At 31.1% G+C, this 144,179-nt stretch overlaps 1 protein-coding gene across 1 annotated transcript; it reads left to right on the top strand.

Annotated features, from left to right (window-relative positions):
- The first annotated feature begins 35,516 nt into the window (after window positions 1-35,516).
- LOC148280314 (neuroendocrine convertase 1-like) lies at window positions 35,517-121,635 on the top strand. Its single transcript, XM_088228564.1, has 15 exons — window positions 35,517-35,963; window positions 61,885-61,986; window positions 65,414-65,698; window positions 67,887-68,033; window positions 69,470-69,571; window positions 72,294-72,411; window positions 79,582-79,700; window positions 83,174-83,253; window positions 89,489-89,621; window positions 91,689-91,789; window positions 93,063-93,155; window positions 94,384-94,509; window positions 98,034-98,200; window positions 109,065-109,198; window positions 120,847-121,635. The coding sequence occupies exons 1-15, from the start codon at window positions 35,754-35,756 to the stop codon at window positions 121,339-121,341; spliced, it is 2,412 nt and encodes an 803-aa protein (XP_088084690.1). The 5' UTR covers window positions 35,517-35,753; the 3' UTR covers window positions 121,342-121,635.
- The last annotated feature ends 22,544 nt before the right edge of the window (window positions 121,636-144,179 follow it).

Below are 144,179 nucleotides of genomic sequence, written 5' to 3'. Positions count from 1 at the left end.
TGTCTACAAACATTTGGATGTACTCAAAACTCTGTTGATTTTAACGGTTTTCAATTTCTCGTGTACGTTTATGAAAAAATATTATATTTTTCAGTAATTCAATGCCTTACATATAAGGTTCTTAAAAATCTAAACCCCCTTGAAAAAGCTAAGTTTGACATATTTTAACTAAAATTTCTCACTTTTTGAAGATGAGGATATTGATTGATTTCTATTTATTTTATTTATTTATTTGGATACATTGCTTTATTGTACATTATTTGAGACATAAATCCCAACTCCATAGGACTAAAAGTCTTGTGTTGAGATAGGACTAGCAATTAGTTGACACAGACACATGAGTATGTCACCACAAATATAGGATCCGAAACATAAAAAATATTTTTTCTTCATACATATATATATATATATTTATGGCACATCAATGTGGTATACGGTAAACTCAAACATTCGGAAAATCAAGCATTTATTTTTTTGATTTATCGTTAGCTGGTTTATACCATTTGAAAAATTCGTTGTTTAAAATGTATATTTTTAATAATACGAGTACAAATGCTTTGTTTTAAGTCACTTTAATACTTCAAATAAATAAAACGATAAAGCCTAGCCCTTTCAATAAAAAAAAAACTCTTTAAAAAGCGAAATCAAAATATTATTCTTTGAATGTTTGTTTGACTTGCAAGTGTTATTCTCCAAACTTCTTTAAAATCTATTTAAATTAATTGTTTGTCTCCCTTAATTTGATATCCTCATTTTGTAAATTTTCACTACCTTTTTTGTTTAACTTTCAAGAGGCACAATCGGTATGTAGAAAAGTAAAAATATTTATTAATATAAAAGTTTTTAGTGTATTTTTTTATCAGAAATACCTGAGAACATAATTGTTATAGTAATTTTTTATTTACTTTACTTTTGTAATAGAGCGATTTTTAAAGAGCGGTGTTTTAAAATGGCGAAATCATATAATTTATGGCTTGATGATTTTTTTATATTTGTTTTATAAAGTTTATATTTGAAGCACTTACTTTGTGGTTATTCATTATAATAAAATAAATCAAAACAACTTTGTTTTTAACCACTAAATTTTTATTCTTTTTTTTTCCACCGACCGGTTTCAAAGCAAACGTTAGTTACGTAAACCTTGATGAAAGGGGTTGTTTGCTTTGAAACCAGTCGGTGGAAGAAAATTAGTGCTTCAAAACAAAGTTATTTTATTTATTTAATTATTCATTTATTTATTTTGCAGAAACATACAATCAACAATGGTTAAAATATGTATTGTAGATAAGGTTGAAAAACAGACCAGCGAAGTTTCTAAATTAAAATCAAAATATTTTTTAATGTGTGCGAGTTTATGTATGTATATATAAATATATATATACATATATATGAAAAAGGTTGTGTTTATGTATATTTGTATGAAAATAAATACATGTGTATTTGTGTAAGAGTAAGTGTTCAGGTGTGTGTAAGCGTGTATATCATCAAAATGTAAGTGGAAGTGTATCGCAGCCAGATAGAACGTGTCTTACTTTTTTTTAATTAATAAGGCGCATGTTAAATATATCAATATGTGTTATAAAAATAGCATGATTTTAACAAGAACGATAGAGGAAGAGTGATGTGCATAGTTAGTGATACAGACTGGCGGATGAAATAAATATTTATTTCTTGTCACGTGAAAAGGGATATTCAAATTAATTTACATTAACTTTCAATCAGACTACAGCCTAAACTCACTTATTTAATTTATTTTTATTTATCTATTCATGAAAATACATATGTATTACAAAAAATAATAATAACTTATCCCTAACTCTATTAGGCCAAGAGCCCTGTGTTTAGTTGGGATATTTATTTATTTTATTTTATTCAGAAAACATACAGTCATACATAATAAGTATTAAAAACAACATTTTTTAACATAAAAAGACCAATTAAGTTTTAATAAATTATTAATTATATGGTAATTATTAAATTTATTAATTAAGTCATATAAAAAAAAAAATTACATTGAAAATCGTTAAAGCGAGAAAAAGACAGTTTTCCTAATTTGTTCATTATAATAATCTAATCGAAAGTAAAATTAAATCTTTTGATCAATAAAAACAAATAACGTTTCATATCTATAGTATTTTTTTATTTGGTGTAATGAACTAAATACAAACGGGTGGTTTACTGAAGTTTTATGCGTTTGGTGAAATCTTGGGATAAGTCGGGAACATTCTAAAGATTTTTTGTAGGAACGTCCACAAAAACGGGGAAAGTGTAGGAGAAACAGTTAAAATCTCAACTAATTACTTCTGAGATATTAAACCAAACCCCTTCTCCCTCTCTGCCTTTTAACCCGTCCCCCCTTTTCCATCTTTTCACATAAATTTCAGATGCACGTACAATCCTTGAATAAAGCGGGCGTTGAGTCTTCAAATTTCCACCTATTAAATTTCAAATACACAATGGAAAATTTTAGTATAAAAAACATTACGTTTCTTCAAGTTGGAGTCCATGGGATATTTGGTTTTGTCACAAAAGTTCCAACGTGATTTAAAACTTTATTGGCCAAACCATTATTTACAGACCATTTTTTTAAACGTGTTTTAAATAAAAACGAAATAAAAAACAGTACTTTTATAGTAATTCATTAAACAAGAGTTGTGAGTACCCTGACATTTCATGATCACATAGAGGCAATCAGTGGTTAATCATTGAAAATGTTAGGATCCGTTATGCGTACTGACAGGGTTTTCGAAAATACCCGCGTACTGAGATCTCGTTACAACTCCTTAGTGCAAAGTAGACTCAAGAGTGGCTCGATGATTTGGGGGCCACATGAACTGAAGTACTCTCTTATGATAGAGAAAATCCAAAAAAAGTTTCTGAAATATCTCCTCGGCATTATCTTGCTATTATCCTTGACTCTACCCGACCGAATTTCTCCCGGGTATGCTCAGCTACAACAGTTTAGAGACTAGAAGGAATGTGTATTTGACTGCACATTTTTATCGATTGTTGCGCGGTATGATCGATAATTCCGAGAATGAGGAGCATTGGTTTGTATGTTCCTGATAATTACCCAAGACAGCGTCAGCGTAGATTGTTTCATATTCCGATATACCGGACCAACTTGCCGATGGTTATGCCTGTTGAAAGGGCTACAGCTATGCTGAAAAACATCACTCTGGATGTTGATCTGTTCCATGTACCCGAATGGGTTTTCCGGAGCAGGATTCTCCTGCTTCTTTGACAAAAGCCTCTTTAATGTTAACCAATTACAACAGGGATGGAGAATACCTTAAATAAGGAAATATGGAAGTCTAGGCATTTACAGGGCTTATGACCTGTCATTGGCTGTTTTAAGTGGCCACTTTACACACTGTGTAACATTCACCATTTTGCCTATGTTTGAACATCCATATTTCTTCAATTCTTTCATTTGTTGATTTTAGTGAAGTCAAAAAGCTGAAACCTTTATTGTTGTAAAGAAATTCATCTGACTGATCTATTTCACATACTATGCAACGTCTGAGAACAATTTTTCAATGTTTAAACTTCTTCTTAGACCAGATGGTTTTATTACAATATTTGAGTTTGTCCAAATGTTCGTAGACAAACGACTGGGTTTCACCCCCTCGGGAGTCATTAAGATTAACAAATTACAACAGTGATGGAGAATACCTTAAATAAGGGAATATGGAATATGGAAGTCTTAGCATTTACAGGGGTTATGACCTGTCATTAGCTGGCAAAAGTGGCCACTTTACACACTGTGTAACATTCACCATTTTGCCTATGTTTGAACATCCATATTTCTTCAGTAATGTATTTTTTTTCTTGTTATAATATGTACGTCTTAAATTTTAGTTTGTGATGGATATGTTATTTTTTCAAATAAATTAATTGAAATGAAAAATAATACTGAAATAACGTTTATCCCTTACCAGTTTTGCCAAAGAGCAATGTTAATTCTAATGGAAACGCATGTCAAAGACGTTTACAAACTTACTGACATTCTCCTATTTTTGGTCATACCGTATTATGAGATCCCAAAAACGGTGCTTCAATAAAAACTCTCTCACTAATATTGGCTATACCTTCAATCGTGACGTCCAATAGAATAATAGGCGACAAACGAGAGAGAAAAATTCACGTACCTGGATCACGCACGACAGGGTATGGTCTAAGGTCTCCAGTGAGTACAATAGGCTACTGGATGAATTAAAAAAAATACTTCTTGAAGAGGTACGTGGAAGGTGAAATTTAGGTTTAAGTTTTTGTTTTACCTCAGATATTTCTCACTATATGTGAATGATTATTATTATGTTGTATTTTAATTTATTTGTAAGTATTATATACTTTACTTGCTATGATATTTCAGTTTTATCATAACAAATAAATACTTTTTAAAATACACTTAATTTCCTCATGACCTTAGTACATAGTATAATACAGCAAGTATTCATATTCACGGGAATTAATTAAGATCAGAAACGATTGAGAATCATTCTAGTGTCGCATCTGACAAATCGACAAACGAAAATCGTTTTTAGATTCTATTAAGTGCATTTTGAATTTTCGTGGGAATATAACATTTGCTCAAATCTCCCGTCAAAATAGTTCTCTAGGCTTATAAAAATAAACATTATGTTTGTGGAATATAGGATCTTATCTGTTTCTCACAACTTTTAATGCATAAAATAAAGGTGTTCTTGTTTTCAGATACACATCTGTCCTTGTAAGGGAAACCATATTGACCAAATTCCGAATCTTTAACGTGCAGATTTTCACGGCTTTTTAAAAATCATCCCTTCCAGCTACGAATAGTTTATGTTTTACAAATCAAATATAGTGTATTTTGTGTTGTCATCGCAGTTTTTTACGTCTATGGGGTAACTTTCATTTATTTGCCAAAATTTAAATTTAACAAATTTAAACATAGCTTTCAGTTTCTTTGTAGGTGTGTCAAAAGAAAATATGTACTCGATAATTACAATTTACAGTATTATCTACTTTTATTTCTACTCAATTATAGAACACCAGCACGCGTGGAAATTATTCAAAGCCTGACATTTAAATAACCCAAACAAATAAAACGTGCTCCGGTACAGTAAAAGTACCGTCAAACCGATATTGGGCTGAGCACTGGAGGTATATAATTTTGTCGATGTGACTGAGTACCATAACAGTTCAAAGATTAGTAGTAATTTTTTTTTCCAATAACATAATGATTCATGAAAAAATTATGGGTACCTTTATAATATTATTGGGACATTGAATATCAAATAAATTCAATGGGGTATAAAATTCAAAGTTGGAAATTTTTACGTGGGAATCGTACTAGGTTATACGAATATAAGAAAAGTGCTGACTTGAAACTCGTCAGCAGATTTTAGCTCACGCGGCGATAAAATTCCTCATATTATACAAATAGAAATCTTTCTACGTAGATCGATATTCCACATTCTCGTTACGTATTCGACATTCCTTTCGCTCGGCAGTATTCACATTTCCACCACTGGTAACGAATTCCTCGTTCGTCCTTCTCATAATAATACACTGGAATGCAATATTGTACACACTTTTCCGGCAAACTAAACGTGACCTCTCGTTCAGTGGTTGAAATGGGAATATGCTCTGACCTTTGCCAGTAAATTGTGGAAGTCCATTTCCAATTGCCTCTTCGCACACGTTCTACAAGATTTTTTCTGGTAAATTACGCATGGAGATAAACTCAAATAATACATCTCATAACTTTAGTTATATTGTGTCTGGGTTTTTTTCAAAGACATTTCAAACAAATTGACAAGTTTATCAAATTAAGTCTTAATTAGGGGATTGATATACAAAACCACAAAATTTTGGAAGAAATAATCAATGTCATCTTAACTGTGATCACAATTATAAAAATGTAAAAGTCAGACTCCCATTTAGAAAAAAGGCGAAGTCATAAAGCAGTAAAAAAATACTGTCATGTTGGAAAAAAAAATTATGAAGACAAACAAAAATTCGGCAATTTATAAATGAAATATATTATGTATCTTCTTTCTTGGCTATCTCTCTAATGTCGGATATAGACCTCTTTTCATATTTTTAAGCATTTTCTATCGTTTGTTTTTCTTGGCAAATTTCTTCCCGCGACTAGGATCACATCATTTATTCAACTTTTCTGGAGTCGTCCACTGATCTTTTGTTTTTCCATGGTTTCCATTTCAGAACTCTGGGTGTCCTTTTGCCTCCCCCAGAATCTTTGGGGCTGGCAGATTTAGGATTGGTGTACGATTCTGAGCAGTATGCTCTACTCATCTAGGGCAGTTTGGTTTCAAAAGTCGAGTTCATAGTTTATTAGAAGGTTTTCGGCATTTCAACACCACGCTTGCCGAATTTCCATCCTAATATTAAAAATAATTTATTGGGCGTACCTGTAAAAATTATAATGGACTTAGTGTAAATGTAGACATTTTTAACTGCTCGTTGCAACTTTCAAAATTTTCGTTCTTTTAAGAAACACGCACTTTTCTGGATTCAAACTAAACATATTAACTCTTTTTTTCAATGATATATTTTGTTGCTCTTTAATAATAAGGAATATTTTTTGTTTTTTTTATATTTTTTATTTCCTTTTTAATTATTATAAAACAAAAAATACCTTTAATCTTTTACAGAATATTTTTTTTTCTATTTCTTATATTGTACCTGTTTTTTTATTATAGAAGCAAAAAAATCATAAACATTTCTTGTATACCCACGAACAGGCCATGACTTGTGGGTTTTTTTGTTTACTATTTTTACTGTTAAAATATTTTTCATTAATATGTTTTTCATTTCAATGTAATTATTCTTTATTTTTTTAATATCTATTTTATCTCTTACATATATTGTAAAAAAAACAAAAATAATCAAATGAAAATAAAAAATTAAAAATACAGAAAATTTCTTCATGGAGTTGATTATTTGGGATAGTTGCCGAATGTACATCTTGATTAGTTTATCATATGTATTTGTACCGCATGTATTGTATGTGTTTGTGTATGTTTCATACATGCGTTTATATATGTGTGCATGGATGACTCGGAGTGTGCATTCGGTATTTTTTATTTATTACCAATAATAACCTAAATAGAAAACGAAAAAGTTAACGATTATTCTTTTCTCACTTTAGTTTTTTTAAATAATCGATATTTTGTCCCATTCAATTTTAATCTTTCACATAATTTATAAAAACTTAATTGGTCTTTTTATGTTAGAAAATCGTTGTTTTTAATACTTATTATTTATGACTATGTTTTCTAAATAAAATATATAAAAAAAGGAAATAAACTAAAAAATGCAAAAGTGTGTTTGTTTGTGTTTCCTTACGTCTCAGTTGAGCGACTGGTTCTTATATTATTTTGCATAGGGCAAAAAAAAATGTATCAGTAATGAGCAACATTACTTGGAAATGAATAGGCAGTAAGGTGGGTTGTCAAAAAGAACCAATGTGAAATTAATTCTTTAATACTCGTATGCAGAGACAAAACTTAAGGTAAGGAAAGTACATTCTAATTTCAAATGCAGAGAATAACCCGAAGGTGAAGACAATAGAATGTACTATCCTCACCTTAAGGTTTGTCTCTGCATACGGGTATAAGTTTCTGTAATTGACTTGCTTTATCTATGCTTAGTTTGGTGTGCGTTTCGTTTTGGTTTTGTTGTAGGATTTTGAACAAAAAATCGAGTGCGTCTTTTGGCTCATGACTCGGCCGCGTGACCTTTATATTGTTTCGGCTAACTATTATACACATAAGTACCTATTCATTTATATAAAAAAATATTCTCAATTAGAAGTAAAGGATTGTTGTCCATTTAAATAATTACTATTACTATTGTCTAACATAAAAAATTAAACTGATTTTGTGATGTATTAGTTCTACGATCTTTTATATTTATATTTATATTTTTATAATTATTTTATAAATAATTAGTTAATGTTTTTGTAGCATTTGTTTAAGAACTGTTACATCTAAGTCATATTATGTATGTATAATAGCAACGAACTAAAATGCGTTGAAAAAAAACATTTAAAAAAATTTACTCTATCATTTTATTGACCACTTTATTTAATGAACTCATGAGGTTTAAAATCAAAAAAGCTTCATTCTGGGCGTTGTGAAGCTACTTTCAACTTATTTAAATGAGTTTCGGTTTCGCCCGAAACTATAACAGAAAACAGTTTTAGATTCGTCTGAAAATATTGTTCTGGTCAGTCACCATCATTTACCTCATCATCTGTTTTATCTGTTATTTAAAAATGCGTTTCGAAATCATTCTTTCAATAGTATTTGAAAATAAATTAGTTTGAGAGATATGTGAAATTATTTCTACACAGACAATGAACAGAAAATACAACGTGCAGAATTTTCCCGGAGAAGATTTTCCCAAATGCTTGTTTTTGTTTATTTTCCAACTCGTTGTCTATACCAAATATTTAGATACATAAGAAAACTGAACATAAATTTCACATCTGAGTAACGATTATATTTTTTCTCAGCGTTCGAGCCAAAATACAGAAATAAAGAACGTCTCAAGTAGTCATGAGCATAATCGATTATTAAAATCGAATGAATCGATTACTACCGGGCAAACGGAGTAATGGTTTGTTTATATTTTGTTTGTTAGAAAAACTAAATCGTTTTTTTTTTGTATGAAACCGGTAAAAGAAAACATTGTTTTGAGAACATCGATTATTTCGGTAAAAGGAATATCTGTGATTTTTCATATTTTAAACTTTCTGTTAAATTTGTTTTTTATTTATTTATGACAAAATAAATCATTTTACTGTACACATTACACAGTGTGATATATTTTATTTTTACAAAATATTACCAAAGGTATCAGCAAAAGTGTTGGAATGAAGGAATATATTATGACAATATTTAAAGTAAATAAAATAACATCACATATTATCACTCTTCACATGGGCTATAAGAACGGTTTTCAATTCTGTTTTTTAAGTATGGTTCTGTTTTGTTTGTCTTTTAAGTCATATTAAAAATGAATTGAAGGTAGTTATGCAGAAAGCACCTAGCCATAGAAAAATGAAACGGAGATATTAGCACATTTTTGAAACGAGGGAATAATCAAATATACACAACAGTTGGAATGTTCATGACATTGACAAATGAATAAAAACTAAAATATATTGTTTGTACATTAAAAACAAGAATTTAAATACGTATTTTATCAGTTTTAATGATTTTAAAGTACCGTCAGATTTTTCAAGTGCCGTGGGTGTTTTTTGAAAATTGAAAAATGCCGTTTTTGTGATCGACGCTATTTTCAGAAGGTGATTATTACAGTTTTCTGTACGAAAGTGGTCTGACTTTTTTTAGCAAAACATAAAATTTACCTTTCTGCTCCCGGAAACACCAATATCTCATAATTTCAAAATTGTAAATTGTTTTTTTGCATCACTACGTTTAATCGTAAAACTTTATCGCTGTACACACTAAACTGTTTCTTTTTCTGTTAGCCCGAGATTATTCGCGAGTCAAATTATTCGAAACTCTTTCATTTTTTAAGTGTAAATTGTAGTTGAAAATAAATGTAATATAAGTCTTTATTTTGTTGTTTTTCATCACACCTTTAACTTTTTTGTGTAAAGTCATTCATCCAAATTGAGCATTTTTGTAATGTTATACAAATCTGTAGTTCTAGTATATTTATTAAAATAACATGTTACTAAGTGCTTTATTCATTGTTTTTTTAACTATGTTTTTCACTTGTTTATTGATAGTAAAAACAATATTTTTTCTGTGTGCAGGCAAATGGAAAATAGTGTTTTGAGTAAAATTGAACTAGAACTCCGGACGTGTGTTTTCGATGACTACTCTTATGTAAAAATACTGAATAAGAGAATCGTGTGAAGAGAAGTATACGTCTTCGTTTAGTAAATGGCACGTTCTCCTTTCATTCTTGAAACTCTGGGTTAGATTCCTGGTTTAAACTGCAATATTTATTTGTTCCCGTACTGAGATTTAAAGCGTAGGACGGATCACCTTACTTTTATGTAACAGATACTCAGAATAAAGTCCATTTGTTTAAAAATGCAGTACTCTTTTTACCTCTGGGTGGGGTAAGGCGAAAAAATGGTCTCAATAGTCAATTTTTAGTTATAGAAAAAATGGTTTCGATAATTGGTCATTGGTTATAGTAATATAGGTTTCAATAATTTGTAAATGAACCATATATAATTTCAATTATTAGTTATTAAATATATAAATTATATTTATGCAACGACTTTTTTTTTATTTTGTTTTCAGACACAACTTTCTAAATTATTTTTATTAAAAAAATGGTTTAACAGTTCAAGGAATTACAACAGGGATGAAGAATACCTTAAATAAGGAATATGGAAGTCTAGGCATTGTTAATCTTAATGACTCCCGAAGGGATGAAATCCAGTATTTTGTCTACAAACATTTGAACAAACTTAAAAATTGTAATTAACAGTTCAAATCTAATAAATAATCAAAACAAAGGATTTTCTTCTCACAACTTCTTTTTGGATATTATCGTTAAAAACCAAGCAAAAAAATATGAAAATACTCAATATAAAAAAAGTGATGTTTGTATAACCCAACAACATTTTTTTAAATATTATGTTTATGGTTATTTTTAATCAAAACGATTATTTGTGCATTAGCCAATTATTTGTCGATTAATCGGAAATCCTTGTATCTAGTTATGAATTATTCGGTTTAATCCAAGAATCTGTTATGCGCATCGCTAATCTCAAGTATGAAAATATCATAACTCTTCATCCATAAAACATTATCATGGATTGAATTTGGAAGAGAGGAAATGAAACAAAACTTATTAATAACAACAGTATTTTTTTACCTTAAGGACGTTTATATTTTGAAGGATATATCGTATAACAAAGAATCTATTAGTTCAAGTTCTGTCATTATTTTTCTTTACCGACTATACTGGCTGACCTATTATTTTTGGCACACGTACCTTTTTTATGCTTACAATATGTCTGTTTTCGAGTTTTTGCACAACGCATAATTTTAATATACGTAGAGTATTAGAATAATGTAACTTAGTATACACTGAGGCGGGCAAACACAAATGTTTTCGTCCTATTTAAAATCTTCCCATCGTATCAAAAATACTAGAAAAAATAGTTTCTCGTGGGCTCGTTAACTATATCGAGCAGAATTCTTTATTTTCGGTAAGGCAATCGGCATACTGACGTTTTCATTCCAAGGAGACGGAAGTGATAAGAGTACTGTCTGACATTATAACGGCGGTAGATTCTGGTAATCTGGTGTTGATGGCTCTTCTGGACATGAGTGCGGCATTCGATACTGTAGACCACAGTATTCTGCTTGAACGTCTGGAGAAAACTTATGGTATCCGTGATCAGGCACATTTGTGGTTCAGTTCATATTTTAATGAAAAAGATTATGCAAATGTGTTTCAGGGTAAAAGCTTACCCAATTTTTGGGTGTCTCCTGGAGTGCCTCAAGGGTCAGTACTCGGACCACTCCCCTATCTCCTATACGTTAAAGACATAGAGGATATTATTAAAGAATGTGGATAGTGGTCTCACTGCTATGCAAATTGTACACTTTTGGTGGCTTCAGCTAGATGACAGAATTTGATTCAGGATACGGCACTACCCGATGTAGGGAGTAACGCTTTACCCACCGTTAAACTACTGGGAGTCATGCTTCTACCAGCTGAGACAAATAAATGCATGAACAAAAATTTGCCGGTTGATGCCACCCATCAAATAATAAATGCGTTTGTAGTGTCTAGAGTCGATTATTGTAATGGTATCTATGCAAGTCTACCAATGAACAAAGTAACTCGCCTACAGACTGTATTCAATACTGCAGCGAGATTTATTTTCGAAATCTCTAAGTTCAGTCTTATCACTCCACTACTTCGGGAATTACACTGGCTACGTTTTTCACGGAGGGTGGAATACAAAAACTGTTGGCTTATGTATAAATCACTTCACAACTCTGCTCCGGAATATCTAAGGGAACTATGCATTCCAGATGAACTTGCTGACAGGCGTCTTACGCTTAGATCAGCTACGTCTAAGGCGAGAGAAAAAGTTATTATACCTTATGTAAACAGCGCACTTAATTCAGTGAACGTGATTTGCGGTTGCAGGCCCTATGGCATGGAATGCTCTCCTAGCAGAGGTGCGAGGCTGTGAAAGCGAAGCTACGTTTCAGAAAAAACTTAAAACCCACTTGTTCTATAAATCATTTCAATAAATTTGTAGCATGTGATAACAAAATGAATTGTTTTAATTAAATTACAAATTTAAAAACTTCAATTAAATTTATTTATGTATAGAATCAGTATGTCAAGCGCCCTTGAAGTATTGGATTACGAAAACGGCGCTATATAAGTTGTGATTATCTCTGTATCTAATTCCTTGAAAGAAATTGCCTGTTTAGAAAATTTCTTTTCTGAATCTTTTAGTTCTCTCTCCAGGTTACGGATTCGAACATGCAAATTTTTTACATCCATCTCAGTTTTCTTCCCTACAGCATCACCGAGACGTATATCTGATTCACCATGGTGTTTTATTTTGCATTTTTGCAGCTCCCAGTTGTGTCTTAAGAAGACTCTGTTGCTCGTTAAGCTGGTTATATTTAGAGTTTTATCCGTAATAATAATAATAATAAGAGCCGTGAAGTCGAGCCGCAACGCATAGTCCGCTGCAACGTAAGCCCGGACGAGGCTACTAAACACCATACATCAAAAGTACTCATCGTACATCAAAAGTACTACAAATAAAGAAATTAAGATAGTTAGCTGGTGGCCAGGGCCATTCTCGGTGTGTTCATGAAATATCAGGGTGCTCACAAATCTAACGCCCAGATCCTTAACATTCGATGTTTGTATCAGATTTTGGTCATTTATTTTGTAGCGAAAAAATTGAGTTTTTTGGGCCCTAGTAAAGGACGTAATGATCACTTGAAAACATTTACCTACGTTTGTTTCCCCTTCCCCATTCAGATAAATTAGATATATCTGCTTGGAGAAGACAAAAATCTTAAGAAGTTGTCACCTTTAAAAACAGTTTTAAGTCATCCACAAATAACAGAAAACGCGAGTTCAAAATTACATTTTTATTATTTTAATGAAAATAGAGAACAACAATGGACCCAGGTTAGAGCCTTGCGAGACACCCGAGAAAGTATAGAAACACTGACGCAAATAGACCGTAGGAGACGTATTGGTTTTTATTTCGTAAATAGCTCGCCATTAATTTTAACATACTTTCTCAGTAACCGATCTCATACACCTTATTCAATCAAATATCATGGTCGACAGTATCAAAGGCCTTGGCGATGTTATAAATACTCGTAAATCAAATTAAATAAACTGTAGGTTGATAAAGCTTACTTAATTATTTAAATAATGCAGTAAACCTTGTTTCTTTTGATAATTAGCAATATTTTATTATGAACTTAAGAATTTAATTACGTTTCGAATAATAAAGTTTTTTCATGTTTGTATCTATAAACGTGCGGCTCTATATTATAATGTAAAGAAATTAAAATTATTGGGTACACATATTGGTAAATACACTTTAAAGTATCCTTTTTGCTAAAAGTGTTCGTTTCGAAATAACGACGTACAGCATATGGCCAAATTAAAATATATCCGTTTTAAATTTATTTTCATGTAGGAAATCGCACCCAGTAGTGAGTTTTTAAGTGATTGAACTCTTATCAAAATCGCTGCGTTTCTCGCTCCCTTATTTATTTTTTTTAAGTTTTTTATGATTTTCTCCAAAATATTAATTTAAGGGGCTGCTTTTAACGTTTGTAAGTAACTCACTACCAGGAAATGTAAATTAAGTTGAGATAGAGCTGGTTTTGAACGTTGGGTCGTTGATCTATAAGTCTGCGATACTAGCCATGGGACCACAACCCGGTCTTCAAACATCATCATTCAAACATTGATCTTTTTTTAATGGGTTTTTTTATGGTTGTAAAATCTGGTAGTACACCATTTAAATTCTTGAAGTTCCTTTACACGTGAATTTAAATAGATAGTCCTGTGTATTACAATAATTTAGTTTTTCCAAATGTGTGTAGAGAAAAGACTAGACTTCTGGTTGCCTAGTATGTGAAATAATTCTGTCAGATGAATCTCTTTACAACAATAAAGGTTTCAGCTTCACTAAAATCAACAAATGGAAGAATCTATGAAATATGGATGTTCAAACGTAGACAAAATGGTGAATGTTTGTAAAGTGGCCAACTTTATACATGACCAACTTTACAATACTCAAGTAAAGGTTGGCATGTTTGCAACAAAGCGATCAATTAAAAAGTCAAGTCGTATTTTTAACTGAAATTTATTCAATTATTGGAAAAAAATGTCTTCTGAATAAGTTTAAATTAATATCTAACTTTTTTTAAATTTTGGATTTAGCCAGGTTTGCAAGTAGTACCCTCAAATTAATTTTTAAACTTTGTTCTGGTTTAACGTATTTCATTATCCATTTAATTATTGTTACAGAGCAAAACCGCTAGCGGTTAACAATATAATTTAGTGGAAAAGTGTATCACGTATAAATGGAATATTTGCTACGAAAATTCACTAAAAAATGTCGCGTGTCAGAAATAAGATAAAACGAACCTCTCAAATGTTTTTTCTTACACATATTCTTTGAAAATTGTTTAGACGTGGAAATCACAAACTTACAGCAGAATGGTAAATACTACCCGTGTGATCATCATTCACCAGGGGCGAACCGTGTATAGAAGCGATTATGCGCAGCTTACCATTATATTTGACTAACTATAATAATGTTTTACTGTTACTTTATTTACAGAAAGGCAAGTAAATAATTACTGTTTACTTTAAATCATTTCCACCGTTTATATTTTTATCCTAATACGAATATTAATATTAATAAAGCGCGCCCAGCGCCTGCGGTGAGCCAAGAAACTAGCCGATTATTCCAGCTTATTTTTCATACAAATAAGTTTACTATATTTTGAATGTCTTAACCCCGGGCGGGTTTTTTCTCTTAGATTAAACTTGCAGATTACACAAATTATTTGAAGATTCTTGGTTTGGAAAACAGTATTTCAAACATTATTTCTTAAGGGCTATTTTTCTTATAGATGGTACTTTTAGATTACTTTCTTGCATATATAGTAAAAACCATGTAAATAGCTATACTTTCAAATCCTCTGATAACATCATCTCATTCGATTTGATTTATATTTTATATTTATCAATGAAGATTCATTCTTGTTTATTAAAATATCGTAATATTTAAAAATAAACAAAGTTTTCTTGTTTTCCTCGAACATGTTTAAATATTTGGAAAAAATGTTGATTTACCTATATTACAAACAAATAAACCTTAACGCTGTTTCTCTGTAAGGGTAGACAGAGAAGATAGAACGCCACATTACTCTATCTTTGCATACAGATCTCGCTTCATCTACATTCATACATCTTCTCATGCACGCGCGCCGATAATTCTGATTTTTGACATGTCCATCTTCAAGTATTTGTTGGATTTGGTCACGCCATGTCTTTCTAGGTCTTCCTCTATTTCTACATCCATCAACATTCGTATTGCAAATATTCTTAGCCGTTCTTTCGCTGTCCATTCGCTCTACATGTCCAAACCAACGCATAGCTCCTTTCTTAATTTTGTCGATAATGCTTATCTCAGCCTTACATAATGTACGGATCAAAACATTTGTCCATCTATCGTACATAGTTTTACCACACATTCGTATGAGAGATCGCATTTCAACAGCTTTCAGCCAACTTTCATCCCTGTTTTTTCAAGTCCATACTTCGCTACCATACATCGGGAGAGTCGGGACTAGGACTCCTTTCAATATCTTTCTCAGTCATTCCATCCCTAGTAAACATACTTTCTAGGTTCACAAATTCCTCTACCTGTTTTAGTATAACCCCATTCTCAGTGATTTTACATTTAGTCATACTTTCATTTCTTTCGAAAACCATTATATTCGATATTCGATAACCATTATATTCGATAACCATTATATTCGATTTATCGACATTTATTAGCAAATCGCTTCCCTTGCATACATCATAGCCATTTGTTACCAAGAATTGCAATTCCTCTTTATTGTTAGCAAGAAGCGCGGCAAAAAAGTAAATAATAATCAATTATATTTGATAAATACAGAAAACAATGTTTAAAAATATTTTACTTGCTGTTTTATTTAAATTGTTTATTTGAGATTCGGTTTTAACTTTAAAAGTGAAATATCTCTTAACTAATAAAATGTTGTTACCAGCTTGTGCTAAAAAACCGACGTTATATGAAGGACGCATTTATTGATTTTATAAAAGGTACTTAGTACTTTTTTAATAAAGCTGTGTGTCTCTACGTTTTATTTTTTTCGTATAAAATCACTTGAAAAGATAAAATACAATACTGGAATAAGTCAAAATAAGCACAGAATATTATTAGTAATAGTAATAAAACAAAAATAACACCAAGACTTTGGCATAGTGAAAGATCATAAATACGTATGGATCAAAGATTGCCGTATTTATGAACGAAAAAATGATACGAGTACATACCCGCCTATTCTAATAAAAACAGAATCGGACCTTAAAAAAATGTTGCAGTGAGTATATGTCAAAGTTCTCTCTTTGTACTCTTATTTCTTCTGTCTTTTTTTTGTCCAATTATTTCATATTTAATAATATACTCAATATCACTATACAATCATTTATACACAATCCCACACAAATACACAAAAACACACCTCTACACTTACTTACAAAAATACACATAAACACACCCTTTTATTGTACCACAATTTAATATGTTTACTTTTTATTTAGAAAATTTGCTGGTCTGTCTTTAAACCGTATCTTTTTTATGTTGTCATATGATATTCGACTGTTTGTTTATGTAAAATAAATAAATAAATAGTAACGAAGATTATAGTTATATGATTAGTTACGTAAACCTTGACGAGGAAGCTTTTTTGCTTTGAAACCGGTCAGTGAAAAATAAAAATTAGTGGTTAAAAACAAAGTTGTTTTATTTATTTTATTTAAATAGTAATGAATTCACGTTAATATCGTTTAATGATGATTACTTCTGTGAGTCTAACATCGTGCCCAACCGCGGTACAAACGTAGGTACATAATTTACGTACAAATGAACAAGTTGATGTGCCTTTTATTCCAGCCAACTCGTAAATCTTTTTTCTTCAAATCGACATTGAATTTGCTCGAAACTCGTTGAAATCGAATTGGGCCATATTAAAACATTCTACGAAACAATGTTTTATTGCTAAACAGCTGTTTCGCATTAGCATCGATATATATTCCTATACCATCCCTATTCCTACCCTAAAAACCACCCTAAATAGAATTTAAATGAATTTTCGATACGCCTGAATGTTTTTGATACCCCAAACGTTAAATTCGATACGCTTTGGTTTAATCCCATTTTATTAAATTCGAATCAGCATTTTAGTATACTTTCCTTTTTCAGCAGCTTTTGCGTATATTTTTTAATAATATACTTTATATTTGGAATGACGAGGCAGTCAATATTTATATTTGCAATTTTATCTAACTACCGCTTATTTAACTGTTCCTTTTCAAAAAAATCCTTAACTAGGCAATAGAAACAAAAGATATCTAACTAAAATTACAACAATACAAACTGTAATAATTACCTTCTGAAAATAGTGTTGATTACAAAATCGGCATTTCTCAATTTGCAGAAAATACCCACAGACTAAAAAATCATTACAACTGGTGAAATCCATAATAAGATTCTTGTTTGTAATATTTAAAAAAAATTGGTATTTATTGTTTATCGTTTGTCGATGTCAAAAACATTCCAACTGTTGTGTAGATTTGAACTCTTTTCACAAAGGTAGAGATAGTACCTATCTCAGTTTCACTTTTCTATGGCTGGCTGCTTTCTACATAACTACGTTCAATTGTAATATCAATAATGATAAAAAATATCTAAAATTTTTCATCAAATAATGTCAAACCTGCTTTTTATACAAATGATAATACTGGTATTTTTTTTACTCAATAATACAGATAAAAATAAAGCATTAAACAACTTTTGAATTTGTTCATTAAAAATTACATTCGTGAATTTATTGAGGCTGTGTCCGTATTAAACCACAATAATTAACAAGAATTGAAAATATAAAGTAAAATAAATTAAACTATAATAAGATGTGACGCAATACAATAACAGATATATAAATAGAAAGTTTATCTCTCCAAACTATTTTTGGAATAAAAATGCAAGTTTATTTCTGTTAGAACATGTTTTTTTTTCAAAATTGATAATGTGGGTAAATCAAAACTACCAACGTTTCAGTTTTAATAAGAAACATATTTTTTAAAAAATATATAATTAACCCTTGTTGACGTATTTAAGTTTTAATTTGCGTTCTAATGACCTTTCGATGTAACGGATAGTATGAATACATATTTAAGATTTGAAAAAAAAGTTTTGAAATAAATTCAATACACAAATTGTCTACTCGATAATATTTTGACTATGTGCCAAGATAAATGTACCAAGAAAACATAAAAGTAACCAGATATTATGATATCGGTCCCATAATGCATTAGACGTAATATTTCTTGCATAAATCCTGCCGCCCTTTTTGAGACGTAATGAATAGCCTCGCTGACAGCCCTATCACCCCACTGTAACATGATTCCCTGATACTTATTCCACGAATTACGTTTACCATTACTCAATTTCAGAGCAACAGGCGAGATGACTTATGCGAAATGATTAATCAACAACCGAATAATTACCATAAATAACAATCCAATCATTTTCCAGCGACTGGCAAAATAATAAGTTTCAGAAATGTAAGACATTAAATTATATCATACATTTACTTTATGAAAGAAGGCAGGCACAGTAAACTTTCCTGATATAATATTGCCTTGAATATTTATTACTTTCTAAATTTATTTACCGCGATAGGAAAATTCTTCTAAAACGCCATGAAATTTCATCACAGTCGTAAATTTTGAGGTTGGTAGATTTTTTTCAAATAAACACTAAAAATTGATACTCTGTGTCCGAGCGGAAGGAAATCGCTCAGAGACCGTCTCGTTGAGTAAAAGACTTGAGAACGGTTTTATACTATATTTCATTGTTCCTGGGCCGCGATTGTAATCGGTGGTTAAGGACATCATACTTTAACGATGACGTCAGAGTTGAAAATAAATTTTCCCGAGCAATAACAAAGTTACACTACCGACGCTCGACCAAGGGTTCACATACGCCATGGTACATATATCTACGCACCAAAGTGACGTATCTTCATTATGACATCATAGTTGAAGACAAATTTTCCCGGGGAATCACGAAGATACACTACGGACGCTCTATCTTTAAGTTTTGAGGTAGGTACATTAATATGTACCGAGAGCTCAGGTACTCTACGATATACATACGTATCATCTTATAAAAATTGACATAAATTTTGTTCCACTGAGGAATTTTTGCTTAAATTATATTTTTTTTAAATTTTTATTCCTTCAGTTTTAATCCATTTAAAATACAAAAGAGAAATAAGTCAATTTTGAAGTCAAATTAAATTCTGACTTAACTTGTCAGTTTGAACACGAACGGCTAGATACATTGATAATGTAGCTAGATTGCCTTATTAATATATAGCGCAATCTAGCCGCAAACATATTCCCATTTTAACAAATAAATTTAATTATTATATTTTTTTCCATATTTTTTTTATATCTTTCTTAGAGCACGAATCGAGATCTCGGTAGAGTCAGCTTTGCAATTCGTAGGTAGATAGAGATATTCAAAAAGTAAACTATACTGTCTTAGGGACTGTCGAATATCGTAACAAAATCATGTTAAAGCTAATGTTTATTTGTTTTCATTGAGATTATTTAAATTTTAATAGTTTTGCAGTGGCTGCTTTTATCACAGGAGCATATTTAAAATATGAATGAAAACTATTTTTAATTTTAATTAAGCAAGGAACGCAGAGTAAACTTTCGTAGCTATTTAATGGTTGAATTCGATCATATGACGTCAAAGATGATATGTCAGTAGAGCATACGAGGTAAATAGAGATGGTAGAAAAGTTGAATATATCGTATTGGTATGTACCGATTAACGTAGCGTTTATAATTGCCTTAAAAGGCTGTAGTCACTGGTAAAACGCTTGCAAAATTAGGAAATCATACGATTTTGCCATTTTAAAACGAATGCTTTTTTTTAATCAATCAATCATAAAAAAAATAAAACATAGAAAAAAGATACGAACAATAATTTTTAAAGGTATTTCTGTTAAAAAATATACTTAAAAGTTTTATGTAACTAAAATATAATAACTTTTAGACCGGGAGATTACGCCATTTCAAATTAATACTAATCTTAGGTATCTGGGATCTCAATATAGACTGAGTATCGAACTAGAATTTTTCGTAATAATTTGAAGATAATAAATTAAACATAAAAGTGGCCGAAGCAAAGTTTTATGTTTTTGTTTTTAAAAAGAGATACAAGCATTTTAAATCACATACATTTTTGTGACATTTTCCTTTCATTCTACGTAAAATAATGCCTTTGGTAACACTTATTTTTTTTTTTTAATATTTTAGTTGAAACCTTTACTTATAAAATTGTAGTCACTTTTTTTTAAATAAGAAGATAATTCTTGTTGTAATATTCAATTTATAACAATGTCTTATTAACGTTTTTATGTACCTTCATACCTGCGCTTACCGGTACCCATAATATATTTTTTAACTGAAATACCTTAAAAATTATTGTTTTTGTCTAATTTATGTGTTTTAATTTTTTTATTATTGCGCCATTAATAAAAAAAACGTTTTTAAATGGCAAAATCGTATGATTTCCTCATTTTGCGTGCGTTTTACCCGACTACAGCCTTAATCACAATGGGCGCTACTGTCTGCAAAAATCGAGGCAATAAAAGTTTCTAACCAAGATTGTTTATCGTTTAACATCGTTCATTTGAATCGTCCAATGGAACATTTACTTTTGGCAAAATCGTCAATGTTACACAGCGAGTTAAGTGATCACTTAAACCAGCCAATGATATATCACAATCCCTTTAAATTAACATATTACAACTGAGATGAAGTACATTTAAGAGAAGGTAATATAGAAGTCTAGGCATCTACGGGGCTTATGACCTGTAAATGGCTGGTTTAAGTGGTCATTTTACACACTGTGTAACATTCACCATTCTGCCCATATTTAAACATCTATATTCCTTCAATTCTTTCATCTGTTGATGTTTGTGAAGTTGACTTCCATATTACCTTCTTTTAAATGTTCTTCGTCTCTGTTGTAATATGTTAATATAAACATCTCCCCAGGGAGTTGAATCCAGTCCTTGTCTACAAAAATTTGGACAAACTCAACATATTGTTATTCTCTTTAAACTTGCATATTCCCTTCTCAAAAATGTTTTTTTCTCTCTGTTGCAAAAATAATACCATTCTCGAGTGAAATTGGAACATATTATATTGAATATTTTTCTATTCACGGCGGGCGACCCCCGTAGTGTGACTAAGACGCTTGCCTCACGCGTTACGTATCCTCGGTTCGATTCTCGGTAAATTCACAAAAAATAAAATGTTATTTTTCTGCGTCCAGGAACAAAGAAATATCACAGCAGAAAACCCGCTTTGAAACTAATATTTCCCTTCCACCCTGCCAGCAATCGAACCTGGGGCCTCAAGAATGTCAGACAAATGTGCCAACCATTAAACTACCAGGCGGATGTATCTACACTCGATACCCTTTTTCCGATTTTTTACCTAACAGTCGCTATCGAGTCGAAAACACTCATCCGGGGTTATTGTTCTTTTCCACACACCGTACAGTATTCTTTAACCCCCAGGACATGGATATGTTTGTATTTAATAAAATGTATTTGAGTGTTGTATATGTTTATTTAGACAAGAATTTGATTTCATGAAATTAAGAGCCTTTCTTTTCCTAAGAAACGTACCTTGCGGATTTTTTTTGTTTACCTTTATTTAAATTTCTCGATTTCAGGCAATAAATAATATACATTTATACAAAAATCTCAAGTTAATTAATTTTCTTTTGAGTAATATGATATATTTTCTTACACAAACATTGTGATGATTAAAATACTGATAATAGCTTTCATTGAAACATTTTCCTTTTAGCGAATGAATTTAATCCCTTTCGGAACAAACATAAAGTATTAAATTTCTTAACTCTTAGTGGAAAAATTAAACTTTAAATAAATCAAATTATTTATCATTTTTCAAAATAAAAAAACTGTCCAACTGTTGTGTAGATTTGATGATTCAATAACAGAAGTCCATCTATAAGCATAATTAACTCTTAAAAGTCTGCACTAAAAAATCATTTTCACACGGTATTGTAACATCATGTTACCTCAATCAAAATACGGAATATTCTGAAGTTTAGACTGTTAAAATAAATCATAAATACATACGGTCAAATAAGTATTTTTGCACAATTTGGGCGTCTTCTAGCAAAATAAATTAACAATCATAAAAACACCTGTCATATAATAAGCGAGCACCCGCTTACTGCTAATGACCGACTGATTGAACGAATTTCTTCATTTTTTTTCTCTCTTTCATACTAACACCGGCCACAGAACCGCGTCTTTGTCTTTCTTGTTATGAGTTATACTCTCGTGTTCTTTCTTATACGGTGAAACAGATTTAGTGTGATACTGGTATCACTTTCATTCGTTTAATTATTCGTCGCATTGTAAGGAAAAAAAAATTGTTTGATAATCCAGCATATTTAAACATTTTTTTCTTTCCAAATATGAAGGGAAATTGTCCATTTGAAGATGACAAAAAATACAATTTCATAATTTAAATAAATAAGAGAAATATATGAATGATTGTTTTCCAAGTAGACTATGTTTTACATCATAGACACACAAGAGTTAAGCTTTTGAGCCATTCATCATCATCAATTTCCTGTTCATGCCCAAACCATCACAGCACTTTTATAATAATTTTATTGATAAACTTTGTACCAGTTATCCGTTATGTACGAATCTGGACATATTTATTAGGTTACTGTTTGAAAAATGAGATTACAGAAAGGTATAAAAAAAACACCTACTTAAAACACGCGTGGACCAAAATATTCCGTAAATCAAAATAGTTTAAGGGTGACATCTATTATAAAATATTGAAACTTTTGAATGGAGTGTTTGTCCGAACTTCCATACATTCAAGTGTTACCATTATTTCCAACCTTTACTAACTCCACCTCGTGAAATATACAGAAAGCTCTACATACTAAGTGAAGTCTTGCCTGTGACAAAAGTTAGCAAAGACTCAAACCAAAAACTCGCAATCTTCTTATAGCTTACGCTCGCACAAAAAGCTTTTTAAATAATTCGATTGAAGTATAAAGTGCTTTCATCGAGATTAAAACTGTTTTTAATTTTATTATGGTTGCAAGTAAATGTTTGCAATCAGATTATGTTTGCAAATTTGGTTTGAGGGGAGTTTCGTTACATTTATTACCTCCCTAAAGTTATGCCCCCTTTTTAGTTTTCAACGTGTATGAAAATCACGTATTATTATTATTATTTGACTTTTCTTTAATCAGTATACACAGGGTAACTGTACCCCACTGTAACCCGCCATAGCAAATTCGCACAAATATGAGGTCATTTGCTAATTATTGGATCTTACTTTCCCTAGCTAAAGTTTTATAGTTTACGATATTCCGCTTTAAAAAAAAGACTAAAAAAACTTTACGACCAATTTCAACCTGAAATAATTTTCAAAAACTACGGTGTTTCAATATTTTTTTTATTCTCTAAGTTAGTTCTCTAGTTTGTCATCTTTTTTTTTAAAGCGTAATATCTTTTTTTTAACCCTGGTTTGAGGAAATTTCCAACGATTTTAATTGCAAATGTTAATGAATACCAACCAATAAAAATAATTTAAAATATCAAAATAATGAAAAAATAAATAAATTCTAAATGCTTGATGGTCAAATTTTGAAAAAATCTCAATAAAGTATAAAAATGGACATATCTCTCAAACTATAAAACTTTAGCTGAGGAAAGTTGGGTCCAATAATTATAAAATAATCTCCTCCATATGCGAATTTGCTATGGCGGGTTCAGTTTCAGTCACCCCGTATTTGAATAAACAAAACAACACAAAGAGATAATTGACATTCAATAAATAAATACACATTCTAAAAATAATCAAAGAAACTAACACAAATAAAATAATATTATCAGATCCATATACTTTATTGACTGATTCGGTGTTTATTTTGTAGAAATCAAACACTGATTTGAGTCTACTGAACACTTTATTTTATTTTTACAAATTTTTACAAGTCCCTAATAAACGCATGTACAATCTTATTAATAAATGAATAAAATAAAATTATTTAAAAAATATGTTAAATAATGTGTTTTTTTATATTTATGTTAATTTATTTTGTTTAATTTAATTTGAGAATCAAATGTCTACATTTATTGTTAATTTATCGTCAACACTTAAAAAAATGGCATAGATTTATAATTCATAAAAGGTTTCAACAAATTGTTTGAAGTAAGTAAATAAATATACCTACCCATACTCTACCTATATTATTTTACATAATGATTTTATAAAAAAATATTGAAAGGAAAAAATCATAAATATTTTTTGTATGTTCAAATGCTTTTAGTAAATTAACCAATTTCGTCACCACTTATAACTGAGAGATAATAGAAGCTACCTAATGGCGATAATAATTATTCAGTATCTCCAATCCAGTTGTTTACTTTATAAATGGGTAGGCTAGTAGTTGAAATTAACTGATACCGGATATCAATAAAACTAATATAAAGAGATAAAACCTCCTGCCGTTATGCGGGAAATCTTTTTATTATGTTTCATTTGATTTTCACTCCGGAAAATACCCAAATCACGATTTAACACTAACCCATAAATAGTTATTTTAACGTTAAATTGCCGCATTTATTTTTTAACTATTACTAGAGATGAAACTGATATCCGGTAACTATTTGGTATCCGGCCTAATTTTTGTGCCTGAGCGGATCCCGGATAGTAGCTCAATATGTAACGGATACTAAATATATTATTAACTGGGAAAACTTTATGGAATCAACGCCACTAAATGGATTTATTGATATCGACCGTGTTTAAGAAAAAAAAGTTACTGTTTTTATTTGAAAAACTGACTTTTTTTATAAAAAACGTTGATCAGTGTTCAGTACACGCTTTGGAAAAATAATTTAAGCCAATAATTTTTGGTATTTATTGATGATCTCTGTAAAAAGTATTTGGGTCAGTTGTTTTTCTTTACCGATGATTGGTTAGAGCTCCATAAAACAGCGAACACTGAGTTGACAAGGATTTAAAATGGTTGAATCATAATTTACTTACTCCTCTGAATTCAGAAAAAAACTAAATGTATTTGCTTTAGCATAACTTTAACTGGCCAACCTTGTACCAATTACGAATTTAATTGTAATTGTGTACAATTATTTATTTATTTGACACTTTAAATACATAAACAATATATATATACATATAAGGGCGGGCATATTGCCTTAAGGCAATTTCTTCCTACCTACCCAAACCGTTTAGTTTGAGAAAATTATAAATACATGAACCCCTTGGGGTTCAACTGTCAGTAGGGTCACAGTGAGTCACATCTAGCTGGATGGTGTGATTCTATAAAATGCTGCAAACGCCCAGTTGCATTCCACCGGCAACACTACTGACTAGTCCTACTCGTTAGCGTCCACGTCGCGAACCCCGGACAATGGGATCACACTCATAACGGTGTGATCGCAGCAGATAACGAGAGGATGAAAGGCGAGTTTCTGGCGCCTGCAAACCAGAACCAACTAGCTAAGGGAAGGTAACCCCGACAGAAAAATCCACCAGAGAAGGCAACGGGAAACCACTCTGGTCATCTTTTCCCGGGAATCACTATGGCGAATACATACAATAAGCAGTTGTCCTAGCTGCGGAGTAGCGCAGGACCGAGATGCTTTCGCTGTAGTGATCGCCAACGTCGGGGGATCTGACAAGGCACCTCAAGAAGAATAAATACATGGACATCAATATGTCATTCTTCAGTTTCAGATTCAATAATCTTACAATTTTATACAAAAATTAAAAACAAAATACAGTTAGAATCGGTTACAAACATCAAATACCTAGGTATTAAAATTGAAAGATTTTTAAGGTGGTATATGCATATTGAAACCATTTCATATAAAATTAAACGTAAAACACATTTCTTTATATCTCTGAAGAATATAGTAAGACCCAAAGACTTGAAATCCTTCTACTTTGCACAGGCAAACAATATCATGACACACGGTGTAATTGCTTGGGGTAGCTGTACCAAGACAGAGTTGAACCCAGCAGCAAAAGCACAAAAGTCATTGAAAATGACCTTATTCTGAAAAAGCCGTTTAGATATCAGAGTGATTCTTTATTCAAGGAGTTTGCAGTGCTTGATATTAGACAGCAATATTTATTGAGGGCAATGGTGATCACTCACACTAACAAAGATACATATCCATCAATTTATCATCATTATGAAACTCAGAGTTCCAGTGCCGATCTGATTTCCCGACAAATGGTTAGAACTTGTTTAGCACACAGACAATACTCCTACATAGGACAAAAGCTATATAATATAACATTACGGATTATACTACATGGATTACGAATCGAGTGAATTTTCGAACGTTATTTGAATTTGCGCGTCACCGGTGGAAAAAAAAAACAAATGAACAACGATGAAAACTTCATATAAGACTGTAATAGGAATCGGGAATGAATTTTAGGAAAGAATTGATCGTAATCTGTCTCGAATAGGACCAAAAAGGAATATTTGGTCAGTTCAATGCCTCTCGGGCATTGAGCACTGATAACAGCTGAATTTATAGTTTGGTGGACTGTATGGAAATTGTTATCACTCACTTTTAATGTTCTTCCGATTGTTTCATATATGGAGCACTTTACGATTGCGGCAGCACGGATACCGGTATGGTATATATGATGGTGTACTGTATAATTTAGCTGTTTATTTAACACTAAATTTCACTTTGTACGAATATGCTGACGCAGTATATGATACAGATTTATCAGAGACGCAACTTTTCACATGTGACTTGCTCAAGGGACGGTAGAAGCACACGAGTTTTGAAATTAGAAGGATTTGGGAAAGAACGGAATATTTGCAGTCTTATATAATTGCTAGTATAGCAAATGTAAAATCAGTACTTAACAATGCCAGAATCATGGAAATGTTGTAAGAGTCATAAGCTAAAGAAGTTACTGACTACATTCCTCAGAGAAATTATTTGTCGCAGAGCCTGAGGGGTTGGCTGTTAGATGGCCAACATATGTTCTTGTTTGAATTGTTATATATTTTTATTTTTTTGTTGACTGAATTTAAGAAAATCTGTATTACTTTTTACTCTGTTTATTTTATTTAGTATGTTTTTTTTAATTTCATATGCATACATTATTTTATAATATCTTTTACTTTGATTTTTACTTTGTTTTTTATTTTTTACAACGTATTTTGCTATGTATTTTTAAAGGACTTTTTTGCTATATATACATATATATTTTCATATGTCGCCTACAATGTCTCTTAGTTTGTGTTTTATTTTTACTGCGGATTTCACTGGGTTTTTAAATATGTGTTTTACTATGTCTCTTACTGTGTATTTTGTTTTAACTCTGTATTTTACTTAATTTTCAAACAAAATTTGCAATGTTTTTTGCTAGATTTTTTACTGTTTGTTTTACCATTTATTTTACTATATTTTTCACTTTATTTTAACTATTACCTTTATTTTTGATTCTATGTATTGATTACTGCTTTATATATACTTTTTTGACTGGCTTAGAACGGGATAAATAACACTAGTTAGACAGTCAAAGCAAAATGTACAAAGGTATAATTTCACATGTTTAATATGTAAATAGAGAGAAATTTCAAGGTGACCTTATGTTGGATCCCTTCGCATATCGGAATTTATGGAAATGAAAGAGTTGATCACCTAGCAAAGGAAGCATGCCTTCATGGAAGCATCCCTCACTCCTTTAGTCATCCTACTGATGATTGTGTACCAACTATAATTAATAATACCAGATCTGAGTGGACAATTTTCTGGCAGAATTCCTCAACTGGGTTCTTTTATCAGAGTATTCAATGCTCCATCCCCATTACACCATGGTTTGAAATCGAAAAGCAATCAAAATTAAACATCTCTTTAATATCAAGAATGAGAATAGGACATTGTCTCGTTGCCTCGCATTTATCGAGAATAGGTGTCTTTACTTCGGCAATGTGTCTTTGTGAAAATGATGATGAGACATTAGATCATCTGTTTTTTGACTGTCCCCTCTACAAAAGAAGCGAATTCCTTCAAAATATTTGTGAATAATATAATACGTTCCCTCTTAACGTTAAATTTTTACTCGCCCAGAATGATTTGGATACTTATTTACTTCTGACTAAATTCTTAAGGACAAATAATAAAAATATTTGAATTTGTCAAATATTAATTGCAAAATTTAAATAATAAGTCTAATTGAATGTCCCTCTTTACTTTTGGCACTAAATTTCATTTTATGTTTACGTTTAATTTAGACGGTAATAATATTTTATTGTCACATAACTCTTTCATACTGATTTTAACTACCTCACATTATATTATATTTTTTCGTGGGTATGGGCTTTTTTTGTCGTTCACTGAAGCGTATATTCTTTAAATTTCTTATTCTTGTTTCTAAGAGCCAAAATCACTCGCAAACGAGTGGAGGCGTATAAAAAATAAAATAAAAATAATATGTAAATAAACTATTTAAGTCAGAAGAAGGCATTGCGTTTTGCCGAAACTAGTTTATTATTAAATTATAAAAAAAAGTCGTATATATAAAAAAAATATTAAAAAAATCATCCTATATTGGGTAATACTGTTCTATAATGTCTGTGCTTTAAATATTAAAAATATAAAAAAGGAAACTATCACTAGGTACCCAAAAAAACTATTTCATGAATAAACTTATAAACCATAGTGATATGCAACTCACAGACCGACAAGTGATTAATAAAAATGTCATGATATTATTTTAACAGCTTTTTATTTTACGGGTATAAATTTTTTTTGTTTTTAACTATGAGAGAAATTCGAGTACCGGGGTGCTGTTATTGTTTTATTGAACAATGAGCCGGATATCTGGCTATCCGGCTTAGGGGCTTGCCGGATATCCGGTATCCAGAAAACTACTTTCAGTTTCATCCCTAATTATTATTTTTACAAGAAAGTTGTTTTATAAACCCTTACAGATTACATTAATTAAACAATATAATTTGTCTTTTGAATTCGTATTCTATTGTGAGCGATAATATTTGAAATATCTTTTGTAAAAGTTTTCAGAATCTTTTATTCGGCTTACTCCGGTCGTTAATAGTATCATTTCAGTCCTGGGTCGCAATTATAAACGCTATCTTCATTGGTACACATCGACATGGTATTTTTTTTTCTTTTATCAGAAAACATTCAGTACAATTACATAGTTTTGTAGTAAACAAAATTAGACTTCATTCTACGTCGCAAAGTTCCATATTATATTATATTTACAAAATTTTACAGAATTTCCAGTACTAGACATGAGACAAATATACATAAAGACAATTGTAAGACATTTCCATCAAAATCCTGACAGACATAATGACGGACAACAAATTCACGACACTAGGCAAAGACAAAAAACAATACTTCAGCTCCCAAAGAAAAGAAAAAAATTACGGACAAAGGCATTACACTTTTCTGACAACAAAGACATATTGGTGAACAAAATGAAAAACAATATTTTCAAAGCTCGAGTCCATAAATGGATTGCTAAAAAGACTAGACAGGAAGCTGAGGAATATGTTTCATATATCAGAATATAATTTTAGTCTCTTGAAAGTCCTTTCTCGTTTTATTGATGTATGAAGGTTTAAGATTTTTTTTTCATATTTCTTTTGAATTTTTACACAACAATTGATGTGAAAGTATGTACAATTATGTATAAAATAAACATTACAGGCTAAGGTTATCAATAAAATATTTTTTCCATTTCGAGTAAAATAATATTATACGCGGAAAAAAAATACTTTTAGATTAAATTAAAGCTGTTTTTAGATTAAATTAAAGTTAAAATCAATAAAAAGATTCAATGAAAAATATGTTCAAAGTAAATAAACAGTGTAAAGCAAAATAATATTTTGAGTTTGTCCAAATTTTTGTAGACAAGGACTGGATTCGACTCCCTGGGGAGCTGTTTATATTAACTGTTTATATTAATTGACAAACTCAAAATATTGTTGATAAATCCACCTGGTCCATGAAGAAGTATAGAAATTGAAAAAAATAACATTTTCAGGCGTTACCTAGTATGTGGGTAAAATAATTTTATTATATGAATCTCACCCGCATAAATATAGGTTTCAGCTCTTTAACTTTACAAACATCAACAGATGAAAGAATCGAAGGAAAATGTAAATGTTACACAGTTTGTAAAGTGGCCACTTAAGCCAGCCATTGACAGGTCATAAACCCTGTAGATGCCTGGACTTCTATATTACTTTCTCTTAAATGTTCTTCATCTCTGTTGTTATATGTTAATAAAGCAAAATAGATATTTATGTACGAAAATGTGTAAATTTATATGAAAATTTGAGATATCTTCGATAACCTGTTACTGAACATGTTTTGAAATGAAATTGTATACTAATTCTATTTTTCATAGACAAAACCTAATTTTATTTTGTGGATAGAATTGAAGATAAATGTTGACTTTCTCTTTGAATACGGGCCCTGATTGATAAGTATCGACTATCCTTGTCTTGTTTTAGAATAATTCATGTTTTATTTATTCAGTAATAACTAACGGACCGACCGTTGCAAACTCAGAAATATTTTTCATTTTATTTTTGTTTTATTTTATTATTTTTTTATTTTTATTTTTTATTTTATTTTATTTTTTTTATTTTATTTTATTTTATTTTATTTTATTTCATTTCATTGGAAAGCCAATAGACATTTATAAGATACAATTATATTATATTATAAATACATATCATAAAGTTCAATGAGAGGCTTCCACATAATATTGTTATTGTAAATGTTGTCACATAAAAATTATACATAACATAAAATAACTAAATGTTATTAAATATTTGTGTATAACCACTTACCGACTTTTCTATGTCTACCGGTTTAGAGACGTACCTGTCTCTTCGTCAGGACGCCAATTAAATCAACATGCAAAACTCACTATACACCTTCACCATAGTTGTTGCACAAAAATATAAAACCAACACGACATGCATTTAAAACCTATCACAAAAATTTTGTTTCAAATTTTGAATAAAATTTTAAGATTCGAGAAGATATGTCCATGTACCTGCAATTTTCTCAAAATAATCGGTTTGGGTAGGCAAGGAAAAAATACCTTAAGGAAAAAGCCAGCTTTTATATACATATATATATATTTATATATATATATATATAAATATATATGTTAATTATTTATTTATTTTTTATTTATTTATTTTCGTACCACAACTGTTCAGGAGGCCAAATTACAGAGGTGAACTACATCACAGAACACCCAGGCTTGAGAAAAATCACATTTTTAATTTTTGTGTTCTCACAGGGAATCGAACTCGGAACCTTCCGTGTGTGAGTCAAGCGTCTACTACACCACGGAGGCCGCCTTTATCTGTATTTAAAATTTATTTATTATTTTAAACTGCAAGTACGAAGAATAAGTACTTTGGCGGACTTTTTGCTAAAAGCAAAATCTTCCAGCCATCCAAAAAACAGATTGGTCAAAAAAAAAAGATTGGTAAAAGTTTTGTACTAAAAAAATACATAAATATATACCAAAAGATAGGTACATAAAATAATAAAAAAATAAAATTAATTAAAAGTAACATCTGTTTTTTTAATTGGGAGGTAACTCCCAATTAAAAAAACAGATGTTATTTATGTAATATTAAAATGTAAATTGGGAGTACGTTATGTTATACATGTCAAATAATGAGGAATGTGGGCTCAGATAATTTATTTATTTAACTTCTGTACATAATGTCGTTTGTACATTGGCGAGCTTATTGCCAAATGGCAATTTTTTCCAACCAAACAATTATATAGATAATGTGTTTGATACAAATATGATAGGTAATTTTATAAAATGGAAAAGGTACCGACGCGAAAATTCCATTTGGATATTCTTTTTGAACAGGGTTGCGGCACCCTAGCTGGTGTTGCGAAGTTACGGAAAATTTTGAATAAATCCAAATGTTTGTAGACAGGCTGGATCTTTTTTCCTTAGGAAAAAATAAGTTTGAAATTTATTGCATACACAACATACAGAGAAAACATTTTAGACAGGAGAATATGGAAGTATAGGCAATTACAATGCTTACTATCATTTAATTGGCACGTTGCATGGAATGGTAAATGTTACACAGTGTGTAAAGTGGGCACTTAAACTTACCAATAAATACTTAAGCCTCCATTTTTCCATATCATTTTTTTTTCTCTCGATGGCAATGAATTTTATATTTTTTTATTATTTATAGCCGTCACCGTCGCGTCGATCAGTAAAATCCAAATTAATTTTGGTGAAAGACTTTCTTTTGGTATCTTTAAATAACTTACAGGGATTAAAAATCAATTATTTTTATTTATCGAAATGTCTCGCTTTTAATTAATTTTTGTTTGATTTATTTTGTCTCCTTTGGGAGAAAGGGGGATCGAAAGCTTGCCAATTCTCTTTTTTCTCTCTTTCTCTCTCCTTTATTTTGTCCCCACTCTAGGCTGATAAAAGCTCGTGCGTACCGATACGTCCATCGATATATTGAACACATCTATCTACCAGTGCATTGTAGCTCCATTTAGTTAAAATAAGAAAATAAATTTGTTTTATTTTATTTTAATATTATTTAATTTTTCTCACAAAAACATAAAACATTCTAGAATGTATACAATGGTTTCAATATGTGTGTAGAAATATATATATAAAATGTGTCTCAATTACATTATGAGGATAACTTTTACTACAACATAACAATATTTAACAATGTTTAAGTATGTCCAAATGCTTGCAGACTGGCTGGACTTCCTCCCTAGGGGGTTATTCATAATTAAATTTATTTCACCAGAGAGGGAAAACATTTTTGAGAAGGTAATTTGGAAGTCATTGGCTGGTTTGAGTGGCCACTTTACACACTGTGTAACATTCACCATTCTACCCATGTTTGAACATCCACATTTCCTCAACTCTTCCATCTGTTAACTTTTGTGAAGTAATTGAGCTGAAACCTTTATCACGTGGGTGAGATTCATCCGGCTGAACCAAATCACCTACTAGGCAACACTAAGTGTGTTAAGTGGCCACTTAAACCAGCCAATGACAGGTCATAAGCCCTGTAAATGCCTAGACTTCCATATCCCCTTCTCAAAAATGTTTTCACTCTCTGTTGAAATAAATTTAAATAATAATTTTTTATTTTTTTATTTTTTTTTTATTTAATATAATCATACAATGCATATACATTATACTCCCAGGAGTTATTAGAACTCATTCCGGGACTGAGGAAAATATAACAATTTTATAAAGTACATGATATAAAGAGTTACAAGAGACACTTAATATTTATGCTACGTACTTGTTTTAGTGTATCAGTGCTATTATTGTACATATGTACATGTAAGTGAGGGTGAGTACATATATATTTTGTGAAGGTGTGTGTTATATGTGTATGGGAGTGTGAGTATTGTATGTATGTTTAGTGAATATGAGTGGACTTATTGAACAATGATTATCAAAAAACAACTTTATTTCTTTAATACTTCCATTTGTTGATTGTAGTGAAGTTAAAGAGCTGAAACCTTTATTGTTGTGAAGAGATTCAACTGACTGAATTCTTTCACATACTGGTCTAAGAAGTTTAAAAATTTGAATATTTTTCAGGCGTTTCCTATTCTGTGAAAGACTCCAGAGGGGGTGAAATCCAGTATTTTGTCTACAAACATTTGGAAAAAATCAAATATTGGAAAAAAAAAAAAAATATTTTTTTTTAAATACGTTTTTTCATCAACTTTGTTATAAACACAGGCAGCTCTATTTTAAAGTAGCCAATTTTGTCTAGTTTATAGTCTTATTTAAAATAAACAAAAATAATAAAGTAATGTTATACAGCAAAATATTTTATTTTTATTTATTTATTCCTATTTTTTCATTATGAACCATGATTAACAATAAAAATAATGTTACCTCAACACTTAACAATATTATATTTTTTATATATTTTACATTTGAGAATAAACAAAGAAGACTAACTTATAAACAAAGATATTTAACAAAATGTTCAGACAGTTTTGAACACTACGTATTTAAGTTTATAATTAATTTATGTACATCTATATGTTTTTTATTACAAAACGCACAATGAAAGAACAAAAACAAAACATAAGCTTTACATTTATGGAGCAGTTAATTCAATATTGGTTTGGGCGAATGAGACAATCCATTTTACTTCTACCTAGCCTCACAATACATTTTTTTAGCCTTTTTGAACATTTTCTCGTTAATAATTGTTTTAATAGATAGTGAAAGTAGGTTAAAGATTTTAATTGAATAATACCTAAAATTCCTTTCTCCAAAAGTGGTACAAGTTTGTATTTGTTTTAGTTGTATTTGTGTTACGGATCTAGTGATTATATTACTTGTATGTTATGTATTTTAGGGGTTATGTCTTTCATTTGAGTAAGAATAGGTTTTGAAACTGTGAGTATTGTTTTAGCGTATAATTGCTTTGGTGTCATAAATTGTGATTTGTAGAATATTTATTATTATAAAAATATGTGTACCAATTATATAAAGTAATACGTTTATTAATTTTCATATATTTTTCAAAAAAACTCATTCGCTCCACTATTTATATGTACACTTATTCTTATTGTGAGTCGTTTATATTTGGCATTATATCGTTAAATATTTTTGACGCAATTACATTATAACGCTTTTTACCAAAGGCGGTTGATACAAATGGGACAATACAGTTGATTTTTGTTGCTGAACGAGTGTTTATATTTTGTTGGATTCTTTTGACCTCATAAAAATTTAACCGGTAGGCCGCTCACAAACAATTGTCCTACATTCAATTCCTTTAATTCGGCGAATAGATTTTCCGTTAAATACCTCAAGGGATTTTTAGAAAGGATTTTTATGATCCATTTTTGTACTATATGTGTTATCTGATTTCTAAATGAAAAATAGAAAATACATTTTGCACCATACGGTGTTTTGACAGAAATGCCTCTAATGAGGTACAAGAGAGTGACAATGTAGAGTTGGACATTTAAATATCAGATCACTTTAATTGCAACCTTACTTTGATTTATCTCCTCGTGTTGGAGGGTGCTCACGCAAAATGTATTCCCTGTTTTTTTAGTACAAAGTTAACATTAAATAAACATACAATTTTGACATATTACTGAAAAAATACACTCGTATATCCAACGAGTTATTTTATTAACTGTATTAAGACAAGCAGTTAAAAATTATTGAAAAGCGTATTGTGTGTAATTAAAGTGTGTTTTATATTTTTATTTTCATATGTTGTAAATATGACGAATCCAAGTGTGTTATTCTTAGTTGTTTGTGTGATTGTAACCTGTTTGGGTTTCCCCAAAGGGGTGAGCAGTGAATATTACGCGCACCACAGTGGGACAGAAGATGCAGAAGACTTCACAGATGAGTGGATTGTAAGGGTCGGAGGCGGAGAACAGGTGGCGCAACTTTTAGCCCTTGAATCAGGGTGCATTTATGGCGGAAGGGTAAGAAAAATCAAACAAATATAATTTATTTTTAAACAGAAAGATAATACGTATGTTTAGACTTTTTTTGTGTAGATTTCTAAACAGTTATAATTTTTGTATTTGGCCAACTAGAATATTCTTATAAAGTCTTATCGCGTATGCACGTGGATATTTTTTGTATTATATAATTAATACTTACATATTATTTATACTTTTTTTAAATTTAATTTTATTATTTTTATTATTAATAAAACATATAACGCAAAAAATAAAACCTTACTCCCAGGAGTTATTAGAGAAACTCATTTGGGACCGTACTTAAAAAAAAACATTTTTTGACAATACATAATTTCATACATATTAATACATACGAAATAGAAAAAAAAAATATTGTATGAGAAACATAAAACACAATGCTTTACACCATATATCTATATGAATTACATTAATAATAATTACTATCAAAAAGATTTAAGAAATATTTTTTAATTGCGACACTTCTGGATTTTTATTCACTTTTTCGTGTTTTAGCTCATCGGGCAGTTTATTATATTCTTAATGGCCAATATTTTCCTTGGACCTACTGCCGAACTTTGTTGAGCGAAACTTAGACACATGAAGATTCCCTGAGTAACGCGTTTTGTAATTGTAAATATCATGGCCAAATGTGGGGACAAAAAACTTTATGATATTCAAAATAGTATTGGATATATCATGCAGTGGCATCACCTTGAAAGGAAGTATTTTTGTCGGTCGGTAGATATCTTTGACGTGGGAATCCCATTTCAGTTCAAGAATGTTTCTCAGAGCTCTGTTCCGAAGAACTTGTACTTCCGAGATCTAATTTTTGCTGGCAAAACTCCATATACATGATAGATAGGATAGGTGGGAATGTATCATAGCGTAGTAGACTAAAAACAAAACGGAATGAGGAAGCAAGCCACGAAATCTATGCAATGCGTTACGGGTGATATTTTTGAATTTGAACGTTCAAATTGGCTGCTTCATGAAATTTTAGAGTCAATAAATAGTCCCGAGTATTTAATAACACTGGTCTTTTCAATATGGCCAGTTCCGAGAGAAATATTGATATTTAAGTTCTGTTTGTTCCCAAAAATCATAAACGATGTTTTTTTAACATTCAGACTTAATTTATTTAATCTCATCTAGTCAGCTAAACTATTGAAATGTGTCTCCATTATGTTGTTTTTTTTTCAAGTTACGATTATGGTAGAAAATAACAGTATCATTGGAAATAAAATAAAAAAAGCTGAAGATATACAAAAATACAATTAATTATTTGAGTTGTTCCTTTCTCCTTCTTCATTCCTTTTATCATCTCTCCACTCCTCTCTTGATAGCAAAGTGTGTTTTTTTTTTGTTAATTTAAAAAAAATAGTATTATATTAAACTAGCGGACCCGTCAGACGTTGTCCTGCCCGAATGTTGGCTTCCCTGCTATTAGCTTGGAAAAAGTCTTTTCATTAATAAGTAGGTACCTAACTACTTGTTTGTGATTAAATTCTAAAACTTAATATTGATAATAAAAAAATATTTCATTTAAGTAGTTACCTAGGTACTTGTTTATGGATGAATTCCAAAACATAATTTTTTTTTTTTTCCAAATATGGCATTTTTTTGGCAAACGTCAAACTCCAGTCGTTTCACCAACAACGGGGTGTACTTATGTAAGAATACGATTATTAAAAATGTATTGAACTTAATATTAGTTGAGTGTAACCAAAAATCCATTAATAAAAAAAAACAAATGGGTAGACGTTACAAGGAATTTTAGGAAAGAATCTGATTGAGATCCACAAAAAACAAATGCTGTTTGTAAACATTCAAAAACAAACTTTTTTTATATGCAAAAAACAAACATCTTTCCATTTTTTTGCAAATGCATTCTCCTTGAATACAACCCTGGTAGATCGATGAATAAAACATTTATGCTCCTAATTTTTTTTTTACATATTCGATTGAAAATTTTGATATCTACGAACACGCACAGCGCAAAGATCTATAATTCTCTGAAAACTGCACGTAAATCGGTTAAGCCGTTTAGGAGATGTACGGTGACATCACACGAACAGAGAAATTATAAATATAAATATTTAAAGGTTCTGCATAATTACCTAGAATATGTCCAAGCACTTGTAATTTTATCGAACTGAACGGTTTGGGTAGGTAGGAAGAAATTGCCTCAAGGCAATATACCCGCCCTGATATTTACATAAATTGTATGTGTATACAAAGTGTTAAATAAATAAAATATAAATATATTTTGTATTTTTTTTAAATGGGGGTTTATTTAAGGAATGGGTTTACGTTATTTAGTAATATGGCCATTAAAATCTCAGTGAATAGCAATAAATATTGTTTAGTAATATTATTCTGAATGAAACAGAATTTTCAGATACAACTTCTAGTTCCTGTATTGGTTATCGCTCCGTCCTAAGGGCTTCTAGATTTGGATAGGATTTAAATGATAATCTTTATCTTGTTTACACAACGTAAAAATACTAATAAAGATAGTAAATAGGTACATCTAAAACTATCCAATGGTGTGGTCATGAAAAATGAATGATTTTTTGCCTTTTAAGCTATTTTCGCAGTCTCACCAATTTCCCTATCTGCAGTGAGGAGTTCATTGGAGATTGCATTGGTGCCCTAATTTATTGATTTATTTTACAGAAACAAATAGTTGACAATGTTATGATAACATAAAAAAGAAACGGTTTTAAGACAGCCCAGCGACGTTTCTAAATAAAAATCATACATGTGTGGTGTTTTTGTGTGTATTTTAATGAGAGTAAGCGTAGAGGTGTGATTGTTTGTATTTGTGTGGGAGTAAGTGTTCAGGTGTGTGTAAGCGGGAGCATCATTGAATAACAAGTGGGAGCGTTTCGCAGTCAAAAAAAAACTATGCCCAGAACTCTCCACTTATACGTTTTGCTAGTGAATATAATTTGAACTTTCTCTTTATTGATCCATTTGATTGTAAAAAAATAACATTTAAAATGCGCGTCTTAAAACATACTTTTTTGTCTTATACTTAGTTTCAATAATAAAGTCTTATTTTATCTTATTTTATTTTATTTTATTAAATTTAATCTCTAATTCTTAATATTTTATATATATTTATATTTTCGACACTTGACACCCTCATCCCAATATAACACCCACTCACCCACCCTCTCTTTCACTTACACTCACACAAACACACTAGTATGTATTGTACGTGTATTTAATGTATTTCTGTGGATATCTGTCATTGGTTTTATTCTCTGTATATTTTATTTGTTATATTTTTGTTACATGTATTACTGTTGATATCCCCAATAAATAAAATAAAAAGACTAAATGTATGGTTATTCGGAAAAAGCCACAAACTTTCCCAATGACTTTAAAACTTGGAGCGCAGTTTATTGAGCAAGTTCATCAATATAAATATTTAGGATGCTGGCTGAATGATAAATGGGATCACTCGCAAGAGATCAAAGTCAGAATAGAGGTGGCGCGAGACTGCTTTTTCAGGATGCGTGACCTTCTTTGCAGTAGAGACTTTAATTTAGACCTCCGAATGCACATTACTCGATGTTACGTCTTCTCAGTCCTTTTTACGGCGTCGAAACGTGGACACTCACCCAAAACACTTCAAAAAAGATCGAAGCCTTTGAAATGTGGTGCTACATGAGGATATTAAAAATCTTCTGGGTGGATAGAGTCCGAAACGATGATGTTCTCCGACGAATGGAAAAAGATAAAGAGGTACTGAAGACCATAAAGAAAAGAAAACTTGAGTACTTTGGGCATGTGATGAGAGGCGAAAAATATAAAATTTTACAAGTCATTCTACAGGGAAGGATTGAAGGGAGACGCAATGCAGGTAGAAGGCGCATCTCTTGGCTTAAACACTTGCGTGACTGATTCCATTGCAGTACTCAGTCCTTGTTCAGGGCAGCTGCCAATAAAGTAAGAATCGCAATGATGATTTCCAACCTCCATCGGGGAGAGGAACCATAAGAAGAAGAAGAAAAACAGTTTAAAGAACATTTAAGAACAATTTTTATACAGAAATAACCACAGCAGTGATCAATTAATTATGTACGTCATACTATGAAATATAATAGAATATGGATAGTGGAGCTAGGTAGAAGTAAAATGGATTGTCTCATTCACCCAAACCAATATTGAATCAACTGCTCCACAAATGTAAAGGTAATGTTATTTTTTTGTTCTTTCATTGTGCGTTTTGTAATATAAATAAAACAGATGTACATGAATTAATTATGAACATAAATACGTAGTGTTTGAAACTGTCTGATCATTTTGATAATTATCTCTGTCTATTAAGTCTTCTTTTTCTATTCTAAAAAATACAATATTAAAAAAAAAAGTAAATTGTTTAGTGTCCTCGGCACGGGCACCCGGTGAGGTTACATTATTTTATTTTTAATCATAGTTAATCATGGAAAAAATTAAAATAAATTAAATAAAAAATTAAATCAAAACTTAATAATTTTGTGTAAATAAAATGTAAAAAAAAAAACAGCAAAAAAGTTTTTAAAACATAATATAATCTAAGATGACAAATAAAAGATAATCATTAACGTGGGAAAATCTTATGTTCTAAAAATAAATATAACAAAGTATAGTTGAGAATAATTTAATGCTAAAATGAAGTGGCTAGTATTTAACTAGGTAAAAAAGATAAAAAGGCTTACAAATAAAAGTTTTTTAAAGCGATATGAAAAACTTAAATTATCTAAATAACACGTAATAATAATAGAATCTATAAAATCATATTTGTGGCTAAATCCAGCTTCAAAATAGGAGAATACGTGTGCCTGAAGAAAAATTAGACCACGCGTCTTGTAAATACGTTGTCAAATAAATAATTTTATTAAATAAATAAATCCAAATAAAAAAACAAAGTTTGAGTATGTCCAAATGCTTGCAGACTGGCTGGATCTTCTTCCAAGGGAGTTATTCATATTTAAATTTATTTCAACAAAGAGAGAAAACATTTATGAGAAGGGAATATGAAAGTCTAGGCATTTACAGGGCTTATGACCTGTCATTGCTGGTTTATGTCGCCACTTTACACACTGTGTAACATTCACCATTCTGCCCATGTTTGAACATCCATATTTTCTCAACTCTTCTATCTGTTGACTTTTGTAAAAATGAGCTGAAACCTTTTTAACGTGGGTGAGATTCATTCGGCTGAACCAAATCACCTACTAGGCAACGATTGAAAACAATTTTCCAATTTTTATACTTCTTCTTTTACCAAGCATTTGGACATACTCAAACTCCTTTTACCAGGTAGTTAATTCAACAATGTTTGAGTATGTCCAAATGCTTGCAGACTGACTGGATTTCCTCCCTAGGGAGTTATTCATATTTTAATTTATTGCAACAAAGGGGGACAAAACACTATTGTGAAGGGAATATGGAAGTCTGGGCATTTAAACCAACCATTGACAGGTCATAAATTTTAACATGAATAATTCCATAACTCAACAATGTTTGAGTATGTCCAAAAAAAAAGAGTTTCATTTTTTATTTTATTTCAAAAGAGAGGGAAAACCTTTTAGGGAAGGAAATATGGAAGTCTAGGCATTTACAGGGTTTATGACCTGTCATTGGCCTAGTAGGTGATTAGGTTCAGCCGGATGAATTTCACCTACGTGATATAGGTCCCAGCTCATTTACTTCACAAAAGTCAACAGATGGAAGAGTTGAGGAAATGCGGATGTTTAAACATGGGCAAAATGGTGAATGTTACACAGTGTGTAAAGTGGCCACTAAAACCAGCCAATAACAGGTCGTAAGCCCTGTAAATGCCTGGACTCCTGTATTCCCTTCTCAAAAATGTTTTCCTTCGCTGTTGAAATAAATCGAAATAAAACATTTCAATGAAGGAATATTTCCAAAATCTCATTTAAGTCTCATTATTTCACCAAATTCTAAATGTAATGGCATTGATTATTCTCCCATATGAATTTGTACGTGGGAACATAATATATTGAAAAGGAATGTAATTATATTCGCCCTTTTCGAGTCACATCTTTCATCGTTTTGTATTTACAAATTAGTTTATTACATTTCGGCGTTTTCAGACTTTTTATATTAACAATCTTACATTTCCGTCCGGTTTGAGAGATGAAAATCTATGAACACAATATGTTTTAACAATATTTCATGAATATCTAAATGTGTGTAGAAAAATATTGAAGTTTACCTTTTGGGAATTTATCTTAATTGCTTTATTAACATATTACAACAGAGATGAAGAACATTTAAGAGAGGATAATATAGAAATCTAGGCATCTACGCCCTGTCAATGGCTGTTTTAAGTGGCCACTTTACACACTATGTAACATTCACCATTCTGCCCATATTTGAACATCTATATTCCTTCAATTCTTTCATCTGTTGATGTTTGTGAAGTTAAAGAGCTGAAACCTTTATTTATATGGGTGAGATTCATCTAATTGAATTATTTCACCTTCATACTAAGCAACTAAAATAAATCCACCTGGTCCATGAAGAAGTATAGAAATTGAAAAAATAACATTTTCAGGCGTTGCTTAGTGACACTTTTTGCATTTACTTCCAGAAATATAAGCTTTGCTGGACTGTATTCAAGTTACTTTATTCTATTATTATTTTTATTGTATTTTGAAAGTAAAACTTTTAAAAACGTGCTTTAAAAGAGTTATAAATTCAAAATTTAAGTAAAAATCTTTGGTAAAACGATTTATTCTGTTATCACATGATATGGATTAATTCCAATTATCTCTTTCAAAGGTAGGTATCTATCGGATCATATTGAATCAAAATTCATATCAAAGAAAATATACAAATATTGGTCAGCATTCAAACCACCGGCAAAGCCTAAAAAACACCAGATTCCTATATCGAGCTTTTGCCGTGTTCGGTCTGACACCAGTTACCTTTTTACTTTATCAATTTAGATATGTGTCATTTTACAACATACTCTGCAATGCGATCCAAAAAATCGCAAAAGAGTATTAATATAATAGGAGTATAAAAGAGTATTAAAAAATAAAAAGAGACACAGGGCAAAATAACAAATAAAGCTGTTGGGCTACAAAAATTTCATTTGTTAATCTTAATGACTCCCAAGGGGGTAAAATCCAGTCTTTTGTCTACGAACATTTGAACAAACTCAAATATCGTAATGAAACCAACTGGTCCAAGAAGAAAAATTGGAAAATTGTATTCAGGCGTTGCCTAGTATGTGAAATAATTCAGTCAGATGAATCTCTTCACAACAATAAAGGTCTCAGCTCTTTAACTTCACTTAAATCAACAAATGGAAGAATTGAAGAAATATGGATGTGTAAATATAGGCAAAATGGTTAATGTTATACAGTGTGTAAAATGGCCACTTGAACCAGCCAATGACAGGTCATAAGCCCTGTAAATGCCTAGACTTCCATATTCCCTTATTTAAGGTATTCTTTATCCCTGTTGTAATTTTTTGATTTCATTTTCATTGTTATAATTACCCGCTAAAAGCAAATTTTAGTAATATGCTAATAAATAATTCGTGAACAGTAGGAAATCTCACGTATTTGCAATCCGTCACACGTACGGTCAAAATCAATCCAGTGTGTACATATTTGTCCTACATTATGGTATTCAATTAACCCATATATCCACTTCAGCATATTGAAAATCAGAGGCATTGTTTTTATTTTAAATTCGACATGATATGTTTCAATATAATATAAGAACTAATAACAGATTTCCACATAGTATACAAAGTTAGTAAAGAAAATATATTACATATCAAATAAATACATACAATTTTTCCATATAAAAATGTTATTTTCATGTACTCATTAATCAAAGATTTTAAAAATATTTGTTTTAAGAACATTAAGTTACTGTAAATTGGGCGGGATAAGGACAAAAATGATTGAAAGAGAGGATAAGGGGGGGAGGGGAGATGTACATATTTATTATTATAATGTCTACTAAGTTACATAATACATTTTTAGTATAAATTTTAAATCTGACAGAGTGATGTTTGTGTATTCTATAATTTTAAATTTTGTATTGTACATTGAAAAAGTCCTACGAAAAAAAGCATTTTTAACATACGATGTTTTACTTATTGGTACATGAAACAGGTGGTACCGTTTACAAATCCTGGCTGGCACATGTATTGTTATTAAACCAAGCAGCTCTGTAAAGTCAACCATTCCTGTCATAATTTTGTAAAGCAGACTGTTATGACTCTTATCTTCTGTCACTCTCCCAATGACGTAATTTCTCTGGCTTTTTACCTACAAACAAAAGTTTGTCATGTTCAAATTAGCCAGAATATAAAAATATCAATTTCATCGGTTAGGTCGGGTTATGTTAGGTTAGATTTCGGAAAAAAAGGGTTTAAAAGAAAAATATTTAAAATTGGATTTTATGCGCAAACAAAAGGTAATCCCGTTTAAATTTGTCAGTTTGTAAAAACATCCATTTTGTAGGTTAGCACCGTGTGAATCCTTATTAATATGTCCAAAAAAAATATCCGAATCCTCATCAATAAAAACTTTGTACAAATGAAGCTGTCTGTGTCCGGACAGATGAAGAAATGTATAAAATAGAACCAGAATTCTGGATGAGTGTTCTCGACTCGATGGCTACTTTAAAATTCTGAAAAAACCAAGTTTTGCTGGAGAAAAGTCCACCTCATAGTGTTCGCCTAGCATTCTTTAGGACCTGGGTTTGTTTCCCGGGAGAGACAAAAATAAATATTTGTTTTTAAGTTGGTTTTACACTGCAGTATTTCATCAAAATTAAAACATAAATATTAATACAAACAAACAAACAAACCATCACGCCGTTTCCCCGTAAGGGTAGGCAGAGAGGATAGAACGCCACAACACTCTATCTTTGCATACAGATCTCGTTTCCTCTACATTCATACATCTTCTCATGCACGCGCGCCGATTATTCTGACATGTCCATCTTTAGGTATTTGTTGGATTTGGTCATGCCATGTCTTTCTCGGTCTTCCTCTATTTCTGCATCCATCAACAATTCGCATTGTAAATATTCTTAGCCGTTCTTTCGCTGTCCATTCATTCTACATGTCGAAACCAGCGCAGAGCTCCTTTCTTGATTTTATCGATAATGCTTGTCTCAGCCTTACATAATGTACGGATCTCAACATTTGTGCATCTATCGTACATAGTTTTACCACACATTCGCCTGAGAGATCGCATTTCGACAGCATTCAGCCTACTTTCATCCCTGTTTTTCCAAGTCCATACTTCGCTCCCATACATCAGGGACGGGACCAGGACTCCGTTGTGAACTGCCAATTTTGCCTCTTGTGACAAACATTTATTTGCCAAGGTAGATTTAAGTGCACCGTTTACTCTGTTCCCGGCACTCACCCTCCTTTCAATATCTTTCTCAGTCATTCCATCCTAGTGAACATACTTCCCAGATACACAAATTCCTCTAGTTGTTTTAGTATAACTCCGTTCACAGTGATTTCACATTTAGTCATACTTTCATTTCTTTTGAAAACCATCACATTCGATTTGTCGACATTCATCAGCAAATTGCTTCTCTTGCATACATCGTAGACCTTTTTTACCAAGAATTGCAGTTCCTCTTTGTTGTTAGCCAGAAGTACAGCATCGTCAGCATACAAAAGACAATTGACATTTAAATCACCCATTTTTGCTCCCATTCTTAAGCCTTTCAGTTCTTTCGTGCAGTTATCGATATACACGTTGAACAGCCATGGTGACATCACACATCCCTGCTTCACTCCTGTATGAATGTCAAACCACGATGTGAATGATCCGTTTACCCTAACACATGCTGTGCTGTCTTTATACAGAGAAGCAATAGCACGTGTTAGTTTTCCGCGCACTCCGTACTCCGATAACACCTTTCATAATTTTCTCTGTCAACTCTATCAAACGCTTTCTGTAGATCGACAAATGCACAGAAAATCTTTTGGTTTTTAGCAAGAAATTTCTCTGTCATGTTTCGTAAAGCAAATATTTGATCCATACATCCTTTTCCATTTATAAAACCGCTCTGAATATCCCACACTCTATCCTTTGTAACTTTCTTACTCTCTCAATCAGTATTCTTCCATACATTTTGCCAACAGCGCTCAAAAGGCTGATTGCTCTATAATTAAATATGAATACTCTATAACTAAATATGAATAATAATAATAACAAATATATAAATAATACATGAGCACTTAAATAGAAATGTATTTTCTTGGCAATTAACATAGCACGTGCGTCTTTTTTTGCGTTTCCAATATACACACAGTGACGTCATACTGCGTCCTCCGTATTGACTACAGTAATGTAATTACTTTGACACCTATCACCCTTGTTTCACTAATACCAGGGATCACGAGTAATCCTACGCTATTTGTCTAGCTTATAGTGGGAATGGAATGAAAATACAGGATGTGTAATGTGAAGAAACATTGATCTGATCATCATTGACCACCTTATCTTTGCATAACAAAATATCGAGATACGCTGCTTTTAATCTTTCAATGCAGTGCCCTAATTTAAATTTGTGACTACAGAGAATGTTACACAATGTGTAAAGTGGCTACTTAAACCAGGCAATGACAGATCATAAGCCCTGTAAATGCCCATACTTCAATATTCCTGTCTCAAAATTGTTTTCCCTCTCTGTTGTCACAAATTTAAATGTGAATAACTCCGTAGGGAGGAAATCCAGCCGGTCTGAAAGCATTTGGACATACTCAAAACAGTGCCCTAATGATAAACAATATTATGAGTATTTCCAAACATTTGTAGATAAAATACTGGATTTCACCGGACTGCACTGAACTAGACTGGACTGGATTTGGGAGATGCACTGGACTTAATTTGGAAAAAATGTGGATGTTCAAACATCGGCAAAATGATAAAAGTTACCCAGTGTGTAAAGTGGCCACTTAAACCGGCTTATCACTGGTCATAAGCCCTGTAAATGCCTAGACTTCCATATTTACTTCTCTAAGGTATTTTCCATCCATGTTGTAATTTGTTAATCTTAATGACTCCCGAGGGGATGAAATCAAGTCTTTTGTCTACAAAAATTTGGACAAACTCAAATATTGTCTAAAAAAAAACTCGATGTTTGGGTGCCACACGAGCTGACGCAAAAAACCTAATAGACCGAATTTCCCTCTGCGAATCGCAGCAAAATCGACCCATTTCTGAAGCGGATAGTGACGGGTGATAAAAATAAATCACTTACGACAATGCTAAGCGGCAGAGATCTTGGTCGAAAGCCAACGAAGCGGCCCAGACCGTAGCTACGCCAGGACTGACAGCCATGAAGGTGTTGCAGGGTGTTTGGTGGGATTGGCGGAGAATACTCTACTATGAGCTGCATTCCTATGGCAAAACGCTCAATTCTGCCCTCTATCGTGAACAACTCGACCATTTGAAGCTGGCGATCGAACAGAAACGACCAGCAATTGGTAGAAGAATCGTGTTTCATCCGGACAACGCTAGGCCGCACACATCTTTGATGACGCGCCAGAAGCTCTAGGAGCTAGGATGGGAAGTTTATATGCATTCACCCTATAGTCCTGATCTGGCACCGATTGACCTTTTCTTGTCTATGGACATCGCGCTTGGGGGTACAAATTTAACCTCAATCGAGGCTTGTGAATGTTGGTTGTCCGAGGTTTTTGCCAATAGGGACAAGGATTTATAAGAAAAAGGCATTTTAAAGTTAGATTCTCGCTGGCAACAAGTTATTTAACAGAACGGCGTATATTCAATTGAAATCAGATGATTGTAACACTTTTTATAAAGCATTGAAATAAAGCGAAAAATACGACATTACTTTCCCCAACCTATAATTAGAGTAATAAAGGGCCAAAACATCATTAACTAGATTAAAAATAACAAATTATAAATCGTTTTTCGAGAAAGATAACTCAATTTATAATTATACAAAATAAATAGAAAATGAAAAAAAAAGTATTAATAATTTATTTATTTATTAATATAGAAGGCACGCACGGCTTTTACCTTAAAAAGATACATATGTAAGATAATATAAATGTGAAAAACTTGAAAATTGAATTGAAAAGTAATATTTTACATAAATACTTTATAAATAAAAATGATAAAAAAATATGTATATGTATATGTATATGTATGTTTTTCCTCTTTTAATTTTTTTTTTATTATTTTATTTTATTTTTACATCTGAGCATGTTTTTCATTCTTTATTTCAATTCTTAACTTTTAATTACTCTTACAAATTTTCGTCATTTTTAATATTATTCAATCTAATTGTAAATACTCACTACAAACTTCAAACTTTAAAATATCTTTTTTTTACTTAAATTTCGATTTTTAAACAACTTTCATTTATGTTCTTTTTTTCCTTCTCTTTTTAATACTTTCATAATTTACCTTACATATAATTGCTTTATAATATGGAAACTTCACTGGTCTAATGGACTCTAATGGAGTTAAGTCTAATTGTGTAAAATATTAAACTTTGTAACTGTACTGTCTGTTTCCTAAATAAAAGAAAATAAAATAACACAGCAGTTTTGTATAAAGAACATATTTATATATAAAAAAATAATTAAACAATGTAAGCAGATAAAATTTTAAAAGGAACAAATTTGTATATCTTTTTCTTTAAAAGGTACAAAACATAAGTATATATATATATTTAATCAAATTTAATTTTTTTTGTTTTAAAAAAAAAAAAATAGTAATAATAATGACAATTAAAGTAATTGCGTAATAAATTATGAACCTAATTCAAACAATTTTTTGTACGAAATGTGTTAATATTTTTATTGTAAATGTCTAACAATTACCTAACTAATAAAATTCAAAAACATTATTTCATTTTACTAGCACTAAATTTATGTGTAAGTAAATTGTTATTTACTGCATCATTTTTCATATTTTCGGATCACATTGCTGCGTCCATAATCAAGATTGTCGTATATTTGTGTGTATTTGGGTATCCATATGTACATGCTTAAGACATTTTAATACTATTGTTGATAATTTTTAATCTTTAGACATTGATAACTTTGGGGCTTGCTCATATTTTTGGAACAAAAAAGAACGGTTATTTAGCTCGAATAAATAGAATTTGGCTCCGCCCCATTCACCCTAAGTTGAGAGTGTAGGGAAGCCATAACACTTCGACTACCCCTTTGTAAATTCTTCACTAAGTAGGTCATTGATACTGACAGCTGGTTTTAGAGACGCAGTATCGTTATATTTATCACTGTGAAATTATAATTATTGTACGTTTTGAAAGTTTTAAAAATTAACACCATTTTTAATATACACATCACATGTATGGAATTTTTTTGTTGTTGTTGTACTCATATTCAGTGGCTCGATGATTTGGGGGCCACATGAACTGAAGTACTGTATTATGATAGAGAAAACCCAAAACAAGTTTCTGAGATATATCTACATGAGAGAGTGCGAGTATTATCATTGGCTCTACCCGACCGAGTTTCTCCAGGATATGCTCGGCTACAACAGTTTCGAAACTAGAAGGAATGTGTATTTGACTACACATTTTTATCGATTGTTGCGCGGTGTGATCGATAATTTTGATATTATGATGAGCATTGGTTTGTATGTTCGTGATAATTACCTAAGACAGCGTCAGGATAGATTGTTTCATATTCCGATATACAGGACCAATCTGCCTATGGTTATGCCTGTTGGAAGGGCTACCGCTATGCTGAACAATATCGCTCTGGATATTGATCTGTTCCATGTATCCGAATGAGTTTTCCGATTCTCCTACTACTTTGACATAAGTATCTTTCATGTATTTTGTTTTTTAATAATATGTACGTACTGAATATATGTTTGTAATGTATATGTTATATTTATATAACATATACATGGAATTGAATATTGTTCATTAATATCATTTCTTTGACGTATACTATTTTCCGGTTTGTGAATGAGTATCCAACTTCAAATAATATAAATAATTGTATTGTATGTATTTTTAAATATTTGTTCATCAAATAAGTAAATATTTTGCACAAAAATCAGAGTAGTGTAATAGCTATACGCTTGTTTAATAGGAGTTCAATTCAATGATATATTCATCGATTTCTTGAGAATTTTCTCAAGTAAACATTATAACGCTGTCAGACAAAAAGAAGGGTTATTAATAAAATTAAATAATTTAATTCTAAAATAAAACCTATTCGCGGCCTCGTGATATAATGGTCAGCGTGTTTGCCTACCAAGCAAGAGGTCTCGGGTTCGATTACTAACATGGTTGATATGAAATATTTATTTAAAAGGGTGTCTTCACACTAAAATATTTCATAGTCCCTGGACTGGTACCTCAAGCGTAAGACTAATCATTTAATTTTTTTGTAACAAAAATTATTAAGATACGTTGCAATTGGTGTATCAATGCAGTGCCCTATGCACTATTAGGTGTGGAAAAGGAATGATAATGATGACGATGAATATAAAACCACTTTTCAAAAATGTTGTCAATTGTAAACATAATTTACGAATTCTCTTATTTACAAAATTCATTTTAACAGAGATTTTCCTAAACAGATTTTCTTCACGATCCTTCAGCTTTTCAGAACTGAAAAGTACTAAAATTTAGACTTCGGCTACCAGGAGCCCATACAAAAGCGTAGGTAGACGACGCTTTACGTCGTGACGCCTAACCACCGCGACCGTCTCACCAACACATCTAAGTTATAAATGTATGTGTATATACCCGTCAGCTATCATAGTCTATACATAGATACGGTTTAAACGATACCGGTAAGTTTTCCTCGAAAGCTTTTGCTCCCTATGACGTAAGCTTTGATACCAGGAAATAATGACAAAGAAGATACGAAGAAGTAATATTTTTACACGTTATTATTTAATATTATAAATAATTACATAGTACAATCTTCATTTCTAATTTACAATTATTTTTTGGAAAAAATGGGTAATTAGTAACAAATTGAAAACTCATAAATTTGAATTTAACACTTCACTCGTGAGTCAGTGATTGTAAACGTAACCAACGCAAGCGAATTTTGACACTTTGTTGAATGTTACTTTACTTTATAATGTCTGTTGGAGTGTTCAAAATAATTTTGTTTTAGTATATTGTGTCTTAAAGTTTTGTCTTAGTACAAACAAAGTTTAAAGTTATTTATTACAGCAGTGTATGATTAACATTATGTACAGCGTATTTTAATTATTCATTTTAGTGTTTTATGTAGAATCGAATGAGAAAATGACTATCGTTTAGGCCTTTTTTAATTGCGCAAGTGAATTTTTCATTTTACAAATATAAGTTATCACCCTAATGAAAACTAGGTCAATATAACAGAAATGAAGAACATTTAAGATAAGGGAATATAGAATTATATGCATCTGCAGGGTTTATGACCTGTCATCGGATAGTTTAAGTGGCCACTTTACACACTGTGCAACATTCACCATTCTGCCTATATTTGAACATCTGTATTCCTTCAATTCTTTCATATACCTTATACTTGTTTTTTTAATTTTTTACTATTATATCAAATTGAATTGTAGTGTTGGCAAATACGCATTCTTTTCGTGATAATATATGCTTGCTTGTTTATTAATTTAACTTTAAAATGTCTTTTTTGCTTACCGTAACACTTTATTTATTGTTTGCTTTACAGAATTTATGTCATAAGCTTATATCTTTGCATTTTTTGTTTATATGCTTACTGTTTTTTCTTGCATACCTTTGTTATTATTGTTTTTTTCTTCTTACTTTGTAAAACTTTTTATCATATCCTTTTTAACTAATTTCACATTTGTTTTCTGTATATTCTGTTTATTATTTAGTATGTTAGCATGTATTTCTTTTTTTTTTTTTGTAAATGCCTTTTGGGCGTTAATGAACAAAATAAAAAAATAAATTAAATAAATAAATATGTTGATGTTTATGAATATGTTAATTTTAACAGCTTCCTAGGTGGTTGAATCCAGTTCTTGTCTACAAAAATTTGATCAAACTCAAAACATTGTCAAAAAACTAACTTAATTTAATTAAAAAGTAATATTTGTCAGAAATCATTTTATTAATACGCTTTTAAGCATTTAAATTTAATTTCACTTAAGCTACTCTAAGTGTCGAAAGCCGCTTCTAGTAAATAGAAATGAAAGCTTTAAGCTTCTAATAAGTTCCTTAAGTTATCCGGGGCGCAGAAAACACCAGTGGTATTTTACTCGGAATATTCCACCTGAATGTTTTGCGCATGCTTCGCGGGATTCTTCTAAACCACAACAATCCGTATTTATATAAATTCTATTTATTTTTTTAAAGAAACAGAACTGTTTTAAATGTTTCGAAATGTACGCAATACCAATCCAGTAGTTATTGATTAAAAGGGTATTTTATTTATGGTTATTATATGATATTTCGGCATCACAATGCCTATGAAAGCAAAATCCGCGCTCAAACAAGTATTCCGAAGGTCTAATATTCTCTGTGGCGATATAGTATTTTAACCTCTCTTTCTAAGTCACCCAATGAGAGGTTTCCACTAAATGCGGAAAATTTCAGTTCCACTGAATTTAACAAGACACGTGACCTATTCAAAAGTATTAGGAGAGCAGAAATGAAACGCGGTGAGCGCGTCCGGCCTAACGTGCATGATAGAGAAGAGAGAACACTGTTGCACGCGTCTCTTTCGCTCCCGTATGCATGTGTGCGTAGTCTATTTCTGGAGGGTTGCAATACCCCTTCGTGTGGCGCTTCATATGGCGCTCTGCATGTGTAATATTTTGTTCCTTCACCCTATCTTCTCCTGATACATTACACACATGGCTCAATAATGTAAAGGAAGGGAGTGACGTGTGGAGCACGTGTGTGTTTAGATTTTGTTATTCTAGCAAATGAAGGTGTTATGTTTGTGCAGGGTGATCAAAATATAACTAGTTGCTTTAAATAACAATAAAGACTCAAATATTGAAGTAGTCATTTATTGTATCTACTTTTCTTACATATCTTTATTTGCTATTTCTATATTTTGATGTTTGCTTATTTTACTTTGTATATAGACTATGTTTTTTATTAAAATTACAATTATATTTTCGTATTATTTTCTGTTAATTTTAATGATTATATTATTTAATTATTTTGTATATTGTATTTTTAAATCTACCCATTTATACTTTTATTTTTGATGTTTATTTTAGGGTACCATGTATATTTTTTCCTTATAACGTAATATGGCTTATCGTGGCACTGCCTAAAAAAAACAAAAAAGATAGTGAATTTGTAAACTGTTACGGGCGGGAAGAGTACAGTACTTCCACTGAGTTTACATAATACTTTCTACTTGAAGACGGAGATTACCGCTCTTAGCTTTTGCCCGGCTAGAATCAGCGGAGAGTACAAGACACTTATCCAGGTTAAATCGTAAGGGTTTTGATGACTCCAAACCCTTCCACAGGAATCACAAATAAGTAAAACAGCTTTGTTGTTCAAGGCTCGGGGCCAATTTAATATTACAATATAACAGATTTAGTTCTACAAAACTCTCAGATTACATATGACAAGGAGGAATGGCGGGATAGGATAACCACAACACGCTTGATTCGGATCTAAAGAAAAAATAAGGGTTTAGCTAGCTCGAAATTATGGAACGATCTCACCGTGACGGGGTGTCTGAAGAATCCCGAAGACCAAGGCGACCTGGCCTGGCTGAAGCGAGGCCGGTAAACGGCCTCGCGTTAAACACGCGGGACGACGAGATGTTGTCGAGGCTGCATCACGTGGAAAGTGGCTGGCTCGGGAAGTAACTCTTCCAGGAGCTCGTTAAAGTCCTCCGGGGCTATCGAGGCGGTTGTTGGGGCCCGAGTGAGCGCATGGACAAAAGGAAACCGTTCCTAGGGTGCCAGAAATTCCGTGTTGAAATCAGAGTCTCCCAAGGACTTTCGGAGACACGGATGGGGCAGATTACGAAGGATGGAGACCAGCGTGGTCACGAGGCGCGGACAGGTGGGCGCGAGGAATCGCTTACTGCCGACTGACGCTCGGGTTGAAACGGTCACACGCGGTGTCGTATATAAAACTTCACAACTTCATAATGCTTGTTGACAAATATAGAGATCGTCGCCCGTTGATAACGCGGTTTCTAACAACATGGCTGGAACGGGTTATCCGCGGAGTCCGGGGCGGTTCTTAAAGAAACGTCCTTGCTGTTGGCTGGCTGGCCCGGATCTGCCGAACTTCCTGTCGGAGATGAAAGCAGCCCTTTCTAGAAGGTTTTTGTTAGGTTGTCAGTGCTGAGAATTAAAGTTATTTTTGGTTGGTATGATTGGAATAGTTGTAAAAAATGGGCGTAAGTGGCGCTGTTGGTCGTTTGCGGGAAGATTTGAATAATAAATCTTTTAAAATCTTTAAGTGTGAAATATAAACATAACAAAACACATGTGATTTTAAATTAATAATAAAATACAATTAAATCTAATAAATTAAACAGATCTCATAAGCAAAAATACGCTGTTAATTTATTTTTTTTAATATTTTATTCATTAAAAAAAATCATCAAAATGTCAAATTAGCTGTGACAAAATACCAAATAATTAATCACCGATTTCGTTAAACGTCTTCATAAGATTATTTTATTTTGTTATTTAATTATCTCATTTTATTAGATAATATTATCTTAAAACTTTCACCCGTAATCCCATTTCACAAATGACAGTGATTCTGTTGTAAAAATATGTTAGTATTTGTCCAGGGGATTGCAGGAGACAGCTGCGAGTCATTGCATAAATTTATTTATTTTTAATCATAATATGTTGCACACTTTTTTCTGCGTGCTATCCAGATGGTGATATAAAATTGATTGTTTATGTTATACATACATATATATTTTATATATATTTTATTTTTTCAATGTATTCTTCCACTTTTCATTGTGTTGCATACTAACTCAACACATGGCTTTTGGTATCAAGGTACATTACTGTTTTATGGAAAATTTATACTGTTTAATCTATTATTATTAATTATTTATTAATATTAATTCTATACTCACATTACTATACTGATATAAAGATATAAAGATTTGCATTTGCCATTTTTTGAATGGACTAAATCCGTTGATAAATAAAAAAATCTATTGAATTAAATTGGGTTGTGGTCCTGTGGCTAGTGTCTCGGACTCACGGACCAAATGTCCGCGTGGTTTGAATCCCTCTTTACCCTTACTTGATTCCCATTTTCTAATAGTGGGTTATTTACAATTCGTTAAAAATGGCTATCAAAATCAAATATTTGGGTAAATCATACGAACGCAATTTTTTTTCTTTTTTTTTTAAGAAAAATATTTTAAAAATAAAACGTTAGTATGTATTTTAAAACGCTACAAAAAGAGTCTCATAGACAATAATAGAATTTAGGTTTTTTTCAAAAAATAAAACCAAATGTGAAATTTCTTCACAAAAATAAAAGTTTCAGCTCTTTAACTTCACTAAAATCAACAGATGGAAGAATCGAAAGAATACAGTTGTTCAAATAAAGGCGAAATGGTGAATGTTACACAGTGCGTAACGTGACCACTTAAACTATTCAATTACAGCTCATAAGCACTGCAAATCCCTAGACTTTCAAATTCCCTTCTCTAAAATATTCTCCATCCCTGTTGTAATGTGTTAAAAAATATATTCATTCTTCACAAGCACCAAATGTAAACACCACACTTCATATTCACAAAAATTAAATCACCAACACAAATAAAACCGCGTATACGCACTGTGTGTTAAACAATAAATATTATAAATAAATATATGAATCTAAAACAACACCAATTACGTTCACAACAAAAATACAATTCAAATTTCTAAACAGAACAACACCTCTACGACAGAAGTTTAAAATATTTAAATATTTCTAAAGAATACAATATGTTCCCTCTTAGTATAAAATTTTTCCTCATCCAGAATAATTAAGATACTTATTTACTTCTGACTAAATTCTTAAGAATAAATAAAAAAAACATTTGAGTTTTTGTTATTTGCTAAATCTAAATAATAAGAATAATAATTTAATGTCTCTTTTAATTTTTAGCCCACATCTTCATGTGAATTTACGTTTAATTTAAACTGTAATAATATTACATTGCCACAATTCTTTTTAAACATCTCACATTATATTAATTTTTCCAGGAAATGCTTTTTTGTCGTTTCATTGAAGCATTTCTTTAATACTCCTATTCGTCGCACTCGACATACTGTATTACTGAGCTACAACAAATGCAACACCAGAGCAGCTCAAAATTCGCTCTTAGGAAGAGCAGTTAGTAATTTTTCTAAAATTGAGAAGATGTACGATTTAGACATCTTTAACGACTCAGCTCTCTGCTACAAACGGAAACTGAGTCTTATAGACTTTAATGTTTAGTATTACTAATATTATTATTGTTATTATTGGAGCACATAAGGGAATTTGCTTATGTGTGCCCTACTTCAAAGTTTAAAGTTACACAAATTCTTCTTACATCTTGTTGTACTGTTAGATAGTTGTTTCATATATTGTGTTGTGTACGTAATTGGTGCTGTGTTAGGTTTAGTTTTTGTTCGTAATATTGTCTAGATTTATATTAACATAGAACTGTGTGCACAACATTAAATTTAAACAAATAAACAAATAAACAAATTTCTTTTTTTACTTTCTTTTTCTTATTTTTATTAGCCGAAATCATTCGAAGACGAGTGGAGGCGTATAAATATAAAATAAATAAATAATAAAACAGGACAACAAGATGTAATGAAAATACGTATCTACAGATGATTTCATTTGTGTCAATGTAGTTAATATTTGATGAGTTTGAGTATATGGAGTAATTTGTGTTAAATATAGTGTACATGTTTTGTATTCTTTGAGAGTAGACTTAATTTTTTTTTCAATATTATTAATGTCAATAAGACTCAGCTTCTATTTATAGCGGAGAGCTGAGTCGTAAATAAAATAAACAAAATAATATAAATAAATAAATTCGTTGACCCATCTTTTGGTGAAAATGTACATATAATATTATTCATCTTCTTCAATCGTTGTTTTACCAACCCTTATATTATTATATAATGATAAAATAATAAGTATTCTAATCCATACAAATACATTTATTATTCGATAACGGTATTTATTATTTTATCGATATAAAACATTTTACTTTAGAAGTTTTACGATACATTATTGTTAACTTATATATCGTGGGGTAATAAAGAACTTCAGCTCTACGGGAAATCAGAAAAAAATAAATGTTTTCTTACTCGTGGTAAAAATTAGAGCATTAAATTGTACCGCAAAGTTTCTTGAAAATATACCAAAAAAAATAATTAAAAATATTTTAATAAAAACGCACAACTTTGAACGATGTCACTGGTTCATATGAAGCAACCAATGATATGAGAGCTGTGAGAGATATCCGGTTTGCTTACCGTAAACGAACCAATCGGAAGAACTGACAGAGAAGATCCTCTGACGTCACATGTGGAGTTTTTTTCAGAAATACAAAACCTTTAAAAATCACAGCTCTGATAATCTGATATTTTTTTTATTTTTTTAGCTTAGTTTAATAGTCTATTAACAAATAAAAGAGGACACTGAACTCTCTCATTACTATAACTAAAAAACTTCATAATCAGCATTTGTGGGTTACCCACTAAAAACATATTTTTTTATCTATCTTCCTCCATGAAAGCTACAAATATACACGTCATTCATAATATTATTTTAATGAATCACTACTTGCCTATTTGTAGCATTCGTGGATTTGTTTTTAGTGAGGAACTCAAAAATGCTGATTTTATAGTTACCTAGTTGTAGTAATTACCCCACAACATATAATTGTATGTCCAGGCGGATGAAGAATACAGTTCTGTTTGTGAATTAGAACCAGAACCATCAACAAATGTTTCCGACTCAATGGCTGCTCTTACGAAAAAATCCTGGATATGGAAATCGAGTGGAGAAAAGTTTGCCTAGTTGTGCAGTAGTTGACGAGTTACCCTACCATTCTTGAGTTCCTGGGTTTGATTCCTAGCAGGGTGAACGTGAAATATAGATTTGAAAGGTTGTTCAAACTGAAATATTTTATTTCTCTTTGACTGTGCCCTATGCACCACATATGGGAATGATGATGATGATTTATAAAAATACGATTTTTTCTGCAAACTTGATACAAACAGTTTGTAAAAAACACATTCTTTTTCATATTTTAAGTAAATGCACTGTACATATATTCCGTAAATATATGTAAATAAATAAATACGTGCCATCAAAATCATATGTGCCATTTCTTTAATAAAGTCTCTTAAGTTCATGCAAAATCATTCTCCTTTTTGTACAGCTGTGTTAGTGGTCTCCCAGGAAGGGACACATTATTTTTAGTTATCCCGTAATAACATTCCAACTACACAGCGTGTAAAAAACATTGTCCTTTTTAAATATATTAAACATTTTAAACATAATTTATCATTTTAATTTCGTCTCAACAAAACGACGCGTTTAATTATATTCGGTATGGGCATATAAAGCCATTTTATTGGTGATTTATAAGACATGAATTAATTTTAATTCTTAACATTTATTACAAAAGTATTTACCGAAATCCATTCTCGGGAGAAGTGTACAAGTTTGGATTTGTCTAAGGAAAGAGATCATTGCAAAAGACTGCTGCGAGATATTGCATAGACGTATATATTATTAAGCATGCCGTCCAGTAGCTCAATCACAAATAACTATCGACTTGGTAAAAAACGACGTGAAAACAACTTCTCACCATGGTTGTTTATCGTATTCGCGATCACAATGCAACATCCGTGAACACCTAATATTAAATGTCACAATATTTAAGTTTCGCGACGTATAATCCTGCTGCGCAATCACATATTTGAATTTTACCGATGTAAATATGAAAAAGATTCTAAAACTGCTATTTTTATTTATTAATTTATAATGCTATTCATTGCATTTAGCCGGCGGTTGGCAAGCCAAATGTCAAAAAAAGCAGTCGCCATAGTAATTGTTATTTAATTTTCAGTTTTTTGTGATAGATACTCCTTACTTTTTTGCAAATGCAATATGTTGTATGATTTTTTATAGTACACGCCGATTTTTCGCCAGTGAATTGTATTTATGAACGAGGAAAACAAAAAACAAACCGACATGAGCGTTGACATAGAGATTACACACCCGTTGACTTGTGACTGCGATAACTTAAGCATGTTCATCTTTGTTCATTGTTAACCCCTTAAATGCTTAGCACGTTTTTAAGCACGTCGATAGTTATTTGTGATTGAGTTACAGATGTTCATTGAAATATATGTTCGTGTGATAATTTTTGATTTTAGTATTGCTTAATAATATGCATGTTTCAACTTTCCAGTATGTTATATCCCATCTCAACACAGGGCTCTTGGCCTCATAGACTTGGGATATGTTATTATTTTTTTGTAATAAATGCATTTGTACAAATAAATGAAATAATTGTTGATGTGTTCCTACAGCAAACGTAAGCATTCAAGAAGCAAACAGTGTCCTCACTCCTGACATGAGATGACACCCTTGCCAAGTCTGCCTAAATCATGCCATGACTATACCTATTATACATGTAAATAGATTCTAAGATTGGTTGGGTTAAGTTATTTCAATTATATTATATTTCGCTTATGCCAATCTATTGGAGCTTTCTTAAGCTTCTTGATTGGCTTGGTATTTTTTTGTGCAAGTATATTTGTATGTACTCGAATTTAAAATACGAATTCGTTTAGTCTCTCTCCATTTTGACTTTGACGGTAACGAAGAAACTCAGTCACTGAAAAAAAAACCATATTACCATTTGAAAACGTTGAATTTTTCATTAATTACTTTTTCTTCATATTTACCATATTCAGTAGATCAATAATGGTCTGTATGGTTAATAGGCTTTACAGGACAAGCTATGAAAATGTTGACGTTTTTTTACTCTAGGCCTCTATTTATTCATTTTACAGAAACAAACCGTCGACAATTTTACAATAACATAAAAAATATACGGTTTATAGACAGACCAGCAAATTTTCTAAAATCATACATATGAACACTTTGTATCCCAGAGCCGTGTAAACACGTGATTATATAACCACGCGTTGTGTCCCGGTCCCGTGTTTTCACTTAGTTTACCAGCTGTTCAAAAAAGTGCATTTTATTAACATCTAGTGACTTTTATTAGAAATTTTTCGCTGCTGGTAAACTACGTGAAAACACGGGACCGGGACACAACTCGTGGTTATTATAATCACGTGTTTACACGGCTCCGGGATACAAAGCACAAAAAAGAAGTGAGACCCTGTATATGTGCAAACATTGCAATGTTACTCTCCATAATGGCCAATGTTGGCAAAACTATAATACAAAAATGACTTAATTAATTTTTTCAAATAAACATGAGAAGTTTTAATTGATTTAACCCAGTATTTTCACGATTAAGACACTTTTAAGAAACCCTTCACAAAGCTTGAAATTTCACAAAAATGGGCCGGGCACAGGGTAAATTCTATGTGTATTCGGCCGGTGCTTAAAGTGTTTCAACAAAAGGGTGTGTTTGTGTGTATTTATATGAGAGTAAGTATAGAAATGTGTTTGTGTGTATTTGTGTGGGAGTAAGTGTTCAGGTGTATGTAAGTGTGAGTATCATTAAATGGCTAGTAGGAGCGTATCACAGTCATTAAGAATAAGTCTTATTTATTTTTTTTTTTAATTAAGGGGCATGTTAAATATATCAATATATGAAAAAAAAAAAAGCAAAATAGTTTGAGCAAAAAACAAAATGGTTAAAATACACCGACGTAAATTCGTTTGCATTTAACTTTGTTTCTATATTCTTGATCGAAACTGAATGTTCGTAAATGAAAAGATTTTTTTATTTTTTAGTCTCTAGTATTCGATATGCCTATAAATTGTAATTACCCTGTCGTATAACCTGACTACCAATGCGCAGAGGAACGAAAATAGGTCATTGCACACATACAAACATGTTCTCTCCCGCGGGAACTAGGGAACTCTTTCCTCCCGGTTTTCCCGATTCCCTTACCTCCTCAGTAGCAATGTTCTCCTGATACCAGGCGTCGAAAACAATGCAGCGTGGGCGGCCTCGGACTTTCGGCGTGGATTTCTTAGACGCCCAAGGGCGTCGCCTATTTCCAAGAAAAGCTGTTTACTACTCGCGTGTCATGGGCTCCCGATATTCAACGTCGAATGCTCTTGGCATCGGGAGCATACTGACCGCGTTTCCGGATGCGATTTTGCCGAGAAAAGCGTCTTAAATCACCTTCGCTTTCTGCACTCCTGATGCTTAAAGTCGTCGTGGAAATACCGTAGGCGGCGCCTTGGTGTGCCAGGCGGCGTCTTTGCCGCATACTGCCCACAAGAATGCAGAGGGGAGTGGAAAACTCATCTTAATATCTATAAACTTTATGTAATTCGCGTTGGTTACCACCTCTTTTGAACAACCCTTGATACTCTTACTATACGCACACAATATTATTTCCCTTGTTATTTTTCTCCCCTCGTAAAGTTGTGATTAAAATCGGGGAATAAATAGTGGGGTGAAATATGGACAGAGGGTTGATAGGAATTCATTTTATCATAGCGGGAATAGCCGTTGTTCTGTGAATTGGACTTTTCACCCGCGCTGCTTTCTTTGCTCCTGGTATTAAGCGTCGCAAAGCCGCATTGTAGGCGGCAACATCCTAAGAGCGCCGGGCGGCGTCGGCGTCGGTACTGCCCACTACACTTGTTCTCTTTTGTTGACGTTGTAATTTCTTTTAATTGGTCATGTAAACATTGTTTTTGATTAAATGTTAACATTTAGATGAACTGCTTTTTTCAGGTTCATGATTTCCCTAATACCTACGTATTTTTGAAGGATGACCACCTGATTGAAAGAAGAGATTATCAAACGATATCGAGATCTCTGTATGAAAATCCAAAGGTGAGTTTATCAATAAGATCTATCAACTAAACATTTCGATACGTAATGATAACTTAATGTTTTTTTTTTTTAATTTACCCCACACACAGGCCATGCCTTCCAGAGATTTTTTTTTTATGTGATAATGTATTTTGTATTTGTAACATTTATAGTTTAAAGCAAAAAAAAAATATTTCAAAACAAATTATGTTAAAAATAAGACGATAAGATTTTCGTTACTTTTATTTTTACTGTAATTTTAAATATCATATTATAGGTATTTGTTCTACGAAAATGTCAGATATATATTTATTTTTTATTAATACCCACAAAATATGATTTTTCCATACATAAGTACCTTTTAAAATATATTATCATAACTTTGATGTAATCATAAAGATCATAATATAAAATAATACAACGGTGTAATTTATTACATATTTATATTTACGAGTAGATACATAACTAAACAACACAGTATTTTTTTTTTAAATAACGCAAAAAAATGCATTTTGAGATCATTATCATGATATTGCGAAATTAAATAAATTGCTAGATTTACAAAGAAATATTCCAAACAATTCATCACAGCGGATGCTTTGACTTATTTACGATTACCGAATTATTATTTGAGACACCGGTAACGTCTATTCTCAGAACCCCATTACACAAAGCTTATTTTCAGTTCATACAGTTGCTTGTGTTAAAGCATGGGTTTATTTATAGAAGTCTTTAAATCTGTTTTAGGTAATTATCACGGTGTTATGGCCCTTGCGTTGATTGAAAAAAAGAGCTGAATCTATTTAATATGATGAACGAGGTTTACAATATTCATAAAAATAATGAAACAAACAGAATGCTACTTTATCTATTTTTTAAAAAATACTTATAATAAAAAATATCTGGTCTTTTGCTTAGTGAAAACAGTGTTATAGCATCGTTTGCATGTGGGTTTTTTAGCATAGTATTTTAAAAGTTGAACATTAAGTGTTCAATGTCCTGGATGTTATATTAAATTCTTCAAAACGGAAGCCATTTTCGGAAGGAGTGTATAAGTCTGGATTTTGTCTAAGGAAAGAGACCATTGCAGGAGATTGCTGCGGGACATTTCATAGATTTTTTTTTTTTTTTGATTTAATAACATAATTATACATTTTTACAATTTAAAAAAATTTCACTTGTTATATTTTTACTAAAACTAAAATCCCACCAAGCCACTTTTTGTAGCTTGTTGGTGAAGATTATATTTATACTGACTTAATAATATTATTTACATTTATAAAAACAATGAATTACATATAAAAATTAACAGTATTATTTTATATACTATTAAGCGTGTTGTCCAGATTCTCTTAATTAAATATATATATGTTTATATAATAATATTTCATTTATGTTTGAGCTATTATTTAATTATGTACGTGCTTCCACTTTCCATTATGTTGTATCCCAACTCAACACAGGGCCCTTGGTCTTATCGAGTTTGGGATACGTTATTATTATATTTTTTTGTAATATGCATGTATTTGTACAAATAAAATAAATACATTAATTAAATTTCATAATACCAACTACGCATAAATTGTTGCAAATGATATGTTTTTTGGTGGAATATTTTTAAATCTTGGCTTATTTTTTAAAATAACTACGTCATTTTGATTTTAATCCTGCTTTTTATTTATTTTTTAAAATGACTTATCACAGGTCAAAAGTGTTAATTGTATGTTCATGCTGAAAAATGGCTGTAAATGTTCATCCACCTCATCCTCAAGAAGCTCGTTTTTCTACCATACAATGGGATTAAAATTAACTTTTTGGACTCTCGTACTACAAGAACTTATATAAATTATCACCGATGAACATGTTGTTTCGGGAGCTGGGTAAGTAAGGCAGGAGCTAGAAAAATATAGAAAGCCGATATTACTGCCTTACATTGTAACCTCTCTGGGAACCTCCACATATAAACCAAAATATGCATACAGTGATTACTAGATCCCACCCACAGAAAAAAGCACTCTCACCTAAAGAGTAGGCATATAAATTTAAAATACTTAGTACACTTCCATTGAACTATTTGACCAATTGGCGCTTTCACCTCCTAATAGGCATTTTCAGACTAGTAAATATTATACAGTGTAAGGAATATTTATACAAAACTAAATTTTATCACAAGTATAGGTACATTTGACAAATCGAGAAACAAATCGAAAGAGATACAATATTATATTTTAATGAAACAGAATGCGACAAAGTTATTGGATGCATGTGTAGGCGGTGTCGGGTAAGGAAAAATTCTATTACATAAAAATTAATTGCAATTTAGAGGGTCAAACTAAGGGGGCGTATAAGGGTGAGTTGTTAAACTCTACGTGAAAGAATTTAATGTCTTTTAATTTTTATTGTTTTTAAAAATGAAAATAAAAAAGGGGCTACAAAAGTTTAAAAAAAATACAAAAAATTCATCAATAATGCATTTTCTTTCATTAATTTACAACAATTTAGTCAATAATTCAAAGCATCTTCATCGTACACTACGCAAACATCGCGAGCTTACTTTTCTCCGCATTACATTCCATTGTGAAGGCTTGTAAACAAACGCAAACATATCAGCCCTTAAATAAAAAATGATATGCATGTTGAATCTAGAAAAAATTCTATAAAATAGATGCTTATATGAATGATAAACGATTTTTTGAAATTGAACATTTTAAATACGTAGGTCAAATAATATACAGACGATTGTCATGTACAATTCATATCAATAATTGAATAAGCAAAATAGCAACATTATCGAGTCTTTTTTTAAAATCAAAAACTTTATTACAAAAAAGCAAAAAAATGTAATATATAATAAATAAGGAATGATTAAAAGAATATATATTTATGGATGACAACCATGAAGTTTCGCATAAATATGTTGTCTATGTTTTTATGAATGTATGTATGTGTATGCGCATGGGTGTATGTACGTGTGTGTGTATGAACATGTGTATATTTATATATACATGTGTGTATATATGTGTATGTCTGTATGTATATGAATCAAAATGTGTATCCGAATGGGTTTATATTTTGTTTGTCTGTGCTCTATATTAATTTGATAACTATTATAATATATAAAAATGTAATTGCCTAGCTTGGAACGGGGTATGTACCCTTGTTAGCTGGGCAAAGTGAATATGGAATCGTATTTTGATAAAGAGTGTGAATAAATAAATAAAGTCTATGTAAAATCTAAAATACGTTTTATGCAACTACTATGGGAAACAAGAAGACAGCAAAATAAAATATTAAACTTAGTAAACTTAGCTCCCTTATTTATCAGCAATTTAAGAATGACGTATAACCTTCACCTTTTGGTGCTTATTTTTAAATTTGAAAAAAAACGGACACAATTTATCTTATTACATTATATATCTTCTTATCTGCATATATTATTTTGTTTAAGGTACTCTGGGCTGAAAGATTATTCGCCAAGAAACGCCAGAAAAGGGATTTCATTAATTACGACCGAAATGACTCCCTTTCAAATAGAGAACTGAACTCCAAATTTAAATCGCTCGTACACGGAAAGTTTAAACGGTTTGAAAACACGAACAATGGGAGGAAAAACGGTTCAACAGTTTTAGAAGAACTTAAAACAGTTTCCAGGGCGAAAAGGGAAGATATGAAAATACCGAGAAGGGAAGAAGTTATGTTTAGTGATGAACTTTGGAGTCAGGAATGGTATTTGGTAAGCAAAAAGTAATTAGTTAAGTGTTCAGATAAATATTTAAATAAAATACGAATATCTTACCATATTACATTAAATAAATAGTTTTATAATTGACACGTCATAGACAGACATAAAAAAAACTGTTTAAAAAACGGACAAAAGCAAATAAGGTTTGGTCAATTAAACCTAAAAATTATTTTGGGTAATGCTTAACTCTTGTGGGCCCATGATGTAACACGAGTCTACATTGGATACAAGACTTGATATATTTTTCTTATTTATTGAAATGACGAAGTCATCATTTTCGTAAACTTCAAAATGACATTTTCAGATCGGATTCGGAAAGCAAAATTTGTACAAAAATGCTGGATTTTAATACAAAAAACGAGTCTACATAGAATAAAAGACTTAAAATATCTCTTTTATTTATTTCAATTATGAAGTCGTCATTTTTGTAAACTTCAAATGGACATATACAAATTGGATTTGGAAAGTAAAATTTCAATAAATATGCTGGATTTTAATATAAAAAATATTTATCCTAATTCTTATTATTCTTGTTCTTGGGGGAGGGTGTCAGTACTTTGCAAGCTCCTGACGTAATTTCGACCTGTAAATATCCATTGTGACAGGTGCCCACGAATAATTCTTGCCCTTCAAGCCTAGGCTATCAAAAGGCGTCAGAAATATATTTAAGAGTTTTTATAAAAATAATTTAAATATGGCGAAAAGTCTCCATTACCGTGATTTAAAGTGTGAGATCAAACAAATGATGTTATTTTCATTTCGCTTTACCCAAATTTATTGAAAAATCAGAAAACACTGAATAAAAGCGTTAGGCACTTTTATTTATTTTATTTATCACTTTATATACATATGCAATTTATAAACATATAAGGGCGGGCATCTTGCCTTACGGCAATTTCTTCCTACCTACCCAAACCGTTCAGTTTGAGAAAATTACAAGTTCATGGACTTATTGAATCTTACGATTTTGTAAAAAATTAAAAACACAATTAAAACAAAAATTAAAAATATGTCCAAGTCTCACAGCCATACAACAATACAGACCACACATAGCATTTTACCAGTATTTGCCTTATTTTCAAGTTGTGATAAGCATTGCAGAAGAGGGATTTCATTTTATTAAAAGCAGCTCTTGCAGTCTCAATTATGCATTTAATTTCTATATCTGGGTCGAGGGTCTCTGTTAGAATGCTGCCGAGGTACTTAAACTTGTCCACCTTTTCAATGTCACTACTCTTTGATTTGAGAGAAAATGCGGAATAATCAAGTCGGCCAAATGTTATTTTTTTTTTTTGGCAACATTAATTGTTAAACCCAGTTGTTCGACAAATGCATCCACACTATTTAACAGCTCCTGAAGATTGGTAATGGTATCCGCCAGCAAAACAGTGTCGTCGGCGTACCTGATATGTTGATTGTGAACTTTAAAATACATTTTTTTATCTAGGTACCAAAAAAGATTTGGTGAACATGCTCGTTGAATTCAGCCCTGTAGTGGTATTCTGAATCTTCTCTTTTCCCTAAAGAGTAGTTAGTCTCCGTGGTGTAGTGGTCAAGACGCTTGACTCACGCACGGAAGTTTCCGGGTTCGATTCCCGGTGAGTACACAAAAATTAAAATGTGATTTTTCTCAAGCCTGGGTGCTCTGTGATGTTATTCACCACTGTAATTAGGCCTCCTGGCCTGTTGTTGTGCAAAAAAAAATGTAGTTCTGTTTGATTTTCGTTTTTTGCATATACCTAAACTTTGCTTCATTTAAAGCCACACTGGTGATTAAAGGTCAAACAAATACAAATGCGTAAAACCAAATTTAAATTATTCTATTTAGACCATTACTGCGACTTAAAGCATCACCCAAAACACTAAATCAGGTTGAATTGACCAAACCTTATTCGTTTATTTTTCGTTTTTTTGACAATTTGACATCACTTGACATTTAATCATCAGTGTGGCCATTTTATGAAGTAAAGTGTCGTCTCATTCAAAAAATAAAAACCCCAATTTTTATCACTCTCCAGGGTGTAGATTCAGAATACCACCCCTGGTATAAATAAACAAACTTAGTTACTATGGGTACGTTTTCGTGTGTATAGGGCGCTTCTATGTATTAATATGTCAATACTTCTTGTTCATTTATTGAACTGGCACAGCACTCATATATTTTTATTTACTTTTTCAGCACGACACACGCACAAGGGATGATTTACCGAAACTGGATTTGAATGTCATACCTGTTTATAAAATGGGAATTACTGGAAAAGGCGTTAAAGTCTCCATTTTGGATGATGGCATAGAATATCTGCATGATGATCTAAAAGATAATTACGTGAGTAATTTGTATTGTTATAAACAAGTTTAAAAATTATATTACAAATAAATAAAACACTTTGCATTAGGTGTTACCAAAAGCTTGCCGTTTTTTTTCAAATCAATAGATGAGCACCAAAATGAAAACACATTTTTTTATGGATACGTCATTCAAAAGAAAAAAATTTTTCTACAAAATGTTTTATTGGCTTTTACTTTACATATATAAGTTTATATGATTTCGAGCCTGTAAAATGGAATGTCAAGTAGACGAAGGTGGGCATTTTCGACACCTTCTGCTCACGTTTAATCTAGGGAATCTTGAAGAAAACAAATAAAGAGAATACGTTATTTATTATTTATTTTAATTTGTCTTCTTGTTCTTTTAATTTGGTAAACACTTATACTTAAGGTGATAGTTTTACAATGAAACTTTTATGGCAGTTTTCTAGAAAAACGTTCTTAGTTGATACCAACCCCGATAATTCTCTTTAATAATTATACAAAAATTCAGTCAATTACGTATTATCCTTATTAGTTCAGGAACTTTAATATATATTACTAAATGTGAATTTGAAATAGAAATACAAGCTCATGTAAATTTTTGCCTTCATTCAAATTAAAAGATTGAATCAGATAAATGTAATTGTTCTATTATAGATGTTGTAAATAATCATAAATATCTAGGATTAATAATTGATTCTAAATTTAGCTGGAGTGTTCATATTGATGGAATCTGTGACAGATTAAGGTACTGGCTTAAGGTGATTTATGCAATCAAAAGCATAAAAACTTTCAAAATATAAAGATACATATTATATACCTCGCTCATTGAATCCATTATATCTTACGGAGTGCTTGTCTGGGGTCTCACCTTCCAGTCTCATCTGGGTAAAATTTATAATATTCAGGTAAGACTGTTAAAGGCGATTGTACCGGATAGCATAATCCGTGAGGTGAAACATGTGAGTGAAAGTGTATATTTTAAATTCTGTAATGTCCTGCCGGTAAAACAACTTTGTGACTACAAATTGATTGTAGATCACTTTGTTGATACGTAATATAAAAAAGAGTTTCCCACACTCACACCACTAGATTAAAAACTCAGGGTTTCCTGATCGTTCCCTAAATTACAAATTACTTCGGAGAGCACACATTAAATTGCGTTTTTCCAAGGTTGTTCAATGATTGCCCACAAACCATCATTAACATGAAAGATCTTCAAATGAAAACAAAAGAACTAAAAAAATATCTTTTAAATCCTTTTTAGTGCCTGCTAATGAATACATTAATATAATATAAAAATAATAATTTCAAATAAACCTGTCGTTTAAAAATAAAATGTGTCCCGCCGAAAAGACTTTAGACTTAGTGGGTAATAAATTGTTATATGTATTTTAAATTATTTAATAAACGCTGCTCTGCAGCACTAAAACTGAAAAGTATTTTTTCCAGGATCCTTCAATAAGTTGGGATTGCAACGAGAAGGACTCAGATCCTGCTCCCAAGTATGACTCTTCTCACAGGAATGCCCATGGAACTCGTTGTGCGGGAGAAGTATGTCTTGTAATATTTCAAAAGTAATATTTTGTCACCAATAAAAATCAAGCCATAAATTAAGAATCAGGTCGTAATACGGCAGAGTTTGAACACAGTAAATTAATACGATAATATTAAAAAATAAAAATTTAAATAAAAACATGTGTTGGCCCTCTAACAGCCATCATCAACCCCTCAGCCTCTACGCGAACAATTTCACTGAGAAAAGTAGCCCGTAACTTCTTTAGCTTGAGGTTCTCACAACATTTCAATGGTTCTGGTATTATTTCAAAAAGCTTTTGTCTAATGTACGAGTATTGTCTATCATAAATTCTGTACCTTAAAGCTGAAACGCTGGAAGTCACATTTGATGAATTGTTCAGGAGAGTGGTTTGAAGTTGTAAAACTGTTTCAAGTGTATCTTTTGAAGTTAAAACACAATGTATTCCTGTTTTTTTGAATTGAAGGCTTTTGATAAGAATATTTAAGAAAAAAACATTTGAAGTATGGACTTTTAAATAACTATGGAACTTCAATGATTGTTGTTCTAATCGCCCGGCCCGCGCCCTAATTTCTCCTCAGACTTTAGTAAAAAAAGTCATGTAGAATTTTGAATGAAAAACAGTCAATTACAAGCCATTAATTATTTATGAAAATAACAGGTAAATATAAATTTGATGACATGATATTAATAGCAATAAAACAGTCATTGAACCTTTAACAGTATGTGAAAAAAAACAAAGTAAAATAAATAAATTAACCGCAAAAGAAATGATATTATAGTTAAGCATGGTCGATTATGACAAAAATACTTAATCTTGTCTATAATCCGTGGCTGCATCAGAGGTAGTTTGTAATACAATTGTGGAATTTATTCGGTATCCACAGCATTAATACCTCCAAACCGTTGAATTTTGTTGAAAGTATGAGTATTATCACTGCCCTACTGGTATTTTAGAACAAACTATTTCAGTGGTGGTATACCGGAGGAGTCTTGTCTGTTGAATGTTTTTAGGATTAATAGAATCTGAATTTATTAACAAAATGACGTTCATAACTCAATTGTGCGAAAATGTGATTTTATAACTTTTCAGCTTTAAGGTACAGAATTTATGTTTATGTTTTAATGTTTATTATTATTTATTTTAGTTTCGTCCGATGAAAAAACTAATGTAACCAAAGGGGTCTTTCCTTAACATAGGAAACTCGAAACAGAACCTCTGTACATTGTAAAAACAGTGGAACAAACATATATTCTTTTACTAATTATAAGCCGTCGGCTTTACCATTGGTTGTCTCGCTCGGGAAATAATTTATTCCTGCATAATAAATGCCTGCCTTTAAACAGGTTTCACTTCGCTAGGCAGGCAATTGTAGTCGGTCTCGTAGTGTAGTGGTCAGCGCGTTCGCCTGCCATGCAAGATGTCCAGGGTTTGATTCCCGACATGGTTGATATAAAAATATTTATTCAAAAATATGTTTTCAAAGTGGAATATTTCATAGTCCAGGGACTGGCAACTGAAGCGTAAGACTGATCATCTTACCTTCATAAAACAAAAATGAGCAAGATACGCTGCAATTGATGTACAAATGCAGTGCTCAATGCATCATTAGGTGCGGAAAGGGAATGATGATGATCGGGGCAAGGACGATTTGTATTTCCAGAGAAACACATTACATTCAAATTATTTAAATATTAGAAATATGTTGAAATAAAATAAAGAAGTTGTATTTTTTTCTTATAGGAAATTAAAAAAAAATGTCATTATAGTGCCTTGTGTCTAAAAAGGCCAATGTTGGCTGTTATTTTTTTCTTGCCAATGTTTTGTCGAAGGGTTGATGCCAATTATGATATTATATTTAACAAATATGATATTTAACGAATTTTTATAAACACACATATGTATGGAGTTTTTTATTGATTATAGTTTCAATAACCCCAAATAGTTCATTATAACGTCACAATATTGGGGGCCTCTGAGCGTCTTGACCACTACACAGCGTGCAAGACGCTCAACTCACACATGGAAGGTTCCTGGTTCGATTCCAGGTGAGAACACAAAATTTAAATGTAATTTGGGACTGTGCTTTCTTCCGAACGGAACGCACACGTTCTTTTGTTTTGTCCTACCCTTGCGGGGATGGTAATCGGATCCTCTGCCTCTGACCACCCAGGGAGTCCATATTTATTCAAAGTCGTTCTCTCATTTTAAATATCCGTGTTTTAACTTATGTTTGTTGTGTTACTATAGTTTAAAGAAATGGTTTTGTACATTTGGATACGTTTATTTATATAAATTGTTTGTGTAAAAACATATTTTTGAATTTAAAAAAAAACAGAGGCATTGAGGGGATCCTGAAGGGTGGGGAAGACGTGCTGGCCTCTGTCCATATATCCTCCTCCCCCCTGTTTAATCTGAATAGAGTTTGTATTTCTTAGGAATATTTATAATAACTTTCCTCTATGCGCAGCTGACAGAGTCCCCAGGACTATTTAACACCTGCGGGTGGATGGTAAGCTTAAGGATCTTCCCTTAAGTTAATTTTTCTGGAGCCTGGATGTCCTGTAATGTAATTCACCACTGCAATTGAGCCTCCTGGACTGTTGTGGTGCAAAAAAAAACAGCTGTAAAATTTATCTCCTGTAATGTTGTGATTTACGACATTGGCTCTTTTAGACCCTATTCACTAGATATTGTTTAAATATCCTTTATTTACCATAATACTGTTTCCTGATTAGGTGGCCATGACAGCAAACAATGGTAAATGCGGCGTTGGGGTTGCTTATGGAGCTAGTATAGGGGGGATCAAATTACTAGATGGACTCATTAATGACAGGGTCGAAGGGGCTGCTTTAGGTAATGTATTCATCATATCTATTTTTTTTATTAACCACAATGGGGAAGAGGTGGTAGACATATAAAAATCAATTAGTACTCATTTTATATTTATTTTGTCTTTTTTTTAAATACACATGTAAATTTACCAGCTGCTTTATTTAATTATAAACAATTGTTATCTTCAGCAAATCTTTTCAAACTTTCCGATAGAAGAATCCTAACTGACCTAATATTACTTTATTAAGTGATCAATTCATTCATTGACTGTCCAGATTTGCTGGAGTTGGTGTGTTTCCGTGTACCTGGTCGACATACCCGCCACAGATCTTTTTGTTCTGCAAGTTCTAGGACCAACTATCACATGCACTCGCCTATCCCTAGGCTCCATAGATATGGCAATCAGTACGAGAACAATGCTTATATATTTGGTTCTGGACTTGACAGTTATAAAACTCTGATTTCTTTTTTTCTCTCGCAATATTATTCTTAAACTTTTATTTATATTTAAAAATGTTTTTCCTTTTTTGATTTTTCATATTTATTTCCTTAATATTTTTGGTTGCTTATGTGTATTGACTTACTTGTTACTATTGTTATAGTTATGCAATTTTATAATTATTCGTTATGTAGTTATATATGTATTTTTTTTCATATTTGTGTTCAATATATGTTAAAGGCAATTTATGCCGTTTATGTAAAAATAAATACAATACCCTTGAAAAAATAATAATAGGGAAATATCACACACTACAAATACCGATAAAAAAAATATGAAATAGATTTAGAAAAATCAATCGTATTTTTGAAATCAATATGGATATTGTGGAGAAGTGTTTTCATACGTAAATGTAAAAAATAAATTTAATAAAAATACAATGCAAGAAAAACGCAACATGTTTAGCCACGATAGTTGTGACGTCAAGATTCGTGATAATTTTCTAAATAAATTTTAATGGTCGGGAACAAATAAACATGAATCCTGATGTATTTAGGTCGTGACCAATTTAATGACCGTTTTTGCGGGAATTCAAAATTACAAATTTATAAATATGTTTTATGCTCCTAATAATTATCAAAAAAAAATAATTTTTTAACTACAGTATTTTATTGTTCTTAATTATTTTTAAATGTTTTAAAAAAAGGAATATTTTACCTTTCAACCTGAAAAGTATTAATTAATAGTAGATATGTCGTCGAGTGCACAGATTTTATACCAAAATATATAAATAAAAAATATAACCTTTTATTTTTGAAGTCCGTGTCTTGGTGAATAAATAATACAGTTCTGTATATGAAATTGAACAAGAACCATAGACAAGTGTTTTTGACTCAAAAACTTTATTCGGTTAAAAATTCTGAATAAGGCAATCGAGTGTAGATAGGTCCACCTCGTAGTCTAGTGGTTGACACGTTAGTTTATCATGCTCAAAGTGCTATTCTCCAATTCCCTAGACGGGCGGATGTAAAATATTGACTTTAAAGGTTTTTGTACTCAACAATATTTTTTATATTGTATCTGAAACGTTAACCTGAGCACTTCCACTTCTATTACCAATGTACCAATGCAGTGCCTTATGCACCACTGGGTGTTGATAGGGAAACAATTATGATAATGATTGTTATTCACTTTGTCAAGCGTATGTTTCGTGACGAAGAATTTATAAATAATGATAAAGTTGAGCGGTTAATTTAAATTTGTTTAAAGACTATTGAACAAAGCCAAAAAAAAATTTTTGGTCAAAAAATATAAAATCTATGGTCACTCTAAACCTTTTAAACTTAAACTCCTCCTTCCATCCCCTCTCCTTTTTTCAACTATTTCTCAAACAACATAAAATATTTTCATTATCTAATCAGTGCATGTTTGTCCTTATCCGTGCATGTGCGTATTTAAATGCTAGTCGTGTTGGTTTTATATTTTTGTGCAACAACTTCAACCATGGTGAAGGTGTTTAGTGGGTTTTGCAAGTTGGTTTAATTGGTGTCCTGACGAAGAGATGAGTGCGTCTCGAAACAGGTAGGGATAGAAAAATCGGTAAGTTGTTATATACTAATATTTAATAACATTTAGTAAAATGTTTGACCGCAAAGTAAATGCTTTCAATATTAATAATTAAATTCACTTTATTAATGGGGCAGAGTTAGTATTATTGCGAAAGTACAGTAGGTTTTCCAGATGAGTGACAAACGGGCGTAGATATCCAGTATAATTGACAGCCTTGCTTTACTTGAACTAATTCAAATTCAAATACCTGGTAGGTGCACTAGAAGTAGAGAATTATTTTATTGTAACAATTCTCGTACCAATTTCGAAATGCATTCACCTATATCCAGAATACATAGGTATGGAAATAAGTTCGAAAAAATATTTGATATTTTTTATACAAACTCTGTAAATGCATTAAAATGTAATCTCACTCGTTATTTTTTAGAAAAGGGATGAATTTATTTTAAAATATATTAATAAATTTAACTTTTTTTTTTGAATACGTATTTTTGTTTATTTTTTTATATATAAATTGTACATTTGTAGTTTCATTGCCAAATTCCAACCAACTGATAATATAAAGGTGTTATTAAGATTATTTAAGTTTTCACAATGATTCAAAAAACGTATTATTTTTTAAATCTTATTGTAACTTTATTTTTATTTTTCATAAAAACCTAGCTAAATACTAGTCACTTTACATTTATGTTAAATTATTCTCAATTTTAATTTGCTATATTTATATTTAGAACATAAGGCTTTCTCACTTCAATTTGTTATCTTATCTTTTATTTGTCATCTAATATATTTGTATGTTTCTTTTTTACTTTTTTGCAGTTTAAAAAAAAAAATCTTTTTTTTAGTTTTAATTATTTAGTTGAATTATATAGTTATATTTCATATTGTATATTACAAAATGAATTGTTCACTGCTGTGATTATTTCTGTAAAACTTTTTATTGTAAAAGGTTCTTTGAACCGTTGATACATAAATAAATAAATAATAAGACCGGAAGTTGGGTGCAAAGATAAGACGTATGAATCCAGAGGAAGCCAGGTCCGTATGTAAAGATAGCGTGATACGGCGTTCCATCCTCTCCACCTACCCCCACGGAAGAACGGTTCCACTAACACTATCCACTAATCTAACTAACTACCGTACTGCAACTAAAACTGTCCAAGATTTCAATGTGTTCCTCTTTTACATAGGATGAAGGAGAACAATTAAAAAACGGAATTTTCTAACGTTCAGACATTTGAAAAAAAAAACATATTGTTTAATAATTTCATTGCCATAATTTATAAAAATAAACTTTTGATTTTGCCCTGTTACAACAAAATAAAATGAAAACATAACTTACTGAATCTATTTTACACAAACACCGGTAACAGAATAGCGTCTATATCCTTGTTACGAGTTCCATATTCGTGCTCTCTCTTATACAGATGTATTGCTGTATTGGCGCCACATTCATTCTTCGTATAGCGAGGATAAATCTTTATGTATTTAGAAAGTAAAAATAGTAATACAAATTTAACTTTCCAAATATGGTGTGAAAATGCTCATTAGAAGATTGCAAAAAATACAGTTTCATTATTTAAAAGAATGAGAGAGATATGAGTGTATTAGGAGCAAATTAATATTAATAAATCTCCACAAAAAAAACAAAAATTAGTTATTGATACCAAAATTAAAACCTACCTACCTTAATAATAGCGTAGTTCAAAACCGTTTCTAAATCTTGCCAAAACAGATTTCAATTATTATAATACTTGACACCACCAACTTAGCATTCTCCATTGAGTTGGTGAAGCATAATCCGAAATCTCAATTCTTTTTTTAAAGTTTTTCTTTATCCCAGTAACTCCCCAAAACTCCTTCAATGGAGATTTCTAAGCTTGCTTCTAATACCCTCATAAATCAAGTCTTGTATCGTATGTAGACTAGTGTGACATCACAGCCACACAAGATTTATAGGCTTTGTTGGTTATAAAGCCGCCTAAATACGAATCGCGTTGTTCAAATAAAACTTAGTCATCGTTTTTCTTAAATGCCTTTTATTTAATACTTACATACTGTTTCTTATTTAGTACACAGCGTTCTAAAAATAATAATTAAACAATAAAACATCTTACAGTTTCAGAACTAAAATACAAATACAATAAAAAAGTTAGAATAATATCCTTAATCATCTATATATTTTTTATCAACATATTACAACAGAGATGAAAAACGTTTAAGAGAAGGTAATATAGAAGTCTAGGCATCTACATGGCTTATGACTTGTCAATGTCACTTTAAACACTGTGTAACATTCACCATTCTACCCATATTTGAACATCTATATTCCTTCAATTCTTTCATCTGCTGATGTTTGTGAAGTTAAAGAGCTGAAACCTTTATTTATGCGGGTGAGATTCGTCTAGGTGAATTTTTTCACCTACATACTAGGCAACGCCTGAAAATGTTATTTTTTCAATTTCTATACTTCTTCGTGAACCAGGTGGCATCTATATGTATGGGCAGAATGGTGAATGTTACACAGTGTGTAAAGTGGCCACTTAAACCAGCCATTGACAGGTCATAAGCCCTTTAGATGCATAGACTTCTATATTACCTTCTCTTAAATGTTTTTCATCTGTGTTGTAATATGTTAATATAAACAACTCCCCAGGAAGTTGAATCCAGTCCTTGTATACAAAAATTTGGACAAACTCAAAATATTGTTTATATACTTTTTTTTTTTTGCACCACAACAGTCCAGGATGCCCAATTACAGTGGTGAATTACAACACAGAACACCCAGGCTTGAGAAAAATCACATTTTAATTTTTGTGTTCTCACCGGGAATCGAACCCGGAACTTTCTGTGCGTGAGTCAAGCGTCTTTACTACTACGCCACGGAGGCCGCCGTTCTCTAAAATTATATTATACAAAAAATACAAATGTGCATACACGATAAAACATATTTAGAATACTCTAGTAGGGCAAGTACAAAAATAAATCATGTAGAAAAATCTGCTCATAAAAGGTCTTAACAACCAGCTCAAACGAATCTGTGACGTTGCAAAGTAGTTCGTTTTTATTAAAACCGTTTTTATTCGTTTTTCGTACATTTTCGAGAAACTTTGCCACACAATTGATTGCTCTAATTTTAACCACATAAAAAAAAACATTTTTCGTCCATTTCTCGTAGCACTAGTTGTGAATTTAAACATAAATAAAAGCATTCGGTAGAAATCAGATAAAGTTTTAATGTTATATTATTTCGTCTTAATTCATGGCTTTTACTGTACATTCTTTATGCATTAGTTTAATCACGCAAGTAATTAATAATCAGCCTCGCGTTTTTTGCTGTTTTACTAAGCATACTCATGAATTATGTATTTACGTATTAGAAAATATTAAATCCTTATGTTTTGAAGTATGTAAATTAACGTTTTTATACCAGCTACAAATTACCACACGTTCCACACAAACTGATTCATAAAAATGCTTAGTGAATATAAAATAAGTCTTTAAAATCTGACTTACGTGTTTGTCAAATTACATATTTTGACCATTAAATAATAAATAGTTATTTATAGATACATAAATATTGACGTAATTACTTGTTTGCGGACTTTCTTGAATTTGATATAAAAAAATAAAAAATCTCGTCTTCATCCTACTTCATAAGCCTCATCTTCACACCTGCGAGTTTCCGCGGCACCGTCCTGCATGGCCGTTGATGATAGAATCTCCCGGAGGCGTCTGGTGATGTTCACATGCTCCACTTAAGAGCGGATGTGAGAAAAGAAGGTTAACAGTCATCCCTGATTACCGGGTTGTGGTCGCGTGTCTAGTGTCACGGACTCACAAAATGTCTGAGGTTCGAACCCTGCTCTAATACTAAAAACTTGAAAACTATTAGTGAGTTATTTACAACTGTTTTTAAATGTTCCCTTAAATTAAATTATTTTTGTAGGGAACAACGTCCATAGATCGATGACACACACACGCACTAAATGAGTTTACATTTAAATATTTTGCAAAACCAACAGTATTGCGCACAAGATTTTAAAATCGGATGACATATCCAGTGCAACGTTCTGGAGAACATTAAATTCATTTCCGCCATGAAGATTTAAAGAATAAAAAAACGTGACCTATAAAAATGGACTACAAGGCATGGTATCATCAGTCAGTTTGTCAGTCGGTTTCAGTTTATAGTTCAGATCAGTCAACCCGTCAGTCAGTTCAATTAAATTATTATTACACATTACTCTCGCGCTTCATAATAAAATACTATATCTTATTCACTATTTAATAAACTCACATCAGATCCACTTCGTTTCTTCTTGACATCTTCAGATGGGGTAAGGGTCTACCTCAACTAGCAAAATCCTACATTTCGTTTGTCGTAAGAACAAAAATATTTCTTTTTTTTCGAAAAAAAATATATCCCGTACCTAATATTTTATTGATTGTACTGTACAAAAGTCATCCTAACACATAACTCGCTAAACCTCTATTTTAGAGGCTTGTCGGCAGGTAGGGAAGAAATTATATAAAAGGAATTTATAAATAATACACCAAAACACCCAGACCAAATAAGAAATAATCTTTCTTCGATGTTTTCTTGCAACTGGCGGGAATCGAACCCGCGACGCCAGTTTTACAGTTAAACGTCTAACCAACTACGCCACGGCCCCTGTCAGCTGCCTTGCAACTACAGATCGTACGGATGGTTAAAAAACAAGCCAGTAATGAAAATTTACAAAATAAATTACAATGAAATGTTTTTATTGTAATGATCGTTTACAATTATAATCTAGATTACAACATGTCCTGCTGCTCCAGAGCGCATGAAATCCAGACCCTGTTAACATTGGATATTTAAGTTAGAAATAATTTTATGCACCGTTACATCAAGATAAGGGACTCAGTCTTGCGCTTTATTATCAAAATCACCCGTTACACAAACATTTTATGTCAACTTGTCCGGCAATCAAACCTGGGACCTTAAGGACGCGAACGCCCCATTTACAAGGCTACAAAGCAGACTTATTGATTGTACTTTTGTATGCTCACAATATTATTGATTTCTCTTTTGTAAAATATTTACGAATGTTTTTCCACGGTATAGAAGAAATATAACCAGTTCAAAGGGATGAAATATTTAAGACAAGGAATAGGAGTAAATCTTTGCACATTTTCAGGGTTCGGGTTCGATAAAATAGACATCTACAGTGCCTCCTGGGGACCTAACGATGATGGGAAGACAGTGGAAGGTCCTGGGAGACTGGCGCAGGAAGCTTTGGAGCGTGGAATTCTTAAAGTAAGGAAAGTCTACATTTTCCTTTAGTTGAAAAGAAAAACTTGGTAAAAATCATTATTTTAAATTGGAAAAAGCAGAGGCCCAGGCTTTATCGGTGCCCTGGATGCAAACACAAAATATATGTTTAAAGGTTGTTAATGCTTACATAATTTATTGTTTTAGCATTCACTTTGTGGAAAAACTTTTTTTTTTTTTTTTAATTTTTTTTTTGGTTTTTTTACAATATACATAAGAGGTAAAACAGAATCATCACAAATAAAGGATAATAACATAGCAATAAAATACATATTAATAGTAAAAATAGTAACAAAAATCCCGCAAAAACATGACCTGTTGTGGGAACCTATACAAGAAAATGTAAATGAATTTTTTGTTCCAAAATAAATAGACAGTTTTAATATTTTTGTGTAATATAGAAAGAGAAAATAAAATATTCTGTAAAAGATTATCTGGTATTATGTAGTAATTAAAAAGAAATAAAAAATATTTTAAAAAAATAATATTATTTTTTAAAAAGGCAACAAAATATATCATAGAAAAAAAGACGTCATGTCTTTAGTTTAAATCCAGGATAGTGTAAAAATAAACATTTTGTAATTTTTACCACATAAGCGTTTAATATATTATAACACAACTAATTTCGGGTATTCTGAATTACCCATCATCAGGTGTAATTATAAACTTAAGTTCACAGTGTTTATGCTTAATTACGAAGTGGCCATTTTAAATAAAGTTGTTTATGCTTAATTTATTGTAAAAGAGAGTGAAAAAAATTATGAAAAGATAATATATGGAAGTCTAGACATTCACAGAACTTATGACCTGTCATTGGCTAGTTTAAGGTGTAACATTAACTATTCTGCTTATTGACATATTACAAAAGAGATGAAGAATATTTTAGATAGTGTAATATAGAAGTCTATGCATTTACAGGGGTTATTACCCGTGAAGGGCTGGTTTAAGTGGCCACTTAACACACTGTGTAATATTCACTATTTTGCCCATATTCGAACATTTATATTCCTTCAATTCTTTTATAACTTGATGTTTTTTTAAGTTAAAGAGCTGAAACTTTTATTTTTACGGGTGAGATTCATCTCATTGGGTTATTTCACCTACAAACTAGGCCGAGACTTCTTTATTATGAATTATATGAATAGTATCACCTACATACTAGGCAACGCCTAAAATTTTTATCTTTCAATTTCTATACTTCTTCATGGACCAGGTGGGCCTTTAACTAAAGAATATAGATGTTCAAATATGGGCAGAATGGTGAATCTTACACATTGTGTAAAGTGGCCGCTTAAACCAGCCATTAATAGGTCGTAAGCCCTGTAGATTCCTAGACTTCTATATTACCTTCTCTAAAATGTTCTTCATCTCTGTTGTAATATGTAAATATTTATAGATTTCTAGGGAGTTGAATCCAGTTCTTCTCTACAAAAATTTAAACAAACTTAAAATATTGTTCATATTGAATCGGGTTGTGGTCCTGTTGCTAGTGTCTCGGACTCACGGACCATAGGTCCGAGTTTCGAATCCTACTCTTCCCCAACTTGATTCCTATTTTCTAATAGTGAGTTATTTACATCTCGTTGAAAATGGCCCTCAAAATTAAATATTTGGGTAAATCATAAGAACGCAAATATTTATTTTTAAAAAAATAAAAAAATCTGCTTATGTTTAAACTTCCACATTTCCTCAACTTTTCCACAAATATTCAAACTTGTATAATTATAAAACGCCGAAAAAAAAACAGAATAAATATTTTAAGCAGAGCTGTATAAAATTTTTATTGCCTAGTTGAAATTAAAATAGTTAATAAAATAAAAGGCTGACATTCAAGTTGACTTATTGCTGACTTGACATGAAAGGTTCTCGAGTACTCGTATTTCTCAAGAGAGCGTCGAGTACACTTCGGGTCTAAGTTAAGAATTCGAACATTCTGAGCAATCGTGCTCTATCTTGGTATTAAACATCGTTTTATAGACTGCGTTAAATTGAGCAAACAAATTTTAAACGAATACTTAGGAGCTTTGTTATCCCCTCGTCAGCACAGCTATAAGGAAACGCTTTGAAAGTATTAATTTTATCATCATATTATACCTATCCTCACCTAAAAGCCCATTGAGCGCTGCACCAGTACTTAAATTGCAGCGTTTCTGGATAATTTTCTAGTCTCACGCTTAGGCTCTGGCAGCCTAAGCGTGGATTTCACGGAGCTGAAACAATACAGTATTATCATATCTTTTGCATTGTCCATAATATGTAAACGAGTCTAGCATTTTACGTAGGTGCATAATATTAAGTAAATTTGAAGAAATTTTTTGAACCCAAGTAAAAACAGCTTTCTGCTTTAATTAGTATTACTGTATTATTATTTTCTGGCTTATTTTTATTTAGTATAATTTTTATTGTTTTCTCCTGTGTATTCGAAATCATATAACTTAAAATTGCTTAGTAAACATAACAGTGTAAGTCACTTTCCAAGCAGAAGAGCTAGTCTCTTTTTTGGAAAATAACAGCTTTAACATTGAAAAATTATAAAATAGATTGTATCGAATAAAGTAAAGTCTACGATGAAAGCAAGAAAGGCAATTTGCTTATGAATGTTGACAAATCGAAAGTTATTGTTTTTGAAAGGGATGAAAATATAACTAAATGTTAGATCAGTGTGAACGGAGATTCTAAATCAGGTAGTAGAATTCGATTATCTGGGAATTATGTTTACAAGGGATGGAAAGACTGAGAAATATATTTAAAGGAGGCTGAGTCCCGGGAACAGGGTGAACGGTGCACTGAAATCTACTTTAACAATTTTTTTTTATTTTTTTTTATTTTTATTTATTTATTTAATAAATGTTAATCGCAGGAGGCAAAACTAGCAGTTCACAATAGAGTTCTAATGCCAACTCTTATGTATTGGAGTGAAGTATGGAATTGGAAAAATAATTATGAAAGTAGGTTAAATGCTGTCGAAATGCGATCCCTCAGGTGAATGTGTGGTAAAACAATGTACGATAGGTGCACAAATGTCGAGATCCGTGAACTGAGTAAGGCTGAGACATGCATTACTGGCAGAATCAAGAAAGGGGTGCTGCGTTGGTTTGGACATGTAGAGCAAATGGACAGCGAAAGAACGGCTAAAAAGATCTACGATGCGAATTTCGATGGATGCAAAAAACAAGGAAGTCCGAGAAAGACATTAAACGATCAAATCCATCAAATACTTGAAGATGAACATGTAAAGACTAGGAATAATCGGCGTGCGTGCATGAGAAGATGTATAAATGTAAAAGAAGCGAGGTATGTATGCAATGACAGAACTCTGTGCCTACCCCTACGGTAAAACGGCGTGATGGTTTGTTGTTGTCTCAATTATGTAATTATGTAAATCAATAAAAAAATTATAAAAATCTTTTTAAATATAATACATATAAAAAAGCTAACACAGTTGCTTTTTTTTTCAGGGACGCAAAGGAAAAGGAACCATATTTGTTTTCGCCAGTGGAAATGGAGGTAGCCGAAATGATAACTGCAATTGTGATGGGTAAACTACTTTAATAAACGCAAGCCCGCTGGCTTATATCTTATTAACAAGATACCTGTTAATTTTTAAGCTAGTATTTACGTTAAAGCTCATGTCCCATGTTCATTCGTATGTTTACTTTAAGGTAATACTTATTTGCATCACACTGTAAACGTCTAGACTTACTAAATCAACAGATGGAAAAATTCAAGGAATCAGCTTGTTTAATTAATTCAAATATACTCAGAATAGTGCATGTTGCACAGTGTGCAAAATAGTATTTAAAAGCTTTCAAGATTTGTCCACTTGTTATTTATATCGGATTGTATAACTCTATTTTCTTCACAGTCTCAATCCTAAGAATTTATTTGCAGCAAAGTCCTGCATCTTATGGAGAAATTGCGCTCATTTCTCTGCAGCCGTCTTCAGCTCATCATATGAGGCGTAGTTTACGTCCTCGCACACTTGTTCCAAGTACTCCCGTTGGGGGCGCCCTCTGTGATTTATAGTCATTCCCTCTATTATGTCATTCAGGAGACCCTCGTCGCGCATAATGTGGCCGATCTATTGGGCTCGCTTTTTAGAAATTAGGCGCCTCTCTTCTTCGATTCTACTGAAAACCAAGTCTCTCCAGAAAATTATTTTCTTATAATATTGGAGAATCCGTGTAAATAGAATTCTTCTTTTGCGATTAAAATAATTTTTATTATAGCGGACAGTTAAATTATTTTCTCCAAAACTGCCAATATGAGCTAGTGGATTATGCAGGCAATAATATATCAGGATGTACTCGAACCAAAAAAAATCAATATGTAATAACACTGACTAACCTGGAGTTGAGTCTTCTTCCTTGTTGGCGATCAGTTCATGAGCTAACGGGGAAACTGGTGATCAGGAAAACTGCATGCACACAATTGTCTGGAGTCTGGAGGCGGCGCGGCGGATGATGATCAATGGCGATGGATGATAAAATGATGTTTTGCGTTGTGCGAGTCAAAACGTTAAGTTATATTAACTTTTACGGCGAAATAGTGAGAAATACTTTTCAACAATCAGAAAAGCGTGCGAACATAACTCGTTGAAAAAGCGAAGAGTAGCGCGGAGGACGAGCAGTGTTGCCAACCAAAAAAATGTCCCGTCAGGCGTGGCAACCTCACAAATCAAAATTAGCCAGTATTTACTTACATGTGATTCTTCTGGCTAAAATACATTGAAACAAATTATCGGCTCAACCAAATATTATTTTGTAATATCACATCTGAAAGGTTTGTAGGTTTTTTTTTTATCTATAAAGCATCATGTCTCACAGCTGTATATATGTTTTGACAAGTTGCTTGCGGAGCTTCAGGTTTATGTTATTTGATTCAAAAATCTTTGATTTTTGGTTGAACGCAAACCTTGCTTGATGAATACGGTAATCGACTTTTTTTTTCTACCATCCCAGATGATCCTGCTACCAAGGTTTACAAACTCTTTTGCGTTTTTCAGTGTTGCATTTGTTTTCGGCTCATTACGGGACACTGAATTTTTTCTTACGGGAAGTTATTATTGTCTTTTACCGCCATCAGTCGTCATTTTATCAGAGTGATTTCATCAGCCAACTTTATCACGTATATCTTTTGTCCGTGTATTTTGACAACTCTATACACGGTTTTCAGGGCCAGACCGCAAATCTCCTGAGGAACCTTCCTCATGGTAAGCTTTAAAAAAAATTCATTAATTTTTTCTAAAAGGTCACTTATTAAACAAAATTTCTCGGACAAGTAGTCCCTCCACAAACCTCAACTCCTCTCCTACTCAGCCACTTCACTTGTCCGCGTCTGGTGCGTATCGCTTCGTTGGTCAAATGCGTTTTAATCCCATTTTTTTTTGTTGAGGAGGGGTAAGGGTTTGCGAAAGAGATGTTATTCCAAAAAATGAAAGATTTACTCCATTTTGAGATTATAAAAATATATATATTTTTTTTTTAATGACTTTTTGGAAAAAAAAATTTTTTTTAAGCTTACCGTGAGGAATGTTCCTCTGAAGTTTCGTGATCTGACTCTGAAAAACCTTGTGTATTTGATTTGGTCTTTAAATTGATAGTAAACGTCCCAGAATGAGTTTTCAAAATCATCTGAGTAAAATTATGTAATGTGCGTATTTTGTATTTTGAATAATAATAAAAAAATTAAAAATATACCAACCGATTTTGAAGCTAAGAAAAAAAACTGAATTACACCTTTGTAAGGAATCTTTTGTAGCTTCAGAATTGCTCTGTAAGTATTAAGTGGTTAAAAACAATGTGATCTTATTTTAATTCAATTAGAACTTTAAGAAATACAGTTGATTTTACATGATTTATCGTCATGTTCCATATATATGTAATTTTTATGTTTCAATGAGGTTAACAGCGCGTTAAAAAATTCTAGTACATTTTTCTTCATGATTTAACATGGAATTTTCCATACGGTTAACCTTTGAGCATAATATTTCACATTCCTGCAAACGTATTTAATCACATTATTTAGAAAGCGCTGTTTGAAACCTTGTTCGGTAACGAACTTTATTGCATTACCTTCACATATTCACATTTCCGTATTTTATATTCGATATTTCAAAAGGTCAACTGTATTTCGGTTTACGAGTAAACATTACCCACGTCATACGTCACAATAAATAGTATCAAAGGAAAATATTGACCAAAGTTAAGATCACAATTAAGTAATAAACTAACAACCTTTTACAAAAGCACCGCTTTTTGTGTAGGATCAACATTGCTTTTTATCAACAGTGAGGGACATCTGAAAAGACTCCAATAATACAAAACAAAGCGATGAAAATAATATCGAGACGCACTTAAAGTAAAACAATAATCGACTTCTTGATTTTGTGACAGTAAGTGCGTGAGTTCTAAGCACAAAACGTTTGTATTAGAACTAAGGAATTCAATATCCATTGCAACAATACCAACAAATTAATAATTTATGAATTTAGCTATTTTAAATATACCGCGTTATTTTTATTTTTATTTTTATTGTAACAATTTTGCTTACTAATTTAATTAAAATTTAACTAAAAATACCAATATGATAACATAGTATAATGTATAAAACAACTGTGTAATATGTACCTATAGATATATTATTTCATAATTTTGCAATAGAACACTGTTATGTTAAATATACTAATGTTTATGTTTATAAAAGGCATTTGTGCCGTAAACAATAATAAAATAAAATAAAATAGATAAATAAATGAATGAAAATGAGAATTTACCATAGAAATAAAAGACGAGTGATACTTTAAATTTTATATTTTTTACATTTTATATTTTATAAACATAAAATTTATTTTATATTTTTTAAACATTTAATCCACAAATTTGGAATATCAAGTGACCGGTTTTATCGCTTTCGCGACATCTTCGAGGCTGGTAACTTTATTAAGGAGTTCAATGTATTTATACAAAACAGAGGTAAGGATTAAGAATTTAAAATTACATGAAAGTAAATTAAATAAAATTACTTTTATCTTAAGGATCATCATAAAAAAAATTTCGGGTTAACTAATGAGTTGATATAATGCTATTTTAATGAGTTTAAGTATTTTATTTTCAGTTTTTTTCCCAGATTTGTGGATTAAAGTATCACTCGTCTTTTATTTCTATAAAAAAATTACAATGAACTTCCATCAAGAATTTTCACTTACAAACTTGAAGGTTTATGAAAATGAGAAAGCTTAACTTGAAAATATATATTTCAGTGTATCGTATTATCAGCGCTATGATTTTTAAGGGTTCGAAATTTTGAAATTACTCCGCCCGTGATGTCACAAGTTCTCGTCGGTCAGTTCTGCTGATTGATTAGTTGACTTCTCGGAAGCTGGAAATCTATCGTAACCCTCTCTATTATTGGTTAATTCGAAAGAAGTTGTGGGGTAGTTCTTTTTTTATACATTTTCGAGAAACTTCGCAATGAAATTAAATGCTCTTATTTTTACTGCGTGTAAGAAAACATTATTATAGCCTATTTCCCGTTCACTAAACTTCCTCATTTATCAGATAATCAAATACCATGTTTGCTGATGAAATCAATTAATTTACTAAATTATTCAAGGACTGGATTCGACTTCCTAGGGAGCTGCTGATATGAACATAATACAACAGAGATGAAGAACATTTTAGAGAAGGGAATATGGAAGTCTAGGCATCCACAGGGCTTATGACCTGTCATTGGCTGGTTTGAGTGGCCACTTTACACACTGTGTAACATTCTTCTAGGTATTCAAAAGTTTCAGCTCTTTAACTTCACAAACGTCAACAGATGGAAGAATCAAAGGAATATAGATGTTCAAATGTAGGCGGAATGGTGAATGTTACACAGTGTGTAAAGTAGCTAATGACAGGTCATACGCTCTGTGGATGCCTAGACTTCAATATTCCTTTCTCTAAAATGTTCTTCATTTCTGTTTTATTATTTATTTATTTAATATGCGGCACAAGTGACTTTTACAATATAACAATATAATGAGTAAGTTAGATTTACAAAAATTAAAATCTTAAAAACAATATTAAAACATAGGTATAAAAAGAAAAATGAAAATAACAAGAAATATGTACTTATACATGTATGTATGTATGTCAGCATATAAAATATATAAAAAGTATATAAAATGAATAAACACTAGATCATTAGCATAAGTAGCTTTTGCAAATAATTAGTTGATCGTTACTTTAAAACATCATAAACTATTTATAAATAGATGGTTTGAATTCACAGAGACTCGAGTTAAAAACGTCGATATGAGAGGTACATTCGTTTCCTAGTCTGTGTATACGCGGTATTGGTGAGTGACAAAGATAGCTAGTTTGAAAAGGGTGACAATAATATAGACTATTTTTTCTAGTTCTACGTATTATTATGTTTATTAAATCCAGGAGTTCGAATTATGTTTAAAATGATGAGTTTTTTTTTTACTGTGCAACAAGCAAATCTAAAAAATAAGACTGGAAAATTAATTAAGACCAAAGCTCCAGAACTGCCTTATGTACAAAGAACTAAAGTTAATGAAAATATAGAACATGTTTAAATTTAAATAAATAATTCAAATAAATGGTAGTGAATACATGTTAGTTGATATAAGTGTGCATATAGAACAACAGTAAAAAGATCATAAATTTGGACAATATGCGTATGATAGTGAGAGAAAAAGTATAAATGTAAATATTGTGTTGTAAATATTTTTATAAACAAATGAAAATTGAAAAACTATGATAAATCATAAAATTTAGTAAATAAAATCATTTCAAAAAATAGAAAAACAGCGTTGTCTAAAAATGTTTGTAGTATGGGACTGGATTTCACCCTTTAGGGAGTTGTCAAGATTAATATTTAACAAAAAAGAAAGAAAACATTTTTGAGTAGGGAATGTGAAAGTCTAGCTATTAAGGTTCCTATAAGGCTTATGACCTGTCATTTGGTGGTTTAGGTGATCACTTTTCACACTGTATAACACTTACAATTATACACATGGAGTTATTAAGGGGATGAGTAAAATAAAAAATATAAGCAAATTTAACCGACAATGTCGTACATACGAAACCAGGAATAAAAAAGATAAGATTACCAATGAGAAGAATAATAAAGTCTAAAAACTCTTCTTACAGGGGTTTCAAACCGTGCGACGAATTACTCAAATAAATGAAAAGTTTTGAAATATTTCAAATTAATTTTTAAAAATACGTTTCTGTGATATTTTGATAAAAAATTGTAATATTGTAGATTTTATAAATTAACTAAACTAAGCATAAATAAATAAAATAAATTTTCCCGTGTTTAAACATTCGTATTTCTTATATTCTTCCAATTGTTGATTTTCTCCAAGGTAAAAAGTATACGAATTTCATTTTGTGATTATTTTCATAACATTAATATAATTTTGTGTTTTAATTACTTAAGTTTATTAACTTCGAAATCATTACTTTTTAGTTACCCACTAAAATCGTTAATCGTCTTGCTCCATAAATGTTACAAAAAGGCAAGCAGTGATTCATTGCATACGGTTATTTTTATGCAAAACATGTCTATTTGTACGGTAAAAAAATGTTTATTTTTTGTAGGTAACGCACAAGTGCTGATTTTGAAGTTACCTAGTTGTAGTGATTGCCCCACAAAATTATAAGTAAATTTTTATTTTTTTTAAATATCAGCTTAGTTATTCGAGACGAAAATTTGTACTGACGCAGTGTTCAAAGTATATATTCTGTTTTTTTCAGTTACATCGGAAGCATCTACACTGTCGCTATTGGAAGCGCGTCCCAGAGAGGCGCTTTTCCCTGGTACGGGGAACCCTGCGCAGCAACCATGGCTGTCACTTATTCTTCCGGGGCGTATCAAGACCAGATGATCGTAAAAATAAAATTTCTTTTAATTCGGTTAAAAAACAATAAAACCAAATATTTTTTTTGAGCAAAATCATTCACTGTTTGTACAATTGAAGACCCTGTTTTAAATACCTTAAGAGTCACAAACCAACCATTTTTTTTATTTTTTTTTATTTAAATCTTAAAGTAGGGCACATATATCATACATATTGTTATGTGTGTTCTAATAATAACATTGCAAATATATTTAATTTATAAATTGTTTATCACATATTTCTTGACCATTATTTTAAATTTCAATATGTTTTTTTCTTCATAAATATTTTTTTCCATTTCGTAATACTTTTTAATTGCTTTAAATAAAATTGAATTTTGTGACTTTGCCTTTTTCCTAAATGGAAGTCTAATTTTGTTCTTTTCTCTAGTATTGTGATCGTGTTCATGCTGGTTCCAATCAATTTTTTTCCAAAATTTTCCAAATTTTTCGGGAGAATGATTAAACTGAATACCACGGTTTTACTACGATGTTTTTTATTTTTTTATTTCTTTTATTTGTTTGATAAAATAAAATGATACATGTACTTTTAATGAATTAATGAATAAAATGTCAAAATAACATTGGCTGTTTTTAGACCATATTTGAACCTTCGTGGTTTTTAGTGCAAACTATGAAGAAAATAGTACAAATACTTTAATTAAAGTACTAGTTTTCCGAAAATTGATATACTAGTCTTACTATTCCGTATGTTTTTATATTTATATTTGTCGAAGTATTTAGTAATCACTACTAGAAACGTATGTAAAAGACTATTCACATTTTTTTATACTTTTTTTTATTAAGACACAAGTCCCAACTCCATGGAACCAGAGTCCTGTATTGAATTAGGATCAATATATGTATAAAACATAAGCAATCAATATCACCATATTTACTACATAAAACAAAAACATCTTTAAAAATTACATTACGTATCAAATATAAAAAAAAACATTTAAAATATCATCATCATCATTCATCATTGTTCCCTTTCCGCACCTAATGGTGCATGGGGCACTGCATTGTTACACCAATCGCAGCGTATCTTGATCATTTTTGTTACATAAAGGTGAGTGGATCAGTCTTACGCTTCAGGTACCAGTCCAGGGACTATGAAATATTCTAATGTAAAAACACCGTTTTAAATTAATATTTCATATTAACCATATCGGGAATCGAACCCGAGACCTCTTGCATGGCAGGCTAATGCGCTGACCATTACACCACGAGGCCGACAAAATCTAGATAATTTTTTGTACATTTAAAATTTACAAAAAAATATCTAGAACACCTTTTGAACTGTCAAACAATGAGTGATAATGGCGCTACATAGTGGTAGAAATACTAATTACAGGATATTTTCTGATCATTCAAGCAAATCGGTGTGGATAATTGAGTCGTCTATTTTTTGGAAAAAGACGATTCAATTGCTGTTTTCACAAAAACCCTGTATTTAAAATAATAAATTTGGAACGATATGGACTCAAAAATAGAAAATAATAAAATTTAACAACATCGTTTTGGACATTTGATATTTTTAGAACGAGGTCTTTAATTTTCAAAAACACATTTTTAGTATGTCTAAAATAATATGAATACGCCAGGTATGATGAAGATTTTTGACAAAAAAATATGGAAATCTAGATTAACAAATTACAACAGGGATGGAGAACACCTTAAATAAGGGAATATGGAAGTCTAGGCATTTACAGGGCTTATGACCTGTTATTGGCCGGTTTAAGTGGCCACTTTACACACTGTGTAACATTCACCATTCTGCCCATATTTAAACATCTATATTCCTTCATCTATTGATGTTTGTGAAGTTACAGAGCTGAAACTTTTATTTATGCGGGTGAGATTCATCTAATTGATTGATTACACCTACATACCAGGCAACGCCTAAAAAAAATCTAAAAAAAATTTTTTTTTCAATTTCCATACTTCTTCATGGACCAGGTGGATTTATCATATGTACATCTCCCCGGGGAGTTGAATCTAGTCCTTCTCTACAAAAGTTTGCGCAAACTCAAAATATTGTTTGTTTATTTTTAGACCACAACCGACTTAAATAATGGCTGCACTATTAAACATACCGGTACTTCGGCGTCAGCACCTCTTGCAGCAGGAATTATAGCCCTGGCTTTAGAAGCGAAGTAAGTAAACTATTGCCTTAATTGATATCTCAACAGATACGAATTTATTTTATTTAGAAAAGCATAGATATTGAAATTTAAAAAAGGAACTTTTATTTTTCCTCTCAGTCTGATTACCAGACGACCCAGTTTTTATCAGATCATAAATTTAATGAAAAAAAATAATATTTTTAAACTTCTTGCCCTTATCCTTTGATAGATAGTTTCAGTTGGATATACGAATCAAATGGCTTCCAAAAAGAATTTCATGGCTTTTAAAAAGTTTTGTAATCATTTCGGCAAATTGATCACGTTCAATCAGTGATGAATTCAATTCGCTCTCTACCTCAATACAATGAAGTTAATGTGTCTTAGTTTTTCTCAAAAAATTTCGGTAGTAGATCTTTGGAAAATATTGGCCATTCCGAATATAATAAACTGCCCGATGAGCTAAAACACGAAAAATAGAATAAAAAATACATAAGTGTTCGTCTTTTCGAAAGTGAAAGTTGTTAATGAAATTTATATAGATGGTGTAAAGTACTGTTTTTTACTTATACAATAATGTTTCCTTACTATTTCGGATGTATTAATATGTATGATATTATGCATTGTCATAAAAATGTTTTTTTTTTTATGTCCGGTCCCAAATGAGGTTCTTCAATAACTCCTATAACTCGTATAATATATATTTTTTTTAAAAGAAATATTTGCGTTCTTATGTTTCACCCAAATATTACGTTTTTAGGGCCATTTTCAACGAGTTGTAAATAACTCACTATTAGAGAATGGAAATAAAGTTGGAGTAGAGTGGGATTTGAACCACTTACCATTGGTTTGTGAGTACGAGACACTAGCCTCAGGACCACAAGTTGATTGTACTTTTTGTATTGTATATTTTATTAATAATAAAATATATAAAAAAATAAAAATAAAGTATTATTAAATAATATTACGTCCTTCTGGGTTATCTTTCTTCGACGCAAAAATGCTAAAGCTTCTAAATTACAGAGAGCTTCTTTGAGCAGCTTTTCTCGTTCGAAAAGGAGCAATATTTCATTATATGTGGGCACAGCCAAGGAGACTTCAGTCATTAGATGCGGTATGTGGTTGACAAGTTGCATATTTAACGCTCATCAAATAAGTTTCTGTCTTAATTCAATATGGTTTTTTTTTAATGAAAAAAATGGAACAACCTGCTTAGCCTTCGTCAGCATGATGAAAAGAGGGGATATGGAAGGAGATTGTGAAAATTAATTAACTATCAAACTCATAAATGTGATTTATTTTTTAGTCCAAATCTAACATGGCGGGATGTCCAGCATCTTATTGTATGGACCTCAGAATACATGCCACTGGCCGATAATTTGGGATGGAAAATTAATGGGTACGTTTTTTTTTAAATAATTTAGAATAAAAGTATGAATTAAGCAGATGATTACCCAGAAAAAAAAATAAGCAATCGGCGAGCATACATATAAAAATCTGTGACAATACACGTTAGCGTCAATTAAAAATATATTTGATTCTTACTGTATTTGAACCGGAATAAGGTATTATCAATGAGCCAAGATGGACCACACTCAACTTATTTTTAAGAAACCATGGTTTTAAATAACAAGATTTTTTATGTACTTCTTTGAATTATCCAACAAAATAAGTATAAATGTTTACAGGGTTTCCAAAAAGTATATAATGCATTTACATTTTTATTTATTTTTGGATGTAGCAACTTTAATGGCTTATAAGCACGTTTCGGAGTGTAGGGGTATTATTTATTTATACACAAGAGTACCAATACATCAATTTTATTTGATAAAAAAATATTAGTTATAAAATTATAAATGTTAGTACGTTAGTACAAGTAAATAATGGCCTTACTGTGGTGTTACTTGTGAAAACCTGTAATTGGCTTATTTGTAATTTAATTTTTTTATATATAAGATAAATACTTCTAATACTACGACTCGATTAAAGCGTACAATCTACTTCCATTGTACATAAAAACAATTAGTTAGTACTCTCAATATAAAATTGCTTTTGAGAAATGGATATTGGAGGTGGGTTGCGCACGGATCGATGAGTGGATCAAGCCAATAGGTAAACAATTGTTTCCTGATAATGAAATTTTGTCTGCAAGTTTATATGCATTTATTATGTTTTTTATGATTATTTTAGCTTCTTTTGTTATTTTGTTTACGACGATAATTATATTAATTACACATTTATTTTCTTCTGTGGTAAATAACTAATTTAAAGCATGTTTCATATTACTTATTGTTAAATGTTTCCCTCGGCACGGGACACCCCAGTGAGGGAACATTATCCTGTATGAAAGAAAATAACATAAAATTGTGAATAATAAATAAATATAGCTGTTGGTTATCTAAATAAAGAATAAATTAAAATAAAATAAAATAAAACGTAAAATTACTGGTTTACGAGTAATTTTGTCGGCGTAAGTTTGATTTACACACGCGGTTTCTAGACTATTATAATTTTATTGTTTTGTTGGTCTTTTTTCCTATAATAAATTACAATAAACTTTTACCGAATATTTTAACCAATAAAATTGAACTTACAATAAATATGCCAAATGTATTACATTTTTTCAGGGCCGGATTTAGGTTTGACGAAAGATTTGGATTTGGTCTTATGAATGCCTATGCTTTGGTAAAAGCAGCTCAACAGTGGACCAATGTACCAGAAAAACATATATGTGTCATTCCTGCTTTTGAAAAGTAAGCTTATTTTTACTTATCATTGTCAAAATAATTAACTCACCACTAAGCGCTGCGCTGTTAAGATCAGTTGACAAGTATATATACATCTTATGGCCCCGCCACACTATGCTCCTTGCGCTGCTCATCACTTTGCTCCTCGCGCTGCCGCGGTCTCTTTTTATTTTTATTTTATTTTATTTTTATTTTTTAAGGAAAAACAACAGTTGTTTTAAAAGAATGAAAATTTAAAAAATAGTACACACAAGCAGTTAAAGTTTTTCACAGATATAATGAGAGAACATGTTACACAGTAAAGAGAAAAATAATATATTATACAAGACTTGAGAAAAAAAAGAGCTCGTAAGAAGTTTAAGGGATGAGGAAATAGAGTGGAGAAATGGAGGAGAGGGATGAAGGAATGAAGGAGAGGGAATTGGGAGGATCGGGAAAATGGAACTTTGTCAGGACTCCGCCCTTATATGTATATGTATAAAAAGTGTTAAATAAATAAAATAAATAAATTATTACACTTTAAATTATGTATATAACTGATTCAAATATGGAAAAAAACAATTCAACCAAATTAAATGTTTTGAGTTATGCTTAAGGTCGCATTAATGGTCTAAATTAAAATTTTCAAATTTAGTGGCACGTGTTCGTATTTGTTCGACATTTAATCATCGATGTAGCCCTTATATGAAACAAATTAAAAAATAAAAATCTTCAAATTTATCACTCTTTAGGGGGTAGAGAAGATTTAGAATACCAACCCTGGTTGTGTCACTATAAGCCGTGTATCTGCCTAGACGTCTGGTACTATTTTGGAAATTTCAATTTCGCAGTTATTAAATTTAACACGGATTTTCTAGAGAGAAAGAACAAGTTTAAAGGCATGAGTTGTTCATGTTGCCACTTTAAGCTTGTTGTGAAACTTTCTAGTTTATCTTATATTATTGTATTGTATTTTTATTTTTATTTTGTACTAATTTGATCGCTAATTAGTTCCGTAATAAAGGAGAAATTATTAAAGTAATTAATTAGTTTTGTTGTTCATAAATTAGAATTTTTACAATGGAATAATATATTTTTTCGAGATAGAAAGTAGCTTATATCGATTGCCGGTCCTATAACTATTACTATTTAAAAATATGACGACCCGTTAGTCTATGCCAACGTAAGATTGTTATGCTGTTCACAAATCTAAAATCATACTACAAAACCAAAACGAAAAACAAATTATACTGAACATAGATAAAGCAAGTTAATTATAGTAAATTAAGGAATTAATTTCAAATTTATTATTTTGGACACACTTTACCGCCTACTAATTTTTTTATCATTTTTTTTTTTTATTGTACTTTTTTTATATTCGGGATTAACTCTAGTGTGGCTGTGATGTCACACTAGTCGATATAGGACACAAGATTTGATATAGGTTTCTTTCTTATTTCTTTTTTTTATTTAAATGATTTTTTTTTTTTTCAATTCGTATATTTTGTAATTTTCAAATGGACATTTTAACACCGAATTTAAAAGTAAAATTTGTATAACTATGCTAAATGTACAAAATATATTTATACTTGCCTCGCGAAGAATGAATGTCCGCTAATTCAGCAACAAATATGTATAAGAGAGAGCATGAAGATAGAACTCACAACAAGGAAGACAAAGACGCTGTTCTGTGGCGGGTGTTGTGTAAAACAGATTCAGTAAGTTACTGACAGTTATGTGTTGGTTTTTTTTTGTCGTAACAGGGCAAAATCATAAGTTTATTAAGGAAACTTCACCTTCGTGGCTCCGATTTTTTTAAAGTACCAATGTATTTAAGAAAAATGTTTGTAATTGGTTGTTGCACATCGATAGGGACGAGGTTGTCATTTTTTTTAAAGTTCGAGATTAGTAATTAGCAAAAATTGACAAATCTGATTTCCTTCCACTTAACTTTTATTTTCTTTTTACATAACTTGATATTTTTTTTATTGTGTATTTTTTAATTTTTTAATTTAGGTCTCAATCTTATTTGTCATTTTATTTATAATTACTATTTCTTACTACAGTGTAGAGTGAGTTTCTAGAAACCATATCTCAATTATTTTTTTTATGTATATTATTTTTCTATTGATTTCAATGATAATATTGTTTGTTTTTTTTCAATCCTACTATATTTTTCTATTATTTTGTTGATTTCAATGATACTATGATTTTGTATATTTGATTTTGTATGAATCTAAATTTGTGTAATTTATATTTTAATATTTAGCTCTGATTATCTTTTTTAAACGGAATTCTTTGGAATTTTGTTATTCATTACTTACACCTTGTTTTTTCTGGATTCTTATTATTTTGCATCACAGTCATTTTATTTTCATCCAATTAATTTTACTATATATTTTTTATTGTTCATTATTATGGCACAGCCTAAAAGGCCTTAATAAGTTCACTAATATTTAAACGAGTGGAATTTTGAAAAATAAATAAATTAACAAATAAATAGTATGTAAGTATGAATTTGTATCTAGGGTAATTAAAATTGTATAAACTATTTTTTCAATACTTATTTTATTTGACGCAATGCTGATTATGACTAAAAATTGCTTTACATTATCTTTATATATATAATTCCTCTGTACGTGTGATATCACCGTACTCCTCCTAAACGGCTTAACCGATTTACGTGCGGTTTTTAGAGAAATATAGATCTTTGCGCTGTGCGCATTCAAAGATATTAAAATCTTCAATCGAATATGTAAAAAAGATGTTAGAAGCATAAATGTTTTATACATCAATCTACCAGGGTTGCATTCGAGGAAAATGCATTTGTAAAAAAATGGAAAGATGTCTTTTTTATGTGTATAAAAAAAGTTTGTTTTTGAATGTTTACAATCAGCATTCATTTTTTGTGGATCTCAATAAAATTATTTCCTTAAATTCCTTATAATTTGTACCCATTTATTTCTTTTAATTCGATTTTTGGTAACACTAAAATTATATTAAATTCAACACATTTTTAAAAATCGTATTCCGACATAAGTACACCCCTTTGTTGGTGAGATAACCGGAATTTTACGTTTGCAAAAAGAATGCCATATTTGAAAAGATATTTATTTTATTTTTTTGGAGTTCAACCATAAACAAGTGCCTAGGTACCTACTTGAATTCAATAAGAACAATTTTTAGTTTTGGAATTCAATCACAAACAAGTACCTAGGTACCGACTTATCAATGAAAAGTATTTTGCCAACGTTCGGGCAGGACAACGTCTATCGGGTCCGCTAGTGTTCTGTATATTTGAACGGTTTCTATTATGAACTTAATCGAATAATAGATTATCATAACCGATTATGCGCGTGATTGATCCCACCGGAAATAAAATCCAAAACACATCGGTGAATAAGAGAAAATAATATATACCGGTCATGCCAAAACAGTATGTTTAAAAACATGTACTTGATGTCAGAATATTCTTATTTGTAAGGCACATATTCCCGTGAAATCAAATTATTCGATAGCATTTTGTGAACCGGACATCCTTATTTTTTCAGCATCAACGCTTCCATATTCTACAACTCAATTTATCGCACATCCTTTCACAGCACAGGATGTTCGGGAGAAGGAAATGAAGTTAACTTTTTAGAACATTTGGAAGTAAAAGTCAACATCCTGTACAGCATAAGGGGAGTTTTGGAAGTATATTTAACCTCTCCTCGAGGTAAGCCATTTTTTTTGACAACAGAAGATTTATAAACAATTTGCATAATAATAGTAACGTACTCGTCCAATAGGGAAATAAAAAATAAAATAAAAATATTTGAAATGGATTTGGAAAAATTAATAGCATAACATTTTGCAAATCCATATGGTTATTTTATTTATTTATTTATGAGAAAATACAAGTTTTTTAACTTTTACATATTACATTACATTACATGTTTTATTTGTATGAAATATTCCCAATCAGCAAAAGTGCTGGTATGGGGGGATATAATATATAATAACACAATGGTTTGAATAAAAAGTCTATAAAATAACATCACATATTACTCGTCACACGCGCTGTAAGAACTGTTTTATTAACGTGTTTTTTAAGTACATTTTTTTAAGTACAGTTTTGTATATTTTTAAGGTTATTAGAAAGTGAATTGTAAAATTTATTGCTGTGTACAAAAAACTGTTTTTTTCTGTTGGTCCTAGGTTGTTTGCAAGTTAAATTATTTGATGCTCTTGTATTTATTTTATGTATGTTGTAGGAAAATGTATTTTCAAGAAATGTTTCATGTAACTTTAAAAAACTAATTATTAAAAAAGATGTCCCTACAAAAACGCGACATGTTTGGCCTTGATAACTGTGACGTCCAGATTCGTGACGATGTGGCGTATTAGTGGCATGGCCGATGCAATGGATCGTTTTTGTGGGAAATCAAAATTATTTTTTTACTCGACTGTATAGCATCTCCCATCCACCATCAAAAATGTTACTACCTGCATTATCTCTGTTTAAATCACGTCTGAAGAAACATCTCCTTTCTCTTCCTTAATCTCTCCTCCTTTCCTTTTTCCTCTTTCCTCTTTCCTCTTTTTTCTTTTTTCCCATTGAGTAATAGTTTTGATTTTTTTATACATTTTGAACTTTTCATTATTTTTTTTTTCTACTGAATATGTTCTGTAACTTGAATTATAAAAATAAAACTTTTATTTTATTGGTTGGTTGGAAGAAATTGCCATTTGGCAATAAGCCCGCCAATGTACAAATTACATGTACAATACTTAATTATGTACAATGTACAATACTTAATTATGCCCGCCAATGTACAATACTTAATTATGTACAAAAAGTTAAATAAATAAATATATTATAGACCAGTGAATTTTGTAAACATGCAAATAAACTAAGAAAATAAAATAACATGCACTAGTTACAAGGTAATAATTATTTTCTCAAGGCGTTAGGAGGGATTTAAAGGATAAGAAAATATTAGGATTAGGGGAAGATAGGAAGAAAATATTCTGTTGAGGAGTTTACCCATAAAAATGCTTAAGACAAGAGAATAACGTGACAGTGATACATATTTTCACAGTTACTTATTTTGCCTGGTGATAACCACACGCTTCACTAAGAGCGGATATGGAAAAAATGAATAATTTGTTTGCTAAAAAAAATATTTACTTAATTGTATCAGGCATTATAACTGTTTGCAAACAACACATGTTGCATATTTGCATAATTTACTAATAAACCCCGATTTTCAGCACTGATATGAATTAAATAAATAATCTTAATCTTATTAAATTTTTGTATATAACCACCTACCGACTTTTCTATGTCTACCGGTTCCGAGACATACCCGTCTCTTTGTCAGAACACGAATTAAACCAACATGCAAAACCCACTATACGCCTTCACCACAGTTGTTGCACAAAAATATATAACCTATGGACACCTTTAACCTATTAAACTCACGTCCCTCCCTTCATCACCTCCCCTTTTTTCAACTTTATATTACAACATAAAATATTTCCATAATCTAATCAGTGCATATTTGTCCTAATCAGTGCATCTGTTTATTAAAACAATAATAATAATAATCATAGTTCATTAGCAAAATAACAATTACTTTATCTACTACATACACACTTAGGTAATAGATTTGTCTGGATCATGTCTAGTCTGCCTAACTAGGTACAACCTGTTTTAAGGCAGACATTTTAATGCAAAAATAAACAACAACATTACTACCTACTAGTTAATTTAGTATACAGTTATACAATATTAATTTATACCATTTATTATTTAAGAATATATTTTGAGTAAATGTTCCGATTTTTCTCGACCTAAGCCCAGTAACCAATTTTGTACATTTTTTTAAAATTGAATCTGGGTCATGGTTTTACAATGTTCGGGTAACATATTAAAAATTTTGGGGCCCAGAAACCTGTAATTTCTTTGCCCGAATTCAGAGTTTGTGGTAGACATGTCGTGTTTGTCGTGTTTGTTTTATATTTATGTGCAACAACTATGGTGAAGGTGTATAGTGGGTTTTGCATGTTGGTTTCATTGGTGTTCTGACGAGGGGATGGGTACGTCTCGAAACCGGTAGACATAGAAACGTCGTTACCGACACTTACATGTTTAATTACAAATACTTAATAACATTTAGTCAAATGTTTGACCACAAAGTTAATGCTTTCTATATTAAGAATAAATAATCGTTTTTTATATAACCTTCAAAAGAGAACACATTCCATTCCTCGACATAGAACATCATTTTTCAGTTATTAAGTTAAGGTGCTAGACTTTGAAATAAGCTACATCTTCAGAAAAAAATGCTACTTCTCTAGCCACCTCCAAGAAACGCTTGAAACATTACTATATAAACATATAATATAATCACTAGATCCTCAACACAAAGACAACTTAAACAAATACAAACTAATACCACTTTCGGACAAAGAGATTTTAAGTATTATTCAATTAAAATCCAAAACCTACTTCCACTATCTATCAAAACAATTAGTAACGAGAAAATTTTCAAAAAGACCATAAAAAATGAAAAGTGGAGCTAGGTAGAAGTAAAATAGATTGTCTCATTCGTTCAAACCAATATTGAATCAACTGCTCCTCAAATGTATAGCTAAGGTTATGTTTGTTTTTTCATTGTGCGTTTTGTAATATAAATAATATAGATGTACATATATACCTTGTTTTTATAACTGTGAATATTTTGTTAATCATCTCTGTTTATTTAGTGAGTCTTCTTTGTTTATTCTCTAATGTAAAAACATTTCAAAAAAGTATATTTTTAAGTGTCCTCCGCACGGGTCACTCCAGTGAGGTCACATTATTTTTATTATTAATTTTAGTTTGTAACAGAAAAATATGAATAAATAAATTGATATATCCTTAGAATCCTGACCTCCGTGTATTTTATTGTTTTTTTATTATATATTTTATTCCTTTTCTTTCTTTACTTTCTTTTTCTCTCTTTTTCCAAACTGATTATCCGATTCCTAATTTCTCATATTTTAATACGTATTACACTCCGTATATATACTCCCCGTTTATTCCAGTTAATTTGTGCAAGCTTTATCTCCCCATTAGATACAGCTGTTGTTTTTAATTGATTAGGATTTTTGAATGTATGTGTCTTTATCTGTATATTGTCGTTTGTTATTACAATTTGTTGACCAACTATTCTTTTGACACCGGTCAACATACCGATGTTCTTTGGTTGGCTGGAAGATATTGCTTTTAGCAATAAGTCCGCCGAAGAACTTATTATTTTTACTTGAATATTTAAATAAATAAGTAAACTCTTAAAATATATTGATACTTTAAACATAATTGATCATTTATTTTAAACTTATATCTGTCATTACAATATTTGAGTTTGTCCAAATGTAGACAAAAGACTGGATTTCACACCCTCGGGAGTCATTAAGATTAACAAATTACAACAGGGAAGGAGAATACCTTAAATAAGGGAATATGGAAGTGGCCACTTAAACCAGCCAATGACAGGTCATAAGCCCTGTAAATGCCTAGACTTCCATATTCCCTTATTTAAGGTATTCTCTATCCCTGTTGTAATTTGTTAATTTATATCTGTCAATATTCTTTTGTTTTTACTGTCGAGGGTTTCGTTACTCTCAGTATTGAGCTTAGCTATGGAAACTAATTTATTATTGCAGAACCCATAAAATCTGGGTCAATACATCATTACCTTAATTTGAATTTACTTATATTTTAAATCCGGTGAATCAATCATTGCTGATTAGTTAATCATGATTCAGAAGAAATTTTGATTAATGAGATGGGCAACTCTGCTCTAAGTTCCAAGTAATGTGTATGACTGGCAAAAATGACTAAAACTGAGAGATGCTCACATCATTTAATAAGAAGCTTGTTTCTATGGTTTTTTACAATAAAAAAAAATTAGAAACTCGTCCCCTAAAAAAATTTAATATTTTTTACTATCCACTCCTGTTCGGTGATTTTTTTATTTTGTTTTCTTTTAAAATAATATATTTATGATGTTAAAATTGCGATAGAGACGTCTCAAGAGCAAAAATTTTAGTAAGTATTTTTTTATGCTTTTATTTATTAGTTTTCATTATTTATTATATATATACGTCAGCGTATGCATGTGCATTTGTGTATGCGTATATGTTCATGTGTGTATGTGTATGTATGTATGTTGTATGTTTACATCTTTATTAATTTTTATTTATTTTTTCATTGTTTTATATTTATTTACTATTTCTTCTTCATTCTTCTCTTCCTTTCCAATTTTCCCATTTCACTTTCGTCCACCCCTAGCAAACCGTGCAGTTTGTTTTTTATATTTTTGAACCTATTTAAAACCCGTAATAAGTCTTGTTATTTGTTGTTATTCTGTTTGTATTGTTTATAACTTTGACTGTGTTGGTTTAAAAAATGAATAAAACAAATATAAAATAAAATAAAGATTATATGTTTAGCTCAAACTGTAGATATAAGTGCGTTTAACTATTTTGTATGAATTAACATATTACAACAGAGATAAATATGCTTTTAGAGAAGGTAATATAGTAGTCTAGGCATCTACAGGGCTTATAACCTAAAAATAATATAAAAATACGCGTTACGTAGTATGAAGGTGAAATAATTCAATAAGATGAATCTCACCCACGTACACAAAAGTTTCATCAACAGATCATCACCCAATGAAAGAATTGAAAGAATATAGATGTTCAAATATGGGCAGAATGGTAAAATGTTACACACCGTGTAAAGTGGCCACTTTAACCAGCCAATGACAGGTCATAAGCTCTGTAGATGCCAAGACTTCCATATTACTTTCTCTAAAATTTATTCATCTCTGATGTAAAATGTTGATATTAACAGCTCCCCAGGGAGTTGAATCCAGTCACTGTTTTAAAAAATTTGGACGAACTCAAAATGTTGTTTTCTTGTATGTGTTTATGATTCAATTTCTGAAAAAGGAAAAACATATGTATTTTCATTAATTTGATAAAATATTTAAGTTCGTTTTAAACATCATCATCACCATTTTTCTATCCCTTCTCCAAAATGTTCTCTATCTCTGTTGTAATATGTTAATCTTTATAACTCCCTAGAGGGTGAAATCCAGTTCTTGTATACAAAAATTGGGACATAATCAAAACATTGTTGGTTTAACCAACTGTCCCAAAAAGAATCATAAAAATTGTAATACATTTTCATGCGTTGCCCAGTGTGTAAGCAAAAAGTTCAGTCAAATGAATTTCATCGGCGTCCATAAAGGTTTCAGGGAATTTAGGTAAAATTCAAACAAATGGATTAATTGAAGAAATATGGATGTTCAAACGAAGACCAAATTAATGTTACACAGTTTTTAAAGTAATTACTTAAACCAGCCAATGACAGGCTGTAGCTCTATAAATGTCTAGACTTACATATTTCCAATGGATTTATTTTAAATTTTCATTTGAAACACTAACTTTATGTTCATTAATTATATAATTAATATCAAATTGCAAATGTTTTGTTTTTAACCATTTAAAATATAAAGTAGCTAAAATCAATATGATTTTATTTGAATTATAATTATAGATGTATCTCTCTTGTGAAAATATTAAATATTTATTTATTTATTCATATTTTTTTTCATTATAAACTATGATTAATAATAACAATAATGTGACCTTACTGGGGTTACCCGTGCCAAGGATACTTAACAATGTCATTTTTATAATATTTGAGTTTGTCCAAATGTTCGTAGACAAAAGACTGGATTTCACTCCCTCGGGAGTCATTAAGATTAACAAATTATAACAGGGATGGAGAATACCTTAAATAAGGGAATATATAAGTCTAGGCATTTACAAGACTAATGATCTGTCATTGGCTGGTTTAAGTGGCCACTTTACACCCTGAGTAACATTCACCATTTTGCCTATGTTTGAACATCCATATTTCTTTAATTCTTCTGTCTGTTAATTTTAGTGAAGTTAAAGAGCTGAAACCCTTATTCAAGGTTTTCTCCATCCCTGTTGTAATTTGTGAATATCTTTTTTTTTTTAATATTTTTTACGTTTGAGGATAAACAAAGAAGACTTAATAAACAGAGATAATTAACAAAATGTTCAGACAGTTTTAAACATTACGTATTTATTTATTGTGTATGCAGACAATTGGTAGAATTCCATATTTAATTTAGTAATGTATCCAAAATAAAACAAGTTTATTGGATTATACTTCTACTTTATTTTTTATAAAAAATACAAAGAGTATATTGTGACGCGTTTTGTCGTGTTAGGACATTTTCAAACAAACATTTTTGACAGAGTTTTTTTGAAAATGTCCTAACAAGACGAAACGCGTCACAATATACCCTTTGTATATTTTATAAAAAATAAAGTAGAATTATAATCCAATAAACTTGTTTTATTTTGGATACATTACCAAATTCATTACGTTTTTATGTTCATAATTAATTTATGCACATCTTTATTATTTATATTACAAAACGCACAATGAAAAAACAAAAACATAACATAAGCTATTCATTTGTGGAGCAGTTGATTCAATATTAGTTTGGGCGAATGAGACAATCCATTTTACTTCTACCTAGCTCCACTTTCCATTTTTTATAGCCTTTTTGAACATTTTCTCGTAACTAATTGTTTTCATAGATAGTGGAAGTAGCTTTTGGATTTTAATTGAATAATACTCAAAATCTTTTGGTCCAAAAGTGGTATAAGTTTGTATTTGTTTAAGTTGTCTTTGTGTTGAGGATCTAGTGATTATATTATTTGTATGTGATGTATTTTAGAGATTATGTCTTTCATATGAGTAAGTATAGTTTTTGAATCTGTGAGTATTGTTTTAGCGTATAACTGCTTTGGTGTCATAAGTTGTGATTTGTGGAATTTTTCTTCCGTAGATGTCTGTAATAGAACTCTGAGTATTACAAAAAATATTCATCATCATTCCCTTTCGGCACCTAATGGCGCATAGGACACTGCATTGGTATACCAATCGCAGCGTATCTTGATCATTTGTGTTATATGAAGGTGTAAAAACACCCTTTTAAAGAATATTTCAAATCAACTATGTCAGGAATCGAACACGAGACTTGCACTATAGGCAAATGTGCTAATTATTACGCAACCACGCCGACATTGTGTTCCAACGCGATATTCAACTTGAGTAAATTATTCTGTAATATAAACAAAGAACGAACGAATTACATTATTAAAGTAATTATAAATTATATTTTCGATACTGAAAATTCAAAAAAATATTATTGTTTTGAGAATTTATAAAAGACATCTTAAAATCAATTAATATTCAGTTAACGGTTAAAAAAGTCTATCTTAATTATCTATTTAATCAATTTAAACAACGTTTTTTTAGAAAACTCAGATAATCAAATCAATCAGACATTTTCTCAATACTAAATTAATTTATACATTATACATTTATGTCAAAGCTTGGCAGTGTGTAGTTCCTATTGTCATATTCATTCTGATTTTCTTTGTATTTATTTATTATTGTATTCTGGAAGAAAATTAATCTCAACATCTCGGGAATTCTTAATCTCGATAAACCATCGCATCACAAAGGAAATGTTAAGTTGCTCGACAAACGACAATGCCGACTATGTATGAGCTGTAAATTCTAAGCTTTAAGTTCCGTATCACAATAAATATTGTCCATACAAATAAGCATTTTTTTAACAGCCTTTAAGGTATAACTTTTAATGGAATTAAGTCTTAACTAAAGTACGTTATTTCTCATATACCAGAAAAAGTATTTAGGGAAAATTTAACTAAAAGATTTGAAGATAATGAATTGAACTGAAAACGACATATTTTCTTCTTATAAATATACGGCCTCAAATTACAACTATTATATACCTAATCTTTGAACAATGATATGTTTTAATTTCTTTCAAATCTAGTTACGCATTATAATGTTTGTATTGAAGCTAGTTTTAAAATCACATGCTATTGATTATTTTCAACGATTTACCTAACAAGCGTAGTAAATCTTAAGTTACTTTGTGATTGTGATAATAGACTCACTTTAGTATTCAGCAAAATACGTATTTTAGCAACTCTGCATATCTACATTTATGCGCAATGACATCACTGAAATCTAAGCGTTTTTATATTCAAATGTACGATTAAATGTACCGTCCTTTTGTGCGTGTTTTTTTTTTAATCTAAAAAAATGTACCAGCAGACAAGCCTCGGCTTTGCGGGAAACACAATACAATTATTTTGGATGCTATTTTATTGTTAAAATAAATAAATATTAAAAAAAAAAAAAATAGTACATTCGTTTATATATATGAGTATGCATCAAATAAATGTTGTTTTTAAATTAATTTTCATACTTTTTTTAGCTTAGGATAAAAAAGTAAGCCTTTTTTTTTTGTTTGAGTTCATTAATAATCGTTAACGTGTGAAATTGTCTACAAGTATATGTATCTTGTTATTATTTATGACAACTGTTATAAGAAACATTTTAACAAGAAACTGAACAAAAAGAACATGAAATAAATAATTAAAAGCAATTAGAAAAAAAATTAAAACAATTGAATTTTCGCTTTTAAAAAATAGTTTAAATCTTTTTTTCAAGTGAATTATGTTTATTTATAATTTTTGCGAGAATAAGATTTTGGTTGTAAATGTTAAATTTCTGAAGTTTGTTTTAGTAAAAATTTTAATGCCTTCGAATATTACCGCTATGAACATAAAAAGCCTAGGCAGAACTTGCGATTTGCTGGTTTAAATGATTACTTACACAATTCGTAACGTTCACCATTATACCTATGTTAAACATCCATACTTCTTCAACTCCATTATAAGTTAAATTTTGTAAATTAATTCCTTTTTAACAGGGTAGTTTCAGAATGGAATAAATTGCCAAGTCTAATTGTCCATTCTATTTCTGTCAACCAGTTCAAAAACCGTTTGGATGCTTTTTTGAAGGAAGAAGAACGCAAACTAAAAGCAGTACACGAGATATAGGCACATCAGAAGCTCAATCACAAATAACTGTCGACGTGCTTAAAAACATACTAAGCATTTGAACGATCACGATAAACAATAATGAACATGCTTAAGTTAAAGCAGTCATAAGTCAACGCGTGTAATCTCTAATTCAACGCTCGTGTTGGTTTGTTTTTGTTTTCCTCGTAAAAAAATACAGTTTACTGGCGAAAAATCGGCGTTTACTACAAAAAATAAATTATTGCATTTGAAAAATATTAAGGAGTATCTTATACAAAAAAGTGAAAATTAAATTACAATTACTATGGCAACTCTTTTTCTTGACATTTGGCTTGCTAACCGCCGGCTGGATGCAATAAATAGCATGATAAATAAATAAATGAAAATAGCAATTTTGGAATATTTTCCATATTTACACAGGTGAAATTCAAATATGTGATTGCGCAGCAGGATTATACGTCGTGAAGCGTAAATATTTTGACATTTAATATAAGATGTTCACGGATGTTGCAATTTGATCGCGAATACGATAAACAACCAGGGTGAGAAATTGTTATCACGTCGATGGTTATTTGTAATTGAGCTACAGCAAAGGTTGCCTGCCTATAACGAATAAAACAATAAAATTTATGTGGGTTATATTCAAATAGTTGAAGTATATCACCTGCGCATTGTCTGAAATTACTTTTTGAAATGATACACAGTGTGTAAAATGACCACTCAAACAAGCAAATAAAATGTTCCGTAGATGACCATACTATATAATTAAGAATACTCCAAAAGAAGAGTAGAATCATATTTGAATACATCTGACTGTGTCCAAAAATCCCCCACTTTGCCTTACTTTGGCTGCATGCATTCGTGAAGTCGCCGCTTAATGCAAGTTAAAAAAAAATCAATTTGTTAATTCTTCACAAATTTCATTGTGCACGCGGAAACATTGATTGACACAACAGAGTAAATAAGTCAAGAGTCATTAATTAAGAGTAATTGAATTCATGAACTTTGAACTTAAAATATAAAACAAATTTTATTTGGCATAAAACTGATATTTTTATATAATGTAAAATAATATTTGATGTTTTAAAGATGTCGGTCAAATGTCCACCACGGGGTTGTTTAATCTAAGAGCTAGTTTTTATTAGTTCTCTCATTAGATAAGCAAAGTAGGGTAAAAAGAAATACTAGCCTGGCAACACTTACGAAATGTCTATTTTGTTTTCTTCGACAATCTGACAGATGGAAAAATAGTTACATTTTTAAGGAATGCATTTGCTAAGTACACATGAAACGTGATCTCATCCTGTTTATTTAAGATCCCAGCAGTATTTCTACACGTAAAATGACACGACACGGCATAGTTGAATTCAAATCGGGAGTTGCGTACTGAGCGACGTCCACAAAGAAACTAATGGGTCAAAACGTAAAGCTACTATTTTAAGAGTAGTTTAGTCACCTTCTGTTTGATGCGCGTATACGGTTTCTGGACTATTCTTAATACTATGGCCAATATTCAAAAATATTTCCTCCTCTATTGAATAAATTTTGATGAAACTTTCCATTTTTTACTCCAGGTACAAGGTTTCCAGTACTGAGCCAGAGAAAGTTCGACAATTCCAGAAAAGGATTTACTAACTGGAAATTTATGTCAGTTGGGACGTGGGGAGAGGATCCTACAGGACTTTGGATACTCGAGATCCTAGATCAGGTAACGTTCCCTTTATTTGTGGACAAATTACGGTAATTAGTTTCAGGAAACGAAGAAATGTTGCGACGTTAGGTCGTGAGGATTGAAATAAGAGAAGAAACCTCCCTAAATTGTAAGGGTACTTTTTCTTTAAAGTCTCGTATTTGTGATTATTACATTTCGCGTGAAAACATGTATGAGATGTGTAATCACATAAAAAAAATAAATATATGTATTTTTGAATATTCATTTTATCAAATGCATAATTTCAACGCTTATCAGTTCATGGTTTACCTCTTCGTTCTCATTCTCAAGGCACTCTCTTAATACCCATCCACAATTCCTCTTTCTTCTCTAACTCATATAGTGTCCATGCGGCTCGACTATGGAATCATCTCCCATCCACCATCAAAGATGTTACTACATTATCTCTGTTTGAATCACGTCTGAAGAAACATCTCCTTTCTCTTCCTTAATCTCTCCTCCTTTCCTTTTTCCTCTTTCCTCTTTTATCCTTTTTCCCATTGAGTAATAGTTTTGATTTAAGGTAATGTATAAACAAATACGTTTATTTCTATTTTTATATATTTTTAACTTTTTAATATTTTTTTTTCTATTGAATATGTTCTGTAACTTGAATTATAAAAATAAAACTTTTATTTTATTGGTTGGTTAGAAGAAATTGTTATTTGGCAATAAGCCCGCCAATGTACAAATAACATTATGTACAAAAAGTTAAATATATAAAAATAAAAATAATTATGCATTCATACAAAATTGCTTTGACTGTCTAACTAGGGTTAGACAACAAAAAACCGTTACAAATACATTTTGAAAATAAAGTAAAAAACTTAGAAACACAACAAAAAAATGCTTTCAAAAAAATAGTCGAAAACCCAGTAAAATGCTTAGTAAACTCAAAATACAACAAAAATCGTATCCGAAAAAGCATAGTTAAATACTTCGTTAAATCAAACAACATGTTTTAGGATATTATAATAAAAAAAGTCTTGTAAAAATGTGTTTTTAAAAAACATTGTAAAAAGTCATGAGGATCTCCAAAAACAGTAAAACGAAATAGGGGAGACATTTTTTTATTGAAAAATTTCACATTTGAGATTTCATGCACCTACTTAACCCCTTAACGATCTTTGGTAATATATTTAACCACTTGCTATAATGATCATTTCATACATAATATATGAAAAAATATTTTTCATTACCAACTTTTTTTATTTTACAAACGCTTCCTCGTATACGGGGTTGCCACTTTTCGAATTTCGCGGCTGTCGGTTCATAAAACTTTACGATGAAAATAAAGTTCATAAATGAACATTCTGACGTAATAATTATACTATATATTGATATTGATGAAACGAAAAATAGTTAGCGTTAGGTTGTCGGCCTCGTGGTGTAATGGTCAGCGCGTTAGCCTACCATGCAAGAGGTCTTGGGTTCGATTCCCGACATGGTTGATGTGAAATATTTATTTTAAATGGGAGATTTCACACTGGAATATTTTATAGTCCCTGGACTGGTACCTAAAGCGTAATACTGATCATCTTACCTTCATGTAACAAAAATCATCAAGATACGCTGCGATTGATGTAACAATGCAGTGCCCTATGCACCATTAGGTGAGGAAAGGGAACGATGATAATGATGAAATGAACATTCCGACTTAATAATTATATAAGATCAATATGAAACAAAAATAGTTAACAAATAATACTGTTTAACAAATTACAACAGGGATGAAGAATACCTTAAAGAAGGGAATATGGAAGTCTGGGCATTTACAGGGCTTATGACCTGTCAATAACTGGTTTAAGGGGGCACTTTACAAACTGTGTAATATTCACCACTTTTTGTCAGAAAACATTTAAATTTCACTTGATCACACAATCACTTGAATTTTCGATTTTAAAAAGAAATAAAATCAATATTTTTTGTCGTTTTTCTTTTTCTTAAACTCACGGTTCAATAAAAATGCCTTCAACGATCGTTTATCAAAAAAAAAATACACAATACACACTGTGTAACATTTACCATTTTTACCTAAAATATTTTCCATTAATGTTTAAATATCTAAACCTTAACTCCCTAGAGAGTACAATTCAATACTTGTCTTCAAACATTTAGACAGACTCAAATATCGTTGACAAAGCAAACTGGTTCGAGAATAATTACAAAAATTGAAAAATGTTTTCAGGCGTTGCGTAGTAAATAAAATAATTCAGTCAGATAAATCTCATCGCATGGCGTATCGATGAGCATGAAGGTTTCAATCATAATGTTATTTTTATCAAACCTAGGAAAAAAGTAAGGCAGGGCTAATTGAGCAACTGTTTATATAATGTGTCATAATTTTTGGGCGGTGTATCAGATTAACTTATTCCCGCAAAGTTAGATACTTTACGTTGCTCCAAAGGTCTTTAGAAAATACAACGATTTAATCCTGGTTAAGATGGTACTGTCATGTATGTGAAAGACTTCCAAGCAGCTCAACCTGCCCCATGGGTGGGGTAAGTTGAGCAAAAGTAAGCCCTTTAAATGCCTAGACTTCCATATTATCTTCTCAAAAATGTTTTCCTTCTTAGTTGCAAAAATTTTAATCTTAATAACTCCCAAAAGAGGAAAATCCAATATGTCTACAAACATTTGGATATACTCAAAACATTGTTAAATAAATGTGTTTTACGTCAAAGGCAAATAATAATTACAAATATTGCAGTGCCTTTTCCATTCAATTTTTCATTTTCTATTTTTTTAATAATTTACTCCGTACACAAAATATCCGGAGAATAAAGTTGGACTGGAATCAATAAAAGTTCAAATGAGGCAAGAAAGCCATAGATAAATATGTATTTGTTAGTGAGGCCACTTTTTCATTAATCTTAGTAATTAAATTGTCGAAGGGTTTTCAAGAACAGTATTATGAAAAAGCAATCGACATGACCCCTCGACTCTTTTCAAGTGGGTGACAAAAGGTCATGTCTTCCCAGAATAAGGCCCCAGGTCTGTTTGTGAAATAAAACTAGAACCCTGGACGGAAGCTTTTGACTCGAAAGCTGCTCTCGGATAAAAATCCTAGAAAATCGAGTGGAAATTAGTCTACCTCGTTATGTAGATAAGATGTTGACGTGTTGGTCTACCATTCTCGAGGTTTTGTGCTCGATTCTAGGTAAAATGGACGTAAAATTTTGATCTCAAAGATTTTTTGTACTGCAGAATTTCATTGTTTTTTTACCGACACCATCAGCGCAAGACTGACACCTTACCTTCATGTAACAGATGATCAGATTATGTCGCATTTGATTTACCAGTGCAGTGGTCTTTGCACCACTGAATGTGGAAAAAATGATGTTGAATCATCAATAATTACTTGCACCTTATTTTATGTTTTAAGTTGTAATAATATCATTTCTACATGTATAATCTCATCAAGTATACAAATTGGAAATTGTTTTTAGACGTTGCCTAATAAGTGAATTAGTTCAAACGTATGAATCTCACCCACATGATAAAGTTTTTGGCTCTTCTATTGCACAAAAGTCAACAGATATAAGAGTTGAGGAATGGTGGATGTTCAAACGTAGCCAAAATGTTACACAGTGTGTAAAGTGGCCACTTAAACCAGACAGGTCATAAGCCTTGTAAATGACTAAACCTACATATTCCCTTCTCAAATATATTTTTCTTCTCTCTTGCAACATAATAATTTCTAGTTTAACTATTAAGAGTGTGCTGAAAAAATGTTTTAAAATAAAGCTATTTATAAACAAAAAATGTCACATTTATTTGATACTCTTTTATAGCGTATTTTCTGCAATTTTTAAAAACAATAACATTATTGGGGAGTACACCATCAGTTAAAAAAAAGTAAAATAGATTTATCATGTGTTGTATTCTATGTAAACTTATTTGTTTATTTTTTTTTAAATATTTTATTTCTTATAAAAAACAACAGCTATTACAACAAAAAATAAAAATTTACAAATAAACCAAAATCATAAGCCAATTATAGTTTTTTATACATTACTAAATACAATGTCAAAAAAAGAAGAAGAAAAGCGTACATTGAAATAGCCACTCCGCATCATTCCACACGTAAAAAATAAATAAAATATTACAATGATAATGACATAATAAAAAAATTAAATAAAAATAGTTTTTTTTACTCGGACTTAAAAATATGACATTTTACGAATAACACACAACATTTTGAGTTAGAAACATTATTTATTTTGAGTTTAAAATATCGTTTTTCCTTTGAATATTATTTCGAGTTTGAAACATAATTTTAAGTTTGAAATATTGTTTTATGTTTTGAACATCATTAAGAGTTTATTACATAATTTTGTGTTTTAGGTATTTCAAATTTGTAATATAACATAATTGAAAATGCTATAAAACTAAAGTTCAAATTCATGTTTGTATACACGTGAAAATAGGTACGGAAGTTTTCCTCTTAACAAACCCCAATATATCACAGAATTAAGTTTCCAGTTTCTGAACCCTAAAACATAACTTTCTTTGTTCTATATTCGTGCTTAATCTATTCTGATGAAAATTAACTTTAAGCTCTTTGCTTCGAACTTTACAAAAGAACAAATACTTAACAAATTATACGTATCACGTTGTTTTTTTGAAATTTTAATCAAGTTAAACTTTACAGTTTTACGAGTGTAAACACTTTTGTTTACAAGACTAGGAAATTACGTAAATAAATATATATCTTATCAGAAATTTTGAAAGAACGAAATATTAAAGAAACGTCAATGACTTTAAATGTATTTTGACGAGGTAGGTTAATTTAGTTTCAATCCAGAAATTTTAAGATAAAATTTAAAAACAGGTATTTAAAATAAATGTTATTTATTAACTCAACAAAATTGAAATTAATATCAGTGATAGTTATCTCAACCGAGATGAGGGAATATTGGAGAATGAATGAACCTTGGAATCAATAGAGCTTATCACCTATTTTTGGCTGGTCATGTTTCCGTCTATGCCCATTATTTGTATTTTTACATAAGTAATAAATTAAAACACTTCATTCACTTTCACTTATTTATTTGACTAATTAGCGGTTTCACACTCTAACGGGCGTTTTCGGACCAATAAATATTATACGGAGTTGAAAAGATTGATTCTAAACAAAAATTTATCTTAAGTAGATTTACAAAATTGAAAAACGATACAAAAATATTTATTTCCAAAAGAAAGAGACCATTAGATTATTTGTTGTTTCAGCATTTACTTTGAGGAAAAACATTTAAAAACATAAAATAAAACACTTTGTAAATTTACCACACAAGAGTTTAATATATTATAACACGAATAGTTTCGGGTAATCAGTATTAACCATCCTCAAATGTAAATGTTTAGTTTATATTAAACTCTTGTGTGGTAAATTTACAAAATGTTTTATTTTGAATAAATTCAGAAAGGGACAATGTCACAGTATACGTGTGTTGGCAATATATAGTAATGAAGAATGTTATCATATAAAAAAAGTCTTTTTTTGTCGTTCCGTACACGACCAAACTATAGAAGCTTATAAAAGCGTTCAATTTTTAATTTTGTCTGTTGATTTATTGAAATTATATTGCTATTATTGATTTCTAGTTAATCTAATTTTGAGATATTTATTTTATACGTTTTCAATTTTTGTATGTTTTGATTCGTCGAAATTAAGTTTTAAAATGATTATCAAATAGGTGCAAAGGTTTTCACGGTCACTGTTATCACACATAGTATCACCCAAAAAAAAAACATATTGATAATTATTAAGTTTAAAAATCAATATAACGATGTTTATATATCCAGGGCAGCTGCCCATATTTACGTTGAACGTTATTGCCACGTTATTGCCACGTTATTGCCATAACAATGGAATTGTGTAAAGAAATGTCAACAAATAACTAAATTCAAATAACAATTTTTTGTCGCATTTTGGTTATTTTTAACATTTCATAATCTTATAACAATCTGGAGTTGTGTATCCAATAATTGAAGTGTGCATTATTTCGCATTATTTAGGTTATTTGAGAAAAAAAATTCATTGTAATACTCTTAGAATATTATTATCTATTTGGTAAAATGACGAATATTACAGTGTGTAAAAAGTGATAACCTCCTCGGGCCTACGGTATCATATATGATACTTTGGGTTTTCGTCAGAAATATATCATCTGGTTATGCTGTGTGACATGAGCTCAGAGTATCGGATCAAATAGGAAACTGTTTTAAAGACGGAGTTGTTTTGACTTGTTTAAACTAGTTACTTTGAGCACAACTGTCAAGTAAAAATCGTGATTTTTTGCTGTCATCATGTCTCGTATAGAAATTGGAGGTAAGTGATATTTTATTTATTTTACACAAGTAATATAGTATTATAAATTATTTTTAGTGTGTTTACTTTAGTATTACGATATAAAATTATATCTGGCTTGTATTTTATTGAAGTATTTCATGTTTTTCTTTGAAGTATCATACGTGATACCTCGGGTCTTTAGGTTAACTTTAATTTTCATTTCAGAGTTAAATGAAAATGAAATCGAACAAGAGCTGTTACTACCTATGAATCCTAATGATTCAGACTTGGAATGCAATGATGATTGGGGTAGTGATGAAGAAGATGACATGCAAACAAGAAGACCTTTGAGCCCTGATCCTGTGGATATTTATTCTGATAATGATTGGAGTGATGCTGATAATGTTCCCTTACAAGAATTACGTAATTAGAACGACACGGAAAATCCCTCGCAACTACTGGTTGTAAAATTAAATGCTTCTTTAGAGTAAGCAACATAATTGGCCTTATACGTTATCCTCGAATACGACTATATTGGGCTCGTCAAAATCGTGTGCCCTTAGTTGCCGATAATTTTATAAGATTCAGGATTTTTGCTATCCGGTCAAATTTAAAATTAGAAGATGACAATGTTGTAACGGAAACTACTAAAGAAAATGACTGTTTTTGGAAAGTGAGGCCAATTATGATGCAAGTTGAAAGGGGATGCATGCAAAATGAAAGGACAGAGGATATTTCCATCAATGAGCAAATGATTCCATTCCAAGGGAGATGCTCAAAGAGGCAAGTAATTAGAGGAAAGCCTAACCCAGTAGGGTTGAAAACCAGGAGGAATACCCTTGATTTTTTTTCTCTACGAAGGTAAAGGCACGTCAGTGGAGTCTGCCTTGTATACTTCACCCCAACAAATAGGTGTTGGAGGACGTTATGTCCTAAAGTTAGCCGACACTCTGCCTGCTGGCTCTGCCTGCTGACTGTTAAAAGACAGGTATTTTACTTCAATACCACTATTAGAAAACCTCCACAAAAGAAGCCTTCTTGGAACTGGTACGATAAGAAATAATAGATTGCCAAAATTTGCAATTTTTAAAACAGATTCCCAGCTGAAACAAACTGGTCGTGGTTTTTATGATTGTGTAGTGAGGGGAGATGATAGAATTGCCATTGTAAAATGGCTTGATAGCAAAGCAATTCATTTTGTTTCTTCATCAAAGGCCATAAAACCCCTCAATCAATGTAAAAGATGGTCAAAAACGGACAAAGCTCACATAACGGTAGCTCAACCAGCCTGCGTAAATTCTTACAATTAATTTATGAGAGGGGTTGATTTACTTGACAGAGTCATATCCACATATGGGACGAGGAATCAAACTAATAAGTGGACAGTGAGAGTTATATATCACTTATTTGATTTCACTATTGCTGCATTATGGCTAGAATATCGCTTAAAAGCCATAAAAGTTTTACCTCGCAAAGAAGTACTGGATTATTACGCCTTCAAGTGGGATGTTGCTTGCCATTTAGTAGCGGGATTGGCACGTCAAAATAAGAGAGGGGGGATGAAAACAATCTTAGTAATGATGAAAATGAGCCTCCAGCAAGACGCAGCGTCATGCCTTTGCCTCATGAAGATCTTCGTGCCAAAGAGGCAAAGCATTTACCAGTGATGAAAAATAATAAGCAGAAAAACCGCTCAAAGTGTCGACTTCCAGGATGTAATGCTCTGACTTTTGTTTTTTGTCCACAATGCAAGATTTTCCTATGCTTTACACAAGATCGAAACTGCTATTTGTTATTTTTCAAATAATTAATAATGAATTTATCATTATTTAGTAATTTTGTATGTGTATGTTTCTAAAAAAACTTTAACCAATAAATACAAAAAAAAAGATTTTTGTTGTGCTTAAGTCCCCAAGTATCATATATGATACCCTCCCCCGACCCTTTACTGTTAGGAATTTTCATGAAAATATATTTTTATTTTCTTTCTTTTCTTCAAGTGAATCAAATTTTAAAAAAAGTTAATCAAGTATATATTAAACAAGGCCTCGGGTCTGAGGAGGATAACTTAACCCTACAATGCACAAATGTAGACGATACTGCTACACACCGATAATTGGTGTAGTCGTTTAAAAGTGAAGCCAAACATGTTTATCACTCGGCGACTAGTTTATTATATTGTATACATACTAGCCATTATAATTTATTTTTAAATTTGCCTTCAGGGTAAATACTTTTCGAAAAAATTTGAAAAAAAATCACTTCCACGTATTATAAAAATGCAATTAAACTAAAGTTCAAATGGTGATTTCTTTGTTTTTTTTTTAACGAATTGAAGTTATTCTTGTTTCCGCAACTTTCATTATTATATAAAAACATGTACATAAAAATCGATATTTCTTGTTTTCCTTGTATTCTTGTATTTTTAAACCTTTTGATGCCCGGTGTAGCGTATTGTCCACATACAAAAAAATCAAACATATACTTAAAAATTTAAACTTTTTTTTTCATTATTTTTTCCATTATGTGTATCAAAAAACATACTTAAAAATATATTTTTACTTAGAGTTACAAAAATTGGGCATTGAAGGTTTAAACCAGCTAAAGACGGGTCCTTATCTTTAAAAATGTCCTGACTTCCACATTCTCATTTCTCTTTGTCTCGGCTGAGATATGAATCAATGATAATCACTCGCTCTCTATTGAGGTATAAGTTTACTTAGAAAAAAAATCATTTTTTTATTTTTAGGTATCTATGAATTTAACGTATCTAGAAACACCTTTAATATTCCTATTAAGTTTTACATAAAAAACACATTTTGGGATACTTTCATAATTCAACAAGTGTACTAACATAATTTAGAAATAAATAGTACAACACACTATAAATGTATTTATTTGTATTTTTGTCAATTAAATACTCACTGGCGGCCTCGGTGGTGCAGTGGTTAAGACACTTAAATCACACACAGATGATTTTGGGTTTGATTCCCGGTGAGCACACAAAAATTAAATGTGATATTTCTTAGGTCTGGGTGTACTGTGCAACTGTAATTTGACCTTGGCTTGTTGTAGTGCAAATAAAATAATAAATGAATAAAAAAAAACAATTGCGAGGGTAGACACACACACACTAACCCTTATATTATGTAGACATGCGAAGGATATGCTACATACACTTATAACACTATAGTACACATACAATATATTTATTTATTTATTTATTCATGTTTTTCGCTTACAAACTATAATTAATAATAAAAATAATGTGACCTCACTGGGGTTTCCCGTGCCAAAGACACTTAACAATTTAGTTTTTTAAATTACATTTGAGAATAAACAAAGAAGACTAACTTAAAAAACAAATATAATTAACAAATATTTAGACAGTTTTAAAAACAAGGTATGTATGTACATCTATATTATTTATATTACAAAACACACAATGAAAATAACAAAAACCTAACATAAGCTATACACTTGTGGAGCAGTTGATTCAGCGTGATATAAGTACTATGTACACGTATAAACAAAACCTCACACATATAAATATATAATGTTATTTGTAATCCGAGATAAAAGGTAGGGCGTTTAAATATCACAAAAAATAATTATTATCTTGCCAATATTTGTATATTCAAGGAAAATAAAATAAAAATAAAACAACTTTATTCCTAACCGCTTATTTTGTATTTTTTCTACCGACCCGTTCAAAGCTAGACAAGCTTTTTCATAAAGGTACACTTAACTAATAGATCTTAACCTATTTTATTTTAACAGCGATTATTAAATACTATCGAAACACTTGGAACTTCTTTTTGTCACGTTGTTCTAGTAAAGATGGGAAGCGTAAAGTGACAAGATCCGTACATTATGTAAGGCTGAGATAGGCATAATCGACAAAATCAAGAATGGTTCTCTGCGCTAATTTGGACATGTAGAGTGAATGAACAGCGAAAAATCGGCTAAAAAATATTGACAATGCGAATGTTGATAGATACTGAAAAAGAGGAAGACCGAGAAAGACATGGCATGACCAATTCAAACAAATACTTGAAGATGAACATGTCAAAAGTCGGAATAATCGGCGCGCGTGCATGAGAAGATGTATGAATGTAGAAGATGCGAAATCTGTATACAAAGATAGATTGATGCGGCGTTTTATCCTCTCTGTGTACTCATACAGAGAAACGGCGTGATGGTTTGTTGTTGTTCTACATGAAATTTTTGTAATCCTGTGTGTTTTATAAAAATTATGATTATTTTTATCAGATGGTTTGCGAATTAAAAAAATAAATATTAATTAAGGTGTATGAGAACCTCGAGTGAACCCCTTAAGTGTATGAACCTCGATGTTTATCGACTTCATTATAATCATTAAAATGATCAGCGCGTTTGCCTACCATTTCAAGAGGTCTCGGGTTTGGTTCCCGACATGGTTGATATGAAATATTTATTATTAAGGGTGTTTCCACACTAAAATATTCCATAGTTCCTGGACTGGTACCTGAAGCGTAAGACTGATCATCTTACCTTCATGTTACGAAAAGGTGCGCTGATATTGGTGTACCAATGCAGTGCCCTATGCACTATTAGGTGTAAAAAGGGAATAATGAAATAAATTACGTGTAAGAACACTTAAGTAAATTTTATTAATATTTAAAGCATAAACTTTGTGGTCAAACATTTTACTAAATGTTATTAAATATTTGTATATAACCACTTACCGACTTTTCTATGTCTACCGGTTTCGAGACAAGTCTGTCTCTTCGTCATGACACCAATTAAACCAACATGCAAACCAACATGCATAATCATTTATTTTTTTATTTTTTAAAATTAAACCAACAAGCATAATCATTTAAAAATAATGTTCCTTTGATCAATAATCAAACAAACTTCCAACGTTATCCTTTAAACGATGTTCCACTGTAGTGGTCACCCTATTGAAAGCTTATTCCCTCCCTCCATCCCCTCTACTTTTTTCATTAATAATCAAACAACAAAATATTTTCATAATTTAATCAGTGCATGTTTGTCCTAATCAGTTCATGTGCTTATTAAAATACATGTCGTGTTGGTTTTATATTTTTATGCAACAATTATGGTGAATGTGTATAGTGGGTTTTGCATGTTGGTTTAATTGGTGTCCTGACAAAGAAACGGGTACGTCTCGAAACCGGTCGACATAGAAAAGTCGGTATGTGGTTATATATAATATTTAATAACATTTACTTCAGTAAATTATTACTCTATTGGAATTTCTTTTAGTTTTTCTAATGTTAATTGAATCATTGCAATTTAATTGGTAAACTAAATAATTGATTTTTATTTGGGTTTTTTTTTATAGGTTGGTCCAGCTGATAACGTAGGGAAAATTGGTCCATTGTCTCTCATTTTACACGGGACGAAAAATAAGCCAGATTATCTTAAAAACGGACCGAGAATCTACAACACTGAATATCAATCATTCAATAAATGGAATAACGAGGAAAACACGCAAACATCAACCCACATAAACCACGTGGGCGATAACAACGCCAATGATATGGACAGAAATTACCATTTATTGAATGGGATCGACAAAATGGAAGAAAAATATGACGATCACATCCAAAATAAAGATAAAGCAACGATCCTCAATAAAATTCTTGAAATGCTTAATCCTACTCATCCCAAACACGACAAAGGATATTTATTACAGGACTATGATAATTCTATTTCGGAAGACGTTTTTGATGAGGATAGGGTATTAAATAGGGTTCATCATCAAAACTCTAGGGTTTATGATGATGCCAAGTATAATGACGGTAAAGCGTATTTTATAAATTCGTTTGCGAACTAAAAATATATATTTTTTTTTAAAATTATCAAGCTCTACCATTTTTAATTTTGATTCGAGCTGCATCAACATGCTTGCCAAAAACACGTTCAAAAGGATCTATAATTTAAATTTGTCGCTTAAATAATATTGATAGAATATAATGTTATTAGATTGTATTTTAAAATAACAAATATTTATCCTTTTTATTATGGTTTGTGATGTAATCAGTATAACTCCTTTAAATTTAAAATGTACTCTTATGTAATATAAATAATAAAATATACGCATTGATTTATAAGAACTTATTATTATGTAGTTGTTTATTTTATTTATTGTTTATTTATTGACTACTAGCGGACCCGATACACGAGACTTTGTCCTGCCCGAACGTTGGCTTGCTTGCTATTAGCTGGTTGAACAAACGTTTTTATGTAAATAAGGACACACGTCATTTATTTTTGACTTTTTAAAACTATTTATATATCTTTAAAAAGGTTAGTTTTTCATTTTATCTTCTTATGTGATTGGCTAAGAGGCCTCGTCGTGCTCAAATCAAAGTTGTGCAAAAATCACTACTCTAGTGCCATAATCCTTGGAAAAAATACCGGAATACGTGTTAATGAAAAAAAGACAGACCGCGTTTTACCCTTAGCATTCTAAAATTATGACACTCAATTTATGCCCAACGCAAATTTCGTCATTTTTTAACTGCCAGCCGGGTTTTGGCGTGACCTTGACATTTAATTCGAAACCAAAAAAAAATAAAAAACTAAGATAGATTTTGTCTTGAGGTTGTAATTATTTTATCTTTTTTGTCGTAGATTCAATTTTATTTAGTTGTTTTTTATTGTATTTGTACGTAAATCAAGTAAATTAGATAATTTTGCAAAAAATCGCATCTAAATTGGTTTAAGTATTCATCGAATATATAAAGGACAAACATATACATTTATTTTTAAATATATAAAGATGGCATACGGTCCTATTTAATTGTTGTTTTGCGATTTTTTTATATTAATCGTATCGTTTGTTTTTATATTTCATTATAGAGTCCAGCCAAAAAAATAATCCAGTTATGTGTGTAAAATAAAACCGTAACCCTGATCGAGTGTTACTATCAGGAAGAGCAAATTGAGTGGGGATAAGTCGGCCTCGTAACATCATGCTGTCATAGACAAAAAGGTTGCAAACGTCATATTTTGATAAACGACACTGTCAAATATTTATCAACTTTATGCGAGTTCAAAAAACTGTAATTAATCATAAATAAAATAACAGAATCTCAATTATTTCCAAAGCATAAAATCTGTGTGTCATGTCTACACTGAATTTAGGCGTATGAATATCTAAATAATATGTTATATGTGTCCCTTTTATCCCTTCCCATTGATGTAAGGTTGGTATCTAGTATCTAGTAGTATCATCTAATAACTTTAATATCCCCATAAATATAATAAATTATTTGGAACAGAAAAAACGTTTTAGCCAAAAGTTGACTAATGTGTTACATGTTGCGGAGTACGTAGTAAACGAGGAATTCCTATGATTGTCTTCACACTCTTTACGTCTTACTCTCTATAATACAGGTATATTCGGGAGCGAGAGAGACAATTTCACGCGATAAAATTCATTTATAACAACCTTACTATGGATGTGAGGTTTGATGAGGACACAAACACTTATAAAATCTAAATAGAAAAAGGAGTCAGATAAGGAGACACAATATTGCCAAAGCTCTTTACACCAGCCTTGGAGGATGTATTTAAAACCCTAAATTGGGAGGAAAAGGGTGTAAAGATCGATGGCATGTACCTGAGTCATCTCAGATACGCAGATGACATAGTGGTCATAATTAAAGACATGGATAAACTAGGCGAAATTATTGTGGAACCACATAAAACTTCAAAAAATATTGGTTTAGAATTGAATATTCATAAAACAAAGATTATGAGTCCAACCTTAGAGCACATACATCTTATATTCAACATTTATAGTTCATGTATGATAGGTGCCCTAATGTCGAAATTAGAGCAGAATGCAAGGCTGAGTTAAGCATTATCGACAAAATTAAGAAAGGTCTTTTGCGATGGTTCGGTCATGTGGAGCGAATGAATGATGAAAGAACGGCTAAAAAGATTTATGATGCGAATATGTCTGGTTGTAGAGGTCGAGGAAGGCCGAGAAAGACATGGCATGATCAAGTACAACAAATTCTTGAAAGTGGTCATGTGAAAAGTCGGAATAATCGACGTGCGTGCATGAGAAGATGTATGAATGTGAAGGAAGCAAAGGAAGTGTGCCAGGACAGAGTGGTGTGGCGTTCTATCCTCTCTGCCTACCCCTCTAGGGAAATGGCGTGATGGTTAGTTAGTTAGTTAGTTAGTTTATAGTTCAACCTTAGAGTATATACTCTAAGAGTCCAACAAAGAGACATTGTCATTAACAATAATAAAATCGATGTGGTTGATGACTACATATATCTAGGGCACAAAGTCAAACTTGGTAAACATGACCAAACAGTGCAGTTGCCAAGAAGAATAAGGCTAAGTAAAGATGCTTTTGGCCAACTAAAATACATTTTTGAAAATTAACAAGTCCCTGTATATTTAAAGAGATAAGTCTATGAATCGTGTTTATTGCCGGTGACGACATATGGACTAGAAACCGTGTCTGTAATACAGGAAAGTAGCCAGAAACTTAAATGTACGCAAGAATCCATGGAAAGACAGATGCTCGGTATATGTCTTAAAGACATAATAAGAAATGAAGAAATAAGGCACTGAACCGGAGTCGTGGATATCATGGATCGTGCAACAAAATTTAAATGGTTGTGGGCAGGACACTTAGCGAAGCAAAATTATGGCAGATGGATACCCAGAATTATAAAGTAAAGGCCACATAAAAGATGGGTTGATGACATTGCCTTAATAGCTGGCAAAACATGGATGATGAAAGCGGGTAATAGGAAAGAATAGAGACGTTTAGAAGGTGCATTTATCCAACAGAGGAGAGAATAAGGCTGTAGATGAAGAAGAAAGTCATATTTGATTTATTCAAATAAGTTTCGGTTTTATTTTAAGCTGAAATTAAAATAGAAGCCGAAATTTAGTTTCAGTTGAAAATCTTGTTTCTGTCGGTCACTAAGTGGTTTAACACTGCAATGTTGGGACGAGGTTGTCAATTTTTTTAAAGTACGAAATTAACAAAAATTTACAAATCTGCTTTCCTTCTATACTCTTTTACTTTTATTTGCTTTTTATATATATTGATAATTTTTATGTTTTTCTTATTATGTATTTTTGTATAATTTAATTTAGTACGTACTGTTATTTGGCATATGATTTATTGCTCCTATTCTTTATATTTCTTACTATAATTGAGTGAATTTCTAGAAAACATAACTCAATTATCATTTCAATTATGCTTTTATATATTTATATATTCTTTTTCTGTTGATTTAAATCATGCTCTTATTTTGTGTTTTTTTTTTTTTTTAATACTACTATATTTTACTATTATTTTGTTGATTTTAATTATACCACTATTTTGTATATTTGATTATGTGTGATTCTTAATTTGTATAATTTATATTTTAAAAATTATTTCTGAATATCTTTTTTGCATTGTATTCTTTGGAATTTGATTATTTATTACATTTACCTTTTTTTCTAGATTGTGATTCTATGTCATTATAATTTGATCTTATTAATTTTACTATGTATTTTTATTGTTATTTATTGTGGCTTGACACGGGCATGGCCTAAAAAGCCTTAATAAGTTCATAAATATTTAATTTTGTAATTTTGAATGAATTAATAAATAAATAAAATAAATGTTTCACTGTCCCTAGACTTGTACTTAAAGCGTAAAACTAATCATTTTATATATTTTATTCTCGAAAAACGAAACTGAGTTCAGTTCGTAGTGTAGTACATAGTTGGCATATTCGCTTACCATGTTTGAGGCCCGGGATCGATTCTTGGCAGAATTGAAGTAAAATATTTATTTTGAAGGTGGTTTAACGATGCAATGTTTCACTGTCCCTGACTATCTGATCATCTTACTTTTATGTAATAAATTATCATGGTTTGCTGCATTTGCTGTTCAAATGAGGGTATTAAAAGCAAACTTATAAATCTCCACCGAAAACGGGAAATTAGTTATTGATGCCAAAATAAACTTTGCATAAAAATCTACCTACCTAAATAATAGCGTAATTCAAAGCCATCTCTAAATCTTGCAAAAACAGATTTCAATTATACTACTTGACACCGTAAACTAAGCATTTTCTATTGAGTTAGTGAATTATAATTAGCCATATAAAAATTCTTTTTTCAATGTTTTTCGCAAATATCGTAGTAACACTCCTTCAATGGAGATTTCTAAGTTTGCTCCAATACCCTCAAATAAAGATCGGGGTACGACAAACGACCAATCAATTTATTTATATACCACTTGACATGAAAACATGTCATAGTGAAAATAAAATTAAGTTTCTATTACGTAAGTGGTTAGTAGATAAAACGTTCCTATATTGATTTATTATTTATGTAATACATTTTTTAATTTTTTTATTTATTGTTATTATTTTTTTTTTTTATGTATATTTTTTTTTATCCCTCATTGAATACATTTTTTTTATTTTCTTGGGTTAACCTTCTCTTTCCTTTTATTACTTTCTTACTTTCTTATTTCATTTACATTTTTTAGATCTTAATTTTAATATGTACTTTTAATTTTCTTATTATTTTTTTTTTTCTGTAGGTATGAATTGAAATTTTCGATTTACTTTACTTTGTTTAGTTTATTTTTTATCTTGTTTTGATTACATTTATGAGCACACACTATTTGTATATGTATCTATTATTTTTTTTCTTTTTATATTTAAAATATATTTAAGTATGTTACTATTCTTTAATTTTAATTGTATTATTTTACTCTATTTTCTTACTTAAAAAAAATAAATCTTTAAACTATTTTGAAGTTTATTATTTTATACGTATACAGTATTATGTCTGTACTCTTCTTATTTTATTATTAATTAAAACTAATGTCTGAGCACCCGATGACAAACTATTATTGAATAGTTTATCGGGACAAAATATATCTTAATACTTTGTTTTCTTTATAATGTAGTAATATTGTAATAATATGTATATTTTACTGAATAAAGACTCTTTAAACCACTAAAAATTTTACTTCAGTGGATAAAATCACATATAAATACATACGTTTATCACGTCGCGTCGTTCTAAAACCGTTATAGATGGCACAAAATATATTCATTATTTAATCAGAATGAAATAAAAAATACATGCACGTGGGTAGATTAATTTATTATTTAAACAATACTCTATACGCTGCGCTAGTTTGTTTTTGCAACGCAAACATTAATTACATATTCACAAAACATTAGAGCAGGCCAGGGCAATATTTTCGAATCAGGGACGCATGAAGAATTAAAATGAAATTAAACGAGCCGCAAGTGAAATATTTGTCATGAAGTAAAATTTCAACAAAAGTGATTGTGTTATCCAATAACCAACAATTCAAATGAAAGAATTAAACTGTTTTGAATAATAAAAAATATATATTTATTTCAGATGTTAATTTTAATGAGATTCTTAAAACTGCTTGTAAATAATGTTCGTCGGTGATGCTAAGCCGTAAAGTGTTTTTATTGAGATTTATGATTGAAAATGTTTGTTCGGGATAATTTTTTACTCAAAATGTGGTGCTTACTTCGAAAAATACGAAACAATCGACAACAGAACACGAAGGTGTCACAATTTACATTCATCTTTTGCAATTTCCCAAAAAGTTGATTTTTAAGTTGAGTCGTTTTCGTCTAATTTATTTATTTATTTATTTATTTATGAAATCATAGTCTTTATATAAAACAAGGAACAAATTAATAATTTTAAAAAGTAAGACCAATTACAGATTTCACACTGATGAATGCAGGAGGAGAGGGGATAAATAATTTTATTCTAAAAAAAGTAAAAATAAAAATATTACATAAAAAGTTCATAAAAAGGAGAAGACATTGTAAAGCTACTTTACTTTCCTCCCTCTCTCTCTGCTTCCATGAACATTTCAATTTAATTGTAAAAAAAATCACAACTAACAATAAATTATGCGATGCAGGTAGTAGGTGTAGGTAAGTATAAATTAAGAGTTGAAATCAAATGATTAAAATTAAAATGAAAAGTTTAAATTAAAAGTTAAAATTAAGAATTAAAATTAAAAAGTTAAAATTGAAAGACAAAATTAAGAATCAAATTAAAAGTTGGTGTAAGGTGCTATATTATGGTAAGAGTAATGGTGCGATATTATGGTAAGAGATAGAGTTAGCGCAGTCAGTGCATTTTTCATTCTCAATTGCCTCTCTCCCTGTGACCCGTCGCATTATAGATCTATGTTTATAGTTGATAAATTCTTCAATATTTGTTAATTTTTTTTTTTTTACATTAAAAGGCTATTTTTTTTTGTCAGTAATACAATATTAACTGGCGGGCCGAACAAAACTACGAATCGGACCGCAGTTTTCCCAGGCCTGCATTTCAGCATAAATTCGTTAACTAATGTATTTTCAAAGTCGAGCGAATTTATTATTCTTTGATTAATTAATTACTTTAACAATTTGTGTTCAGAAATAAATACAGCACGAGATTTTTGTTATAACACGTACTTTGAAGATAAAATCAGTCGAGTTTTACTAGTTCTAGGGGTTGTGATTTATTGACGTAACGTTTTTGTTAAAACATGCTTCAAGCCATTTATATTATCATCATCATCTGTATTTCTGCATGAAATGGTGCATAGGGCACTGCATTAGTAATTAAAATTCACTGTACTTTAAAAATCTGCTATGTGAAGGTAAGATGATCAGTCTTAAGCTTCGGATGCCAGTCCAGGAACAATAAAATTTTGCAATTTAAAAAACTTTTAATATTTAATTTCACGCCTACTTTATCAAACCCAACACCTCAATAATGGTAGGCAAACACGTCAACCACTACACAACGAGGCGGAATTATCTCCACTCGATTTTCTTACTTTGGATTTTTAACTTAGAATAAAACTTCATATGGCAGCACATTAAATAGGACTAAATGTTATTAAATATTTGTGTAAAACCACTCAACGACTTTTTTATGTCTACTGGTTTCAAAACGTACCCGTCTCTTTGTCAGTACACCAATTAAACCAACATGCAAAACCCACTATCCACTTTCAGCAGCACAAAAATATAAAACTAACACGGCATGCATTTCAATGAGCAATCTTTACATTCACTGATTAGGTTATGAAAGTATTTTATGTTGTGGGAAACATAGTTGGAAAAAGAAGGAAGGTAGGCATAGAAAAGTCCGTGGGTGGTTAAATCCAAACATTTTGTTTTTTTTTTATTTTAATTATTATTTTTTTTTATTTATTTATAAATCATATTACACAAAGTATTTTACAAGTATAATACGTTGGATTACATTCCCAGGAGTTACAACAAATTAATTCAAGATATAAATAATATTAACATCTAAAAAATAACACATAATGAGAACAACAAAGAAACAAAGAAAGTTAAGCACCGTTATATCTAAATATAGCCCAAGAATATATACGCCAAAAACCTTTTCTTACTCAAGCAAAATAAATATTGAAAAAAACGCTTTTAATAATAAAATAAAGTGGTGAATCCACTAAGATAGATAAGGTTATTAACATCACATGCCATGCAGATGATGCTGCCATGGTGATGATGAGAACATATCCATGCAAAAAAAAGTTGTTTTATTTATTTTATCAATATTTTGTGTTTGTCCGAATGTATTAAGACAAAACACTGGATCTCACCCCCTATGGAGTCATTAAAATTCAAAAATAATAATAGAAATGAAAATATTTCAAATAAGGGAATATAAAAGACCAGAAATTTACTGGACTAAGGTGTATCTCTTAAAAGACGGTGATGTAACATCGTGTCCGCAAGCAAAAGACGGAATATTCTACATTGGAAAAAAAACATGGAGAATTAGTTTGGTAACTCCTTTTCCATAATTGATAAAAACTAACATTTAATTTAGCCCTGTTATAGTAAAAAAATATCATAAATTCACCGCTCATAACTCACGCGTGCGTCTCCCACCACTGTCAACGACCGACTGAGTTTGTTTCACACAACAATGGCTACGGCGGCTACAGAACAGCGTCTCTATCTTCCTTGTTACGTGTTCTATCTTCGTGCTCTCTCTAATACATATGTATTGCGGTATTTGCGGACATCATTCTTCGGGTCGCAAGGTTAAATATTTTTTATATTAAAGTCCAGCAAATTTATACAAATTTCACTTATACAAATCCGGTGTGAAAATGTCAATTTTAAGATTATAAAAAACACGATTTCATAATTTATAAAAATAAGAGGGATTTATCGAGTCCTGTATCGAATGTCGACTAGTGTGACATCACAACCACACAAGAGTTAAAGAGCTCCATATTTTTTTCACTAAAATGTTCTCTATCTCTGTTGTAATTTGATATTCTTTATAACACTAGGAAATAAAATCTAGTCTCTTGTTTATAAGCGTTTGGACAAACTCAAAATATTGTTATATTCTACATACAGACAGACAGACAGACTTCTAGGGTTTATCTTACGAATCTCCAGGCCATTCTCATCACCAAATACATTAAAACTTCTTTACTTTACTTATGTGCGAAGTCAACTCGAATTCGCTTCATTAGTATGGTCCCCTCAATATAATGTATATATTAATCGAATTGAAAACATTCACAAGAAATTTACAAGGAGCCTGGAATATCGTTTTGGTAACATTGAAAATGATTACGGCGCATCTTTGATCAATTTTAATATAGAATCACTACAAAAAAGGCGCCTTAGATATGATTTAATTTTTCTTTTCAAAATTCTCAATAACATAGTTGATTCGCCGTATCTTTTACAAAATATTGGTTTCCGTTGTCCTCTTCGCTATACTAGATTAAATTGTCTTTTTTATGTACCAACTTGTAAAAACAATTATACCTCGAATTCATTCATTAGACGTACCTGTAGAAATTATAACGGACTCAGTATTGATGTAGACATTTTTAACTGCACGTTGCATTTGTACAGAAAATTTCTTCATGGGGTCGATTATTTGGGATAGTTGCTGAATGTACATCTTGAGTGGTTTATGCTATGCATATGTGCCGCATGTAATGTATATGTTTGTGTATGTTTTATATGTGCGTTCATGTGTGTGCGTGGATGGCTCGGAGTGTGCATTCGGTATTTTTATTTATTTTAATTTATTACCTCCATGGAAAACGCAAATGTCAACAATTATCCTTTTTTCACTTAAAATTCTTATTTATTTTTTATTTTTTGTCACATTTAATATTTATATCTTTTTAATTTATGAAAACTTAATTGGTCTTTTTATGTTAAAAAATTGTTGTTCATAGTACTTATTTTGTATGACTGTATGTTTTCTAAATAAAATAAAATAAAATAAAATAAAATAAATACGAGAACATTTTAAGTTAATACTTTAAATATAAATAATTATATCAAAACATCATATCTGATTACGTATAAATGTCTTCATTTAATCTATCCTTATACAATAATTTTTGAAAAATAAAAATAAAAAAGTAGACGATCACCGCATATAACGTTCCATCATCTGTTCACATAAAACGGCGCGATCGTATTAGTTACAGCTGAGATTTCGCACCCTCTCGTCAAGGGTGCCATAAATAAAATAAAAACTGTTTAAATATGATATTTAACAGAATTTTGAATATTGTACACTGCGCCAAACTGCTGAAACTAAAATTTAATTTTTGTATTAGAAAAAAAAAATATTTCCATCCTTATCATTTACCCTTATATTTCAACTTTCTAACCATTTTCTACGAGTTGCAAATAACTCGCGATTAGAAAATGATAATCAAATTGAAGTAGAAAGAAAAAAATCAGACCTCTAATCTGTGAGTCCGCAACACTAGCCACGTGACCACGAGCCTATTCTAATTCTGTACGGAGTGCACAATGGCAATTTAACATGATATTTATCTACAATAATTTGAAATTCATCGTGGTTGCGCATATATTATGTAGGTATGCATTGGTGTCAATTATAGTTGCAATCTCCACATCCAATCTTCTTCTTCTTTAGCCTTCTGTCCTCCACTGCTGGATATAGGTCTCTTCCATGTTCTTCAATTTTTCTCGGTCGGTTGCTACTTGCCGCCATTTTTTGCCCCCTACAGCAGCAATGTCGTCGGAGCATCTTTTTTGAGGTCTTCCGACGCTTCGCTTATTCTCCTAAGGTCTTCATTTTAAAATTTTAGGGGTCCATCTTTTGGGGTCTTGTCTCGCAACATGTCCTGCCCATTGCCTCTTCAGTCCTGCTACATGACCAATAATACCCGTTATTCTGGTTCTGTTCCTGATTTGTATTTATTTCCTACTCTAAACAACTACTTTAAATAACTTAAATAAATATTTCCTACTCCAAAAAACTACCAAGAAAATGCTAAAACCTTAATTTTTTCATCATGGTTGCGCATATATAATGTAGGTATACATTGGCGTCAATTATTGTCATAATCTTCACATTCAATCTACATACAACCTGAAATATATATTTCCTCATTCTAAACAACAACAAAGAAAATGCTTGAACTTTAAGTGAACGTAACGAACTAAACTGAAACGAACGCAGAAAGTAGAATTTTGAAAAAATGATATATCGGTGTTATCGGGTGCAGTAAAAACAGGCAGACTGCTTTCATATGAAAAAACTGTAATAATCGCCTTACAAATGTGTCCATCACAAAAACGGCATTTTTTAATTTGCAGAAAATATCAACAGCACTAAAAAAATCTTACGGTATTTTAAAAATCATTAAAACTGGTCAAATACATAATTAGATTCTTGTTTGAAATATTAAAAAAAACTAATGTATTCATTGTTTATCATTTGTTTAGTCAAAAACACTCTGTCAGGAAGATTTAATTTTTCGCTCTTTTTACAAAGTTGCTATTATTTCTGTTTCCCGCTGGCTTTTTTTTTATGTCGTCATATTTAAGTTATTTATTTATTTTCTCTTGTTTGAAAGAAGAAAGGAAGCAAGGCTGATCTAGGATTACTCCGTGTGCATCCGCTGACAAAAAAAAACTTTTCATGTGTTTTTTTCATTATTTTTTATTTATTTATATATACGCTCAATGGGCATTTTTAAGGACATATTTATGCATAAAAAAATATTACAAAGAAAAGTAAGACACAGTGGTGGGAGAGGAAGCGGGAGAAAAGTGTTAATAATTGAATTTGATTCAGTGATCGTATGAAAGAAGACAAATTGTTATCAAAGAAATCAAGACTGGTATGTTTGTTGGCATACCTAAGAACTCCGGGCATAGGGGAACGAAAACCAAAGTTAGTTCAATGGTTATCGTTCTGAAAGAGTAAGCTTTGCTGAGGTTTCCAGTCGGGATATTTCATTTTGTTGAGCTCAGTAGTTCAGGCGCATCAAAGAGTGAGTTGAGAATTTTAAACAGGACTAGAAGGTCGAATTTATTTCGACGGTCTCGAAGAGAAGATATATTTAAGCTAGTTTTTAACTCATTATACGTATATTGGTCTCTGGATAAGCCCAACCTTCAGCCTATCTTTCTTAAAAACTGATATTGAACTGATTATTGTTATATTTCTTTTTTTTTACAAATGGAATAATATGGAGTGGCTTTTCAAAGGTACGCTTTTTTTCTTCTTTTTTTTGCGTTAAATACAACGTAAATATAGTAAATATACTTATAGAAAATTATAATTGGCTTACAATTTTGGTTGATGAGTATAAATTGTATTATTTTTTATTGTTACAATGGCTGTTGTTTTTTTCAATAAATAAATAAATACCCTACCTCAGTATTCTTTCATAACCCGTCATAGCCAGCCCACTGCTGTCTGTCGGTAACATAAATAATTGCCGGGCCGTTTTATATAATATTTATTGCCGGGCTTTCCGCACTACGCGGATCTGATGCCGCATCTTCAGAGTCCAGTGTCTGGGCCCAACCGCTACAGAAACGAGACACGACTGGAACAGGTCAGTGGCTTTTCTTCATAGTTCATTTTTCTTGTTAGAGGTTATGATTGACGATTGACACCGCATACCGCAGCGCTACAAAGATACTCACTTATTTTCATTAAATTTTGGAGTACGGTATAATCGGTTGGGGTGGTGCGAGTGACACAGTTTTAAATAGTGTATTTTTTGCACAAATATCCACGAATAAAATAATACTCAGAGCCCCGATACAGACATCTACTGAAGAAATATTCCATAAAGCACAACGTATGACACCAAAACAATTAAACGCTAAAACAATACTCACTTATAGATTCAAAAACTACTCTTACTCAAATGAAAGACATAACTTCCGCAATACATCACATGCAAATAATATAACCACTAGATCCTCAACACATAGACAACTTAAACAAATACAAACTAAAACCACCTTCGGACAAAGGGATTTTGAGTATTATTCAATTAAAATCTATAACCTACTTCCACTATCTATTAAAGCAATTAGTAACGAAAAAATGTTTAAAAAGGCTATAAAAAAATGGATAGTGGAGCTAGGTAGAAGTAAAATGGATTGTCACAGTAAAATAAACTGCTCCACATGTGTATAGCTTATGTTAGGTTTTTGTTATTTTCATTGTGTGTTTTGTCATATAAGTAATAGAGATGTACATAAATACCTTGTTTTTAAAACTGTCTAAATATTTGTTAATTATCTTCGTTCTTTAAAGTTAGTCTTTTTTGTTTATTCTCAAATGTAATTTAAAAAAAATATATTGCTAAGTGGCCTCAGCTCGGGAAACCCCAGTGAGGTCACACTATTTTTATTATTAATTATAGTTTGTTAGCAAAAAATATGAATTAATTAATAAATAAAAATCTTTAAAAATAAAAATAAATATTTAAAAAGTCGCTTTGTTCAATAATATCGTAGAAGCCCAAGAGCTTCGCCCCCGCTATTCCGCGCCCCGCATCAGCAAGGATAATTCGTTTTCCCCATTACATGAAGACTGGCATAATACGAAATATGGCAATCATCATATATATGAAGTGTCAAATTAGCGATCAAAAATATTTTCTTGTAAATAATTACAATATTTGAGTTCGTACAAATGTTTGTAGACAAAATATTGGATTTCACCCCTCGGGAGTCATTAAGATTAACAAATTACAACACGGAGGGAGAATACCTTATAGAAGGGAATATGGAAGTCGAGGCATTTACAGGGCTCATTACCAATCGTTAGCTGGTTTGTGTGGCCACTTTACACATTGCGTAACATTCACCATTTCACCTATGTTGCTTAAAATCAACAAATGGTATAATTTAAGAAAGATGGATGTTCAAACGTAGGCAATCTCACCCACATTATAAAGGTTTCAGCCCTTTTACTTCACAAAAGTCAACAGATGGAGGGGTTGAGGAAATGTGGATGTTCAAACATAGGCAGAATGGTGAATGTTACACAATGGGTAAAATGGACACTTAAACCAGCAAATGACAGGTCACAAGCCCTGTAAATGCCTCGATTACCATATTCTCTAATTTAAGGTAATTTCCATCTCTATTGTAATTTGTTAAATAAATGATTGTTGGTATTTAATGGATATTACAAAATAAAGTCAATTGTTTTTTATTGATCATTTGGAAAAACTTTATATGTCGTTTTTCTCAGTTTGACAAATTAAGACTTGTGGCGCTCAAGACGGGGGGAGAGATTTCCTTTTTTTGCCTTTCAAAGGATGATGCATTATTCTTCCAGCCATTTTTAGTACTCTTCCATGCGGGAAATTGAACAGGGGTGGTTGATATAAATTTTCCGGCGTATTTTCATAGTTTTCATCTCCAGGTAATGCTTTTTCATACGTATATTGATGTGTTTGGGATAGGTCACAAACCGTGACATCTCGTTGGCATAACCCTGACTTCTTAGCGTTCAGCTATGTACGTTCAACAGGGTTGCCAAAAATCGAAACAAACTCGATCATTATTTAAAATGTTACATTTCGGCCGTAATGAATATTTATTTTTTTTCCTCACAATTTTTCGGCACATTATTGCAGCGTATCGTGATAACTTTATTTTTATTTTATTCTTGAAATGATTGTAGATAAAAACGCAAAAGTTAATAAAAATAAAATGGCCAATTGTAAATGTCCGCCTCCTGGCCAGTGCGTTTGCCTGCATACAAGAGATATCGTGTTCGATTCCCGACATGGTTGGCATTAAATATTTAAATCAAAAATAATTTTAACATTAGATTTCATAACCCATGGTCTGGCACGTGAAGCATCTTCTTTCTTTTTATCTTTTAGCCTTGTTCTTTTTTGTTGATACAGGCCTCTTCCAAACGTCCTTATTCCTTTCTATCACCCGCTTGCATCATTCATGTTTTATTTTATTTTTTATTTTTGCACCATGACAGGCTAGGAACCCCAATTACAGTGGTGAATTACATCACTAAACACCCAGGCTTGAGAAAAATCAGATTGGATTTTTGTGTTCTCACCGGGAATCGAACCCGGAACCTTCCGTGAGTGAGTCAAGCGTCTTGACCACTACGCCACGGATGCCATCGTTTTACTGGCTATCGAGGCAATGTCATCGACCTATCTTTTTAGTGGTCTTCCAACACTCTTTGGTTTCCCAATGGTCTCCACTTAATTATTCTGGATGTCCCCCTGCCATCATTTTGCCTCACCAAGTGTCTTGCCTATTGCCATGATATCTACACCTTCAGCTTGGTGCCTTACTTCTTCGTATCTTTTTGTCTCTTAAACATACACCGAGCATCTGTCTTTCCATGTATCGTTGCATGCATTTTAGTTTCTGGCTACTTTTCTATGTCATATATATGGTTTCTATTCCGCATGTCGTCACCTGCAATATAAGCGATTAATATACTTTAAACCTGAAGCGTACTCATCAACTTACCATCCTGTAACAAAAATGGTTAAGATACGCTCCAGTTGGTGTACCAATTTAATGCCCTATGCACCATTTGGTATGGAAAGTAAAGGATAACGATGAATCCTGTATTAGTTTTAGGTCATAAGCCCTCTAAATGCCTAGACTCCTATGGGAGTTTCCCTTGTCAAAAATGTTTTCCCTCTCTGTTGCAACAAATTCAAATATGAACAACTCATTCGGTATTGCACCAGCTACCATATTCACCACTCTTTCCAAATCTGCCCTCTCCACGTTCTCTCTCCAGAAACATCTTTCTGATCTTCTCCATTGCACAACATCTTCACACAACGTCGCAGATCCTTCTTATTTTGGAGTTTTTCACTGTCTCATTCCCAGTCTTTGTCTACAAAAATTTGGACAAACTTAAAATATTGTTACGAGTTTATGTATAAGTTTTAAAGATTAGTCTTTCGCTTCGGGTGCCAGCCTAATCAAATTGAAATATTGCAGTCAAAACTATCCATTAAGACAATATTTCACATTTAACCAGCCAGAAATAAAACCCTGGACCTCAAGAACGGTAGGCGAATGCGCCAATCGCTTCCTGACGAGACGGGCTTATTTCCTTTAAATTTTTCATTTTCAGAATTTTTATCTGAGATCGATTCAAAAAGACTCGTCGAAAGTTCAGGATCTATTTCACACACAGAAATGTATTCTTCATTTTCCTGGACACATAGTATCTACCGTTTGAATCTACGCAGCTGGTTATTTTTTAATGTTTCAATCTGTTCCGGTTTTGGATGAAAATTTCGGGTTAGTTGGTACTTTTTTTTTTTAATATTTGCGTTCTTATAATTTATCCAAATATTTAATTTTGAGGACCATTTTGAACGAGTTGTAAATAACTTTCTAGTAGAAAATGGGTATCAAGTAGGGGTAGAGTGGGATTCGAACCACCGACCTTTGATCTGTGAGTCCCGGGACCACAACCAATTCCGGTTTGTTATTTTTAATACAAAAAAATATTACCTACAAAAAAATTCATGAAAGGAAAAAAAAATATTTTTCAATCATTTATGCATGATGTGAAATGAAAATAGAGCAACAGTATTTTTATATTTCAAACCAACAATTTCATCCCCCTGGAAAAGATATATCTCTTGTCTGACACTCTTTATCATCCTTTAATAATTTATAAGGAACTTTTATCGTGTATTCCATCTCTTAACTTTTGCCAGCCCTACACGGGAGGCTTTGAATCGCTATACCCCTCAGAATGCCGCTCCACGTTCAGTCTGTTTCAGGTAACGGTTCCTGAAACTCGTCCGAGCCTCGGAGCTTTCAGAGTATCAAATATTTCGGAGCTTTTAAGGTATCAAATAATAACATCGGAGGAAGTTCACGTTTGTTTTGGACAAATAACGAAACGTTAAAAATCAACTGTGCTTTAACGTATTAAAGAAGCTCTGTATTTTTAGCTTTTAGTGAAGACAGGCTGGATATGACATTTTAAAACTGTACGTGGTTTCCACATCAATGTTATCATTCTGTTAAGTGCTGTGTTTGTTTACAATTCTTGTTCGGTGAGTATATATATTTTTTTTAAATTAACATGAAAACGTCATAAAAGTGAAAGGTTGTAATTTATTCATTTTAATAACTTCCTAGAGGGTGAAATCCAGTATTTGTCCTCAAACATTTCGACAAATTCAAATTATTATATTGTGTCCAATATATTGTATCGGCGGCATCCATGGTGCAGTGGTTAAGACGTTAAAACTCTCGCACGGAAGGTTCCAGGTGCAATTCCCGGTGAGAAGACATAAATTAAATGCGATTTTTCTCTATCCTGGGTTTTCTGTGTAGTAACTTACCACTGTATATCGTTTTCCTGGCCGGTTTTGAAAAAATAAGGTACAAAAATTTGAAAATTGTTTTCAGGCGTTGCCTAGTATGTGAAATAGGTGAGTCAAACAAATGTTTCTTTTTAAAACAATAAAGGCCCTAGCTCTTTTACTTTACTAAAGTCAACAGATGGAAGAATTGAACGAATATTGAAACACGGGAAAAATTTTGAATAAAGTTTCTTCTGAAACCAGCCCATGACAGGTTATAAGTCCTTCAAATGCCTTGACTTCCATAATCCTTTCTTAAAAATGGTCCCCCTCTCAACAACAAACTAAGTCTTTAAGTGTTATTTACCCTAATAATAAAGTTTCGTTTGGTTTTTTCAATGTATTATAGATTAAATCACATTAATTACAATTTAATTGGTATGTGCCAGATTTATGACGCAAGGAGTTTTTTCCTTTGTGATTTTTTAACGTTTGATTTTTTGACGTTTTGTTTGATGGCATGGAATTTAATAATTGTTCAGAAAAATTGTCATTTAAAAAATATCAATATATCTACATTTTATATTTCTATTGTGTTCAGCACTTAGTTTAACACGTTGTCAATTAGGTATAAAATAAATAAATAATTTACTAAACAGAAAAGAAAAACATTTTCGAAAACAAAATAGGGGTGTTATATATTTACTTCGTTCTATTTACCCCATATATAACGTTTGCATAATAAATATGTCCGGGCGGATTCATTTCGAATCCAGTTTCGTGTGTGAAATAGATCCAGAATCCTGGACGAGTGCTTTCCACCCGATGGCTACTCTCAGTTTAAAATTTTGAATAAAAAAATCGAGTGGAGATAATTCTGCCGCATAAAGTAGTGGTTGGCGCGTTCGCCTACCATGCTTGAGGTCCCATGTTTGATTCCTGAGAAGGTGGACGCTAAGCATTGTACAGAAAGTTGGTTCTACACTGCAATATTTTATCTTTTATATTATGCCGTCCATTCCCATCAAAGGGAAGTAGTGTTGCTAACCCTTGGTGTTGAAATTGTCAAACGTAGTACCTACATACTAACTAACAACTCTTTCACTAAAACTTTATTGACTTTATGTAGTTGCTAACCGTTAAATAGGCGGTGCTTAATGCATGATTATGGGATTCATATTTTGGTTACTTTTATAAAGGGTGTCAAAGTTAGAAAATTTTAAAATAACGGTAAATATAACCTAATCTAACGTTTAAAATTATAAAAATTACTGAAATGGACTCAGGCTATTATGATACAAGTAAATACAGTTTTTGCTACTATTCGTGTTTGCAATATGGTCATGAGGATGAATGACAATATCCGACAAAGACCCTCCATATAATTTTCCAAACTCACAGTGAAAGGGACAGTAAAAGTAGAATAATCTTATTCAATAAAAATTGCGATACATGAAATTCAAATTATTAAAGAGTAACACGTTTATTGACCTTAAAAATTTCCTTTTTTGTATGAGAGAAACTGACAAGAAGACCCACGGTCTTTAAAACGGTTTCGAGGATGTGGAGCAAATTACTTTCACTACAATATTTCATGTTATCTCGCTAGATGACGCTTCAGGCTGATCACTTTACCTTCATATAACAGATGATATATATACGCTACATTCAGTGTTCTAATTTCGTGCCCTATGCACCACTCGGTGTGTACAGGGGTATGATTTATTTTATTTATTTTATTTATTTTATTTTATTTATTTTATTTATTTTATTTATTTTATTTATTTTATTTATTTTATTTATTTTATTTATTTTATTTATTTTATTTATTTTATTTATTTTATTTATTTTATTTATTTTATTTATTTTATTTATTTTATTTATTTTATTTATTTTATTTATTTTATTTATTTTATTTATTTTATTTATTTTATTTATTTTATTTATTTTATTTATTTTATTTATTTTATTTGTTTTATTTACTTTATTTACTTTATTTACTTTATTTACTTTATTTACTTTATTTACTTTATTTCCTTTATTTACTTTATTTACTTTATTTACTTTATTTACTTTATTTACTTTATTTACTTTATTTACTTTATTTACTTTATTTACTTTATTTACTTTATTTACTTTATTTACTTTATTTACTTTATTTACTTTATTTACTTTATTTACTTTATTTACTTTATTTATTTTATTTACTTTATTTATTTTATTTATTTTATTTATTTTATTTATTTTATTTATTTTATTTATTTTATTTATTTTATTTATTTTATTTATTTTATTTATTTTATTTTTTATTTTATTTTTTATTTTATTTATTTTATTTATTTTATTTATTATTTTATTTATGAGGGGAAGAAAATTATTAATTGATAGAATCTTAGGGCGATCTATCTTGTTATTCAAAGTTTTATACATAAAAATGGCGTCAGTCATGTTCCTTCGAGTTTGGAGAGTTGAGATGATGATGATATATATATATATGTTAAAATATTTTTATTTTTTTATAGAGAAGTATGCGTTCTTACCTTCTTCTTTCGGTGCCATATTAGGTCTCCTGGACGTTGGCGATCACTCTAGAGTAAGCATTCCGGTCCTGCGCCAACTGGAACAGCGCCTTAACCACGCGCACACCCCCATCCAGTCGAGGATGTTTCTCAGCCAGGACATCTGTCGCCTTCCAACTCCACGCTTTTCTTCGATCTTCCCCATCATGATCAGCTGTAACAGTAATTCTTTTTCGGCACTGGCTTCGTCTCTTCGCTCGTTCTTACCATTCATGCGCTCTGTAGTTGCAAGACCTTTTTTTTAAAAATAAATATTAGCGCTCTTATAATTTGCCTAAATATTTCAATTTTTGTGGCCATTTTCAACGAGTTGTATCAAGTTCGGACCTCGGACCTCTGAACCGCGAGTCCGCAACGCCAGCCACGGGACCACAACCCGACTTGCTGTAATCTAGCTCATATCTGTTATAATTTTTAATTGATCTTAATTGAGAACGAGGAACTAGAATCCCAACCGTCCATGCGCTCTGTAACTGCAAGACGTGCTAGGATATTTATTTATTGTACAGCGCCCTTGAGGTGATTTTCATAATAATGGCTCTATATAAATTGTTCAACTATATGTATAATTATATATATATAGTGTAAAAACATCTTCAAATAAATATTTGAGAATTGACCCTGAAATCTCTCTTATGGTAGGCTAGCGCGCTGATCATTACACCACGAGGCCAACGTGTCGAATACATAAATAAATATACATAATGCAGCCCATTTATGTAATACGATAGATAATATATTTCCATTATATCACATATTTCATATTACATTAGAAATTGGTTCGTTACCAATCGTGGTTATGAGGTTTAAGTAATCTATCAAGCCATTAAGGTTTGGTCTTGATTAAATGTATCATGAATAGACAAATAATATAATCGTGTTGATGAAATTATTCCTATTCATAGACAAGTTTATATTTTCAATCCATATTTAGTAAGTTACGTTTATTTGATCTTAGAACCAAGCGATCTAAAGGATTGTATCAAAATAATATTTATACTGATATAAAAACAGCTTTTAATAAATAAATCTCTATTATAGAACAATCTGAACCTATGGTTTATAATCTAGTATTTATTCTCCATTCAAAAGTCAGGGCCTCGATTACGATTGGAAGGTAACAGAGTTATATTCGACTGCCTATAAAGAAAAATCGGTATTGGTGTACGAAAATGAGTATATTTGCATGAACATTTAAAGTATCTTCATCGGTAACCTATAATTGAACATGTTAAAAAAAAAGTATGCATTTTTTGCTATTCATCCAGAAAACTTAATTTTGCTTTGTAGATAAAATTGAAGATAAATTTTAACTTCCCATTATAATCGGGGCCCTGGGCCATGTTAGATGGAACTAACCTAACCAGGGCCTCGATTATAAACGCTATCTTCATCTGTATATATCGAGACGGTATATTTTACTTCTGTATATCTGTATTTACCCTCAGTATCTTCTACCTACTTGTCATCTCGACGTCATATAATCTAATCCAACCAATGAATGACCCAAAAAATTTAGTCCGCCTTCCTTACTTCATTAACATTTAAAATAGTTCACATTTATATTTTAAATAGGCTTCTGTGATAATAAGTGCTCACTTCAGAGCGATTATAAACTCCAATAAATCCCAATTCAAGCAATAAAAGCTCGCTTGGAAATGGTTTTTATACGACTTTTGACAATTACCAAGACGGTATACTTAGCGATTACAAGGCCGGCTCCTTGAACGTCTTGATACGTACGCTCAGATAAATAGTAAAACAGATGGATAAAACCATAATAACTAATCATTTTTTATAGTGGCAACATTTACGATGTCTAGATACTCATATTTTGCATCTAGGCGTTTGCTTTCCAAACTGACAGCTATATCGGAATTTGATTTCGCTTCAAACTTTACTTATTGTTCTCTCATATTTTAATAGACTTTTGTTTTTTAAATGTGCCAACCTCAGGACGATCAGAAATTTAAATACATCGTAATTTAAACAAAAATTGCTAGGTGGAACAAATTTTTTGAAACTTTTAATTCGTAGATAAACGTATCGAGGAGTTTTAGACCCGTTGGTACAAACCAATGTACTTACCTCAAAACTTGATGGTGAAGGGATCGGTAGTGTATCTTCGTAATCACTCAGAAACTTTATCTTCAATTTTACCGTTATGGTAAAGGTATGACGTCCTTGTCTTCTCATCATAATCGAGGCCCAGAGGATACTACATATCCAAGCCTATCGATAAATGTGAGGAAATTCAGCTTGACGACAAATATGAGATTGCACGTTTACAAAGAAGTAGATAGAGGCCATTATTCTGATAATTGGCTGCTGTTAAAATATGGCGCGGAATTAGTTGCTAGTGTTTACCCGGATCTACAGAAAAATATTGATGACAATCTGTGGTTATGTCAATGAGCGATTCTTGCATTCAAAAATGACACTGTGAACAATGTTAATGCTGATATTTTGTAAGGCATGGCCACAGAACAGAGCATTTCATATCCTGTAGAGTCTCTGAATTCACTAGAGTTGTCAGGTGTACGCTCACATAAGCTCTAATTAAAATTATTACTCTAGGTAATGCTTATGAGTTGCACCAAGGTTAACTTATGGCAAGTGGCTTCGCGTCACACATCTGGAAGGTACATAATTGAAGCGACTATTATGTCAGAGACAGGAAAGGGCGAGAATGTTTTTGTCATGTAGGTTTATAATTAACCCTGAAGAAGGCATAGTATTGCCGTAACTAGTTGGTTGTCAAATTATAAAAATATAAGTGGTACATAAAAAAAAAGTGATTTTAATCATAACCACGATTGGTAACGAACATAAATGATATGTAATTATTCAAGATTGATTTTATTATGTTCAAAAGAATGAAAATACGTAATAGATTTGTTTTTTGAAAATGATATCGACAAATTAATCTCCTCCGCAAAATTTTGGGTAATATATTTTCTTAAAATACTTCAAGAGTCGTTGTTTTGTTTCCATATATCATGGATTTAACGTAACCCCATACGAAATGATCTAATGTTGTCAAATGACAAGATCTTTGAGGTCATTTAAAAATACCATTTCTGAAAGATCTTTCACCAAACTTGTCACGCAGTAATTAAACTAAACATTGATTTTTAAAAAAAAATTCCACATTTCCTATGCGTTATTAGAAAGCAAAGCATTGAATGTATTAATTTAAGTAGTGTTTATGATCAATCTAATTCTAATTCTCAAAGCACTCTCTTAATACCCATCTACAATTCCTCTTTCTTCTCTAACTTATATAGTGTCCATGCCGTTCGACGGTGGAATCATCTCCCATCCACCATCGAAGATGTTTGCTTACGCCACATGCTTACACATTGATATATATAATATATATAGCACATTGCTAGGATGAGGCGTTCGGATTTGTTTACTACCTAC

The sequence above is a fragment of the Micrasema longulum genome, unplaced genomic scaffold (assembly GCF_059751315.1).
Source record: "Micrasema longulum isolate JH-2025_06_02 unplaced genomic scaffold, ASM5975131v1 h1tg000595l, whole genome shotgun sequence".
Classification (NCBI taxonomy): Eukaryota; Metazoa; Arthropoda; class Insecta; order Trichoptera; family Brachycentridae; genus Micrasema; species Micrasema longulum.
The sequence above is the reverse complement of the archived record's forward strand: the minus strand, read 5'-3'. Positions and strand labels throughout refer to the sequence as shown.

Coding starts and splice junctions, on each gene's coding strand:
- LOC148280314 (XM_088228564.1), top strand. CDS start 35,754: ATGACGAATCCAAGTGTGTTATTCTTAGTTGTTTGTGTGATTGTAACC. Junction 72,412..79,581: donor GGTCGAAGGGGCTGCTTTAG/GTAATGTATTCA, acceptor GCACATTTTCAG/GGTTCGGGTTCGATAAAATA. Junction 89,622..91,688: donor CGTATCAAGACCAGATGATC/GTAAAAATAAAA, acceptor GTTTATTTTTAG/ACCACAACCGACTTAAATAA.